Source organism: Oryza sativa, chromosome 3 (assembly GCF_034140825.1).
Source record: "Oryza sativa Japonica Group chromosome 3, ASM3414082v1".
Classification (NCBI taxonomy): domain Eukaryota; kingdom Viridiplantae; phylum Streptophyta; class Magnoliopsida; order Poales; family Poaceae; genus Oryza; species Oryza sativa.
Genome location: NC_089037.1, coordinates 8,661,250 through 8,780,126, shown reverse-complemented (window position 1 = coordinate 8,780,126; position 118,877 = coordinate 8,661,250). Strand labels below are relative to the sequence as shown.

The window sequence follows — 118,877 nt, the reverse complement described above, 5'->3', positions numbered from 1 at the left end:
ATAAAGAAAGAGACTGGCGAGCTGTGTTGCAACTTGCTCTAGCATTTTGTACTCGTTGATGCTGCTGCATTTTTTTCGGTGATAATTAAACACGGATGTCTTGCACGGTTGAGCTTGGCTATATGAATCCTGCAACTGCAACTACACAGCAATAGTCTGGCAAAATAGAAGAGAAGTGATCATAGAGGCGAACATCTGTGTGTGAATACGGGTGCCTGAAACCCTGAATTTCCCAGCAGGTATCAAGCAATATGAAGGGACAAAACATGGATTTTGCAACTTCCCCTTCAACGACAACGATAACTGAACAAGTTGCTCCGAGTCCACAAGTCCACAACGAATCAACACTTTGTTTGGTCATTTGACACCCCGACACAATCAAAGAATCGCATGCGGTCCGAGCTGGAAAACTTTGTTTGGTCGGTTGCGTTTTTCGCAGATTCGCAGAGCATCGCCGTAGCAGCGAAGGCGAAGTGGGACTACTGCAAATCTTTGTTTCACCATTGCTGTCAGCTGATGAGCTTTCGGCGTCAGATCCAAGGTACAAACTGGAAAGCCCAATCTCGCCAGAATATTGAGACGTAATAAGTCCACTTCGACTCCCTTAATATAGGTTTAATCTGATTCATATCTTTGAAACTGAACTGCATACCAGATATTTTGATCCATAAACTCCGATGTAATTTAACTCTCTCGACTGTTTTGAAAGACGGTTTTGCTGATGTGGCGCTTTGACTTGGTCCAATCCACTGAGTCATCATGTGGAGCCTACCCGCCAGCAGAGCAACGACACAGGATTTTGCACACGGCGCAGAACGAGTAGCTGCCTGTGCAGATAGCGGTGCACATGCTCTCCTTCGAGCAGCTGAGCAGCTCCATCGCACAATCCAGGGCGGCGGCGGGCACAACACAACGCTCATTCTTCGGGTGTGTGGCCGCCATCGCCACCGCGACGTAGTCGCACGACGGCAGGGAGTGGGGTGGGGGAGCGGGGCGATGTCGCCACAGGTCAACTACGTGTCGGTGCGGTAGGAGAACTAGGAGTTGAAGCTGGAGGTGACGCAGATGCGGCTCACCAACGAGGAGAAGGACCAAGTGAGCTTGAAGCATGAGATGGTGCGCATCAGCTCGTGTAAACACCTCCTCCGGAGCTTCGCCCCTAGCCTCAGCCGCGCCCTAGCGCCGAGCCGGGCCTCCGGCAGCTCGTGCGCCAAGGCCACTGCCGACGCCATGGTGCTCTTCGAGCCACTCGTTGCTTCCAACTTCCACAACGGTCTCCTCCATCTTAGAAGACTAGAACTCGCCAAATTTACAAAGGAAAGGGAAAAATAGAGCAAGAGCATGCAGCTGGATCGAAAGAACTCGCCGCTGCCTCACTCACTACGTGCCATGGATGGATGCTCTACCGGGCGAAGCTAGGAGGGGTAAAGGAAGGAAGAGAAGGGTCAGTGGGTCACTGATGAGTGGACCCCACAAAATGACTCAATGGGTTGGATCAAGTCACAGTACCACATCAGCGAAATCGTCTTCCAAAACAGATGAGAGAGGTAAAATACACCAGTTTTTATAGTTTAGGGGGTTAAGATATCCAAACATTACGGTTCAGCGATATGAATCAAATTGGATCTATAATTTTTAAGGGAGTTAAAGTGGACTTATTCCTATCCAGAAGCCCACCAATCCAATGGACTTCGAAGACATTATTGGGCCAAGTAACAAGTTGGGCCGAGACCTACCACCATCCCCGCGTCTCCCTCGGAGACCGAGAAAACCACTCGCCGGAAGGCGCGAAACACCCCAATCACCAATTCCCATTCCCCGCCACTTCGCCCGTTCGCCGCCGCCTAGCTCCCTCCCCTTCTGCTCGGTGCTGCGTCGGCGAGGCGGCGGCGGCGATGGAGGCGGACATGGATATGCCAGATCCGGAGGAGCTCGAGTGGATGGAGAGCCACGGGCTCCTCCCGGAGGAGGAAGAGGAGTACGCCTACTTCGACGACCCCGAGGACGAGGGGTTCCTCCCTGCCGCCGCCGGAGCGGACCAGCCGCGGCGTTCCCCGCAGGAGACCACCGCTGCCCCCTCGAAACCTGCAGGTGCGTGCACAGTCTCCCTCACGGTAGATGGTAACCTAGTCTCGAGAGTATTTTGTTTCGACTGCTGATGCGGTTGGCCAAATGTGTGTGAAGATGAAGTGTCGGAAGGCAATTTGAAGCGGCCTCCCCCTCCGCCTCCGCCGGAGCAGGGGGAGGAGAGGAGCAAGCGGAGGAATGTGGATCGTGAGGATTCCGGGGATGGGGACGAGGACTGGCTGCGGTACTCGCCGCCTCCTGTTGTTGAAGTTGTCGCCGAGAAGACAATCTCGCGGTTCGCGTCGGACATCCGGGGGGACTGTATGTCTGTCACCGCGCCCAATGGTGAGAGGGTTTATGCGAAGGTTGCAACAGACGGGTTGGATGGGGGAGGAATCGGGGGAACTAGACAAAGGACTCGCATTTCCAAACCAAATTTCAATTACAAGGGTCAGTTACTAAGTGTACTTCTATTTTGCGCTTTCAAATATCTCCTGAGAACCAACATGCACTCGACTAATATTTTTGATAGCCCATTATATTGCTTTCGCCTTTTGTCCTTCTGCAGGGCTTCTCTCAGAATCCTTTCATTCGCTGACAAGTCGTGCTGAGCAAGAGGCTCTAGCAAAGGTATATGTGTATATGAGATTATTGACAATAGTTTTTTTTTTAAAAAAGTGAAGTACTCTTTAAGTAATGATAATTAACATTATTTTATACTGAATAGATGGTACAAATGGTTTCTTTTTTACCATAACATTTTTTCATCCGCTCAAGACCATGTTGATTGCAGTAGGTCATAAGCTAAATGCAGTATATCTTACTGATCCATATTTTGCAATGGTTATGAAGGCATTGCAGGAGAGTGCAGAAACACAAAATCTTGAGAGTTGCCCAGTGACTCCGCTAGTTACAGAGCAACTTTGGGTGGAAAAATACTCACCAAATTCTTTCACAGAGCTGTTAAGTGATGAACACACAAACAGGGAGGTAAATGTCTATTCAACTCTCTTAAAATATATACTTATAAATAAGGCCTTTACTGCAATAATCTCCTTCCGCCATAGAGATTTTGCTATTTGGTGTCAGGTTTCCAGTGTGTGCTTGAGTTTCTCTTGACATGTACGGATGCATGCCATTCAGGTACTTCTGTGGCTAAAACAGTGGGACTCCTGTGTGTTTGGATCCCACGTTCGTGCTACAGGTGATGATGTTTTGTCTGCCTTACGCCGACATTCTTCTGCTATTCAAAAGAATTCAAGTAACAGAAATTTCTTCTCCAAGAGTAAGGGAGGTCCTGGTATGAGTCAAGACAACATGCTCCAAAATGCACATGGTAGCAACTCAGAGGATTTGACAAGCTCCTTTAACAAGAGGCCCACGACTGATAATGCACCAGAACAAAAGGTGGCTTAGTAGCATTGTTTTGTATGTCTTTAGTGATATGTTTGACCGCAGGATATATTTCTACCAAGAAGTTGCTGGCTAGTGCAATTAGATAACATTTCGATGTTGCAGGTGTTACTACTATGTGGTCCACCTGGGCTTGGCAAGACAACACTTGCCCATGTTGCAGCTAAACATTGTGGCTACCATGTTGTGGAGGTCTGATTATGTGATTTCATGTCCTTTGTGTAGTTCTTTTTGGTTCTTCAACATAGTGTTGTATAATCTGTTATGTTTGACTGTTTGGTCATATATAACGAGGAGTATACACCCCTTTTATCTGGTACTGCATCAAACATATCTGTTGATATCCTTCCAAGTTGTCTACTGTTCTGTACATACCATCTAGTCACGAATTGATTTCTTCCGTTTCATATTATTTTGGTACATTTTATAAGCTGGAAAACTGGGACCATTGCAATTTTTATTAGAAAATAATGATATGCTCTTAGCAGAATTTCTCTGACCTCATCACCTCTTGTTAGTTATGGTTTATTGGCTAATTGAGTATTAGAATGTTGGGCCCTTTATCTTTGGTTAAAAATTTATACACTACTTACATCATACTACATGCAGATAAATGCGAGTGATGATCGTTCTGCTTCATCCATTGAACCGAAAATTCTTGATGTCATTCAGATGAACTCAATCATGTCTGATTCGAAACCCAAGTGTCTGGTGAGTTGAATCATGCTGTCAGATAAATAAATTACCTCCACTGTATCCTATAGACCTCTGCTGTCTTGTGTAGGTAATTGATGAAATTGATGGAGCACTTGGTGATGGCAAAGGTGCAGTCGAGGTTATTTTAAAGATGGTAGCACCTAATCCACACTTTCAACAACATGATGTTTTGCTACCTTTTCTTACTTTCCCTCTCTTCTTGTTTTTTTTATGGTTCTGCATTATGCTAGTGATAAATGCTGCATCAATTCTAGCTTAATTCATATGTTACTGTAGTTCATTGATAATTGACTCTTTTGTGCAGATCAATGCTGAAAAGAACAACAGTTCTAACAGCAGCACTAGTGCTGAAGATACTCAAGTACGAAAGTCCTCAAAGAAAGGTCACAAAATACCAAAACTGATGAGACCTGTAAGCAATCTAGCCATTCCTTGCCATAATTTTAGCGCCTTAACATTATGATTAAATAATAATGCATTTATTTACAGGTAATTTGTATATGCAATGATCTTTATGCTCCAGCTCTGAGACAACTTCGCCAAGTAGCTAAGTAATAATTCTTGTGTGGTTTTTACTGTAATTCTGTGCCGTTGTTAAATCATCTAAGCATTTCTTACAAGGACTTGCTTAAATTTACAGGGTTCATATGTTTGTTCAGCCAACGATTAGTCGTGTTGTCAACAGGTACTTATGTAAAAATACTCTTGTTACATCTCACTACACCAAACTTTTTTTTATGTAGCCACAATATATTATGGTCCATGTTGTTAATGACCATGTCTTTGTTGGGTCTTAGGCTCAAGTACATTTGCAAAAAGGAACGGTTCAAGACAAGTCCAATTGCCCTTTCTGCATTAGCAGAGTATACTGGTATGGTTTCTTTTGCTCCATTCACCATCGTGAGATCAAGTGCATACACTGTAGTTACTAGTAACCTAAGTAACTGCAAGCAGGAAAATCAGGTTCCACAAAGTGTGTCAGCATGTAGATCCTTTAGTTATATACATTTTAATTGATTTCAATACATAATATAGGAAAACCAAATAAAAATACCAGGACAGTTGTGTTATATTTCATATGCTAAATTTTGTTATGTAGGAGAAGATTGATCTATACATAGCCCAGTCTATGCCTAGTTTTATTTTACTGAATATGGTAACACCAATCTAGTATTAGTTGTGTTGAGGGTAACATGTATATAATGCAGTAACGTGCTACTATAGCAGCAGGGCACTTTATACCTATGCATAGTCCTTGTGATGAAACTAATTATTATGTATCAATGAGCCATGCACTGTAGGTGCTTTGTTCGCCATAAATCTAGGTAGTTTTGTAAAATAAGTACAGGTTTACAAAAACAGTTAGGTCTCTATAAATATAAGAAGAAGTGCACAAGTATCATTCAAAAACTTGCATTGAATGTGCACTAATCCACTGCAGGCCTACTAAAGCTGATCTTGACTCTGGGTTGCTGTAAGATTTTCTTTTGAAGTAATGTTGTAAGCAATTGCACATTCCATCATTCATCAATATAAAGCATGCATAATCTTAATTTAACTTTTAATCTTTGATATGACAAGTGGCAACCAATTATTTTACCTATTTGTTGCCATGCATTTTTTTCGCTTGTATTATTTATTTCTCAATGGACGGATAGGGAAATGGAAAGCAACAGCACCAATCTAAATTTGTTGTTCATGATATGTGTGTTTGTTTCCATAGAGAAGACTAATTGAACAAAGCCTCCCTGCAGAATGTGACATCCGGTCATGCCTGAACACACTTCAATTTTTGAACAAGAAAAGAGAGGCATTAAACATTGTAAGTGAATAGATTGAAACACTCACCCTTTATTTAATGGATAATTGCCTTTTCTCAACAAAATGTGTTATGGAGCAGTCAGGATTCGATTCACAAGTTATTGGACGGAAGGACATGTCAAAAAGCATAATTGATGTATGGAAGCAGGTCTGATCTTCTTCCTGTAACTCCTCTTTTCCCTGTATACTTTCAATTCTACAAGGAATTATTGCGTCGTTCAAAAGTTTCAGCAATGATGTTTAATTAAGTGCTGAACATAATTCACAACTCAAATTACACTTGCACTTAAAAACCAGCAACAAATTGATCACCGCATCATTTGTTAGTTTAATTAGTTTAGTTGCTTCATAGGTTCTGCAAAAGAAAAAACTCAAGAGGATTGAAAAGGTTGATAGTAATTTTAGCAGAGGCAAGGACATCGATTCTCTCTTCTCACTCATTTCTAACCGGTAAGTTTTCTGCGGTTGATTTCATGCTTTGTTTCTTAGAATTGCTTCACTTTTTCACATCACATCATGTGTACAGTGGTGACTATGATGTTACTATGGATGGAATTCACGAGAACTTTCTGAAACTTAATTATCATGACCCGATGTTGCAAAAGACGGTATGTGCATGAAATCCTGATTCTAGTTATATTACAGGAGTTTTATTTTTTATTTTCTGCTTCTGTAAATATATCCGTGAACTTGTCTAACTCCAAAAGACCTTACAGGTGAAATGTCTCGATATACTTGGAGTTTCAGATTCTTTGATGCAATATGTTTATCGGACTCAGCAGATGTCACTTCATGGTAGCATCCAATTTTTTATTGTATTTGTTTGTATAAATACTTGACTAACTTACATAGTTTGACTCTGTACTTCAGTATATCAGCCTCCTGTTGCCATAACTATAAGCCAACTGGTTGCTCAAGTTGAGAAACCAAATATTGAATGGCCAAAATCTTTGCAGAGGTAATTCTTGCGCATTGATAGAGCTATCAGCTATCCATTAGCAGGATTAATGTGGATATATTTTTCAGGTGCCGAACAATGCTTTTGGAAAAGAAGGATAAACTGAAGACCTGGCAAAACCAAATGTCACCGCTAATTTCTAGGCACCTGTCAGTAGAATCTTTTGTGGAGGACATTGCTTCTCCCTTCTTACATATTATTTCTCCATCGAGCTTGAGACCTGTAAGTTCTTACTTAGGTGTGCTAATCATTGATATGGACCTTCCCTGTTTGCACATAGTAATTTTTCTGTTTAATTTCACTTGAGTTGTAAGATCAAGAATTAAAATAAAGGATGGCATAGTAAAATGTCTATGCCATTAACCCAAAACATCCTGCAATACCCCCACAAATGAAGGATGGAGTGAATACCCTTGCCAATTTAACAAAGCGACTAACCACTAAAAATGAGTTAGATCTTAGTTTGGAACTGATGAGTTGTAAGAGGTTTTGCAAGAAAGTAGCACTGCAACTTTCTATTACTACTAGTATTTTTGTACATATTATCATCTCTTTTAGGTTGCTGAATGCTGACATTATAAGATTTGTTCAGGTGGCACTGAATTTGCTGTCAGAGAGAGAAAAGGATGAACTTGTGCAGCTAGTTGATACCATGGTTTCTTACTCAATTACATACAGAAACACAAAGTTAGAGCCTCAAGAAAGGATAAGTGGATCTATGGTGTCTCCTGATGTTCCTTCACTTTCTCTTGATCCTGCAATCAATGATATTATAAACTTCAAGGTTCTTTTTGAAACTTCTGTCCTATTTTACCCTACCGTGCTCTTCTCACTGTAAATGACAGAGCTTCTCATGTTAGGGATATCAATCTGAGCATATTGGTCTCTCTTTGGCCATGAAACAAGTCTTGGTGCATGAGGTCAGTGGCATTTCTAACTTCTATGAGTGGATTCCTTTATTTATTTCTCATGCTTAGTGCTTGCTACCTTCACAACACCTAATTTGCTTTAAGTAGGAGTAACTTCTAAGTTCTAACCTATTTGCAGGCTAAAAATCATTGCTTCTATGCAACACTTATCTGATAGCCATCTGTTACGTACTTATAATTGCTTGGCAAACTATATTGAACCTGGAAGTATTAGCATCTCGTGCTGGTGGTAATAAGCTATTGAACAAAGTGATTTTAACTATACAACTTTGAATTGTACTTTTCTGCAAAAGTTCTAAGGGCCAGAGCTGTTGAAATGAAAGTTACTTGCCATAGTAGGATAACCATGTCCCAGCAGTAGCACTGGTTTTGACTTCTGAATTTTACAAGCACTTAAATAGCATTAACTTGTACTTGGAGCTTTAGAACGTGTGGATGCAGCAGAAATCTTCTTTTGTATCTATATAGATTACTTCCTTTTCATTGGAAGGCTGAGCTTAAGTATCAGTTCTATATTTCACTTCCATGTGTTTGCTACTTGAACTTTTACTATTATAGTTTTAATTTTTATTCTCAATACAGATATCTATTGCCAGAAGCCTTTCATATTGGGAAATTTCCTATTAAAAGAAGATTTTATTCTCTGACCAATGTATGTTGTTGCTTTTCAGGTAGAGAAGCAAAAGATCATGAAAGATAGTGCTGGCAAATTGTTGAACCAAGCCAATGAAGGAGATAAGAGAAATGAAGTTTCCGTAAGTGAGAAAAAATCTGCATTGGTTTCTACCAAGAGTACCTCCAAGAGCAACCCGACTACACTTAAGATGCAATTAAGCTCAGCATCTAGTATGAGTGGTAAAGATCCTGCACCTGCAAAGAAGCACTCCAACCACGGAATTAATTTCTTTGATAGGTAATTTAATACTGATAATTTCATTAGACATCAAGATGCAATTATTATTGCAAGACGGTGATAATAAAGGCTTTTTTTTCCTCGTTAACACAAAAAATACAGGTTTAGAAAAGAGAGACCAGTGGATGCAAAAGCTCGAAATGACGCAGGGCAACAAGTAGCTACAACTCTAAGAGACTCGCGTCCACTGATCTTCAAATACAATGAGGTTTGCTCCTTGAGTTATTCATCATGATGCCACAATTTGGATCTATCTTTAACTATCTTTGTGCGCTCATTACTATAAGGAATACATTGGAAACCCACATGACCTGCACTTAGTAGTGCCAAATAAACAGTAACTATAAACTGCTATTGTCACATTTCCTGTTATTACTGAAGTTCATTACGTTATCTTACTTACATTGCTGTTAAATCTATATACTTACAGCACTAGACAATCATTTGATTCTCGAAGTGAGTATTTTTACTTGCTCAGAGCCCCAGTTATGAACAGATCCTGCTCGATTTTGTCTCAGAATTAACACGTGGTTCTTTTTCTAATGGGGACATAATGTTGCGCATAATGCTGTGGCGTTTGAGTTATTCCTCTGTATTCCCTTTTTATTTCTGTCCACTTCCACTCAATTGTCGTTAGAGTTTGGACTCGTGTTTCTTGGGCAATGTCACTAAGAAGTTTTTTTTCATTTACAGGGCTTCACAAATGCTGTAAAAAGACCAGTGAAAGTTCGAGATCTTCTGCTCTAGCTAGGTCTGTTTGCCCCCCTGCACTTCGTTATAAAGTCAATGTTTCGCTATATGTTTACCCCGTGTACATTTCTGATGATTATATTAGGCTATTGGACGGACACGAGGAATTCTCTATAGTAGAAAGGCATGTAAAATGACTAAAATCGTGAGTATAAATTCCTGATATCAAGTTTTACAAGCGTCAAACCCCATGAACTTGCAAATATATCTCATGGTAAAAACACCAACATGGAGGAGCATGATAGCCACTAACCTCTACTCCATCTTAGAAAAAACCAACTTCTGTGGCTGAATTTGAACAAATACATATCTAAATTCATCATAGAAGTAGATTTTTTTTTTTTTTGGGGATGGAGGGTGTATATGCTTCCTCTTCAAAGGAAAGAGAGAGAAAGAGAAACAGTACGGGGCTGTTAGGCCTAGAGGCAGTTGGGCTGACGTTGTTAGGCGGACTGGGCTAGCCCAAGTCCAAGGCCGTATCCTAGACAGCAGGACTGTAGTCGGCGGAGTCAGAAAAGTCGTCGCCTCGACAGGCAGCATCTAGCGACTGGTGAGAGCAAGCATCAATGGAAGCCGCCGGTGCCGGCGGCCGGCGCGGCACGGTGAAGCAGCTCAACGTGGGCGGCAAGCTCTTCGCCTTGGAGGCAAGCTCCCTCCCGATCTCCCTCTCTCTCTCGCCTTCCCCAAACCCAATCTTCGTGGACCGCGACCCCGCCCTTCTCTCCGCGATCCTCTCCGCCATCCGCGCCCCCTCCGCCGCGCCCGCCTTCCCCGCCGGCGTCCTCCTCGACGAGGCCCACTCCTACGGCCTCCAAGACCAGCTCCTCGCCGCCCTCTCCCCTCCGCCCCTCCTCGGCTTCTCCGCCTCCCGCGCCTCCACGCTCTCCCCGCCCTCCGAGCCCTTCCCCACCGCGCTCGCCCCGCGCCACGATGGCTCGCTCTGCCTCGCCCATGGCGCCGGCCTGCTCACCCACTACTCCCCTGCGCTGGAGCACCTCACCACCTTCCGGACCCATCTCCACCGCATCACCTCCCTCCGGCAGCTGCCTCCTGGCCTCGCTGTTGCCGGGTCCAGCCTCTCCCCGGGGCTCCATGTGTACGACCTCCTCAAAGGTCGGCACGTCGCCTCTGTCCAATGGTCAGATCCCACCGACCTTCGCGTTCAAAAGGCCAAGGTGATTGCCATTGCCGCCCGTCCTGCTGCCGATGCAGCTGATAAGAATTCACCCATCTTAGCTACATTCGAGTGCCCACACCGGGAGAATTGCATCCTGGTGTTTGACCCTGTAACTCTAAAGCCCATTCAAGAGATTGGCCGGCAAACTGGCAGCGCAGCTAAGTCGTCGGCGCCAGGCCGAGTAGTGCACCTGCAGGAGCTTGGGCTGGTATTTGCGGCATCTGTGAGCTCGGGGGCATTTGGTTACTCTGGGTACATGAGGCTGTGGGACATTCGTTCTGGGGATGTGGTGTGGGAAACAAGCGAGCCAGGGGGAGTTGGAAGAAGCAGCCGGTTTGGAGATCCATTTGCAGATGTGGATGTTGACGTTAAGCAACAGATACTATACAAGGTGTGCTCAAAGTCAGGAGATATTGGAGCCGCTGACTTGAGATGCCTTGGTAAAGACCCTTGGGTTTATATGTCGTCAGGACCTAGAGGGAGTGGAGGGGGCCATGGCAGTGTTCTGCATTGCTACAAGTCTCAGGTGTTTGTCAGCCGGAAGGATGGATTGGAGGTTTGGTCTCGACTGGAAGAACAGAGCAATGGCACAGCCAACTTGGCGGAGCAAACGAGAGCAAAGGAAAACATCAACAACGAAGGAATAAACGAGAACTGTTTTAGGAGTTGCTATGTGGATACAGAAGAGGATGCTGACCGTGGTATGATACACATCATGGAAGGGGGTGGAGACCGCTTATTTGTTACCAGAGAAGAAATGCAAGGCGTGGAGGTGTGGGAGACCTCCCAGCTGGCTGGTGCTATCTCTCTATCTCTTAGCAGTTTGCTTGTCTGAACATGATTGACCTGTGGCAATTCAGGTGGTTCTATTAAACGTGAGTGTGCATTTTCTACCATAGCATCGCATTATTCAGTACTGAAAATTCCTCTCAAGTCATGATGCGGTAATGTTATAATTCTTGCTTCTGCATCTGTATTTTGTGGTGATCAAATCCCTTGGATGTTGGTAAGCTTATTTCATATCCCTTTTCCTAATCCCTTAGCTTGAGGAGCTCAGCTTAATACAAGATAGTTTCAAGCAAACCTTAGCATCCTCAATGCTATGAGGCATTGTTATGCAGCTTACTCTTAATTATCCTGACGGAAAGAGCATGACATAGAACTAACTTATCATTCTTAATTTCTTCTTACCTTCCTAAAAATGCATTGATAATTTGATATAGCTGATCATATCTTTCTGGAAGCTAATAGTAGAACATAGTACCAGCTAATGGATAGGTTCTTTTGGAAGTGTAAATTCCTCCGCTGACTTGCCCTTGAATTTTGCGTACCAATCTTTTGTTGGGTCAAATATGCTTGAGCATTTTCGTACTCTATTTTTATGCTGGCTTGCCAAAATTCAATGTACCAAAAATCTATGATGCTGGCCGAGATGCTTATATTCTAAACAATATGTGTTGATATAAATGAATTATTATTGACGGTCCTTTTTGTTGTAGAATTTTCACAACATTAGGATTGGTATTCTGATTCTTATGGAGGATCTTAGAACATTAGAATAGAGCTATCAAATTTCTTATGGAGTACATTCCTGTGTCCCCAGTTCTACAAGAAAAACAAATATGAGCCTCATTTTATATTTTCTTTTAGAGGTCTAGTGTATCCTCTCTTTCTCCACTTTCTCTCCAATCAAGTGACATCTAGCATCGCAATTCTTTTCTATGAAGGATCATCTCTTTTAAACAGTTCTCGTGGTTTTGCTCCATGTCTGATTCAGCAGGTCATGGCATTTGAACTTTTTTTTTGGGTGAAGAAACCTGAACTATGATTTTATGATAAACCTTGCCTGAATTTGAAGCTTCATTTGACGTAACAGTATGTTACAAGTTGCAACATCATTGGTATGTTTTAAGGAGCAAAAGTGCTGTTTTTTTTGTGTTCAGATTATGTACAGTTTAGTTGGTAAAGTGGATGTGTCATATGTCAAGAGAACTTATCTCAGATAACCCTTAGAGTAGCACAAGGAAAGAATCGGATGAGCATGCTCACTTTATCAATATCAATTATTGCGTTATGTCCTCTCAAAAAAAGTTATTGCGATCTCCACAAAAAAAGAAGTGTTATGTGAAGAATGATGGTGTATTTTTTTTTTCAAAACGTCGTATTGTCTTCTTTGGACTTTGGAGGCTTGTTGTCTGGAAGAGAGATTTTTTGTGCATGATATCAAATAGGTGTTTTTTTATTAGCATCAGCATACGGCAATGGGAGGCATAGATTAATCTTGATTGGTCATGTTCGAATGTTATGTGATGCACCAGTACTCTCTTTGTAGGCTAGTAGCCACAGTAAAAAAAAACATATTGTAATGCATTAGAGCATGATGAACATGTTATTGCTTCTATGCTGCACTTATTTGATGTTAATTTACAGCTCGTTATTTGTCCACACAGCTTCACGCTATATTTGTTGGAATCTACTCCCCCGTTTCAAAATATAAGTGATTTTGACCGGATGTGACACATCCAACCAAAATCCTTCATCATATTTTGGGACAAAGGGAGTATGAGGTTTGATGGCTAAGGGCTGTACGCGATGTGTAGTCTGCCGAATGGGTTTGATGGGTAGGTGTGACATTTAGTTTCATGGGCCACTAGATATTGCGTTGTATCATAAATTAGCAGTTGGTATGTTTACTGTTCTGGGCTTGTTATTTGTACTTCAATTCATTCCGTACTGTACTTCCAGCTTTATTATCTTTGTATTATGCCTGTAGACTTTGAGTAGGAAGTTAAGAGTTCATCTTAAGTTCCCATGACTAGCATGATTCATAAATAAAGTTCATATGCTCTAGTCCCATGACCACCTTTTTGCGTTTCATGATGGAGTCCTGGAACACATAATCTGGTGTCTCCTTGCACTGTTTCTATGCATGGGCTCAAGTATTCCTTTTGGCTCAGAACATGGCGAGTTGTACCATAAAGCATGAGCTAATATTTCGTTTAGGAAAAGAAACGCAGACAACGGTACAATAGTCACCTCCATGACATCGTAATGACAGCGAATCTCAAGAGCGCTGCTGTGTCTTTGTGCGCCGGACAGCCAGCATCATTCGTTCCTTGTGCAAGGCGCAGATTTGGGGCGCGGCACTATGGGCTGTGGCTGTGTTTAGTTCAGCGCAAAATTTGGATTTTGGTTGAAATTGGAGATGATGTGACTGAAAAGTTGTGTGTGTATGACAGGTTGATGTGATGTAAAGTTTGGATCCAAACTTTAGAAAAGGACTGAGCTTTGCAGCTTCTCGGATTCCAGAGAACTGATGAGTACGTTGTGCCTGGATAGATGATTATCCGGTGCTGGATTGTGGCTTCCGATCTGTTTTACTACGCTGTGTTGAGACTTGAGGCACATCGGATGTTCAGAACCTCCATTATGGCAGATGAGCGTGAATTGTTGACAAGGTAAGATAAGGAGTAGGATTCACATCGACATCTGACTTGTGTGCCCACCTCAAAATGCATGTATTTTATGCCAAATCCAGCTTGTTTTGTCGTGGGGTATGATGAAGAGCACGGAAGTCGGAGGACGGAGCAGCAGGCAAGGGGATCTGCACGGTCAGACCGCCGTTGCCTGCACGTTTTGCCCTTGTTTGGGAGCGTAGGCAGGCACAGGCGTATCTTGTCCCGCCCTCTGTCGCTCGCCTCAGCGCAGCTGCCGCCTGCTGCTGCCTGGTTTATCTCTTTGGGAGCGTATGGCGCATGCTTCCCAGCTGACGAGGAGTGAAGTCCGTTGGGCAGAGTAAAAAAACTGCTAGTTTTATCCTGGACCGGTCCTGTACAGCGTGCATCATGGATGATAATGCGGTGGCATGAGACCTGATGAATAATTGTTGAGATTGGGGGGGGGGGGGGGGGGACATAATGGTCAGGGTTAGAGCTTATGATCAATGATAGCGCCCTCCAAACCTACACGTCCCAGTTCAGTCATTCATCCTGCTAGCCCCGATCGCCTAGCTGGTCTCTATAGATAGCACATCCAACTCGGTCATTCTCACAAAGGTCACAATCTCACTCTCTCCTATTCAATGCAACTAGGCATGGCGCTGGCCGCTGGCAGAGTTGTAGGGTGCGGTCGTTTTGAGCTTATAGGATTAGATTCTCCTCGTTTTTTATTAGCACGCTTTTTAAACTGCTAAACGGTATATTTCATAAGAAAACTTTCTATAAGAAAGTTGTTAAAAAAATCCTACAAATTTATTCATAAAAATATTATATATTAATACTTAATTAATCAAATGCTAATCACATTTCTCGTTTTAAGTGCGGCTAAACGTTCCACCGCCACAGCTGACACGATCGTCCCCGTAGAGTGGCAGCACCACGCTGCGGTGCGTGCTGGGGGTTGCTGGTGAAGTGCTGATTACTGCGTACCAGGCCACCCTGTTGCTGTCGCCGGATCGCCTTTTGCCCTCCCGTACTTCGTGCCAACACAAAAGCGCGATACATAGCCCACGTTGCGCTCCCTTTTCCCTCCCTCCCTTTCCGCCTTCGTCGCCCTCCTCCCTGGCTAGGCTTCCTTGCTTCATCTCCACTCGCCCACCGGAGAATTCCTTCCTCTCTCTCGTCGCGCCCATTGTTTGCTTTGCTCACATATGATCTGAGTCGCGGAAGACTCAGTCGGTGGCAAGGATACGGGGATGGCGGGCGGTGGCAGGTGCAGCTCGCTGCTCCGTGGCTTCGTGTCACTCTTCTTCCTCCTGTTCATCCACATTGGCCATGCCGGTTGCTGCTTCTCGACGGGATCTTCCACGCAGACGCTGGAGGAAGATGACACTGGACATGGGGCCGACGGGAGGGGCGGCGGTGGCGGCGGCAGCAAGAGGAGGAAGATATCGCCGCTCGCGTTCTCCCCGTCGGTGTCGTCTTCTACGGTGGCTGACGAGAGGTCCAGAGCCAGGCGGAGGCAGGTGTCGTCTCTAGCCACCAGCGTCCGCTTCTACCTCCACCGCATCTTCTCCTACTCGTCCGGAGCCAAGAACGGCGCTGGCGCTCCAGCCGCGGAGGAGGAAGACGAGGCGGTGACGACGACCGTGTCGTCGCCGCTCGCGCAGTCGTCGTCGTGCCTGCCTCAGCGCCAGGCCTCGTCGTCGGTGGTGCTGTCCACGCCGTCGTCGCCATGCGCGTCGCCGTTCCTGTCCCCGCTCTCGCCGCAGTCTCTCAGCATTACTCCTGCGGTGCCGTCGTCGCCGCACAACAGGCAGATCCCTCAGGCGACCACCAGGCAGTCGTCGTTCAGGTCGTTCGCCGCCCGCGGCGACGTGTTCCCGTGCAAGGTGTGCGGCGAGGTGCTGAGCAAGCCGCAGCAGCTGGAGCTCCACCAGGCGATGAAGCACTCCCTCTCCGAGCTCTCCAGCCTCGACTCCAGCATGAACATCATCCGCATGATCTTCCTCGCCGGGTGGAAGCCGGCCGTTATGCCCGGCGCCGGCGAGCCACCGTCGGTGCGGCGCATCCTCAGGATCCACCACAACCCCCGCGTGCTCACCCGCTTCGAGGAGTACCGCGACCTCGTCCGCGCCCGCGCCGCCCGCCGATGCGCGGGCGCCGGCGCGGCGGCGGTGGAGGAGCGGTGCGTCGCGGACGGCAACGAGCGGCTGCGGTTCTACTGCTCCACCATGCTCTGCACCCTGGGCGCGGGCGTGTGCGGGAGCCCCTACTGCTGCACCTGCAGCATCCTGCGCCACGGGTTCGCCGGGAAGCAGGCCGACGTGGACGGCATCGCCACCTACTCCTCCGGCCGGGCCGCGCACGCCTCTCTCCCCGACGACGTGGAGCGCGAGTTCGCGTTCCTCCAGGTGCGCCGCGCCATGCTGGTGTGCCGCGTCGTGGCCGGGCGCGTCGGCCGCGGCGCCGCGGACGACAAGGTGGCCTACGACTCCATGGTTCCACTACTGCCAACCTCCTCCTTCGCTGCAGCTACCCGTGGCGACGACGACGTCGAGCTGCTCGTGTTCAACCCCCGTGCCGTGCTCCCATGCTTCGTCATCATCTACAGTTGCTAGTTGCGGCAGCGGCACGAGGCGGCCAGCCTGCATGTCGTACTAGTGTATAGCCCTTCTTTTTCCCTCGTTAGGTACGTTGGGCTGTGGTCACGGCGGCGCGTACAGTGAGATCTCGTTCTCGGTTCAATTATAGCGGCAAAATGCATGGCTCGCTGCTCGTTGATCTGTCCGACCGGTTGGGTTCTGGCCTTCTGGTCCTTTTGGCTACATCAAGCTATGAGTGTACTCGATCGGCAATGCATGGAGCTGGGTGCCACTGCACATTGCCTGCCTCTGGCTGGATCGGATCGAGCACTCGACACATCATCCAGCACAGTGATGGTCTCACTGACGTTGAGTATTGTCGAGTGGGTTCTACCACACGCTGCACAATGGTCGTAAGTTATGTAGCTTGGTTGCCATGTTCTTATGTACCTGCTACTACTGTTGTTGTTGGTCCTGCGTCAACTATCGACTGATGAATATGGTTCAATGGTACATTGATCTTTTTGTAGTTTTGCTCTGCTCTGTCGATTGGCATGTGTAATTGAGCTCTGTTTTTAATTCTCGTGGGCTTCGAACCTACCGCGCTCGGGCAGTTGGGCCTTACTTTAGTGGGCCTACGTAGACTTGTTCAGCCTTTATACGTCATGGGCCGCAATGAGCATTGATTTGGGCTTGATTATCCAGATGAATTTCTGAGCCTGTTTGGTAGAGCTCCAACTTCTAAATTTAGCTTCTGGAGTTAAGTCTGGAGTGGAGTTGTAGAGCTGCCTAAACCCAATTCCATCTCTCTAGTTCATTATGTGAGAGAGCTCCACCCAACTCCACTCCCATTTTAGATGGAGCTGAAATTGTTTGGCTGAGCTCCAGCTCCAGGAGAGGTGGAGCTGGAGCTAGAGCTATGCCAAACAGGTCCTTTTCTGTTGAATGAAAGAAAACCAAACTCTCCTAATTTCCATGTAATAGAAATGATATTATATACTCCCTCCACTTTTTAATAGATGACGCCATTGACTTTTTCTCACATGTTTGACCATTCGTCTTATTCAAAAATTTTATGCAAATGTATAAGATATAAATCACACTTAAAGTACTATGAGTGATAAAACAACTCATAACAAAATAAATTATAATTACGTAAATTTTTTGAATAAAACGAATGGTCAAACATGTGAGAAAAAGTCAACGGCGTCATCTATTAAAAAACGGAGGTAGTAGGTCTTAACAAAAATAACAAGAAAGCTAAAAAAACGCCTCCCCCACTTCCTTTCCCTCGTGTGATCATCTATTTTTTTCCCAGTATGTTTTAGGTACCTCTGGGTTTACTGGGGATAGAGATTCATGTTAGGCACTACTGTAGGAGGGAGTGAGGGTTGTACCTCCTATTCGATCCAAATGTAACTTCGGGCATTTTTTTAACCAGAGGTAAATACTTCTCGAGTTCTAACCAGACAACTAGAAGAGGATCAAGCTGTTTGGAGGGAACAACGTGCAAACTAGGCAAGTAGTGTTCGAGTTGAGTGTTCAGGAAGATACAATTCGAGCATACTACATGAGATGAGTGGTACATGAAGAATGATGAAGGAGCTTTGTAGATACGCCACCAGACGAGAATATTATCACAGAAGATAACAAGGGGACCGCTCCAACCACTCCCGCAAGCTAGTACCTGCAACAAGCCCTAAGGACCGCCTAAATATACAAATATGCCCTTAGGGTTCCAAGCTTTTTGAGGACATTCCTGTAACTTCACACGTACCTCTTGAGGTTGTATAAGCCAGTCTAATCCTATAACGAGGCCATGTAACATTTGGGAAAAAGCAGTGGCAACAAGAGCTCGTTAATACATCTCAAGTTCACTTCACCTCAAGGATAGGCATGAAAAGAAGTATCTTTCCTGTTTATTCCCAATTTGTCCGTGACGCTGAGTCACAAAAGTACTAAACAACCCTAAAGCCAACATGAGCCAAAACGCTACTCTAATTGTTTTGCAACATCTCAAACATTGGGTTACATCTCCAGGAAAAGAGTTCATATAGTCTCTGGGCAACCACAATGTGAACATAAGGGTTGGTTTTAAGCCTCTAAAGTGAACTTTATACATTGTGAGTGTAATCCTTATAGGTGGCATTTGCTTGAGCTAGCCATATGCATAAAGACTACCCACAAGGAATAAAAAAAATATAGTACTTCTTCCTCTCTCATGGTAGTGTTACTCTCTCTCCCTCTCTCAATAGCTAATTTTGGGTTTGTGGGATCCACCTTAATATCCACTCTTGACATATACATTGTGGACATGATAATATGTTTCAGTGGGTCCCACCATAATACTAAGGTAATCTATATACATTGAGCATGCCCTAGAGAGCCAAGGCAACAAGGAGTTTTGAAGGACAACCCAAACAGCTTCATTGCAATCTTCTTGGTTTGAAGCTCCATCCATGTTCCCCATAGGCTTCACTTGCAACTTACCTCAGCAACCTTGCTCCCTCATGTAGACCTCAGCAACTTACCTCTCTTTGATTTAAGGTGTTGAGCGGATTACTATCGCAGATTAGCTAGTTGATCGTAAGAATAAATTAAATATTTGAAAAAAAATAAATTTAAAAGTTTTAAACATGAGGCGTAAGTAGTAGAATATTTTTTTTTAGAAAACATAAATTTTAATGGTGGACCAAATAGTACATTTCAATGATGGGGTGAATTAGCTGAAAAAGACGTGACAAAATCCTTTTCTTTATAGCATGATTGATGGATAGCCTTTCCATCCGTGAAGAAAACGAGCAAACAATATAACTCTCTGTTTCCTTCCTTTTTGTTTATATCCGGATCAATCTGAGCAGTTTAGATTTGTTGATATTGACATTTTTCATGTCCCCTTGATGTATGAAACTGACCCGTGATTTATTGAGTTTTTTCAGTAACACTGCTGCTAATGGGATGGGTCTAAGTGAACAACCCCTGAACGGCAAAATAATAAAAGAGACGCCGGTTCAAAGTGGCCACCGGACAGGTAGTCAAGTACCGGGCTCGATCAGAGAACATCACGTCGTCCTAATTTGTGTTAGTTAGTACTCGTGTACAAGGAAGATCCAAACTTTATTTATTGATCTGGGGGAGAATCCAGTTGAGAACTTCAAATGGTTTTTGCGTGGACGAGTCTGCGTTGTTCAGCACCGTCTCGAGACCGTTGTCGCCGGCTGACGCTGACCGTTGGCCCGGCCGTCGGTTGACTGTTCTCGGTCGATGGTCTCCGTCACCGAGCCACCACCGTATTCCATTTCCAACACACAAAAACCTAAAAGCGCGAAGACTTCGGTGTCGCCGAGGACGGACGGAGGGAGCGGCACGCCGGCATGTTGCGCCATCGCACCTCCCCTCGTCGTGCAAACCATGCCCCCACATGCGCCATGGCCACATCTGCCATCGCTTTCTTCCCCGTCATCGTCTTGTTTATCTCGCGGAGAGAAAGAGACCGAGAGCGCGGGTGGCGCACAACGAAACGGACACGCGCGGGACGGGAGAGAGAGGTGGGAGACCCACCTACCGTTGCCGTCGCCGTGGTGCCGCGGGCGCGGGCGCGCGAGTACGCTTCCGCGCAGCTTCGCGCACGGTGGCACGGTCACAGGCGAGGCGACGGCGACGAGACGGTGCGCACGACTGTTTCGCTCGTCCACCCTACAGCTACAGGCTACAGCGGTGCACAGTGCACTATGGTGCGTTGTACTATGCGTGAGCAACGTGCGATGCACCGGCAAATTCAGGCGTGAGCGTGAGTGGTCCGGTCCGGTCTGTCCGGCTCCGCGGGCCGAGCCCATCGCCGTCCCCGCGCGACCGACGCGAGCGACAGACTCCGCCAATTCACCGGCGCTGTGGTTTGATTTGAAGTTGAATGGACTTGTTTACTCGGGAGTGGTTGGTGGAATGGTGGGGGCACGTGGGTATTCTGCGTTGCTGTGGTACCATCGTTTTTGCTAAATTTCGATTGAACTTTTCATAATCGGTTTTACGATTTTAAATTTAAAATCCTTACAAGCATCTAAAATTTCAGTCGGGATCTGTTTTTTTCCTGTGTTGATCGAAACAATCGTTAACCTGGTCTCGTCCGGGCCGGTATGCTGATTTGTTCCACGTCTCTAACGAGGCAAATCACATCAGATTTTGCCCACGATTTAGAGACTATTGATGGCAACTGCTACATCATCCGTTCTAAAACAAGTTTATTTTTTACTCATCCTGCAACATACCAATACAAACTTTTAAAAAAATACCTTCACTTTATCAAATCTTAATGTAATTATTCCCTATTTTTATCTATTTTTAACACATTCATCCCGTATTTTCATAAACTCTGATACGATAATTACTTAAAAATAAACTTATTTTGGGACAAACGTGAGGAAATAAAAAATAAACTTATTCTAGATGAAGAGAACATTACTACTCACTCCGTTTCAGGTTATAAGACTTTCTAGCATTGCCCACATTTAAATAGATATTAATGAATCAGACATATATGTATGTATAGATTCATTAATATTTATATGAATATGAACAATGCTAAAAAGTTTTATAATATGAAACGGAGGAAGTAGTAACTAGTGAGAGCATGGTTGTTTCTTATCCCCTCTTTTATTTTTTGGGTTAATTGGATCCATGTCATAACAAATTTGCAACTCTTAAAAAATATCATTACCATTCACCTATTTGGTCCCATGACATTACAACTTTACATCTATTTGAGATATACCACTACTTACCACTACTTACTACTTACCCTCTTCCTCTCCCCTGTCTACTCATTCCGGCAGTGGTGCATGGCGAGGTCTGGGTCGGCGGTTCCCCTCTCTTCCTCTCCATCCCCTCTCACTTCGGGCAGAGTAAAATCGGCGACCTCGATACCGCCATTGACATCCTACGTTTGTGTTCCTCGTCACTCCACTATCGAATCCACCTCCATCATTGACAAGCACGCTGGCCATGCCTAGGTGGCTCGCCAACCTACACTTGCTTGACGACGACAGAGTCTCTAAGTGGCGCCTGAATTCAAGATGAGGTTCCGTTCGGCTTGAGGGGAACAATAAGGTGGCCAAACGAGGTTGACCTCGAATTATTCCCTTTCCCTGATACACACGCTAGAGGAGGAGATGGGTTGGTAGAGGGGAGGGAACGCGCGACGGTGGCGAGGGGATAGGGAGAGATGGCCGCCGGAGAGGTGGAGGTGGATCGGTGACCATCGTGGTTAGGCTCATTTCATTGAAAATGAGTGAGTGGAGAGGGGAAGGGAGAAGGGTAAGCTGATCAAAATTTTTAATGAATCCACCAGATAGATATATAAAATAGTAATATATCAAAAATAATTGTAAAATTCAAATAGGAATAGTAAATAACAATGATATATTTTAAAATAGGTAAGTTTATAAGGGGAAATATGTAGTGGAAACTTAAAAAATACAATACAGTTGGATCGAAAAATGGACGTCCGACATTTATCCACGTCATCACGATTTACTCATGAGTACTTATGATGATGTGAACAAATCTCGTACATTTTATTTTTTATTGTAATTTTAAGTTTCCACGTATTTTTCCCAGTTTATAATGGCACCGTCTCCCTCTCCCCATCGAGGAAGAGTAAACCCAAAAACCCATCTCGCTAGCCGCCGCCGGCCACAACCATTCCTCACGACGGGAGGAAGACGAAAAAAAAAAAAATCCCACTCCGTGTTGGTAAAATCCGACTACCACTTCGGCCTGTCTCAATCCAAGAATTCAAGAATCGAACTCCTTTGGGGTCGCCTCGCTGAATCTTCCTTATATATACGCGCTCTCCCATTCGCGTGTGCTCCAAATCGTAGTGGGGGGAAGTGGAGTTGACGAGCTGTGGAAAAAAAGCCTATCGCAATGGAGTCCATCGCCGCCGCCACGTTCACGCCCTCGCGCCTCGCCGCCCGCCCCGCCACTCCGGCGGCGGCGGCGGCCCCGGTTAGAGCGAGGGCGGCGGTAGCGGCAGGAGGGAGGAGGAGGACGAGTAGGCGCGGCGGCGTGAGGTGCTCCGCGGGGAAGCCAGAGGCAAGCGCGGTGATCAACGGGAGCGCGGCGGCGCGGGCGGCGGAGGAGGACAGGAGGCGCTTCTTCGAGGCGGCGGAGCGTGGGAGCGGGAAGGGCAACCTGGTGCCCATGTGGGAGTGCATCGTCTCCGACCACCTCACCCCCGTGCTCGCCTACCGCTGCCTCGTCCCCGAGGACAACATGGAGACGCCCAGCTTCCTCTTCGAGTCCGTCGAGCAGGGGCCCGAGGGCACCACCAACGTCGTACGGCCTTCTCCCCTCCCCTCCCCTCCATGTTCTTCCACCTTCCAATCTGCTCCCTTATCGATTCTTATCCTTTGGCAAATAACACTGCGTGCCTTGATTGGTTCGAACTTCGAAGGGTCGCTATAGCATGGTGGGAGCCCACCCAGTGATGGAGGTCGTGGCAAAGGAGCACAAGGTCACAATCATGGACCACGAGAAGGGCAAGGTGACGGAGCAGGTCGTGGATGATCCTATGCAGATCCCCAGGAGCATGATGGAAGGATGGCACCCGCAGCAGATCGATCAGCTCCCCGATTCCTTCACCGGTGAGCTAACGAAATCAAACAGTAGGAAGAAGAAATGGGGAATATTTGATTTTGTTGGTTATGAAATGTGAACCATGGCATTTGGTTTCTTTGTTTGTGATAGGTGGATGGGTCGGGTTCTTTTCCTATGATACAGTCCGTTATGTTGAAAAGAAGAAGCTGCCCTTCTCCGGTGCTCCCCAGGACGATAGGAACCTTCCTGATGTTCACCTTGGGCTTTATGATGATGTTCTCGTCTTCGACAATGTCGAGAAGGTGCTTATTCTTCAGTGTCATTTCCTTTATCTCATTATGGGCTATTTTATTTGATTGCCTGGGAGGAGGATTATCATAGAATCAACCTATACTTTGGATTTTCTTCATCACCATCAGACTATCAGTAGGAGCATCTCTTTCAGTAACAAAAGAAAAAAAATCTCTTTATAAAAGAACCTAGTAGTGGTGGTGAATCTTCCATCCCTTAGATTTGGTGGGATCTTCTAAGGCTGGATAAATATATATCTCTGTGAATGTGGTTTGGTTTTTGTGGTTCGATGTTTGCTTGCAAATTATATATGCATTTTTCCAACAAAAATATAATTTTTAGTCAAGAACTTTAGATATATTTTTTGAAATCTGTTGCAATGCACAATTTAGCTAGTAATATATAACACACTATTTCCTACACTAAATTTGAAGCCAAATTGCAAACCTGTGCTTCTTCTCTTTGGTTGCCAACAACAGCAGAAACCACGGAGCTCATCCTGTTTGTGACATAAAATAACTTGTAGATTGGTAGTTCCAGAATTTGAACTTGCTGCAAATGTGAGACCGTGAGTTACAACTTGTGGAAAACCTATATCCATTTCAAATTCTTTGGTTCATGTGTTTGCTGCAGAAAGTATATGTCATCCATTGGGTAAATCTTGATCGGCATGCAACCACCGAGGATGCATTCCAAGATGGCAAGTCCCGGCTGAACCTGTTGCTATCTAAAGTGCACAATTCAAATGTGTAAGCTAACCTGTGCCCATTCCTTCAATCCTGTGTTTTGCTAATTCTGCTTTGGTGCTCACAGCTTCTATATCTTATTTCATTTTCACTCCAGACCCAAGCTTTCTCCAGGATTTGTAAAGTTACACACTCGGCAGTTTGGTACACCTTTGAACAAATCAACCATGACAAGTGATGAGTACAAGAATGCTGTTATGCAGGCTAAGGAGCATATTATGGCTGGTGATATTTTCCAGATTGTTTTAAGCCAGAGGTTTGAGAGGCGAACATACGCCAATCCATTTGAAGTCTATCGAGCTTTACGAATTGTGAACCCAAGTCCATACATGGCATATGTACAGGTATATTTACACTATGCGCTTATTTTGACTGGTATCTGTTTCTAACATTTGTATAAGATAATACTAAACGCTCTTATGTATAATAATATACTATTATGATCTCTTAGGCAAGAGGCTGTGTCCTGGTAGCATCTAGTCCAGAAATTCTTACTCGTGTGAGGAAGGTATGTAAACTCTCCTACTGATGATAGTTGGAATACATTTTTTCTTTTCATTAACATTCATCCTTTTAAATCTTTTTCAGGGTAAAATTATTAACCGTCCACTTGCTGGGACTGTTCGAAGGGGCAAGACAGAGAAGGAAGATGAAATGCAAGAGCAACAGCTACTAAGTGATGAAAAACAGTGTGCTGAACATATTATGCTTGTAGATTTGGGAAGGAATGATGTTGGAAAGGTTTGTGTTCTTTTTTTTCGATGGCTGAGTCATGGTTGCATTAATTTGACAGATTTGTTAGGAATGTGTTAACAACTTTTCTTATGATTACTTTCTACTTGGCAGGTCTCCAAACCTGGATCTGTGAAGGTGGAGAAATTAATGAACATTGAACGCTACTCCCATGTCATGCACATCAGTTCCACGGTTAGGCTCTTCTTCTATACTGTGAAACAATGGTTCTGTACTCATTATATACCTTGGCAATGTTGCGTCATTATTATTTCCTTCAGCATTCCAGTCTGCATTGTTAGTTCAGACAAATGTCTTTTTATGCTAAGAAAATCTAGGATCTTAACTCAGTATGCATAACACTATCAGATGTATTACCTATTGCGACAAAATGGATATGTGGTTTCTAAGTAATTTATTGGCTTGTTTTATAAACAGCCAACAATTTCTGCAATTTTGACGCTTCTATGTTTCAAATGTGTCTTGTCTAATAGACATGAAAGTGCAAAGCTTTTAGTAGCACCACAAGTGACTGATCTTCACTGCTATCTTTTCTAGGGTTGGTACGATACATTGTGTAATGAGCAATGGTTACAATAATGAGTTGGTTTCTGGATATAATCTCTCTCTCTCTCTCTCTCGGTTTCTATGAAAAGTATGAATTGTGTCTTAGTACTATGTAGTGCTCTTTTACGTAAGTGTGCTGGCTGAGCGCCTTTGAGATTCTTGTCTTCTGTACTTACACTGAAAAACAATGTATTGTTTGAATGATTTACAGGTGAGTGGAGAGTTGGATGATCATCTCCAAAGTTGGGATGCCCTGCGAGCCGCGTTGCCTGTTGGAACAGTTAGTGGAGCACCAAAGGTATGTTGCCTACAATCTCCTTATTTGGATCTAGTGATGTGCTGTCCAACCTCCATTCCGTCTTTTTTTTAAGCATGTTTGCCAAATTTATTCTTTGTGTAGATCATTTTGGTTCCACACTCATGTCAGTAGAGATTGTTTGACATATTTGCATTTTTGCAATACAAGCCATATGGTTGGGACAGTGTAGCCTCTTGGTAGTCTATTTGAAGTCTTCTACTGCATAGAATTATGCTAGAACTTTTTCCTTTTTTTTTCTTTTTTTGCTCTGTTGACTTCGATCACATTGCTCATATCCTTTTTGCGTACAGTAACAAATACATCTCATTTACCCATCAGGACTTCATATTCCTTTCTGGAACAAACCGTTGTTTAACAAAATTCCGTCTGACATAACCAGGTGAAAGCCATGGAGCTGATAGACGAGCTAGAGGTCACAAGACGAGGACCATACAGTGGCGGCCTTGGAGGGATATCATTTGACGGAGACATGCTTATCGCTCTTGCACTCCGCACCATTGTGTTCTCAACAGCGCCAAGCCACAACACGATGTACTCATACAAAGACACCGAGAGGCGCCGGGAGTGGGTCGCTCACCTTCAGGCTGGTGCTGGCATTGTCGCTGATAGCAGCCCAGACGACGAGCAACGTGAATGCGAGAACAAGGCAGCCGCTCTGGCTCGAGCCATCGATCTTGCTGAATCAGCTTTCGTAGACAAGGAATAGAGTCTCTCTCAAGAGAGTTGATTTTGTTAGTTCTTGTTCATGGTTCTTCTCGCTGCATGTTTAGCAGGAAAGGTATCATCAGTGAGTTGAGAGAAGCAATAAGCCTATGTTGTCATGTGAATCGAATAAACTGGAGGTTATGGTCGTGAGCTATTATTAGCTGTGTTCATTAGAAAGGTATATGCTTTTAGATTGTTTTGTTTGGTGGAGGCATGTATAGTGCGCTCTCTGGCTAAATCAAGCAAGGGCTTAACAGGGGTATTGTCATCCTCTTTGGTGCACGGTTGTGCAAGTTCTTCTCCCTATCATCTTCAGTTAATTTGCAGATTCATTATATTATATAACTATAATAACTATAATATGCACTGTACAGAAACACAGTCGCAGTCGATTCATGTGGAGTTATGTGCGATCTATACTTTGAATCATTTGATAACCATTCACTAAATGTGCTGATTAAGATACACATCAAAACAAAGACTATTTTGAATGACTTCAAAAAAAAAAGAGAGACTATTTTGAATATTTTAGACGTCTTTAGATAAAGATAGGTTTAAACCCGGCACAAAACCAAAGATTATACATTTAGCATGAAAACCCTTACAGAAAAAAGAAAGACAGCAGAGAAACAATAGCAGTGACCAACATTATATGATAATCCCCTGCAGCTACAGAGTATATATACAGCAGAAAGCAAGTTGGAGAAAACAAAAGAAACCCAAAAGCGAATGGGCATCGCTTATGCTACACTCACAAAACATCCTCATGGCAGAATTATCAACATTTTAGATCCCAAGAAGCAAGGGGTGTGATGGTAATTCACACCTTATGACCAAGATTGTGTAAGCTCAATAGTCTTGATATTTAATGACACGCACATTCCCCGCTGAGTTTGATTGCACGAAATCAGGAATCCAATAATTGCTGTTGAAAATTCAATACAACAACACTATAATATTATCACAAATGGATACAGTCCAGAGTCCAGACGGTCACTTCATATATGAGAATATCCCAAAAGAACAAAAAATCAGTGTACAAAGGATTTCCAGAAACCAACTATTTGTCTCAAATCACATGTTTTTGCACTAGCTACGATGTAAGAAAAATTGGGCCAATAAGCGGTAAAAAGAAGGTAATGTCATCAAAGGCCTGTCTCGATAGGTGGGGTTTAGGTTTAAGTCCTTTAGATAAGCAGAGATAATGAACCAATTCTGCATCAAAATGGAAGGATTAAACCTAATCCATGCCTATCCAAATAAGCCTTAAAACTATGATCATCACGTGACAACTCTTCACCCTGTTCTTCACCACGTCTTCGAATGGTGAAGTTCTTTTGGGTGTCTGAAGACATCACTACTCTTGCAATGCATCCCTAAAAGTATAACTACAAGTTCTGTACAAGTGTACAACAGCAACCCACAGCAATGCCCATCCTATCCTGTGTATTTCCTCAATCCGGATGCATATGGATCAGGGCTTTAAGCATATCCTATTCACTTTCTCATTTCCAAGTAAAACTCTGTCAGCGCAGCAAAATCTGACAATGTGGGAGCCCCTCTGAATCTGGCAAGAAAGCGCGCAGTGTGCCGTATCACCTAGGCGACACCTCAATCGTGCTCAACTGATAGCTATTCATGTCTCTGGTCTGTGTGCTGTAGGAATCAGCTGGATTGGCTTTGGTGCTTCTGTTTGAGGTTGTGTCCGGTGTCAAACCCGAACTACTTGAATGATGGCGGGGTTCTTTCAGCACACCTGGTGCGACTAAGTTCTCCAGACTGATTTCTGTTGGGTTAGATAGCATATCCACCACCTGTTTCATGGATGGCCTCTGCTGGGACGTGGCCTGGGTGCACACGAGTGCCACCTTGATGAAACGAAGCATTTCCTCCTCTGGGTATTCTTCCAGTTCTGGATCAACAATTTCCAAAAGCCTTCCTTGTTCTCGAAGCTTCCATGTCTGCCATTTAAATTTTAAACCACATCAAAGCTTTAATTATTTTTTTTCCAGATGAACAAGACCATGTAGATGTATGTCATAAGGAAAAGCTGGTACACTGTCATGAATCAATGAATAATACTACTGCTATCAAGAGTTGATGTGGGCATTAAAATTGCTGCAAACTAGTGCTCTGGTGAGGAGAGAAAAGTGTGTTACCCATTCCACAAGGACATTCATATCTTGCCCCCAAGTCGATTTGCTACTGCTTTCACCACTTATCACTTCAAGGACAAGGACCCCAAAACTATATATATCTGCTTTCTTGGTTAACTGTCCCAACAAGGCATACTCTGGTGCTAAGTAACCCCTGCAGGAGAAATAACATCCCAAACGATAAGTAAAATGATCCTATCACAGACTAAGCAAGATGCAATTTAAGTGATTTGACAATGACAGGTCAACTTGGGTCACTAGAAATAGAGGCAACAATAGTAAGCTGACAAAACTGCCTGGAAAAATTCATACACTGAGCTGATTATTCTGGAAAAAATCTACACGTAATGTGCATAGATCCATTACAAGAGCAGGTAAATAATCAAAAGATTTACATGTACTTACATTGTTCCTGCAACACGTGTGCTAATGTGAGTAATGGTGTCAGGAAAAAGCTTGGCCAGTCCAAAATCTCCAATTTTAGGAAGTAGTTTCTTATCAAGTAAAATGTTGCTGGCCTTGATATCACGATGAACAATGCGTGGCTGTGCTTCCTCATGAAGAAATGCAAGGCCAGAAGCAGTTCCGATACAAATAGCTGCTCTTTTTTGCCAGTTTAACGGAATACACCTACTCCTTGGTCCTGATCACAAAGGTAAATTTAACACAATGGCTGGACTTTACTTGATCAATATGTCAGTATTGATTTAATGAACTTACCAAGTAAAGCATGTGCCAAGCTATTGTTCTCTGCATATTCATACACTAGTAGTCTGTTAGTCCCTTCAACACAGCAACCAATTAGCTTTACAAGGTTGGGGTGCCTGACATTGGATATGACATTTATCTCTGTCAAGAACTCATTTGCCCCTTGCTTTGATTCAGCTGACAGCTTTTTAATTGCAATTTGAGTGCCATCTTTCAGGTTTCCCTAAGTGAAGGAGACTCTTGTTAGTTGTTATTCATTATATACTTGCAGACTTATAAAACGTATTATTACAAAATATCAAGAGAGAATTCTTACAGTAAAACTAGCAAGTGATGATAAAATAAAAGGCCATAAAGTAAGAAGCCAGGAAAATATGATGCACAAAGTGAGTCCATTTCTCACCTTGTACACTGCTCCAAAACCCCCACGGCCAACGCAGTTCATCATGTGAAAGTTTCGAGTGGCAAGCTTCAACTCCTTTAGGGAGAAGACTCGTACATTACTTCCAGCTCTTGATATTACTTGACCTGCATTTCTTCCAGAGGTGATATCATCAATGTTTGTTTAGAAAAATAGGAAAGAGAAGTAATAAAAAGAAGTACATGTATTAGTTCACTAAAACATGATAGTGGCCATTAAGGTTGACTGCTCTAAGGTTAAGACCAATATCCTCATATATGCATGATTAATTATAATGCATACCGTTTTACATGGTGTTTCCTATTTTTTTTTACACAGTATAGTTTCCAACAGGACCCCTAAGCCCTAATGCAGGAAGTAGCTCGCTCAAAACTTCCTTGCAGATGGCACTGCTTAAAGGAAGACATAAGAACATCAAGAACTTTTTTTCGGATGTGTTATCTTGAGTGATGATTATACTCATGAAGCATATATTGTGTGAGTTTTGGTGTGTTGAGCCTTGCTTTTGTCTTAAAAAGAGAAACTTGCCAACAACACTTTCCTATGTATGAAAAGACAGAAAATATTCAGACGTTCCTCCTATTATTAAAAAAAACATGAATTTCTCATCATTTCATCCCTTTGAATGCTTCAATAACATAAAGAAAAAGAAAATCCTCTCAGTAGACTCTCCAAAGAATGATTGTTCGACACATCCATAACCATATATATCCTGGAGCAACATGTGTACATGGCAGAAGAGGATAGGTAGTAATTTAATCGCCATTTTCATGTAAAACAACACTGGTTTTTCCTAAATGCAAATGCAGACCTTGAAATGCAAGCAGCATTAAAATTCTGACAGTATTAGCTAGCTCATGATCTCTGGAACCAAGTGAGTGAAATACTATACCTGAACGAGGAGACGTCACCGCAGCAGAACCATTTTGGTTCCCCCTCGACTCGGAGCCACCCCACAAGCAGCTGGCGGAGACCCCCATGCGCCAAATCCGGTGACCTTCTTGGAACCTCAATGCGAAGCCAGTTCCCCAGTTCGTGCTCAGAACTGTCACGAAGACCAGATCACCCAGCTCAGCTCACGATTAGCCATACAAAACCCTCACTCCATTCGAATATCCGTTCTCAATAGTCAACGAGATGGGAGAAGCTTCCCCTAAAATCACGAGAAAACACATGCAAAAAAAATTACAAAAAACAAAAAATAATCTTGCCAATCTACACGCGGTTCTAGGTCACCAACAAGGTAAGGAGCCGATGAAGCAGCCGGAGGAAGAGGGGGGAAGGGAGACAAGTTCAGACGCATGGCCTAGTTCACCTGATGGATCGGAGAAAAAAAGAAAAGGAGGCGTCGCTTGCTCTATAGTCTCGTTGTGCCCAATCTTCTCCTCCGCCAACGCCGGCCCCGTCTCCTGACCCCTGTGCTGCGGCAGTGTTGCCCCGCCGTCGCCGACGCCGCCTCGTGGACCGGCTCACCCACCCACCCCGAGGAAGAACGAGCGGGAGCAGGCGGAAGAAACCGGCGGCGTCTCTCTCTCCCTCTCCCTCTCCCTCTCCCTCTCTGTCGCCCCCCCACCCGCCTGTGTCTCTCGCTTTCGCTCGCCTGTGTGAGCAACGCCACGCGGTCAGACGCGCAGACCCAACCCGCGAGTCCACGACTCGTTCGTCCGAGCAAACCAGGGAGGGAATAGTAGTCGTAGTAGGAGTAGTAGCAAGTAACCAAACCAAACCAACCAACCACGGGGACGGGGCGGGCCAGCGCGAAGCATCAAGCTTCTTCAAAGCGGCCGCGAATTCCATTGGGCGGTCGCGTACTCGCTCCGGCACGTACACACCAGGAGTACACGGCTTGGATGCGCGCGCCCCCGTGCGGCCCTGCGCGTCCTCGCGGACGCGGGCGGAGTGTGTTGTGATGACGAGTCGTCGACCGCGTCCCTGCGCGTCTGGCTGCCCAGCTGTCCGGTCCTCCGTACAAGCCGTTCAGGGGAGGGGAAAGGGAGAAGGGAGGAAGGGAAGGGGTTAGGGGCTGATTATGATCATTGATTGCGGGATATGTTTTCTTCAGCGCCGGTCAAAAGTTCCGACGAGTAATGGGGGCGTGTGGAAATGCTTCCGGTACAGTTGTTTGGTCTAGAGGGCAACACGTATCCTTCTGACGCAAAACCAAATGATTAATGCATAATTAATTAAGTATTAGCTATAAAACCTTTAAAAATGAATTAATATAATTTTTAAAGTAATTTTTTATAGAATTTATTTTGTGAAAAATATATCTTTTAGTAGTTTAGGAAGCATGTACACGAAAAATGAGAGATGAGAGGTTGGGAAAGTTGAGAGAAAAACACAGTATCACAGGGAATATATAGTGGCTGTATGAATGTGCTCATGGATAAGTTTGTGACAATTACTTGAGGTTATAAAGGAATGAAATGATAATTAGATTGTTGAAAAATGTTGTAAAAAGTTATTTTACAAATAATAAAGTAAGTTTTTCTTTGCCATTTAGGATGTTGAAAATGTGTGCGTGGTAATCCATTATCCACAATTAAAAATTGCATTCCATTAAGGCTATTTTTTTATTTATATAAGAAGAAATTAGAATAGAAACTATCTGTGTCCTGGATACGTGAGACCTCATACTTGTGTATTAGACTCGGCGGTATTCACCATATATCAAGTCATATACGGAATAAAGCCTCATACTATCATACATGGAAGATTGGAAGGTCCTTCATATTAAAAAAATAGAAATAGAGTCCTACTCAAATATTACAAGTTCTATTTGAATCGTATCTATACTTAGGTTATGTTCGAAGGTGAAGGTTGGGAACTTCACCTCCCCGCATGTAAAATAGAGTGATTCATTAGCGTATGATTAATAGAGCATTAGCTAAAATAAACTTGAAAAATGTATTAATATGATTTTTAAATCAACTTTCATATAGATTTTTTAAAAAATGCACCATTTAGTGGTTGGGGAAGCGTGCACACAAAAAACGAAAGAGTAGAAGTTGGGAAGAGGTGTTAAAGAACATAGCCTTACTTCATTATTTTTACTTGGACAGGTGGGCACCCTGAGAGTATAAATACAAGACTCTCGGAGGAGAGGAAACGTGTCAATACAAACAAACACAAGCAAAGATACACCAACATACACCAAGGCAAGTCTAGACAAACCCAATAGAAAGCCACAAGCCGACCAGAGAGATCTAGAGCTACATCCAATATCATTGAGTTCCTATTCGAGGAAGTGGACTAAGCTAGCCGTCCAGCAAATGTGAGAGCTTTACGCCGCTAAGCTGATAGAGATTAGATTATGTCGCCCTTAATATTGTAATCATGAGATATTGATATATAATAGTAACACTAGCTTCCGCTAACAAGAGTAGGGCACAAATCTATATAAAAGTCTATATCTCCCATCTTTTTTACCACATTCTTATATATCTTAGTACCAAAGATCCACATATTTTTACAAATACCATTGTTAGGTATACCCTTCGACAGAACCAAACATAGTTATTAAAATAGCCCCCTAATCTTGTACTCCTAGCAATCAGAAACATTGAATAAAAAAGAGAAACATTTGATATCACCGTGAAAAAAAAACAAAGCAAACATAAGTTCTTAAAGAGATCTGGCCTCTTATTTATTTTTCTGTGAAACAGAGCCATAGACATGTAATCCTACACAATTTTTTCCCTTTTTAGTGAATAAAGGGGTCCATTAGAAACAAATTATCTTACAATTATGGCCCTATTATTTTCATAGTTTCCCCCAAATTTTTGCCACAGATTATTGTTCTACACTTCTACTAATACAATGTCTAAAAAAATTCTTCTACCATATTCATCGGACCATATATTCTAACGTAGTATTTGCGAAGTTTAATTATATCTCAAAAATATTAATTTATCATGCTAATCAAGACAATCTGTGTGACTGCGTCAACAATTTGGTGGAAAAACAATCTCAAACAGGGCCGTGTTCTTTTAAAATTTTTGTGTCAATTATTCATTCCAAGGGGCCCTAGCTAATTGATCAATTTTCAAAGTTCTAGAGGGAATGAGCATTGTAAGTGATCAGTTAATCAATTCAATGCCCTCGCACTAACTAACAGATTTTCAAAGGTTGCCACAATCATATAAGTGTGTTGTTAAGCCTCCGTCCCAAAATAAGTACAACCGTGGATATCCGTGTCCAACGTTTAACCGTCAGTCTTATTTGAAAAATTTGCGAAAAATTTGAAAATATTTAGTCACACATAAAGTACTATTTATGTTTTATCATCTAATAGCAATTAAAATACTAATAATAAAAAAATTTAAATAAGACGAACGGTCAAACGTTGAACGTAAATAGTGCAAAACTGCACTTATTTTAGGATGGAGGGAGTTAGGGGTGAAAACGGTACGGAAACGGACGGAATCCATCTTTATCGTTTTCGTTTTCATATTTTTTTCGGAATCGGAATCGGAATCGGAATCGGAAACACCGGAAACGAAAACGGAATCGAATATTATCGAAACCGAAAACGGAGCGAAAACGAACCGGCGCGAATACGGTAACGAAAATTTATCGGAATAAAAAACCCCTCAAACTGATAAATCCAATTGAATAAATTATCTATGTTTAAAAGAGTAATGTTGTTAATAAATCCCAATGTAGGACAAAAAAATATTCTTATGTAATTTTAGATTTGTATAACAAATATTTTTTTAAAAAATAACTGCCAAACACCATGGTATTCACTATTTAGTGCTTAAAAAAAGAATCTAGGGTATTTCAATCACAAAATTTCTGATAATTCCGAGACAATTTCCGGAAATTCCGAGAAAATTTCCGAAAAGTTTTCGACCGATTCCGAGTTCCGACGGAAACTGCGCTTATCATTTCCGATTCCGTTTCCGAGAAAATATTTCTGAATTCGTTTCCGTTTCCGAAAAATTCCGAAAAAATTCCGACCGACAGATTCCGTTTTTGAAAATAGGTACGGAATCCGGAAAGTTTCCGTACCGTTTTCACCCCTAGAGGAAGTAGTGTTCTAACGTGTGCTGCTGGAACGAAGTGCAGCAACCTGAGTGTGATGTGACGCCCTCAAATTATATACCAGCTGAAAAAAAATGCTGAAAGCATGCTTGACTAGTTGAGTTGGACAAATTTTCACGCCACGTGTGTAATTTGGACATGCGTGCTCCATGACTTGTATGAGCTGAATTTCTGGGATCATGCATTTGGGATTTTATTGCTTTCTCTCTCTTCGGACTGGGTTCCAATGTTGTTTTTAGTGTGATTTTAACCTACGCAATTATACTATGGTCTGCTTGGAGAGCTTCTAGTAGTTGTAGCCTACCACAAAATCTTCGGTTCCCCTAAACAATTTATATTTGTCATCCAAATTCTGAGAATCCGTAGTTATAGAATATAGAAAAAAAAAAGAAGTAAGAAGAATCCACTTTCTTCTTTTAGATTATCATAAACTAACTACCAACTATCAGATTCTTAGCATGTTAAGCTTTCCAAATAAGGTCTCATGTATAGGATGTAATCCGAAGGCCCAAATTTTATATAACATTGTTCATTCAGGGCATTCATCATATAACTATTATAGCTAGGCTACTGTTACATTCAATTTGGACCTTCGATTGAAAAATTAGATGGACTTGAGTGCAGTCGCTAACATGCAGTTATATTTGGGACTACATCTGATCCCAATCCAGTTAGTACGACCATCGTCGTCCTTTTTTCATATTTCCCTCCTAATTCCATCTTTAGAGAAAAAAAACACAAAAATCAACTACTTATATCACTTTCACACACTTAAAAAATATTAAGAAAAAACATTTGTATATGTACCGAGGAAAGTTAGATAGACAAGCTGGCCGGTTGATAGTGATGCCAAGGTGTACAACCAAGTCCAATGTTTATTTGTTGGTGTTTCCATAAAGAAATAGTGTTTGTTGGAGTCAAGGTATCTCGAATGGATCTGAAGGACGAATAATATTCCTTTATAGCCATATGAATATTTTGTGAAGTTCTTTATTGCCTCACTGATAAGTAGGTCTAATTTGCATATCGTAAGATAATATGTGACATAAGAAATAAGAAATGAGATAGTTTGGAGGCAAGTACAACTGTACACTTGAAGTAAGCAGCTATATGGGCATGTTCCGTTCAGCTATTAGCCGATAAATAAATACATAGATTAATAAATATTATAGACTATAAAGTTATTAAATAACTTAGAAAAAGTTGTGTAATAAATTCTGATGTACAAACATCATGGAGAAATCGTATTTTTAAAAGGTGACACATATTTTGCATCTCTATTATCTAAAGAGAACGGGCCTTAACTTTGATGCAATCTATTGCAATATAGTTTACAATAGTACATGGCTTCTTATGTACATGCTATGAAGCAACACACCATGTAGACAATGTTGTTTTCAGTTACTAGATGCTAGATTATGGCGAACACACTTTCTAAGCCACTAAACGGTATGATTTTTTTAAAAAAATAATTATGTATATATAAGTGTCTTTAAAAACTTTATACATTGAGAAATTTCATAAATCTTTACACAATCTATCGTAAAACTATAGGTTTAATAACTTGTCTTACAAAACAACATATTTAGTTTCTCCATTATAACGAACTACAGGTTTTTGCCTTGCACATTAGATTCACCGTCACCTGACATGTGGGACCTACCTACAATATCAGGAAACTACATATTTACTCAAAGAAGAGGTAACACAAAAGCATGTAGGTGCATATAGCTACACTTGATTACGGAAGCTACGAAATGCAAAAATCTAATACCTAATTACATATCACTTCCTGAGACTGCAGATGGGTACCATAGGTCAGGTGACTACATCTAATGAGCAAGGCTAAACATTATAGTTTTATGATAGATTGTGCAAAATACCAACAATTTTGTGAAATTTACTCATTCAGTAATGTTGACTAGCCCTTTGCTCTAGTTTAACCATTGGCATTAATACCGTTTAAACCCCTTTTTTTACAACAATGAACATGATTTATATGTTTATATTTATCGTGTAACAAACTAACTTTAATTATATATATTTATCGTGTAACAAACAAACTTTAATGATATGAAATATATTTTAATACTCATTAAGTTTTATTTATAAAATTGGAGTGATCAAAGTAAAACAAGGCAAAGTCAAATTTCCAACTGGGTTAAGTGTGACAACCCATTAGTAAAAAGACCGACACTAATGATAAACATCAGTGTTAATTCCAAACACAAACTAGCACTAATGTGATTTGGTCTTATTAGCGCCTGTGTGTGGATGGAACCAACACTGATATGCCTAGTCAAACCCATGAAATAGACCAAGGCCAAGATTGCAAATCCACCCAAGTTTCTATTGTCCCAACTCCTAACTCTGTCACATTTCATAAGAATTTTTCTTGTGGTGTTCTTGGGGAGACGTGTAATGTGGATGGGTATTCTTGGTTGATTGATGATAATCCTGTTAGTTTAGATCACCCACGGATGATAATTTTGTTTCCTATTCTTGAATCAAGTCAGTGTGTATGAATGTATCTGTGTGAATGCAAAAGGGTGATGGACTAAAATTTCATTATCTAATGTACATTTGTTTTTCCTTACAGGAAAAAGTACGAATTACCCTCCTCGAACTATCGCGGTCGTCCGAATTACCCCCCGAACCAAAAAACCGGACATTCTTATCACCCCCAACTATGCAAACCGAACGAATTACCCCCCTCGACCCAATCCGCAGTGGTTTTGGTCTACATAGCGTACATGTGGCATCCTCGTCTATCTCTCTCACGGATCGGCGGCGTCATGGCGACGGCCGAGCGGAGGCGGCTGCGGGCACGGCGCACGGGGGCGGGCGGCGGACGGCGGCGGCGCGGCGACGGCCGAGAGGAGGCGGCTGTGGGCGTGGCGCACGGGGGCGGGCGGCGGACGGCGGCGTCGCGGCGACGACCGAGAGGAGGCGGCTGTGGGCGTGGCGCACGGGGGCGGGCGGCGGACAGCGGCGTCGCGTCGACGACCGAAAGGAGGCGGTTGCGGACGCGGCGCACGGGGGCGGGCGGCGGGCGGCGCACGGGGGCGTCGCGGCGACGGCCGAGTGGAGGCAGCTGCGGACTGCGGCGGAGGCTGCGGGCGCGGCGCAAGGGGACAGGCGGCGGAGGCGACTGCGGCGGCGGTTGCCGGCGCTACTGGGTGAGCGGCGGCGGGCGCGACTGGATGAGCGGAGGCGGCGGCAGCGGCGGGCTCGGCGGTCGGTGACAGCGCTGATGGACGGCGGCGAGCACGCCGGCGAGAGGAGCAGGAAGGCGAAGGAGTACGGGGACGGCTGGACGACGCCGCCAACGCCGCCTCGCACCCCGCCGTGTCCGTGGTGCCCGTGGTGCGCGTGGAGCTAGAGCTGCTCCCGGTGGTGCGCGAGGGCGACGGCGCCCGCCGCTCGCAGTGGATTTCCGGCCGCCGGCCGCCAAACGTCGCCCGCCTCTCCACCACGCCTGCCGTGCCCCGCCGCGCCTAGCACCGGCCACATCTGAGACAGAGAGAGATTGAGAGGAAGAGGGGAAGAGAGAGAGAGAGATTGAGAGGAAAGTGGGGAAGAGAGAGAGGTGGGAGAGTATGACAGGTGGGTCCCACCATTTTTGTGTATTAAAAAATGCTGACTGGGATGCCACATGTACGCCACATAGACCAAACCACCGCGGATTGGGTCGGGGAGGGGGGTAATTCGTCCGGTTTGTATAGTTGGGGTTGGAGAATATCTGGTTTTATGGTTCATGGGGGTAATTTGGATGACCGCGATAGTTCGGGGGGGGGGTAATTCTTACTTTTTGACGCCACATAGACCAAACCACCGTGGATTGGGTCGGGGGGGTAATTCGTCCGGTTTGCATAGTTGGGGGTGGAGAATATCTGGTTTTATGGTTCATGGGGGTAATTCGGATGACCGCGATAGTTCGGGGAGTAATTCGTACTTTTTCCTTTATTATATATACTAGACAGTCACAACATTACTAGTTAAACATAAAAGGCAACACAAATGGCAAACATGAGTGTTGGCTCATATAAAAACCAACAATGATACAACCCTTTATAGACTTGGTGCCAGTTCCAAAACCACACTAAGGCTGTGTTCGGCATCCTTTCTTCCCAATCGAAACAGTATGCACGGAAAATGAAGCGATCCATTAGTGCATGATTAATTAAGTATTAGCTATTTTTCAAAACATGGATTAATTTGATTTTTTAAGCAACTTTCGTATAGAAACTTTTTTTTTGCAAAAAAAATGCACCGTTTAGCAGTTTAAAAAGTGTGCGCGTGGAAAACGAGGGAGAGGGGTGGTAACAAGGGGTGTCGAACACGGCCTAATGAACGTAATGAAGGTGCCCTATATTAATGAATATTACAAAATGAGAGTATTAACTCAATTTGCGACGGAAAATTGCTTGGAATGCAAAATAATTTTACATAACCAGTTCATTCAATTTATATGTTTGTAGCAGTGTCTAAACATGTTCAGTATAATGAAACTTGGGAGTATAGCTCTGTTTGATTCAGCTTAAGATTATTATAATCTGGATTATTAGGAGTAAGCTGAAATAAACAAATAGCTTATTACGATAGATTATTACAATCTATAAAGCCAGATTACTATAATATGGTAATCCACTCTAAGGCACTCTTTGTTTAGGCTTAGGCTTATTGGCCTAGACTTTTAAGTCAGCTTATTGGCTTATATGATTTATAAGCCAGTGGATTTAATGTCCTAAGTTTAGTGGTGGAGTCATATATCTATCTCATATAAGCCAAAAAAGCTTCTCCAATCTAGCTTTTGGCTTAATAGTGTTAGAGTGGCTTATAGCTTCAAAAAAGCCAAATGAAAAGGCTGCTTGTTTGTTTTGGCTTAGACTTTTCGACTTATAAGTTGGCTTATAAGCCTAAAAAAAGAGGGCCTAAATGTGCTTTTTTTAATTATTGGGTGGATAACAACTAGCAAACAGCTAATAATCCAGATAAACAAACAGCTAACAATTTATTTTATGTCGGCTTATTATAATTCAGTTTACAGTAATCTAGCTCAATAATCTAGATTATAATAATCTTAAGCTAAAATAAATGGGAACGTATCATGTGAAAACCAGGGAAGGTGTGCAAACTTGCAAACTCTCAATCAAGACCACATAATCACCATCTGATGGGTAGGGATAGAGGTAGGCTAATTTTGCACTTAAGCGCCCACCATTAGCCATACTAATCTTGCTTTTTTCAAATCACCCCCTCCCCCTAATCCCCAGCGCGCACGCCGCCTGTTCGTTTCTCCCGTCCCGTCCACGAGTTGCCCGTGAGTCGCTGCCGCCATCGTCCGCGTGTCACCCGTGAGTGGCTGCCGCCGTGGTACGCGAGTCGCCGCCGACCTGGCCCTCAAGTCACAGCCGCACGCTAGCGAGTCGGCATGGAGTCCTCGCCCGCGACGCCAGCGAGACGTTTTTCAATGTTTCTCAGTTTCAGTGCTGATCAGTGCTCGGAAAAAACAGCATGAATGTTTCAGTATTTTAGTGATTGTAAACACCTTGTAAAAATTCTAGTAGAAGCAACTGAGATACAATTTTTCAATGTTTCAGTGTTTCAATTTCACACACAATTGTTGAATCATTAAAACACACAAGTTCATTACATAGGAGGCACCATTGCTGAATCACTAAAAAATTAGCATGAATTTTCAATGATATGAGTCTTCTGGTACAAACAACTGAGATACAATTTTTCAATAAATTTTACACACAATGCTCCACACACAAGTTCATTACACAGGAGGCACAATTGCCATTGCAGAGCCTTTTGTTCAGGCATTACAGTCCCAGACGAGGACGCCTTTTGTTCAGGCACAATTGCCATTACTCAGTTTCTGATCCGGTACTGACTGAAGCAGTGGCAGGACTGCCCTTGGGTGCCTGCTGCACATGTGTGACAATAGCAAACCACTGACCATGAACCTTGAGGTACTCATCCTGCCACACATCGAGCCTGACCTGTAGGAAGTTGTCATGCTGCCTCTCACTGCTGATGGAGTCCTAGTAATTGCTGGCAGTGAAGCCCCTTCTCATTTTTTGCCGGTGATGCGCAGGTGCCGGTGAAGCGTTGCTGCCGATGATGCGCCACGCTGCTGCCCGTGGCTCCAATTCGTGCCCTACAGAACTGGACAGAGGTGCCACTGTCGAGGACATCCTGAACCGGACCACCACCGTCGAGGACATCTCCCTGGCGGCCGCCAGCAAGGCCACCTCCGACCACCACTGCGTGGCTGGCGAAGCCCAATGCGGGACTCATGAGACGGCGCGGCTGGATCTGAGACGGCGCAGCGGATCAGAGGCGGTGGCTGGATCGCGAGTCGTGGGGAGACGATACTGGCGTAGGGGCTCGGGTGTAAAAGTGATGGGAGGCGGATGGCGCAGGGGGTGTTTTGCAAAACAGACAGAGGGGCTGGCGGGCGGTTATTTGCAAATTTAGCCCACCTCTATCCCTAGCCATCGGATGCTCATCCTGTGGATGTGATTGAGAGTTTCCAAGGTTGCACAGGCTCCCTGGTTTCCACCTGATATGCTCCCAAAATAAATAGGGCCTAACTCAATTTGGCTAAGTCAGTCGCTTCCAAGTTCCAACGTAGTAATTTTACATGAATCAATTCAATTTCTATGTTTGAAGCAGTATCTGAACATGCTTTAAGCTTTGTAAGATTACTCAAATACAAGAAAGATTGGATAAACTAAGCTCAGTTAAAGTATTTTATTCTTTCTGTCGGATGACAGTTGGCAAATTCATTGATTTTATTTTTTTCTCTCCAATTAAGCAACCTACAGGAGACATCACGCTTTTGGTGTGCCGAGGTAGGATGCACCGTGAAGAAAAGGGAGTTCAAACTAACGTTAGTTAAAACCAAATGAATATCTGCCACGCCATTGACCAAAAGACAAAACAATCCTATAATCCTATCACCAAAATTATAAAATTCATGCCGGCTTTAGAACTTGTATATGATGTAATTTTGGGTTTGAAAGGAAATTGTGATCGGAACGTATACACATTTTTTTATGGGTTGAAAAAATTATTATACAAACACTACCAGTGCCAACATTCTTTGGATGTTGGGACTACTTGGAAGACCCTCCAATTAATTCGAACCATAAGTCCATAACTACAGATCGAGAGAGTTCCCATCTGAACCCCACGATTAAAAGAACCGAATCAGCCGAGACACGGAGACACCGAGAGAGATCCCAATATCACATATTCCACACGCGTACACAAACACAAGGGAGAGAGAGGAGAGGAACAGTAGCACGCACCCCCACCACCTCCATCTCTCTCCCTCTCCCTCGGCTCGATCTCCTCCTCCTCCATCGTGTCCAAACCAAAGCCAAACCCCGTCTCGTCTCGCCTCGCCTCGCCTCGCCCTGCGCGAGAGGTAGAAATAGGAAGGGAAACAGGAGCAGCGCGTGCCGCCTGGGCCTCCTCCCGCTCCCCCTCCCCAACCGCCGAACCCTTCACATTATCGGTGCGCGCGCGCGCGAGAGGGGGGGCGCCCTGCCGCGGGAGTTCGCCGTGGTGGTGCGGACGGCGAGGGGGCTCTGTTGGGTTGTCGGCGATGGCGATCCGGGGCCCGGAGGCGTCGTCTTTCTTCCCCCTCACGCTCGTCTTCTCCGTCGGCTTCTTCTGCGCCCGCTTCTTCCTCGACCGCCTCGTCTACAAGGTAAAACCGAATCAGCTCTCGGACCCCCTGCCAGATTCGTGCCGGGTTCCGCGAGATCTCTTTCTCCACTCGGTTTCCCCAATGCTCTCCCCCGGGGGGGTGACGCAAGGTGCTGGGTGGCAGCGGTGCTCGTCCATCTCGCTGGCACTGCGAGCCTTTATGGCCGTACTCGTACCCGATCAGTTTGATCCGGACAATTCGATGTATCGACGATGCGCATGTGAAGTGCTGTCTGTGCCCTGCTTTTTTTTTCCAAAATAGAAATGTCATTAATTGCATTATATTGGCTATGGCGGCTATTTATGATCAATGTGGTTGTCATTTGCTAGTACTCTACTTTAAAGACATGAGCTTGTCTGCCACCCTTGGTTCCTATGTCCTCTTATGGTGTTTTATGGTGGTTGAACTCTTATGGTGTCTTATGGTGGTTGAAGTACTCTCTCACAATCTTTCGGATCAAGGGAGTTGATACTCACATTAGGCTTGTACATTAATTTTTACCTTCAATTTTGGATCCAAGTGTAAATTCCATATGTCCATATGTTGTTTGGCTACCTATTGGCTTCTCTTTTGTTTGAACTTCGGAAAAGCCTTATAACATGTTTTAGCTAAAAATATGTACAGTTGCAAATAAAGTGGTAGCTATATAGCTAAGCCCTTAGATAACCACAGCTTTGGTTCCTGTATGTTTTTTATTTCATTTCTGTCCACAATTTTCCGAATTGCCTGTATAAAATTATGCTTTTGAAATTTCAGAATAACTATCAGTTGCACTTGAGAATTTACGCCTTACATATAGTCCCTATGTATGTTTCATTTCAGCCACTGGCAGCTTACTGTTTCAGTAGCAAGGCTTCTAAGCTGATGAATGATGAGGTCAGGCAAGCAAAGATTGTCAAGTTCTCTGAGTCGATTTGGAAGCTGACATACTATGGTTCTGTTCAAGCATGGGTCCTCTTGATAATAAAGCAGGAACCCTGGTCGTTAGATACAATGCAATACTTCGAGGGCTGGCCAAATCAATACATGACGTGAGTGTAAACTACTCTTACGTACGTTCTGCATATCTATGAGCATACCTGTATGGCATGCGCTCTATGCCTGATACATTGCTAGTATACTGCAGAAGGAAGGTAGCTAGGGAAAAAAACATAAAACTGTTGTTGTCAGCACCCTTTAGTTTTGCTCTTTCTGTTTTATACATGAAACTCATATTCCGAGCCATTTTAATTACTTATAATCATGCACTTGTAGTAATACCAAACCCCTGTTTTCATCGCTATGCTGACCAAAATGTCCCAGGATTAGAGTTCTCATAAACCTGTTATTTGGGGTTACTCCCTCCATCACAAAATAAGCCAACCTCGTATTAGGATGTGACACATCCCAGTACGAGGTTGGTTTATTTGGGACGGAGGGAGTAAGTGATTTACCTCCATTTTCCTTATATATATGCTGTCCTTTTCTTGCAGGTCCTCATTGATGCTTTTCTACATGTGCCAGTGTGGATTTTATATCTACAGCATTTTTGCTCTCGTTGCCTGGGAGACCCGCAGAAAAGATTTTGCTGTGATGATGTCTCATCATGTTGTAACATCTATTCTGATCGGATATGCATATCTGACTGGGTAATTTCTTTCAAGCCCCTTTGATGATATATTTGCTAGTTTTGCACTTCAACTACTTCCTTCTCTTATGTTCGGATGTAAACTGGACTACAGCGATTATCCAAATCTTTCTGTGACTGAGTTAAGTCCTAGTGGTTCGAAAAACAGTAAAAAATTATCTCTGAAAAAAACACATAGACATAAAAGCAATCTAGTAGTTTGATTCCTTGGATAAATTGAAGAACAGTAAGATTATCTGAAAACACATAGATATAAAAACGAAATTTGTAGTGTTGACATATCAGCTACCCTTCTTGCTTGCAGCATAGCTATGTCATCTAACAATACATAGATGTTTTGAAACCACTTTGCTTTATTAGACATGTTCTTTTTTAGTCCTGTTCACCATGTTTCTGTTGATTCTGAGCTATTAAGCAACATATTTATTACCTTTTGCACTATAAAACATAAGGGCAGTATAAGCATGGCTCTAAGACAATTAAATCCTTTTTATATTGTAGATTTTTTCGGATTGGGACAATTATTCTGGCTTTGCATGATGCGAGTGATGTGTTTCTTGAGACCGCCAAACTGTGCAAATACACAGAAAAGGAGCTCGGGGCTAGCTTGTTTTTTGGCCTTTTTGCTCTCTCCTGGCTTCTGTTACGACTGATTTACTTCCCATTTTGGATAATCAAAACATCAAGGTCTGTTTGTACTTCTCGACATAATATCTTCTGTTCCTTTTACCAACTAAGGTTCAAACTTACAGTTTTGTGTCTTTTCTTGCAATGTGCAGCTATCAGTCCATCATATCTTTGAGGAAGCTGGAGAAATTCCCAACAACATTGTATTACATTTTCAACACAATGCTCCTCACTTTACTTGTGTTCCATATTTACTGGTGGAAACTCATATGCTTAATGATAATGAAACAATTGAACAATAAAGGACAGGTTGGAGAGGATGTTCGATCAGGTAAGAAAACCTTTGGTTTAATCACTCGTTGGTGATCTATATTCGTTATTTTATGTTTTACCTTTTTTCATCCATAAATAAAAAATAAGAGAATCTGCCTCAATAGGGGAGATCCCAATGGCTTACATATTGAAATAATAAACACTGGCCTTCAATTTTTTCACATGAGCATGGGCAATATGTGATAAACAAATCACATGTTGATTAGATCACCCTGTGGCAAGTCGTTGTGGTGCAAATGTTAGGAGCTCCCTTCCGTTACAAGAACATACAAAATCGAACATTCATTGAACCAGGAATTCTAATAGCTAAGGTTTTTCTTACTGCATCTTATCACTAAAATTATCGGATGCTATCATAATGCAGATTCTGAGGATGAAGAGTGATGGAGCGATTCTTTGACAACTGTGATGTGTGCCATTTCATTGCTGATACTTTTCTGTGCCTGCTTTTGGTACTAAATTGTTTTGGTCTTGGCAAGCTTGGAGCATAGATAAGAAAGATTTGCCTCTGTATATTGCCCTGTGGTATCAGAAATGGCTAGACCAAGAACAGAGCAGGTTCTATACATAACGGGTATAGCTAGCAACTTACTTGAAGATCCCTTCATAATTTTTGGTCCGTCTTTCTTTGTTATTAGAAAAAGGCATGAGAGGTCGTTTTCTGTAGCTTCTCCCAATGCTTACAGACCCCTCTGTACAATGTTTTTGTATACTTTGACTGTGAGTAGGTTTAGTTCTAATTCATGGGAATAAATTGATTTTTTCTACCAGGAGTAATTCTGGCTAGCATCTCAATGATGTCATGTGGTGTGAAGAGTTTCATGCAGCTGCAAACATTTTCTTTGGACAGCATTGGGTTTTCTCAATTTTGGGTTTGGATGTGTGCTAAATTATTACAGGTCCAATCTTTTGGAAGTCTTACAACTGTAAAAGTCAAACTGTTGAGCAAGCTCATTGTGCCACATCCCCTTTAAAAATGCTGTCATCAAATCGAACTCAATATGTCAATCTCCTGATGTCTAAAGCGCATGCATATTTTCCTGAATCCTGAAGACTGCCAACTGCCGTATGCATCATTTCATGAACACTTCCAACCGCTGGCCGATACATCATTAAGCTATCGTGTTCACGCGGTTGCAATCCCTCGAGCTGAGATTGCCTACAGCGAAGAACAAACACCTCAGACCTACCCCTCCATCCAAAAAAAAAACCTAATCTTACTTATCAACATGAACATATGTATGTCCAGTTTATTGCTAACCTAATCTTACTTATCAACTCTGAACAACCCGAGAAGGGTTGGACGCGCCATACCCGAGATGCGATGCGCGCCCATGCCAAAGACGTTGTGAGCGCTCACACGAACGAACCCCGTGTGAGCGCTGCCGCGCGTGGCTCGCAAAATCGCGGATTGCCGCCCGGTCGCACTGTTGCTGCTATCTGGGCACGATGCGCTGCCAGCCTGCCACACACCGGTGCTACCACCCATCGCAGCCAACCAAACACGGCGTGACGCCTGGCTCGCTGCAATCGTCTCCGCAGCCCGCGCTGCCCACGTGACGCTGTGCCACGGAGCTTCTGCTTTTCCAGTTGGCCGCGGGGGAACAAGGCAGAAAAAGGGACCGATCTGTGAAAGCAAGGAGGGAAGACAGTGTAAAGGTAGGAGAAGTCACTGCTGGGTTGGACCTCATGCGGTTTGACGGGGGAGACCTACTTGGACAGCATGGGGTACCAGCGCAACAGGGCACTTTCTGACGAGAAGGAAAGCATGCGAGGAGCAAGAATCTCTATTAAACAACTGCTTTGACAGCGAAGATCGATATCACACTTGAGAGGGTTGCGGCAAGAGCTGGGATGCTTGAAGGCGACAAATTGAATTGAGACGCATGTGACATGGACTTGATTATTATTCAGCATTCAGCGGTACGGAGTGGAAGCACAAGAATGCAGAAACAATAACCTGAAGAGCAGTCAAATGGAGTCAGAAAAACACCTCCATAGTTCAACCTACCAGGAAAAAGGAACAGGGGCGGTATGGCATGATAAATATTCGAATGCATATGCGTACCCAGATAATCCAGCCTGTCCTCCCTTCGTCTGATCTGTCTCAGCTTGATCAATATATGAGCCGTATAAGATAGGGTGTAGTATTCGGCAACAGCCATCAGAAAAGAATCAATGAGCTCAAGTGGTGCCATGCAAGCGATCCGGAATGAAATGATGAAGAGTGGCCAGCATGATGACTGCCTTAGAAAATAATCTTTGTTAGACCAACTTACAAAGAAGTTTAAAACTGAATGTACATAGTGATTTTACCATCTATTCCTGCAACCCAAGCTATAAATCATACAAGTGTGATTAAAGAAAAAAATAGCCCAAAATTGTTTGGTTCAAATAAAACCTCATGGATATCAGCAAGGATCTCTATTAAACAAGAGCATTGGGGATTGTAACAACAGTGTGTTTGGAATTCACATGTTCTCACTCCCATACACTTGGACGAACAATAGCTAATTGATTAGGATTTTCAAGTAGTTGGAACACATTCAGAAAACTCCGAACAGAACAGCACCTTAGTTTACAAGAGGGCAGGAGACTATCTAGAGATCTTTGCACCTAGAAAGGGGATACACAGATTCATGCTCGAGCAATCGACACCAAAGATCGAATGATCAAGTATCAGCTTCGAGCTTCTTAGAATGTAAATTAAAGCACATGCACTTATCGATAAGAGCCTCAGACTCGTTACCATATTCTTTGAACCTGTACTCATCCAACTTGAATGCTGATGGAACCTTCCCTTCACTGTAGCATCGATTGCACAAGCTAAAGGAGTGCTTTGTCTCCTTGAATCGGGAACCAATGATAGGATATCGGCAAATTGAGCAGGTGTGGCGGCCGTGACGAATGTGATCGCTGTCCTCAAGCTTCACCAATGTGCTTAGGATTCCAAATCCCCAATCGGGATCATTGAACATTTCGAGGAACTCCGTGTATGATACCATAGTGGGGTCAGACTCCCCATGCATTTCAAGCATGTCGCTAGCCCCATGGGTGGGTATATAAACAGCACGAAGAAGTTTGATGTAGGACAGTGCATCGCTCCTCCTAATCTGACCCCTGCTTCCTTCACTTGCCGGACGCCAAAGAAGTGCATCAAAGACAACCCGCTTGCGCTTATCCACAGGACCAGAACAAATTGGGGCGATAATAGCAAAGAACATCCCAAGGTCAACACGGCCAGAACCAGAGGCATCAAGGACGGAGAGGATTCTTTCGTTAATCGCCTTCACAGAACCCTGAAAGGTATCTGGCTTGAGGAAAGATAGGAGCCTGTGGAGAATAACCTCGAGAGCTGCTTTCCGTATTGACTTCTCTGGGTTGCCAGCGCCTGAGTAGGATATGGGGACATCAGTCTCGTTCATCTCTTTCCTCAGAAGCTCCGCGTCACAGCGGCCAAGCTTTGTCGTTTTCTCAAAGGCTCTTATATCAAGGGCATTAGCAAGGTCCTGCCGCAAGGTAGTCTTTCTTCCAACCCTCTTGAACTTGGATGGCTCCACTACAACGAAGGCCTCCTCTCCTTGACTATCATCTTTTCCTTTGGGAGGCTTTGGTTTCTTCTTCTGCAGTGTCTTCAGATGAGATATGGCATCATACACCTCTACCCTTTGTGTCATCTTAAATGCCTCCTTGAGTGCCTTCTTGGCCTCCTCAGACTCCCCCTGGCCAAGCAAAGCAACAGCCTTGTTTAGCTGAGCACGCCAATGGTTCGGTCGGATGCTCAACACACGAGTATACATCTCCGCAGCCCGCACAAAGCGCCCTGCATCCATATTCAATCCACCAAGATTGTACAAGGCATCAACATGCCCAGGTTTGAGATCAATTGCCTTCTGAAACTCCTGAACCGCACGGTCATCATCCCCGATCGCATGCAGGGCTGACCCAAGATCACAGTGTGCATCAGCATAGTCTGGCTTCAAGAAGATGGCCTCCTCTAGTGCCTTCTCGGCTGCACGGTACTCACCAACACCAAAGAGCGCGCTACCGAGGAGCTTCAGCGCCCGGGCATGAGAAGGACACAGTATGGCAGCCTCTCGGTAGTGCTCACAGGCACCGAGCACCATCCCCTCAGCCTCCATGGCAATGCCAAGGTTGACATGGATCTGTGGGAGGATGTCCGCAGACTGGGAGCCACCTGCCTCCGCTGCCTCAAGCGCCAGGAGATACTCTTCCTTGGCCTCCGAGTGGCGGCCAAGGGCGTAGAGGCAGTTCCCCGCGCGGAAGTGGGGGCGCACGTCAGTGGGCTGCAGCTCGCAGGCGCGGCGGAAGCTGCTAAGCGCGTCCCGGAAGAGGCGGTGCTCGGAGAGCGCCCTGCCGATGACCATGTGATTGTCGAAGGCCTCCTCCCGTGAGCGGGAGGCGTCCGCGCGCGTGCGGAGCACGGCGAGCTCCTTGACGAAGGTGAGGTAGTCGCGGCTCGTCTCGTCCCATGGCGCGGCGGTCGAAGCCGAATCCGCTTGGCCGGAGATCTCCCTTGACCACCCGGCCTCGGAGAAGGAGTCGAAATTGTTGTTCCCCGCGCCGCCGCTGCCGTTGATCGTGTCGATGGAGGATGTTCTCCGCAGCTGCTTGGAGCGGAGGCGCTTCACTAGTATCTCCAGGTCGTCGAGGAGCGCCCAGGAGGAGTCGAACGCAATCCCGTGGCTGGGCGACGTCGCCCACGCCGGCGCGGCCGCCGCGGCGCGTGAGCTGGACGAGGGCGCCCCACCGGCTGCTCCAAGCGGCTTGATGTGGTCGTCCAGGAGCGACGCGGCGGCGGCGGCGCCGGAGGGCGGGGACGAGGCGGCGGCCGGGTCCCCCGCGGCGATCTCCGGGGAGGACTCCCCGGACTCGAGCGGGGGAAGGGACAGCGCGAGGAAGTCGCGGTCGACGTCCCCGGCGCCGTCGTCGTAGGTGCGTAGCAGCCCCGGCAGGGAGAGGCCCCGCCCCCCGGGGAGTATGAACTCGGCGTAGGTGCGGAACACCTCGTCGAGGATGGCGGAGATCTGGTCCTCGCTGAACTTCACCCGCGGGTTGACGGCGACGACGAGCGCCGCCATCTCGTCGCGGTCCAGCCCCCCGTCCCCGTTGGCATCGAACCGCTCGAAGATCCTCCCCACCTTCTCCGCCCGCGCCCCCCGCCCGGCCGACGCCGCCGCCGACGCGGACAGCGCCATCCAACCGCCGCCGCTGCCCCCCCGCACGGGGAAACGCTGCCGATTTACGGCGAAATCCGGCACGCGGGCGGGCGGGCGGGGCACGGGCACGGGCACGCACGGGGTTGGGGGATTTTGAGGGGGGGCTCGAGCCGCGGACGGGTGGGACCAGGGTGGCTTGGTGGAAGAAGAGGAGAGAGGAGCGGCGGCCCGGCGGTTGTGGGCTATGTAGAGGAGACGATCGTTATGATGACGATGATGGTGGTGGATTGCTGCTTTGGGTGGCGGCGTGTGGGCTGTGGGAGGGAGGGGGATCGGTTCATCGGCTTAGCTGGCTGGCACGGCCGCGCCGACCGCTCGCGTCTCGCTGCGCAATCTCACGTGGATATCTCGCGATTTCGAGCCACATACGCGCGCGCGCACGGTCGCTCTCGCTCTTGGGCTCTCGCACGGTCGGACACCGTGGTGGCGCTGTGGGAGACTGTGGAGTGGACTGGTGGTGGGTGCTTGCTGGTAGGGGGAGAGGAGGAGCTAGCGAGGCAGCGAGGAGGGGAGGAGCATTCATCGTGGCGAGCGAGTTGGTGCGTTACGCTGGCTGGCGTGGTCCGGCAGCATCGTTGGGAGTTGGGGACCGTTAATTTGGATTTGGGAGGCGTCAACACCGCTGGACAAAGGTGGGTTGGGAGGGAGTACGCCGTACCACAAGGAATGTTTTCTCTGTTATTATCTAAAATCAAAATGAGACATTGGTTTTTTTAAGTATAGTAGTTATTAGAGCTTGACAGCTATGAGATTCATTTATTTAAATATTTTGTAGCGTTGAAGTTCTGTTTAATAATTGATATGTTGAAGCTTCCTTTTTGCAAGGGGCTACTGGCCACGGCTTTGTATATGACCCCGGAAGGCACTGTCAGCTGGATATGATATATCTGTAGCCAGAACAGGTCTGCCGTTTCCTCACCAATGGAGTCCCCATCAAGCCATGAAATAATAGAAACAACAGACACCCAGCGAGAGCAATCGATTTGCTGGGCTTGAAAGATACTTCTTGAGGGGGCTTTTTGCTAACCACCAGGTCATAATGTCCGTAATCCGGCCGGAGATTACCGAAGATAGCAGGTGATTAGATGTAAAGTGCGGATCCAATGTTTGCTATGCGTGTACGGCAACTAAATTTGAAATGTATGTGGAATGCATTTGTAAGCTTGGGTTGCATCGTTGTACTTTCATGCCACTCCACCTAAAAAGAACACAAGTTTAAAGCTGCTCAGGTTATACCAGAACTCCCAAAGAACCACTGAAAATGATATAACCGAGGCTGCTTTACATTTCACGCAACTTTGTTTGAAATGTTTATGGTTTACAAAAGCACATATCCCGACTATTTAGTATACATTTTGATAAATTGCAAGACCTCCCTGGGTGAAAAATGTAGACCTTTATGTCCATGACTCCATGTGGAGAGCAAAGGGCAACTGTCCTCTGCAGGGGCCAAATTCTCACCCTAAAAAATGCAAGTAGGAGTATTTCTCAAGCAATACAGCTTGATATGACTCGATGTGTTAATATTATCATGGTACTCCTCCAAGTTCTGCATTAATCACTCTCAAGCGTACTGTCAACAAGAACAGTTCCACCATAGAAAATAAACCTACTTGATTTACATTTTATTGTTGGATTTATAGCAAGAGTAAGCCAATTATAGGGAATTATAAGAGCAGGTAAAATAGCATGCTATAAGCCAACTATAAACATATTTTAAAGACACAAAGGAAGAGAGAGAAAAGCAGCGAGCTACAGATCTGTAGCCAGCTGCATTACGGACTCCAAAACGTAATGTGCGTATGATAGGTGGGACCAGATATTAATAGTATAGTAAGCAACTATTATATAAATTGGCTATATATATGATTTGGAGCTAGTAGTGGGCTATACTATTAAACTTGCTTTAAGCATAGAGAACATATGAAACTTCAACCTTACTCTAGGCGAATAAGCACGTTCTTTTATGCTCATTTACCGGACTATTGGGTGAATTATTTACTCCCACGTTTAAAACAAAAAACATTTTTTTTTCAAAAAACTTTATTCTGAATTGTTGGTAAATGCTAATGTATTGCTAAGACAACTTATTCTAAGTTATTTGTTACTACCTCCATCCCAAAATGTTTGACGCCGTTGACTTTTTTAAAAATGTTTGACCGTTCATTTTATTCAAAAAATTTAAGTAATTGTTAATTCTTTTTCTATCATTTGATTTATTGTTAAATATACTTTTATGTATACATATAGTTTTACACATATCACAAAAGTTTTTGAATAAAACGAACGGTCAAATATGTTTAAAAAAGTCAACGGTGTCAAACATTTAGAGAATGAGGGAGTAATTAGGTTCATAATATATACTCCCTCCGTCCCAAAAGAAGTGCAATTTTAGTACTATTCATGTTCAACGTTTGATCGTTCGTTTTATTTGAAAAAAAATTATGATTAGTATTTTTATTATTATTAGATGATAAAATATGAATAGTACTTTATGTGTGACTAATTTTTTTAATATTTTTCATAATTTTTTCAAATAAGACGGATGGTCAAAGCGCTAAACACAGATATTTATATAGCTGTACTTATTTTGGGACGGGACGGAGGTACTACTTAATTTCCCCTGTATAATCAGATAGCAAATCCATCAACTTTCATCCACGAATAATCCATTTATAACACTGCCTAAGGACGCGACCTCGCCCCTTTCGCTAATCAAACCGTACGCGCCAATTTGACGGATGGAAAAAAAAATACTAGCACTAATAAAAGGAGTAGCATAATCGAAAGTCCAAAGCTTGCACTTCTAAAGTAACATTTGCAGCAGTACATCCACCATAAATGGTGGTCTTTTCGATCCAGTGGCATCTCATGTTGGTCCATACTAGTGGTACAGTTTAACAATAGACTGTTGTATAAACACAGCAGTATCTGGGACGATACTCGAGTAATACATAAATTCTATTCTACATATATATCTCCATGCCAAGTATTTTCGAAGACTGGCATAGCGGGCAGAAGCTCAGCTTGCTTTCGCACTCCTTGCAAAGGCAAAGATGCCGACAAGGCAACAATAGCATGCAAGCCTCGCTTGACTTGCAGACTCTACATGCGGTCAAATCTTTGGAGTGTCTGTTCTCCTTCGGCATTAGTTGCAAATTGGCGGCACCACCATTGCAACAGGATGCCGTGTCATCCACCTCGCTATCACCACAACCTTCTTTGAAATCCTTGCTTTGATGGGCACATACCTGTTCCAAGTTGTACTTCAGTGCGTTTATCATGCTCTCATTGTACTTGGCCCTTTGCTGCCACGCACCAACTTCCACTGCCAACTGTTTAATCTGGTCCTCAAGTTCAGAGTTCCTTTTGTTAATGTTCTCCACTTCTGCCTCTTTATCCCGTATTTTTCTAAGTATCTTATCCTCAACAGAGGCCAGCGCCTCAAATTGCTTTGCCTGAACTTTCTCCAATATGGACTGCCTAAGCCGCTCACTCTGCCAATTTGACAAATTTAGTTAGCACACCAAAATATTGTGAAATATTAAACATAAGTTACATCACTAATTGTAACTGTATTTAAACAAACCATCCATCCAATGCATAGTCCTATTTGGGAACATACTGCCAAGTGTATCTTTTTCTTATCACAGTTCACTAACTCCTTTGCTTCTTCTGATTTCTTTTGAGGAATAAGGATGGGGGTTCATATCACCAGCACCATTTACGTGGAATAAAAGAATGTAGACAGATATCATATAATCCGGAAGTCAATAGTAACTTATATCAAGTCGTCACCAAAAAGAAGGCTGACAGCTCAGCTGAAGCACATGATCAAAGTTCTCCCTTTTTGCTTTATATATAATATTGCCCATGCCCTTTTTCCCTTTCTCCCCACTTTGATTATTAAAACATGTTAAGCCAGATATACATTCCTGGTGCCTAGAAATTAGCTGAATTCACTAGCTTACCGTAAATGTATGTGGCATGGGCTAAGAAACCCAACGTACATTAAATAATACTGTTTAGTGTCCAAAGGTTAAATGAATGATCCGACCAACATTGAAGATCAGGTCCATTTTGCAGGTAAAGCAATTGTTTAAAAGTTCAATTGATGGAAGCAAATCAAGAATAGACAACTGAAATTTATCCAATCAACAGAAGACAAAAGGAACTAAGAACACAGGTGGTACACGGATAGAACCTTCTGGTTAATTATTTCATCAACTGAAAATGCATTGCAGTTTTGTCTTTAAGCAACAGTGCCTACAATAATGTAGCAGGCAGATCACATTAACTAAGACAAAGGATACCAGAAATTCTATCTTTTCGTTCCATTTTGTCTAACACCGTGGCTTATCAGGATTCAGGAGTCACATAGCAGTCCCATGTGTATACTGATGGGTTAGCTGTACCACCAAGTATAATATGTAACACTTGAGGGTTCAAAGACAGTAACTTCAGGATGATCATTTTGGTTAAAGAAAGGGTTTTAGTCCAATAGAGTTGCTAGGCCTGCATAGGCCCATCTAGAGTGGTATCTGGGTTGTAAACCAAACATAGCCTAATGTTCACCTTTTTGTTAAAATTTACATGGTTTTCTTCAGGTGGAGTACTGAAGGAATTCCTTGAAAAAAGATGGTCTGCTCATGTAGAGATACGCTCATAACGATCAGCATGGTGTCAATAGCAATTAGCAAAGGCGGAAACCTCTAACATTAGCAAAGAAAAGAAACTATCTGTGTGTGCCCTTCACCTGCAAAAACTATATGGCCTGAAACAGTGACGCTTCACTAGTTTTCCCTAACAAAATGATCATGAATACCTCATACAAGTAACACATGCTGGTAAAGTAATAACATCATTAGTTCATTTTTCGTATTAGCTAATCCCACAACGAAAAAGGTTTACGAGTGCCTGACCTGGGCCTTGATGAAGCGGTCCATATCTGCATCGAGCCGCTGAACCTCGCGAGAGATGTCATCATCCAACATCGGGAGCAGGAGCAACGGCGAATCGCCGGAGGAGTTCCCAGCCCCAGCGCCGCTGCCACCGCCATGGCGTCTGTCCTCCAGAGAGAGCGCCAGCCCAGTGGACACCGCGGAGCCCGTCTGCAGGAAATCGATGGACGACATCTGGGAGTTCTCTCCTAGCAGCTCCTGCTCCCTAGGCTGCCTCCACCCTAGCCCCGCCGCGGCCGTAAGCCCCATCGCGTCCACCACTACACAGTACGGGGCAAAAGCCCTATGCTATCAGCGCCAATCGAAGCGGAATTTCAACCAGGCGAAGAGGACGAGGGTTCTTCGCGGTGGGTGGGGAGAAAATGGAAACTCACGTGGTGGCTGCGCGGGCTGGTCCTGGAAGGCCGGCGGCGGGTTGAAGAAGGGAAGAGGCGCCGGGATCTGCCCATCTACCGGCACCGGCAGCGCGTTCCTGCCATGAAGCGCGGAATCCGGCGGGGAATTTTTAGCGCGAAAATTCGTACGCACGAACGCGCAGAGAATGGAATTGAGATCGCGTACCTGAAGGAAGGGGGCACCGGTTGCTGCTGCTGCTGCGGCGGCGGCGGCGGCGGAGCCTGAGGATGCGGCTGCTGGAGGTGGTGATGGGAGAAGAACGCCATGGCCGAGGACGGGGAGGAAGTCGGGGGAAGGAGGGAGAGAGGGGAAAGGGAAGGTAGAGGGAAGAGAGGAGAGAGAAGGCGAGACGGGGTCTACAGTTACGAACATTTTGGCTCATCGAGAGTTGTTTAAGCGGCTAACATGTGGGGTCACGGTCCGTGGAGCCCACATGTCAGTCACGTATTTGTTAGCTCTCTCATGTTCTGCATGCTTTTGGAATTTTGGGCTGAAATATTCCGTGAGAGCCCCTAAACATTGCCAGTATGTTCAGTTCATGGACAAGTTCTTTTTTGGGAGAAATGTTCCGTAATGGCCCCTTAACTTTGCTGGATATGTTCAGCCTCATAAGTTTGTTGATAGTATGTTCTTGGTCGTTGGACGTATGGCCTTGCAAGGAAACCTCATGAGCAGGCACTCAAGATTAATATGTTAGCAGCCTCTTCTCCAATCAGAATTTGCAATAATGCTGAATACAACACACAATTATTTTGGTGGAGCGAGGAGGAAAAGAATAAGAGATACAAGTCTCTAGAAGATACTAGAAGGATCTAGGACAGTGAAAGAGGAGAGGATTACAAAAGAAATCGATAAGTTTGAAGCCAGAAACAGATCGCTGCCAAGAGCCTCAGCTCACCATTTCACCAATTGATCAATCAACTCCACCCACCTAGAGTTGTCGTCGTTGCATATATTTCTTCTCCTAATGCCTGCATGGAGTTCTCAAAAACGAAATGCTTGCATGGGCTCGGCTTGAATCGTGGCCATTTCAGCCCATGTATAATATTAGTAAAGCGTTGGAACATATATGCCGTAAACTAGGCCATATGCTTTAAATGGCTGACATGTGAGCCCCACATCTCATGGTTCGTATGTCAGTGATCTATGTTAGAGGGTAGTATTGGGTGGATCTACAATATATGGGACAACATCAAATGACATCGATAAATTTGGGTAAAACATAGGGTTATGTTGTTTATCTATATATTATAACACTATGGTCTAAAATCCTGTTTGTTTCAACTTAAGATTATTGTAATTCAGATTATTGAGTCGGATTACTATAAGTTGGATTATAATAATCTATAGTAGAGTAACTTATGAGTTGTTTGTTTCTCCGAATTATTGGAGGAATGGATTATTGGGTTTGAAAGACTAATGTCTATAATGCCCTCAGCTATTGCAGAGTGAGAGAAGGATGAGATGGCGGTGGCGACGTGGCTTGGCAAAGGAGCTAGGACGCAGGGTGGGGGCTCGGGAAGGATTTGCGCGTAGGGTTCAAGCTTGGGGAAGCATTCGCGCGCGACTAGGGAGAGAGGAAGCGGATGCACGCACTGCCAGTGGAGACGTCGGATTCACACACGACTGGGAAGAGAGGAAACGGATGCGCGTGTGGCCGGGGGAGTGAGAAAGCGGATGTGCTCGATCGATTGGGTTCGATGGCAGTGCTAGATAATTTGCGTAAAATTTTAAGGGTAGTGGGTCTTTAGCCACCCAATAATCTAAAAAAAATCATGTTTAGAGGGGATTACCAGATTATACTAATATAGTTTATAGATTATAATAATCTATCATAGTAATTTACCAATTTGTTTCATATTATTACTAATAATTTAGATTGTAATAATCCTAAGCTGAAACAAACATGATCTAAATATAATTCGCATAATATGACACCGAAGATACATTATGACACCAACAAACCAATTTTGCGATCCACCACTGGCAATAGTTCAAGAGCTTCTGTTAGAAGTGTAAGGTGTGTACATGCCAAGGTGTTTTCGGAGGCTCTGTTGCCCAAACGCCGCAGCAATTATACAGCCTCAAGCACACTACTTGCACTCGACGTCGGGGGCTATTCGATTGTTTTGATAGGAGGTCATCGTTTGGCTTATTATAGGAATAAGCCAAATAATATATTTGTAAACGAAAAATAAATTGTGAACAAAACTTTTATATACGTGTTCTTGGCGACCTAAAAGCAAAGGCTGAAAAATAAACTTCGATGAAAAAAAACCTTAAAATCAACTCCAAATTTAATGTTGAAAATTCAAATTTTGGCTAATAAGTATAAACATAAGCGAAAAGATGATAGAAAATTTAGAATAATATTAGTAAAAAAGAAATGAATGAATTAACTATTGCAAAAAAGAATCAAAATGTTTTTTTTTATAAAAACTATTACTCCCTCCGTCCCGAAAAAAGGAATTAGGATGAAATATGACATATTCTAGTACAATGAATCTGGACAAAGGTATATCAAAATTCATCACATCCAATACTAGGTTGGTTTTTTATGGGACAGATGGAGTACCTGAGAAACTAATACATAGAAATTTCTTTAAAAATCAAAGTCAGGAAGCATGTCTGATAATCCAATGATATGTAAAGAGAGCAAAACTGGGCCTAATGAAGAACACAAATAGAAGTTCCCATAAACAGCATTTCGCAGTTTTGCGCCCCACGTCGCAGCAATAGCACCCCTTGATGAGTACAGCACAACCCCGCACAAGTGCGCAACAAGCCTTTGGAACGCAAAACGTAGTAGTATTATCTGGCATTGGCTTCACGAATTCGTGCAGGTCCATTGAAGGACACATCTTTAACTGACTAAAAACATGCATAAACTCACAATTACAAGTGAACAGATGAAGGCAACGTGGAGATCACGTCAGAAACAAGTTGCATAATATGTGCTGGGTATTACACTCGTGTTTTGACAATGTCACAATGCATAGATGATCTTTCTAAGCAGAAGATGTAACATGTAACAAGTGTTCTTATATCCTGCTTAACCAGCGAAGATTATATACGTTCTAAAATTTTCAGAATTCAGACTTGCTCCTAAAAAATGACATCAAAAGGATCTTAGAGTCGTTCATAGTTCAGCAGTCACAATGACAGATGTACAGGTTAACCGCAGCAGGATCCACAAGCAGGGAGAGAATCTGGAATTTGAGGTTGGTTAGTCTTAGATGTGCCAAAAAAGGCCACAGCAAAGTAAAAACTGGAATTTGACTCAGCACTTACTCTGATCGTTAGATCGGATGTCAGATAGTGTGCGAGGACCTCGGAGGCCGCCTCCACCGCCGCGGCCGCCCCCATAAGGGCCACCACCAGGACCTCCCCCACCAGGCCCACCATCCCATTTCTTACCAGAGCCATACCCTTTCCTATAGCTGTCTGTTTTTTCAATCTGAAAGATGGAAGTGCGGAAATATTACAATCTTCCTGAGTTGTGACCATATCCATTATGGAAGCACATGGAACAGAAGGTAAATTTAGGGATGTAATTGACTCCAATAACATACCGAGAACATTGTAAGGAAGAACATTCTGATGAAGTTCACAATAGCCCTGAAGAAGTCAGAAATTATGCTTAGCCGCCAAATTGTCCGTTTGTCTTTCACAACACCTGCAAGATACATAAACAATAACATGAGTTTGCATTGTTTAATGGCCAGTCAATTCATAGAAAATATTTACCAGCTAGGGGAAATAAGAATGTGGTCAGCACATAATCATAAACGAACCAACATCAGGAGATTGAACAAATTCAACATATCAGTTAATGTATGCTACACAGCATCCATGAAAAGCAAAGAGTTGTTCTTACTAGTTCCATGAAAGGAAGCGTAAAATGATTTCTTAAAGGGCATAAGTTAAGTCCAGAAGTGAGCAACACACATAAGATGTATAAAATTGAATTCACACTAAATAAACTGAATATAATTGAAGACAATAGTAAAAGGTAAACCAACTACTAATTTCCCTTAAGTTCTTGCATAGCCCCACATCCTTACTGAATGTGTGCACTGAAATAGAAAGACATGGTTTACACCAAACACATATACAGTAAATTACGATATTTAATTACTCCAGTTCAAGAGGAACAAAATAATCTCACGGTGGATTTATAACCAATCCAGTTTGAAGGGCTACAGATCCCATAATGAGAATACATGTTCCAGTCCCACGCCCCCACCACACAACCAAGTTCCCAACAACTTTGGACATCTCAAAACACTAACTTGTAAAATTTTGCCAAGCATATTTTTCTATCTTAATTCTTCAAGATTTTAGGCAAAAGGCCTGCACTAGTGCACTTTGATCTAATTGAACATATAAAACCACTTTGATAGGTTGCCTATTCAGGCTAGTATTATCCTTAGCCAACATCTGGTTGCATGATTCCATATTTTCATTCCTTAAAACTATAAAAGAAAGAGCTCCCCATTTTCTACAGGGTAAAACCTCACTACCAAGTTAAGAGAATCAAACCAATAGTAGTTGCATTGTGCTCAATATATCTTGTGTAGGTGAATATTCCAATAGTCCCAACAGCCAAAATTCTCTTTTGTCCAAAAACCATTTATGATACCCTGTTCGTAAATGATCCAGAAGAGTACTAAAAAGCGCATGGATGCTGTTCCTAAATGATACAGAAGGGTACTAAAGTTGCATGAATGCTGTTCCTAAATGATCTAGAAGGGTACTAAAAGTGCATGAATGATGTTCCTAAATGATCCAGAATGGTACTAAATAGCGCACAGTTCCTAAATGATTGAGAAGTGCTTGAATGAAGTTAACATAAATCAGGACCAATTGAAATGAAATCATTCCATCTTTGAAAAAACCTGTCCCAATATAATTGGAATGCCTAGTTACACAGGTAGCACATCAACTGTGTATTGAAAGCAAAGCTACCTTGCTATGCAGTATGCACTTTGTTATATTACACCATACACAACCATATGCATTCATGTAATTGCTACTGCACCATCGATACATGGAAATGATTATCTACTCTCAAGTCGCAACAGTATACATTAACTCAACATATCATGCACAATCTCATTTGACTCTCAGTGATGGTGAACGATTGGTCATGTAGAAAACCTGGTAACTAGTTAGTTTTTTCCTCGAAAAGGTCGGTAACTATTCAATACTCTTTACTTTTTTTCTTGGCATCTAACAATTGAGAGGTATATCTCACAAATGAGAAACAATAGCCCTCAAAACATCTCCATTCTATGGAAGGTGAATGGAAGTTTCAAGAGGCAAGAAAGTGAAAAGGGTCCAGGAAACGTTAAACAAGGCATTCTAGAGCAGCCATTTTTAGTTTTAATTTTGATATATCAACTCCATCCATCAAATTTATCCCTGCTTTCCAGGTTGGTCAATATTAAGCCATTACTATTAGAAATCGCTAGCTGTGGTATGTGGATACTTATTTAGATTTGCTGTAACATAGCAGCTGTACTCGTTACTCTAGCGTCAGAATCTGCACACACCTGCATATTTTACCCACATATCTAAATCTACTACCGAGATATGACCACACGAAAAACCAAGATTTGATTATTTGACGAAACCGGGTAGGCCAACGAATTCACAGGCACAAATCACAGATCAAAACAGATTATAGACGCAGATCTCACAGCATCCACCGGATAGGGGAAATCGGATTACCTCTCTCGACGTAAGCCATGGTCGCGCCCCCCGGATCGCCCTAGCCCACCCTCTGCGATGGAAAGAACTACAATGATAAGATTTTCGCTCGAGGCGAGAAGAATTAAGAAGGGGAAACCGAAGGGAGAAGGGGATTCGCGAACCTTCTTCCTTGCGCGTGGAGAGACTAGAGACCGGTGAGAGGGTCGCGGGCCTTGCGTCTTTTATTGGCCATTGACTCGTAGACCCGAAGTTTTCGTTGAGGTATGGGGCCCAATGTGTCAGTGACACGAATTGTTGGCCTGCATGCCGGTGAGGAAAGAGCATCGGCAGGAAGAAGGTGCCACGTCAATTGTGCTTTTGTGAGCCGTTGGATTAAGGATGTGGGTTCGAGATGAATTCAAAAGGTCAAATAATCTTCCGGCTGTGGCGCTCTCAAGTCTCACCTTTCTATGGTCAAATAATGCATTAGATAGAGAAGATAGTATAAGGTTTAGGGCTTGTTCACTTTGATGCCGTTTTTAACCTTACTAAATTTTGGTAAAGTTGTAAAAAAAAATTGCTACATTTAGTTTGATGCCAAATTTTAGTAACTATATAAGAAATCATTAACTATGCCAAAATTTTGACAATAACAAAATTTGGTAAGGTTTTTTTTTGGCATCAAAGTGAACAGACCCTTATAGTATATGGTGGTCATCAATTCTAATTTTATCCACGTCATCTACTTATTAATTAAGAGATAACATATATAATATATTGCTTTTAATATACTTACTCTGATATGCTATACTAATTTTTCTCTATTTGTTTTCACTTAATTTATTGGTCTCTTCTCTCGGATTCCTATAAGTTTGTAGTTTTGTGTAGAGATTGTCCTTTCGTCTCTTCCTCTCTTTCTCTCTCTTTCTTTCTCTATTCCATCTTATCACATGATCCTACATGACATCTTATGCAAAAGCTAAGAGATCCATAGTAGGTTGAGTTCGGGAGGCAAACAAAGAAAGCGATTAGAGCGATATTAATTATCAGTCTAAAAAAGCTTGGAAAATGGATTAATATGATTTTTAAAGCAATTTTTATATAGAAAACTTTTGTAAAAAACATACTTTAGCAGTTTGAAAAGCGTGTGCGCAAAAAAAGATGAAGGTGGGTAGGAAAAGAAGGGAGAATAACACAGCATAAGCATGTTTTACCCCTCGACTATTAACTCTTGATTAAGGAACATGGTAAAATTTATACCACTAAGTTATCGAAACCATATATAAATGACTTTTAAGATAATCTCCGGTTTTTTTTAATATGAAACGTCATTGATTTTTAAGATATATTTGACCATTTTCAAACCTAAGAGGTGGTTTATTTTCCCTCAAGAGAACGCGCCGTTATTTTTTTACGTCACCTAAAAAACATAATTTTTTGGAAAAAAATATATGAAAAGACAGATGAATATATGATTTTTTTTAAAAATACAGATTCAAACTTTACTTACACAAATAGAAACAAAAAACAATAAATTTGCTTATGAATGGTCAAATTCATTATTTTTATTTGTACCTATGTAAGTCAAATTTAAACTTCATGGTCATTGATATATTTATAAAAAATAGTTTTTTAGTTGAATTTTAAAGTAACAAAAAAAACAAAGGGACAAATAGACTTCCCTATAACCCAACGCATGCTCAACCACAGTAAATGTTTTAGCTAAGACTTAGAGTTAGTTTTCTTGCAACATCGACACACCATTGCCTGTGTCTTGTGATTTTTCCTGCACGTTTAGAAGGGTGGCATCGATTGAACTTCTGGACACTTGGAGTTCTTCCTTCTTCGTGATGCACCTTTTGCTTTACAGCGCTAGCAATGGCCATGGTCAGGGCCCTCAGCCCTGGCCGGGTTCGGTTACATGCATCGTGATATGCTTGTTGACCTGTGCATCTTGCACCGTCATCCCAGCAATGCAAAACATGCAAATCCCCACTTCGAAAGCACAAGATTCCTTGGCTATTCCGAACCAACAGAACACCTACTCCCAAACAATCACGCTGACTCATGCAACCTCCATGCATCGAATATATATTTTCGCTGCAAAGGCATTAAGAATTTAAGTTAAGATCACCGTCTCCACCAATTCCGTCTTTCCTCTGCGTGCAAATTCCGTCTTCCCTCGCTCCTGATCTCCATGGAAGAGAAGAAGCAGCAGCAGCAGCGTCCACAGAGAGGGCGCGATGGCATCCTGCAGTATCCGCACCTTTTCTTCGCGGCGCTGGCGCTGGCCCTGCTCCTCACCGACCCGTTCCACCTCGGCCCGCTCGCCGGGGTGGACTACCGGCCGGTGAGGCACGAGCTGGCGCCGTACCGCGAGGTGATGGCGCGGTGGCCGCGGGACAACGGCAGCCGGCTCAGGCACGGCAGGCTGGAGTTCGTCGGAGAGGTGTTCGGGCCGGAGTCCATCGAGTTCGACCGCCACGGCCGCGGCCCCTACGCCGGCCTCGCCGACGGCCGCGTCGTGCGGTGGATGGGGGAGGACGCCGGGTGGGAGACGTTCGCCGTCATGAGCCCTGACTGGTAACGAACACCTCGCCTGCATTTTGCTCTCGCCCTCCACGAAAACACCTCTCGTAGCAGTGTACAATTACGTGTTCTTATATTGCAAAAAAAGGTCGGAGAAAGTTTGTGCCAATGGGGTGGAGTCGACGACGAAGAAGCAGCACGAGATGGAGCGACGGTGCGGCCGGCCTCTCGGGCTGAGGTTTCACGGCGAGACCGGCGAGCTCTACGTCGCCGACGCGTACTACGGGCTCATGTCCGTCGGTCCGAACGGCGGGGTGGCGACCTCTCTCGCGAGAGAAGTCGGCGGGAGCCCGGTCAACTTCGCGAACGACCTCGACATCCACCGCAACGGCTCCGTGTTCTTCACCGACACGAGCACGAGATACAACAGAAAGTGTGCAGCTGCAGTATCACTCTCTTCAGTTGTATCGATTCTCTATTTCCTTCTATCGTTCAAGATTTTCTGATTAGAATCAGTTGTGCAGGGATCATCTGAACGTTCTGCTAGAAGGTGAAGGCACAGGGAGGCTGCTCAGATATGACCCAGAAACCAAAGCTGCCCATGTCGTGCTGAGCGGGCTGGTCTTCCCGAATGGCGTGCAGATTTCTGACGACCAGCAGTTCCTCCTCTTCTCCGAAACAACAAACTGCAGGTGAAATGGCACAAGCTTTCACAGGTTCTGAAAATACTAAAGGTTAAACAAGATTCAGAATTGATTAACATTGCACGCATATGCTGTTCTAGGATAATGCGGTACTGGCTGGAAGGGCCAAGAGCCGGGCAGGTGGAGGTGTTCGCCGACCTGCCGGGGTTCCCGGACAACGTGCGACTGAGCAGCGGCGGCGGCGGCGGACGGTTCTGGGTGGCGATCGACTGCTGCAGGACGGCGGCGCAGGAGGTGTTCGCCAAGCGGCCGTGGCTGCGAACGCTCTACTTCAAGCTGCCCCTGACGATGCGGACGCTGGGGAAGATGGTCAGCATGCGGATGCACACCCTCGTCGCGCTCCTCGACGGCGAAGGGGACGTCGTCGAGGTGCTCGAGGACCGGGGCGGCGAGGTGATGCGGCTGGTGAGCGAGGTGAGGGAGGTGGGGCGCAAGCTGTGGATCGGCACCGTGGCTCATAACCACATCGCCACGATCCCTTACCCGTTGGAAGAGCAGAGTAGCAGCAACGTGCTTGGTGATTGATACTTTGATAGGCTGGTTTTAGCAGCAACAAAGGTGTACTAGTTGATGTATTGTTTGTGTTTGCCGGGCCATCATAGAAAGTGCCTGGTGATCTCTGGGACTTGATGGCAAATGTTGGGCAAATTGTGATCGAATAAGATTAGTACTAGAGTTATCGTGTAATAAGGACATGCATGGACTACCATGTATTTCATGTTATGACGCTCCTAAGAGCCACAGACCACAGCGATGGTATTAGACCCCTTCTCAGAATGGTTCTGCTCATTTTCGGCTTCGATCGTGGTACGCGTTCGTGTCTTCGTGTGATCGGAAAAAAAATATTTGCCGTTTACAAGTGATAGTTTTTCAGTGGATGTAATTTGTGCGAAATACCATCGTACAAACGTTTTGTTCTTTTTCATCATAGTCATTAGCCTTTCATGAATAGTACTCACATTTATAAGGCCGATGGTGTTGTCCTATAAAGAAAAAAAATGTACCAGTAAGTAGGGTGGCTAACGAGCCAACTCGGCTCGGCTCGTAAAAACTCGTTAAATTAACGAGCTAGCTTGGCTCGACTCATTAACATAACAAGTAAAAAACTGAACTTGACTCGACTCGTTAAAAAGTCTGAGTTGGCTCATTAAACTCACTAAACTCGTTGCACCAAAATACATGATTTAAAATTCATATACAATATAATTTGTTGGCCTATGACCAAAGATTACGATTGACATGTTATGCATCATGACTCATAAGATTGTGCTACAATGGATAATTATGAATTTACGACCTTTACACCTGTAAATATATAGACAATTAACTTCTATTTTAATGCATCACGAGCTCAACGAGCTAACCGAGTAAGTCACGAGCTAGCTCGAGTTGACTCATTAAGCAAATGAGTAAAAGTTTAAACTCAACCTGAGTCGAGCCGAGTTTTACAACAAGTTGAGTTAGCTCATGAGTTTCGAGTTTTTTTCCACCCCGTCAGATTGAAGTGAGTAAATTCCTAGAATGAACGTTATTTATTGGGAAAAAAAGATACTTTACTCAATTGTAGGAAGAAATCGGTTTGAATAGTAGATGCTATCCAGCCACTTTTAAAAAACGGATAGCGTCGATAGGATAATTTTGAGATAGTTTTGGAGATAAAAAAAAGAATACAGTAAGGCTACTATTCAATGAAAATGAAAACAATCAGAAACTTAGGATGATAATTTCCTGAAACAAAAACCTAGCCCATATCATCTCTAACTTTAGGACTATATTTTTAGTCCAATTTTTTTTTATTTTTGGAAACATGGTAACTTGGTAAGTATAGCTTGTATAGTACTCCTATGTTAATATTTACTAGTCGACTGGTAAGGTATAAAAGAAGGATAAAGCAATGTTTGGGCTGAATCCGCAACGAAGTGGGCTTGGGCCCAAAAATAGCCGCTACTGGTAAAAACCAACCGACCTGAGCCGCACCGTGTACAAATCGAGGGAGGAGAGGGCACACACCGCATACGAGCAGGACAGCACAGGTCGAGACTCGAGAGGCGGCGAGACCGAGCGGGGACGCCATGGATCGCGAGTGGGGCTCCAAGCCCGGCAGCGGCGGCGCCGCCTCCGCCCAGAATGAGGCCATCGACCGGCGGGAGCGCCTCCGCCGCCTCGCCCTCGAGACCATCGACCTCGCCAAGGACCCCTACTTCATGCGCAACCACCTCGGCAGGTACTGCCTCCCACCCGCTAAAACCCTAGCTTTCTTCTTCCTCGATTCGGTTTGCTCCCTCGCGCTAATCCCGCTCGATTTCGTGTCCAGCTACGAGTGCAAGCTGTGCCTGACGCTGCACAACAACGAGGGGAACTACCTGGCTCACACGCAGGGGAAGCGGCACCAGACCAACCTCGCCAAGCGTGCCGCCCGCGAGGCCAAGGACGCGCCCGCGCAGCCCCAGCCCAACAAGAGAAAGTTCGCGCCCCGCAAGTCCGGTGAGTAAAACATCTCTTCTCGTCTCCTTCCCCCAGGATTAACGTCCTTTGGTTATAATGTGAATATTAGCACTAAACTGTTGTGCATTCTGGCTTTGTTTGGTTCTACCAAGTATGGCTAAATCATATTGGTTTGCTCTCAGTTGAAAAAAAGATCCAAAATTATGTATGTAGTTGGTAGTTAGTGTCTAGCGGCAAATTTGTGTGGGTGAATTCTGCTAAATATAATGAAAATTGTTCATAAATGATTGAATGATAGAATCTTTTCTTCAAATCAATCTACCGATGGAAGGTCAAACAGCTAATTACCAAATTCAGACGAGGAGATGACAGTATGACACCTTGAAAAAGCCTTGAAAAATGAAAACTCACCGTGGACATTCGGTTATGCTAATCAATTGGAGCCTAAGCATGAATATTTGGATTAGTTCTGAAAACTTCATGGAGTATAGCAATTTCTAGTCCAGAATGGTGTTTTACTATACTTAAAGTTTATAGGAGCTCATAATTTGGCTTAAAACTGAGTATGGCTCAATTCTCAAAGATGACCAGTTTCTTATCTGAACCCTTTCATGTTGTCTGTATCTTTGGGGATAGTTATGCTATCTTTAAGTCCAGCTATCTGGACATGGTCGAATCTGTTGGAAGAATCTAACACAAAATATTTTAATTATCTTTCCTTCCTTTTCAGTTAAGATTGGAAGACCTGGGTATCAGGTGACTAAGCAGTATGATCCTGACATGAAGCAACACTCATTTCTTTTTGAGGTCAGTGTTCATTGCGTTTACATTTGTTTGGCACTTGAATTTAATTCATACATGTTTTTACATGTTAATATTGTGAAGTCCAGAACAAATTAGTTCACTTTCCAATACTCCATATATATAGAGATAATTTTGTTTATTTTTCTTTTCATGTCATGTAATGTAGGGCATCAAAGTTACATACTTATGGAAATGATCTTTTTGTGACTCCAGTTAAGTTAGCTCCTTTTTTTTTCTCCATATTTAAGTTCATTGCACAGTTTCTATAGTTTCCCTTACATCCACATTTGCAAACTAGTTTTATAATATTGTTACCTGGAGTTTCATCTTTTGATGAGGGGACTTTTGAGGACTATCACATTCAAAATGGTGATGGATAAATGAGTTCACCGACAAATTTTGAGGATATTTTGTTTTTAAAATTTATCCTTATAACATTAGAACATGTATATAATTTTGTACGCTGGGGTGATAACTTTTGATATTTCTCTTTTAGATTGGTTATCCTGAAATTGAAGAAAACAGCAAGCCAAGGCACCGTTTCATGGCATCATATGAACAGGTAAAGCAATCAACCTGCCTGATTGTTCGGTTTTCAGTTTGTGGTATGTTGCTTTGTTTGTTACTCCCATGTATCAACAGTAACCTAACAGACTGATGTTTTGTACAGAAAGTCGAATCTTGGGATAAAAAGTATCAATATCTACTTTTTGCAGCAGAGCCCTATGAAATTATTGGCTTTAAGGTGTGTGTTTTGAATGTTTTGCTGCTAGGATTTCAGATCAACTGGCCATTGTATTTTGCTAACAATTTTTGCTGTTGCAGATACCAAGCGCAGAGATCGACAAGTCAGCAGATAAATTCTTCAACTATTGGGATCCAGACAAGAAACAGTACATTGTGAGTACAATATAGTTTTTCATTGTTCATAATTTAGGCTATTTAGCCTGCCTTCATAGCAATCTTGGTTCTCAACTTATCTTCGTGTTGTTTGCAACAGCTCCAACTATACTTCAAAACAAGACAACCAGAAGCTAATAAGCCGCCTGCGGCTCCTGGGACTTTGCCAAATGGATCTGGAGGTCCACCACGCCCACCCCCACCGCAGGTTCCGCCACCCCCGCCACAGGCTCCGCCGCCGCCTCCACCAAATGCACCTATGGGTATGCCCCCAAGGATCCCACCCCCACCTGTTGGTGGTACTCAACCTCCACCACCACCGCCCCCACTTGCAAATGGACCTCCACGATCAATCCCACCCCCACCTATGACCGGTGGTGCAATGGCTAACTTCACTCCTGGAGCACCTCCTCGTCCTCCAATGCAAGGATTTCCTGGGCCGCAGCAGTAGATGACCCAAGCGACAACAACTGAGGTCGGGCTACAAATGTTGCAATGATTGCCTAGTTTGCTGTAGAATGCCTTTTGACCCAAATTTGTATGTTGTCAAATACATTATATATTTACATGTACTCTTAGACTATAGTATTGTCGATTTTAAGAAATTTTCCACCTTGATACTTTTGATACTTCTATTCAAAGCACTTGGTGTCTATTGCGCTTGCGCACATTGTTCTTGTATTGTCTGACGTTGACGGTGTGTGCCCGTGAGCACCGAGCTGGGTGCTATGCAATTGCGCGAAGCATACATACAACATCGATAATTCAGTATGTACCGATCAGGATCTCCTTGATGGGCTGCTTTCATGCGAAATTGCTCTTGCTTTGGTCAGTTGATTTCGGTGAGGACCATATAGTTGCGACCCATGTTTAACATTCTTTTCATTTATTCATGCTATCATGTACGCTGGATAAACAGTCGTATGGAAACTACCAGAGGAAATGCCAACAGAGGCAAGAATGACCAATTGAAACATCAGATGATCAGATCAGTTTGGCAATGTGCCAAATACATCCCTCAAGCTTATTGCCTTCCTTGCACTTGCCTGTCATTCAAGAGGTAGCAACAAAAACCCCTTGAATGTGAATTTCCTACTGCTAAATCTTAAAATTGTGTTCCAAATTCGCTCAACAGGTCATCTCCTACGTTCCCGCTCTCATGAAAATCAGAGCAACTGCCTGCCATCATCTACTCCGATTAAGGGTAGTAGCTCAGCACAACATTTACGCGATGTGGTCAACTCCGCTTTTCATGATCCACCTGGCGCAAATCGGTGGCAGCAGGACTAGGAATGAATCCACCAGATGTTGGCCTGGAGATTGAATTCACAAACGCTTATGATTCATAAATAACTGGTAGGCATCACAATACAAAAATCGAACTGTCCATGATGTACTTACAGTCCAACAAAGACTTTAAATGCATCATATGTTGCCCATTGAGCTCCAGTAAGAGTACCAACCATAATAATACGGAGTGGAAGGCCACGAGTGAGAAGGCCCCACACTCCTAGAGTTCTTACAGCCTGAAAGTGCAATGCATTGGTCAGAAATAGTTAAACAAAATCAGTAGAACATTACTTGACAGTAGGTGTAAGAACTTTTTTTTTATATGAAAGTCACTGAGAGGGCTAGCAGCTTACATCAGCCATAGTGCCCCCCTTTGCATTGTTGAGGAAAGACACCAGGTTGTCTGCAGGATGAGAGATAGCTGCACAGAAGACTCCTGCAATATATCCCCCTGCAAAGCTCACTGCTAGCTGGAGTGGCTTACTGCATTCATCTTTTGGCTTTGGAACTGCATGCTTATATACTAATTCAACAATTGTCTCAAAGCAAGCAAATTTCACCATAGTATCTGGAAATTGAAAGTAGTTTAGACACAAGTGAGAATAACAACCTAAAAGGAAACGGCATAAGAATTGCTGGCATCTGTACGGGACTTAGTAGCATCTTACATTTTAAAAGATGTGGTCCTATCTGCAATTTACACTACATTTTATTAATTCTAGTTTACCTTAATCTTGTTTTAGGTAAATCCTTGTTTGTTTCATGTACCAGATCCTGGATAAAACCAAGTTTCCTCGAAACTGGAAAAATCGTATTTTCTCAGGAACGACTCCACAATGTTTTTGGTGCCCAGCCAAACAAGATTTTACATATATCTAGATTCTGGAATAACGGAATTAAAAGTCGAATTAAAAGTCGTTTCCCCCCTAAAAACCTGCTTTTATTTTCCTCATTAAAACAACCACTAAAAGTTAGTAAGTGCATTGCCTTGATTTATTTTTTTTAAAAAAATGGTATGGCAGATATCTAATTATCTATGCTTTTGAAACTTTGGGTGGTATTGAAGTGCATCGGTAACTTTGAGTGGTATATTTCTAAAGTGGGCATATTTCGATATCAACAAACCAATTCCCCATAAACGTGTTGGAAGATTATCTCCTCTCCCACCTTTTATCATCCTGACAAATTGATGTTAAATTTTCCATCCATTTTTTTTTCCAAGAATAGCAAACTAAGAAGCTGAGCAAAACAAATGAGGTATCTAGTATACATAGCTTAAAGCTACAGCAACCATTTGATTGTTTTCAGTTTTGACAACTACAGCTGATCTTGACTTCTACTTAGGGTGCAATGAATTAAATTCGTAGTGTAAATTTCGAGGGATGCCCTGAAGTTGTTACCGTGATAATAGTTACAATTGACAATTTTTCCATAGAGTAGCCACATAAGTAAGAAAATATAATATAGTTTGTTCGAGAAAGTGCAACAGACTATGTCTTGCAGCATTATTAGGAGAGCAGACTACTAAAATACTAACTCTCAAAAAAGAGTTATAAAATAGTGCCAGCTAAAGTTATTCTTCTGTCAGAAAATAGCAACGATGAGTGGCACTCATTCAGTAGAATGGGCAATTTGGTATGTTAGAATAGTATCAATCTGTCAACGATGGCTCTTTGTGAGCATGCGACTTCAAGACTTCTCTTCATGGTCAACGCTCGTGGCACATAATGTTATTGCACACAAAATCTAATATCCTTTCAGTAGGAACATGAGCAAAAACAGTAACTCACCAGAGGATTTTGCTATAGCCCTTGCTGTCAAATGTTAGTTGCTACTATGGACCTTTTATTTGCCCCATTACTATGGACCTATGGTCTACATTATGCAGTTAAAAACCTGACATGCAAATATAATACTCTAGTGAAAGATAACTGCTAACGAGACATTTGACTTACAAGGAACTTGGCGACCCCAGAGAGGAAGTAGTCCTTTATAAAGCCTGAAATTCGCACATTGTATTATAGGATGTCCCCAAATAAACTTTGAACAGAAGTCACAATTGTATACAAGAAATGCAGTATCTATACCCAAAGGCACCTTCAGATTGGACAATCTTCGGAAACCCATCCGTCAGGCACCGAGCAAATCCTGGCTGAGTTTGGACTCGAACCTTCACAGCCTCCATGGGGCAGAGAGCTACATCTGCAATCATCTCAGCCGATGCCGACGCTGCAAGGTAGATGAAGGTCTTCCACTTCTCAGCATGCTCGGGGCCAGCAATGTCCGAGTAGCACTTCTTAAAGAACTCGTAGAACCCAAATTTGCAAGCCCCCTGGCTGCTGTACCCAACCAGCGTGGCCATCCAGCCCTTGAAGAATCCACCAAGACCTTGCTCTTGGAGCAGGACACCAAATCCAGATGAAATGTCCCTGTACTTACCAGGGTCAACCTGCAAGAATACATTGTACACACGAATTCCATTAACCATTTAGGGAGCTAGTGATTTGTATGAGTTCCATTAGTCATTGGGGAAGCTAGAGATTTGAGCTACAGTAACACGGCGAAAGACCTGCATGTTGCACTTGACGAGGTCGAGGGGAGTGACGGCGAGGTGGGTGAGGCCGGTGCTGAGGAGCCCGCCGAGGGCGCAGGTGGCGTAGAACAGCGGCGTGTGCAGCTGCATCGCCGCCGAATCCGCCTTCCTACCCTCCTCCAACCCCACGCCCGCCGCTCTGGCTCCCTCCCTTCCCCGTTTGCGGAGCGCCGCCTCCCACCTCCTCCCGAGCCGCTCGGCGTTGGCGGCGAGCTCGGCCAGGAGGCGGTCGAGGGGCAGCGGCTCCGGTGAGCAGCCGACCTTGTCGGGGCTCGCCATGCGGGGACAGGCGCTGCTGCTGCTGGGAGGAGCGCGACGGGAGAGCAGCGTGGTCGGAGACGCGCATGGTCTGGGGGGTGTGCAAGAGGGGGAGAAGGGCCGCCGCGTCTCGCCGAACGCGCGCGCGCGCCGGCGTCCGCTCGCGAAGCCGAAGCGGCGTGAGGACCGTAGCAGCCGAGTGCGGCGTGCGTGACGAGGGGGGCGCGCCGCCGCTCGCTCGCTGACGCTGAGCCGCTGTGCTCCGCGCGGCGGCGGCTTGGCTGTTTTTTTTTCCTTTTTCCGTTTTCTGTGGGCTGAGGTCTGACGAGGCGACGCCGCGAGATTCGGGTGCGGAATTGCGGATGTGGTGGGCGCGGACGCGGGACAGGAAGCCCACGGCCTCCTCTGGGCGTTGCGCACGAGCTGTGCAGTGCCTGTGGTGAGCTCGTTGGCACATTCGAGGCTGGGATTTTCCGCCGAGAGGAAAAAGGTGCGGTGGAAACGAGATGGGAAGCGAGATGTGCGAGGATTATCTGGTTATCTCCGTGGTTTTGACATGTTTGTTTTGCAACGCACCAACGCCTCTGCGTGCCCGGCACTCCCCGAACGATGCATCAGAAGTCCAGAACCGACGTGCAACCCGTGCGAATCACGTGATGATGGGCCTGTTGGGAAAATTTAACTATTGGCTATTTATTGGAGTACATCTTTAGCAGAAACACCACTCAAAATCTTGTAATTTTAGATAGTTGGATTGCTTGGGGATTCATACATGTATCCATATCCTAATCCCTTTCTCTTTTTTTTTTCCTTTTCCTTCAGCACCGCATGCTTGAACCGACACTTATTTGATGCGCAGGCCTACCCCGTTGTCCTCCTCAAGACATCAACGACGAGGTCCCCTACCCAGCCATTTTTCTCGTCTCAAGTGGTTCCTCACTGTCGAATCCGCTACCACTGGTCACCACTTCCTAACTCGTCGCTCTGCTTTACCCCTGCCACCTGCAACACAGGCCCACCGCCGCCTACCGTCCACGCGCTTTGGCAGCACCGATGCCCTAGCCGCCCACCCATTCCTCTGCCCAATGTTGGGCACCATCTCCCATGGACCATGGTCATCCCTCTAAGCCCTGCGAGGCGGTGACCTCCCACTTTTCTTCCATCCCTCATCCCCAACTCATGACCTTAATTTGTAGGTCCTCCATTTGGAGTTTGGTGGTGTTGTCGGAACCAGAGGAGAAGAGGAAGTCACCAGAGTTGGATGAGACACACCCGGAGCATTAATCGTGAAGAACATCCCTTAGCCCAAAATCTACAAGATTTGAGGATGGATTTTTTGTCAACAGAAGGTTAGCAATGCAGTTTAACTATTTGTCACTCTTTAAATGACAGACTTGCTATTCTTCCTAATCTTTTGTCACTGAAGGGAAGTGAAATGTCCATTTTTCCCAAACCTTGTCTTTCATCCCTCTTCTCGCTGGGATTAGGAACGGTGGTGACAATTAAGGGCAATCTAGCATTTTTTATCTCTCTCCTTAATTTATTTAACAATCTTCATGAGTAGTTATATTTTGGGCCAGAGAGAGTATATTTGTCAGTGACCCAATAACTGCGGTCTCAGGCAATCGACGTGCACCAGGAACGTGCCACGTATCTCTTCATTTGGCCTGTTATCCGTACAGGAGATTGATGTGGAGTGGCACGTGGTCTATCCCAGGATAAGAAGAATGCACCACTTAGGGCACCTCGAGGACAATCCTTAGACAGAGGCTGAACAACAGGTTTAGGCTGGCACTGGGTCCCATTTATGCTTTATGGGACGGTTATCTACCATGGAGCAGAAAGCATGAAGATAGGGCGGCAACTGCAGCAACTGCCACTCGTCGCTTCAACTAACGCTTCAACTGTGTTGGTCCTGACACGGGCATGGATAATCGGAGGGCATAGTTGACTACAGTGTCCTCACTAGGACCCACTCAAGTTTCTGCCTCTCACTAGGTAATGAAAGGCGGACTCCGCACCTACCGGGGCACAACGAACCCTATTCACCACATGTTTGGTGGATTGAATGGGAGCATGTGGCAAGTTGTCGTCGTGCCCCGCATGAAGAAGGCCCCGCTCAAGACGGACCTGAGGCCCTAGTGGATTAGGCAGGTTAGCATGGCAAACTCTCACCAATTTGCCATGCCCCGCTTACAGTGGGCCCCACTAAGGCCTAACCTGCGGCTGATGGAGCAAGAGAGAAAATGAACTATTGATGAGACAACCATACCTTACGTTGATACGAATAAAATCTTCCCTCGAAGTGTGGTTATGTGGTGTCCCTGAGAGAAAGTATAAGGGAAGAGCGAGGACCAAAGGAGGGGGTGGGATGTTGGGTAACTGAGGAGAGACTTCAACACATTGAGTCAAATTCTTAGGAAACCCATAAGAGAAAGGAAGATAATCTATTTGAGTAGTCGATAAACTTGTAAGATCCTTCAAGGACGAACGAGAAACCACCACAACAAGAGTAGCATGTTACACCTCTAGGGTATCCCAAACCTGTATACGTCTTTGTGTTAATCTATTCTAGCGCTCTAGAGGAGCTCAAGCCCCTCACTCTCACATGACTAGCTCTCTAGTCAAACTCACAGAGGGTCCTACCGGATCCATGCTATCGAGGTCCATCCACAGACAATAATATTGCTTTCCAATCAAGACACAAGCATCTCCCTAAGGTGTTTTATCTTCGATTATTGTTGTTGAGTTTACTAATTGATTGCCCCCTTCTCTCTCTCTTATAGTGCCTATGTAGCTTTCCCGACTCCAGCTTTGATGGCTCTCGTAGTCTCTGCTCGTTGGCTTATCAACAAGAACAAAAATTTGAATTGTGAAACAAAAGTTTTGGAATTTTTCGTCTAGTCAATTTTTCAACGTCGGTTTTTAAACTGGTAATGATATCGGTCTAAAAGTTTTATCTATAAATTATTTTTGATTGGTTTGTTTATTTTTCAGGTTTATCAGCTGTAGCCCAACCAATTAGAAAGTGCCATTTTGTTTACATGGTGGTTGTATTTTTAACAAGAGTACTGCTATACGTATGACCCAGTTGTACAACTCATATACAAATAGAAACATGTAACCATAGATTGATCAAATAAAGCATATTCATATGCATTGCAACCATTTATAAACGTTTATCAAATTCAGTCGTACGTGAGTCGGATAATTGGGTTGTATGCATGCAATTTCCTTTTAACAAAGTCAATATGCTGGCAACAATTTACGATTAACTTTTACCGTTGATAAGCAAGCACAATAGTGCACTCCTACGTAGAAATTTTTGTGCAACATCAAATGCTAACCAATCTCTCGAATGAGAACGACCAACACACACGTACTAAGAGTTAGCAACTCTCAACGTCTTGCGAGTGACAGTTTTGACACACCAACGGAACTCAACTTACACGGGAGCTACATTTTTTTTACGTCTGAATTCTGCGATCACATCCAATCCAAAGCTAAGCTAGATGGCGACTCAAACTAGCGCGTAAGCTGGCTCGACAAGGAACGAATCAATATAGTCAAACTCCGTCCGCGCGAAGCCACCGGTGGCCACCGGCGCCATCCCGACGACGGGCTGGCACACCCCCTCCGGCGGCGACGACGGCACCGGCAGCGGCGGCGGCGCCCACACGGACGCCGACATCAGCCGCCGGGCCTTCCACCCGAGCACGATCTTGTTGGGACCCGTCTCCTCCACCGTGTACCCGTCGTTGAACAGGCCGAGCAGCAGCCTCGCCTGGCTGTGGTTGAAGCAGCTGAGCGGCACGGCGGTGAACCCGCTCCCGCGCATCCACTGCCCCCACCCGCACCTCCCCTCGCCGTCGACGCCGCGGTACGCGCGGCTCACGGCGCCGGCGATGTTGGGGGCGAGGATGACGCGCTCCACGAGGCCGCGCACCCGGCTCTGCGTCGGGAACCCGGCCTCGAGAGAGTCCCACACCGCGGAGTAGCGGTGCAGCTCCTCCATGAACTGCCGCACGAAGCCGCCCGCCGCGGCGTCGCCGGCCGAGTCGCCGTCGTCGTCCTTCTCGGCTTCGCCTTCCTCCTCGACCACCGTGACCAGCTTGGCACCGAGCGCGGCCATGCCGGACAGGAATGACGCCACCGAGCCGGTGGGGCGTCTGATGGTGGTGGTGGCCGCGGCTTGGTGGAGGACGCAGTTGGCGACGAGCGCCTCCCCCTTGACCATCCGGACCGTCGCCGGCCGGAACCTCTCGTCGGAGTCCAGGCGGCACTGTCCGAAAGAGAAGGGTTGCCCGATGGACGCCGCGAACGCTGACAGGCGGCGGCCGGCCTCCTGGACGGCCCGGGCGCCGCCGCCTCCGCTGCGGGAGACGGCGGTGATGCGCAGGTGCGGCGCCGGCACGCCGTCGGCGCGGGAGGTCATGGCCTGCATCAGCGACGCCCACTGGATCCCCTCGGCGATGTCGTAGTCGACAATGTGCACGCGCCGGTCGCCGGACACCGCCTCGAGGATCGCCTGGTTCGCGGTGAAGTGGCCGAACTTCATGTACGGCGACATGTCCTGCAGCATCTGGAACGCCGTCAGCACGTCGCCGGCGTGGTGGTGCGACGCCGCGGCGGCCGCCTGCCGGCCGGACCCTCCGACGGGGTGGGAGCCGTCGAGGAGCCCCTGGAGCGCGTCGGTGAAGTGCGCGGCGAGGCGCTCCATGTTGGACGCGGCGGCGTTGGCGCTGGCGGTGTGTGAGACCATCTCCTTGAGCCGAACCAATATCACCCGGGCCAGCTCCCGGCTCTTGTGCGGGCCGGAGAGCGCCTCGGCGGCCGCCATGAGCAGGTGGAGCAGCCGGAGGCCCTTCTCGGGGCAGCCCTGCGTCGGGTCGTCGAACACCGGCGAGCCAGGGTTCGTGGTGGTGGTGCTGCTCGGGTTGGAGCCATTGCCGTAGCAGTAAAGGTCGTCGCGGAACATATCCGCGTGGTGGAGGCCAGCTTGGCCGTCGTCGTCGACGCCGACGAGCGTGTCGTCGCAGAGCATGGACTCGATGAGGCCGTGCAGGTCGTGGCCGCCGTCGTCGTCGGAGCAGCAGAAGTTGGCCCAGTCGGCGACCGGGGACAGCTCGCCCCACGCGTAGCACATCCCCGTGCCGTCGTCGAGGGAGGACGCGGAGGAGGTGGTGGTGGTGGAGCCGCAGCCGGAGAACTCGAAGTCCCCGGCCACGTCCTCCATGGTCACCTCCATGGCCGTACCCGTACTCTCCTACCACGCGTCGTGCGTGTGTGCTCCTCCTCTGTTTTTGGTTTGCCGGCAAATGTTTTGGCGCGAGAGGGAACAACAGGGGAAGCAGAGATAGTTGCCAATTGCCAAGTACGAGTGGGCACCTAGCGGGTTATTTATACAGGGAGGCTTGAGCCGTTCTTGGCACTGGCCCCGCGCCGGAACGGCACTGTGCTAGCTGAAAGGGAATTAAGCCGGCACAGGTAGACTGGTAGCAAGAGCAAGTTTAATCCTATAGCCAACTATTAGCTTCAAATCATCTATAGTTAATTTAATAGCTAATTAATACAATAGTTATCTATAAATATATACTACACAATCAATATCTAGCCCCACCTGTTATACACACATGTGTTTTGGAATCCGTACTATAGCTGACTACAAATCTATAGTCCGCTGCTCTTATCTCTTCTCTTTTATTTTTTTAATAAAATATATTTATAGTTGGCTTATAGTCTGCTATTGTACCTACTCTAAGGCATTCTTTTCTGATGATACATATTTTACTTTAGTTTCTGTTAGCATGTTTTTCAATATGCTAAACAATATATTTAGTGGATAAAGTTTTTATATATAAGTTACTTTAAAATATTAGATAAATCATTTTTTTCAAATTTAAAATAATTAAAAGTCAATTAATTATGTTCTAATGTCTTTCTCATTTTGGATGCTTGTATTTAGTTTCCAACTTCATTAGTTGTGAACACAAGTATAGCAAACACGGGGAGAGAGAAATCGGGGCTAAAATATTGCGTAGGGTTTATGGGCTTTGTTTTTCTTGTTAAACCGTACAAATCGGCGATGTTTGTATGTTTCACCAGAGTAATTGAGTAGAACACGTAGGTTTCTCAGTAGATGGATGAAACAATGCGTTTGACTGTATCATCGCCACTCTTTTAACTTGGTGGATATATTACCAGGTTAGTAAATGATCTGAGCTTCAACAGAAGTATCAAAACAATTTGGAAATCTATTGTAGTTCTTGTTTTTCACAATGTCAGTTGTCTCTTTAAGGATAAAATTAATAATCCTAGATAAGTTGATCCATGAGAGGGACATCTCATGAAGGCAGCTGGCCAAGAATTCATGCACCTTTTACTAACTGAGCTGGTCACAGTTCCTTCTCAATGTTTCTGTGTGCTACTTCCTCCCTCCCAATACTGGCAACTTACATTGACAGCCCCATATTTTCGCTTATGCTTATATTTATCAGCTAAAATTTAAATTTTCAATCTTAAATTTGGATTTGATTTTGAAGTTTTCTCATCGAATTTTATTTTCCAGCCTTTGATTTTAAATCGCTAAGAACACGTATATAAAAGTTTTATTCATAAATTATTATTTTTTTGTAAATAAGCCGTTTGGCTTATTTTGGAGCTTTGAGTATGTTCAAGAGCTTTGAGTATATTCTAATTCGTACTCATAGGATGAGTCTTACTTATCACATCCTAGATTGCTATAGGAGGGATAACCATTCTGTCAACATCGGACTGTTCGTGCGGTTTAGCCAGGTTTTGGCATCACTATGCATTAATTTATTAGTTTTTACGTTGTTTTTGTTCCTTCCATGATACCCTCTCGTTCTTGTCTTTAATGTTGGACAGAAGCAATGGCTTGTCTCACATGGTTTTTGGTTGCATCTGTGCAGTGGTGAGTTGTAGGTTACAATTGAACCAAGAAGATTCTCCCAACCAAACTTGAGTAGTGAAGCTTTGTAAGTGAGCACTAATTTGTTCCTAGTCACGTCTCACCTGATGGATGGAATATTAAGGATAACACATTAACTTGATGAGCCAACTAAATAAACATAAGTTAGACTTTTCAAAAAATAAATTGAGGGAAATAAGTGGATCATTGAAAATCTCTAAAAATATATGGTTTTATTATTACGCTTTTTTCTCTTTCCTATCAAAGTTTGCCAACAGCCTATCCCATTTTCAAACATAGCTGTGGACTGTTTTCATATATGTACCTATTGTATGAAGTATGAGCTTATGGTTTCCTTATGTTTAGCATGTAGTAATAGGATATACTAGCAGTGTGTGTTTACGTGCATTTCTCATGTAATCGAAAGAAGAGAGAAGGTTGCTATATATAAATGCTGATGGATTTTTTTAACCATTTCAAAATATTATTCTACTAACCATCTTCTTTTTTTTTCTTTCTTAGACGTGGTATGTTCAAGGAATCAAGGTTGAATTTCCTCCATTATTATTAGGTGTTAATTCCATCCAATCATAAATATTTGAGTTTTGGGCAATATTTGATCAAATTTTAAGGTTTTGACAATTTGTGCAAAATCTTTCACCTGCGCTCTTCATTTTTTTTTTTACTCTTAATTAACACTGAGCCCTTCACCTTTCCGGAGGAAACAGATACTCTCTTGTGTTTGCATTCGGCTAACTTCAATTTGACAACTTGACCTCCAACTTGCTGGGGCCATGGAACACTTTCTTATTATGGCATACTAATCACTAAATACTACTCACTCGTAAGCAATTATTGATGTGTCTCTGCACTAATTTTTTTTGTTTCCCAAGCAACTTGCCCAAGACAATTGGAGCATGCAAATCTACCTAGAGCATACCGCCCTCCATGTTGGCATATCATATGTTTTTTCACTTGCCATCACCCATACTTAATTTGGAATGATCTATCTAGTACAATAATATGCCAAAACACCAAGTAACTAACTTAATACTTGAATTCCATGGATCATGGGAAAGAGCCAAGTACTGGCCGGCAGTCTAGCTAGTAATTAGCCACTGGCACCTCTCCACGAAGCCAAATCTGAAAAACGAGATGAAAAAAAATTCTCTGCCATTAACTCGACCCTACTGACATGTGGCTACCTCCATGCATGGCCAGAGCCGCATGAGAGGCCAGTGGTTAAACGGCAAATTGCTCCGGCCGTCGCCGTCCGTACTCACGACGACGACCGAGTACACACCTAGGCCATCGACCGACACACCTACGTTGAAAAAAAAAAGATAATGATTTTTAGTCCCTAACATATACTAGGACAAGGCGGCAGGATAGCTTAGCTTGAGTGCAGCAAGAACTGAGGAGATAAAAATTTTACGTTTCCTGCAGAGCTCACGGTATCACTTGGCAATCCTCGTATGGCGATTGGCTCGCCGGCCGGCGACAGCGACCGGCCGCCGGCGAGACGTACTGGTCGGGAGCGAGTCCCCCTTCGACGGAAGCTAGCAATTATTGCGAGCGAGTGAGCGATCGGGTCGCCGAAAAGCGTGACGCTGTCCTGTTGCGGTTGCTTCGGTCGCGGATGCAACTGTGAATTGTTAACCTGCAGCTGGTTGGCAATCAGTAAAGAAATGCCCGGTGTTCTTGGCCGCTTCTACTCGTCTGACTAAGCCCTGAAACAAATTTATTTAATTTGATGATGTTAACTGGTTTTATGATAGTCTTCCTGTGGCCGCTTATTGACGTCGTCTTGTGGGGTGTAGGACTAAATTAGAATTTCCCAGTGAACCGATCAGCAAACCATTGGAGATTTTTTTTTTCCTGAAGAAAATGTATCGGCTGGTGCTATCTGAAGCTCTGAACTGGCTGACTATGGTCAGTGTTGCTAAAGGCTAGGGGTAGAAATGTGCCGAGAGAGATGGCCAACAGTAACTTGTACTCTCTAACATATAAATAGCACACAATCTCAACTTAAATGTAGCTTACTTATAGGCAACTTGTGTTAGCACCCATCAGGTTGCTTAGCTTTGTTGCCAAGGCCGGCGCTGAAAGTCAAAACTTTTCAATATTAGAGCGTGGAGTTACCATTTTCTCATATTTCTATGAACCATTTGGAAAAAAAAAAAGTGAAACAGGATTGGCCTTTGATGGTGTCCAAATGGCTTCCACAGAGCTGATTGGCTGGTGCAATGAGCTTCTAGCTCTAATGATTTTAGATACATGGAAATTTCCAAAAGAGAAGTACTCAGGAAAATCCAAAGGAACCTATTGTATTGTATAATTATAAAGATCTCCTATGGAATGAAGGAATTTAGAGGATTTCCGGAAAAATTGAACTAATTCATGTACAATCCTGTATTTTAAAAGAGCCTAAGAAATGGCAAAAAAGACTTGTCATATTTGTTATAAAAACACAGAAATTATCATGTTAATTAGAGAAAAAAAGAAAATAAACTCACCATTTGATCGTGGTGGACCTAGATTATAATGGTGTAACTAGACCGATATAGTTATGGACAAAATGTAATTGTATTTATGAACGGAATATGTAATTTAATTCTACATTATAAACTAGCTCTGCACAAAAGTGGGTAAAAAAACCGCTAGTTAGAGCAGTATCTCCTTGTCATCATGAATTTCTATAGTTAAACAAGTCGTTTTATGGTCGATTTAATAAACTCCATATTGCTGTTGCTGAGTTGCTCCATACATTGTTGAGATCACTATTAACTATTCAATCCTTTATGTTTTCTTAAACAAAAAACCGGATAGAGTCCCCAAACTACTTGATTTGAAGAACAAGGCATGTTACAGTTCATAAGTCATAACCCTGCCACTTGCCCAGTTGGCTCGAGACCCAGTTCCACTTCCAGCTCGGTCGGCCAACCTGACGGCACTACAATAACAAGAAAAGTTTTCAGATAGCTCCCAGTTCACAAACATGCATGATCGCCCACGCTGCTGAACTGCTGAAGACTGAACCCTTCTTCTGTCTCTTCTGAACAATGCATCCCAAAACCCCGGTATATTCCTAGTATAAACTTTAGGCATATGCTTAGGCATAACCTCCTTATTACATCACCCTTTGTTGCTTCCCGTAATGCAATATATACGCACTAACAACCCAGCTAATTCTCTTGTACGACTGCAATAAAGTGGGGTTTTGTCGTGGCCTGGATGTTTAAGTTAATCAAAGAATCAAATGGTGATAACGTTAACATGCTGGACGGTGCCATCATCACAAGGTTAGTTATTCGCATGAAGTACACATCCAGCCGCAGATAAAATGTTTTCTTTTCAAGTTCTAGTGATGTTGCGTGATGGCCGATGGTTCAGTAAGCAAGCTGCATGATTGGTTGTGGTTTGGGGAAGCGACCTAGCAAAACAATGGGCTCTGTCTGATTTACTCAACATCTTTATTATATTCGCTAAGTCTTAGGGCATGCTCAATGTATATTACTCAAGTACTTCCTCCGTCCTAAAAAACCAACCTTAGCATAGATAAAACATAGAATAACGAATTTGGACATGTTGTCCTAGGAAGTGTCCCATCCATACTAAGATTGACTTTTTTTTGGGACAAAAAGAGTAGATAGTAAGGTGGGTCCCATGATCAGGAGGCAGTAAGATGTAACACTTCTTACAAAGCTTATATGGAGTATAGTGGTAAACAAGGTAGGGTCCACTTAAAAAATATTCATCCATCCCAACCCTCCTTTACCTTGGTCCAGTAAGAATCTTCATATTTTATTTGGTTGTTGCCGGCAATAGCGCAAACACCAGGTAGTAACTACTACCTCTTCCCACAATGATTACTAGTTTAATACTGGGTAGTAAGCTTGCATTAAATGCTTGTTATCTGGTTTTTTTTTCCACATTGTAGTTGCTTTAAAGCATAGCTATTTCTGCCTCGAAAAAAATTACAGGGTTTTCAACGGAGATTAAGAAGAAATATAAAATTGCTAGATTATCCTTCATTGACTGTTTTGATTGGTAATTAAGTGGGGTTTTGGGGATGAGGGTATTTTGGACATTCATAACTAAATCCCCCCCCCCCTCCCCCAAAACCACATTTTTGAATTGTACAACTAAATACCCCTTGGTACTTTAGAAATAGATGTTTTTTATATATAAAATTAAGATGTTATTAGAACTAGCTATATTTTAGAACGAGGGAATATCTCTCAAGTCTCGACCTATGGGGTTTAGCATGTGTAGCTTCCTCGGTTCTAATCTATTGTCCAGTATTGCTTGCATCTTCCTTAGATTCCAATTTGCAGAGCTGATTCAAACAATGTTAGAGCCTAGAAGCATGATCAGAAACGGCACCAACTGTTCTCTACACGTGTCTCATACCTAAAAATTGAATGCAGGATTCAGACATTGGCATGCCTTCCACTACTGATTAGTGATTACTGGACACAAAGGCAGCTAAGATGGCCAGTTTTGATAAGGCCATAAACAGTACCCTTGATCTGGTTCTACTCATCTTAAACTTCTTCCTGGTCAAAGTACAGAGCCTATGAACACACATTTCACAAATCTGGACGGTTTTCCGAACGGAATCTCAACGTTGATATCATGCAATGTAGTACAAGGCCTCATTAGTTTAGACATTAGGTTTGGTCTGGGGCCCTAATCACCAATCATGGACCTGTTTTTAATCCCTCCATCATCAATAGTTGGAAGCAATGTATATTGTATTGTATATTTGTATTATATTGGGAAGAGTTCTTGGACTTTCCTGCAGCAGCATGCGCAACAAGCTCGTCACCAAAAAGTGCCCGAGTGTCTGTACTCAAAACTCTTCTGGAGCTATAGCCCGTCTTCATTCATTAGGTTTTGGTTTAGGTCTCCATCACGACGAAAATGGTGGTTGTAGTTGGAACCTTGGAAGCCAATTAAGAAGCAAAGCACTTAATGTTTAAACTAGCTGACTTGAAGCAGCTGGAAAGATGCCATTGATTACCAGCTTACAACAATACTCCCTCTAGTTTACAAATATTTATCTTTTTTTTTAAAAAAAGACGGTTTTAAAAAATTAATTTGACCAATATTTTTATGATAATATATAAAATTATCAATAATACATTATTTTATTGAAGTGTTTTTTAAGATTAAATATACTTATGGTCTCTATGTTTCTCGAGTAGATATTAAAAAATCGTTCATAGTCCAAAGTCTAAAAGTTTAATATAAGTCTTATCCAAACGATAAGTGTTTACAAACTAGAGTGAGTAGCATATTAGAAGAACTTTATTTTGCATAAGAAAGGAACTCCAGGTTTCAGAGTCCATAGAAGTACTAGGAGTACAAGTATGGCAATGGCAGGTTTAAGGTCAAGCCGGTCAGATTAATGTTTCTGATGATTCCTTCTAGAAACTTAAGTACAACTCTCATCTGGACTGAAAAATATGAATAGATGCTTGCTAGATCTGAGAAATTCGAAAAGAAATCAATTGCAACTTACCCATTGGAAGCATTTCGGTTTTCAGATTTTTTTTTCTGCGTTGCATTTCATCTACCATAAGATGCTTCCTTCAGAATGTTTGCACCAAAGCGACTGCATTTATAACACCAGGCAATGTGTTTCACAACTCACAAAGTTGGTGGAAGATGCATAGTCCCATCAAGTGTTTTCTCTAAGGAAGCCACAAATGACGCAATAGTTTTCCAAACCCAAAGCTATTAGGCACAAGGAGTTCAAGCAAGCAGTACCATCAGAAAGCATTTTAAGAATCAAACCACATTTATAATGATCTTAAACAATGTGAAGCCAAGTAGCATACCAGTACAACGCCACGAACAGTAAAAAAACTATATATCATCAGGAATAGTTAACGAGTGCTTTAGCTTGTATGTTTCGATTTATGACACAAGAGATTCTTGCTCGTCAGCAGTTTAATAAATGGTATATTATATAACCAAAGACAGGCCATTGAGTCTGGCTAGCTCCAATAGTTGAGCAGGAGTAGTTGGAAATTTGTAGCCACTACACTGCTGATGTTGCATGCTGCTTCGTGAGGAAACAAGCATATGTTAATGGCAAGTTAAATTGTTTTAAGCCTCACTTGACGACATGCCAACAACCCTGTGCTCGTCCTCCAACTAACATCAAGCTACATGGGAGCGTTTCTTAATTTCTTAACATGACCAGTACAATTCATAATATAATTCAAATTTCCCGGTCCGATTTAAAAGTGCCAAGATACCAAACTCCTTTGATCTTTTCCCTGTTCACATCGTGCCAGGCAGCATGGTAAGATGCGATCACACGTGTAGACACAGTGAAGCAGAAACACAGTTTTTGGCCATGTGCCATATGTTTAGCTATGCTCAGCTGAGATTTTTTTTTTTTTAGATAATATGCTCAGTTGAGATAGAATCGAAATTTCTGAGTTGTTTATTGAGAGCACTTCAGTACTTCAGCATAATTTGGTGGGTTAACAGGTTTGTAATATCATTGCCAGCGACGAACGCAAGACTAAAATTTAAGGGTACCAATAACGATATGATGAATTTTTTTTAAAAAAAAATGAGATAAACCCAATCTCTATATTCAACTAGATGATGGAAATAATGCAAACATAATATAAACTGGGGCACTAAATATAAGTCAAAAAAAATATAAGACAAATATAAAATACATTCATAAATATAATATCCAAGTCTCTATTTGTAAAATCAATATAAACATTTTATCTATAGAATTGAAGAGTTTACACTGGGCCATTGTCTTGTAGAAAGTCATCATAACGGCCTCCAGTTCCTTTTTTTACAGAGAGATCAGAGATGCCTCTACAAGTTTTGGAAAAAGTTCACTTGAGGCCATTTTTCTTGTCGTCGAGTTTCAAAATCGTCCCTGAATCTGAATACCATATATAACTCTTGCAAAACTAGGTCACATTAGATCCCAAGGCAGTATTGCTCTCAATTCTGGTTGACGTGGCGGTTGAGTCAGCGTGGAATCCATGTGGACCCCACATGTCAGCACCTTATTCTTCTTCCACCTTGATCCCCTCTCTTCCCACTCAATCCAAGCGTCCAGGGTGGCCGATGATGGGCGGGGAGAACCAAGAAGGGTGGCGGCTGGTGGTAGCGCTCGCTAGTGAAGACACCACGGGGCCACGTGTATCTCGCACTGGATCTTGGCCTCTAGTGCTTTCCACTCGAGGCGCTGGATGTCACCGATGCTGAGCCGCTCGACCTGCACACATCCTGTGACATCCTGGCCCGGGGCTTAATAGAATTAATAAAATACTCATACAAACAAGTTGCAACTTCTTTTACAAAAGCCAATCTCCAAAGAACTCTAAGGCTAAACGTGCTTGGCCTGGAGCAATTTCGGGATGGGTGACCGACCGGGAAATTCTTCCCTGGTGCACACGAGTGAGGAAGTGTGCAAAAAATACTTGTGTTGGTCTGTGAGGGCAGTCTATGTCCAAGAAAAACTGTCAGATGTAAGTGGGCATGGCCTGGGAGAGGATGCCGAGGCGACGGGAATGACAGCGAGGGATGCGACAGCCTGGACACATAGATCGAGCAGTTGATACGGTGTCGCCCGCTAGCTAAGCAAGAGGCCCCGATCTATGGCGTCCATGGCTACTCCAGCCTCACGGGCAACTTCTTCGAGCGCCGCATTGTTGCCCGCCGCCATACCCACCAACTAGTTTGTCGTTGCCGCGCACCTCTTCGCCGTGCCGCAGACCTGCTTCGCCGCACCCCGCCCCTGTTGTTGTGTCAACGGCGCCTCCAGGACCACAGGGCGCCTCCGCCTTATGGGCATCGATGGCCTCTTTGACTCTTTGGCCTCGTCCATTAGCATTCGCCAACCGCTCCGCGAGCTCTCGCGCTCCCTCCCGGACATGCTGCTAGTGTCCACGTCGTCGGTGAGGGCGCGGTGCTGCTGATGTGGGACGTCGTCGACCACCCGCTCCCGCCTCATCGTCGCAGGCCTCCTCCACTCCCGGCCTCATCCGCTCCCGCCATGGCTACCTCTCTTCGCATCAGGGAGGGGAGAGAAACAGAGGGAGAAGGAGGAGAGTTTGTGTCATTGGCATATGGGGTCCATCAACTTTTATTTATTTTTTAGACTGAAATACCCTGACATGTGGTTCCCACACTGACGATGAATCACCTAAAACCAGGAGCAATATTGCCTTGGAACCCAGTGTGATCTAATTTTATAATATTATTATATCCGATATTTTGATTCAGGAACAATTTTGAAACTCATCGACAAACCAAGAGACCTCAAGCGAACCACAAGTTTCCATTTTTCATTGTCAAAACTTCTGACGGAGGTAAGCAGGTCGTCGGGGCACCAGGCCAGCAGGCCTCTCATAGTAGCGACCAAAGACGTGCGTGGCTGAATTGGGCCTTTGCGGTGCGCTTACGCTACAAGGCCTATATGACATCCGCCTGTCAAAAAGCCCACCCCATCTCAAGGCCCATTTCAAAGTTGGCACGCGAGTCCCCGCGCCGCGAGACGAGTCGCGGCCGCGCGCCTTCCCTTCCCCCTGCAGCAGATGGAGCACCACGCTGCACGCGGCACGCCTGCCTCTTTCCCCACGTAGGCGGTAGTCAGAGTCCGCACGGTGTGTAGCGTGGTCGCCACTCGGCGCCACCGCAAAAGAGGCGCAGGCCACTTGGCCCAGCCCAGCGATGGGATTTTACAGCTCCTTGGACGCGTAGGCTTTTCCAGGATCGCCAAATTAAGATGTCTCTTCTTCTGGTCAAATCTGACTCATCTCAGCTGTTGGACATCCCCTAGCTAGCTCCCAAAAAGAAAGCCTACTACTGGACATCCAAAATCCAGCCACTGCTGGTTTGGTCTCTCTGGGGTGATCGAGCTTGTAGTAGGCTGCACCTGCACTTGCATTGCAGCCAGCCATGGGCACATGCTAAAGCTTGATCTAGATGGCTTCCTTTGGGGAAAGCCGGAAAGACAAAAGGAGATGAGATGAAGCTGAAACTGAACCCATTAAGGGTGTGTTGGCTGCTCCTTGTTGGGAACACTCTTTATAGGTATAGAAAACAGAGTAGTTCATTAACACATGATTAATTAAGTATTAGCTATTTATTTTTTTCAAAAATGGATCAATATGATTTTTTAAACAACTTTCGTATAGAAACTTTTTGTAAAAAAAAGCACCGTTTAGTTGTTTAAAAAGCGTGCACGCGGAAAACGAGGGAGATGAGTTGGAAAAACTGTGATAAGAACGCAGCCTAAAAGGCCGGTATACTCGATCGATGCTGCACTTGGCCTGTCTGCTTCCTTCCGTGCCAAGCCATGGACGGATGACGGGAACTAACTATAGCTAAAGGCTAGCCCATCACCGTATGCATGTGCAAACGTGGTGGAAAAGGAATTTTTAGCCATCTGTTTTGCTGTTGCTGCTATATATTTCGTCCTTTTTTTCTCTCTCTCTCCGTGTACAGAAACACACGTAATGTGAGCCCACTGGTATGTGTTTTCTGATATTAATTCTTTTTCCTGAGATGATGATGGGAGAATTAAAGCTGGAAAACAAAACTGATTGGCACCCAGTGATCCAGAAATAAAAGGGGGAGCTTTTCAATTTCAGCTTCACTTTGGGTATGGTGTTGAGGTGTCTTTTGATTATTCTCCGCTTAATCAATCAATATAACGGACAGTTTTCCTGTTCATTCAGAAAAAACAAATATCAGCTTCAGTGCATGGCAGTCATACAGAAACTCATAAGGAGAATCAAATTGACTGTTTGAGATGCATATTCTATTCCGATTTTCGTTAGCACGCTTTTTAAACGTCTAACCGGTGTATTTCGTGTAAAATAATAAATAAATCTATTTTATGTAGAAGTTACTCTAAAATATTAAATTCTAAAATATTAAATAAATCCACTTTTCAAGTTTATAATAATTAAAATTCAATTAATCATATATTAATGGCTTTCTCATTTTATGTATCCTTGCTTAATCTTAATTTTTCACCTAAGTCAAACGGGGCTTACAGTAAATGGAAAGATGGAAAGAATGGTGAAACCCACCAGCAACGTACGTATATAAAAGAAGAATGATAGCTGCTGCTAGCTGCAAACACACACTAGTATTTTGTTTGTTTTGAGGTTAATGTATCTTGAGAGCAAGTTTAATAGTATCGTTTGTTGATGGGCTGAAAATTTATACACGTAAGTAATAGATGGTACTAATAGATGATACGTATAATAACTACCTGCTAAGTTACCTACCCACACATCCCTAAGCAGTTGATTTTTATTTTTTAATGAGACTTGTTTCCTTCTACCCAATCTTTGATGTAGCAATGGTTAAGTCATTGAGCAAAAGCTAGGACTAAGGGCTGGTTCTCAGGACTTGCATCGTTTCCTGTGATGGAGCTCGGCGATTGCATTAGCGCCCGCTGCCTTCTCTCTTCGGTTTTCTCTCTCTTCCACCTATGATTTCTATGACGTGGATGCTTGTGTCGTCAGCTTATCGTACTCTATTATACCTGCGCTGATAGTACTCACTGCTCAAGTCTTCTTCCGTTAAAAGAGCTTACCTCAAATTCCGCTCAAATTAATGTACGCACGAAGTGGCTGGAGAAGTCTACAAGTACCAACCAGTAGCTAGTGGCCTTGATAGGCAATCAATCAAAATACAGGCTTCATGGTGTGTACTACGGCTGTGTTTAGATCTAAAGTTTGGATCCAAACTTCAGTCATTTTCCATCACATCAACCTGTCATACACACATAACTTTTTAGTCACATCATCTCTAATTTAACCAAAATCCAAACTTTACGCTGAACTAAACATAGCCTACTATGATATATATGACTCGCTCGCTCGACGTTGTATGAGTATGGTGTGTGCACGTATACATCTTCAGTACTGTATGTAGTCCAGAAAAGTCGATGCCATATAGCGGTTGATGCACGGGGAGGGAGAGGGTAGTGGTTACCCCCACGTTTTCTGAAGCGATCTCGCAGTATCAGTTTTTGGCACTATATATATACTCCATCCGTTTCAAAATGTTTGACACCGTTGATTTTTTAGCACGTGTTTGACCGTTCGTCTTATTTAAAAAAGAATTGTGAAATATATAAAACTATATATGTACATGAAAGTATATTTAACACGAAAATATATAAAACTATATATGAAAATAATAAATAATTACTTAAATTTTTTGAATAAAACGAATGGTCAAACACGTACTAAAAAGTCAACGGTGTCAAACATTTTGAAACGGAGGGAGTATATATTACCCACAAAAACCTTACATCAGTTTTTATTTTCTGGAACTCAAAACCTTGGATCGATTGATGCGCCCTGCCCCTGCAAATGCCACCACATGATTGAACATGAGACGATGCCTAATAGGGAATATTAAGTGGCCCATTATCGTCCTGATCACTTGCCGTGGGTGCAGAGCTTACCTCTGCAGTATTGCTCGATCTCGCGGTCTCTTTACACCGAGATATGTATTTTAATCTGCTACTACTAATCTAGAGGCAATCGATCGATCATCGCCGTGTCATCAGCTAGGTATTGTTGCGCGCTACTCTCTCTTGGGTCCCGCTGATCATGTGAATTCTCTCCCGGATTTGCTAATTCGTTGCTTGGGTGAGACGACTGATGAAACACTTTTGTGGGTCGCTTTTACTGAATTTTATATGGTTGTGCATGCTTTCATCAGGTGATGATCAATCATGTCAGTGATACGTACAGGACAATACATTACTATGGGCTAGATTTGTTGAACAATACATTACTGTATGGGCTAGATTGGTCAACTGAGATGGAGGTTAATGTTAATTACTTGTTCTACTGCAGTTAATTAATGGATATGCTCATAATAAAACGGTATTACTGGTACATTCTTCGTGAAATGGAAAGCAAACACGGTAGTAACTTTTTCTATGCTTTCCTTGTTAGTACTAGTTTCTGATTTCACGAGCGCGGCAGCCAAATCTTTCAGATGGTTTTATATATGCTTTTCCCCTGCATCTCCATTATTAGTTTTCCGACAGCATCAGGCAGGTTCGGCAGCCCGTGCATGCTTGTGGAAGTCCCATTTCTCTCGCGACAATTAGCGCTGCAACCTCTGAAACTTCGTCAGGCAGGCAGGCAGCTCCCGTTCTCCCATGCCATCGCCATGATCTATCTCCATTCTCCAGCTAGCTTCTCATGTAGTAATAAGCCGATGGCAAATTCGTCCAATCGATCGGCAATACAACGAGTACGTCGAAGAGGAGCCAAGTAGTCAGTAACAGTTAAAGACCCCGAGCTCTTCTTAGTACAAGTACGTACATTGGATACATTAGAGTTCGAGAGTACGAGCTAGAAATTCTAGTACAGGTACAGATTTGTCCGAGCTGGTGTGCGATCTAGCCAGCCTTGTCCGTTTGAAAAATCCTTTGAAAATTTCGGCAAATCCTTACGAAGCGAGAACACTACAAGGGTAGTGGTAGTACTCCCGCTTTGTTAAAGCGAGCGCGTCCAAATGGAAAGGCGAGCGATAGAGATAGATAGCTTGGGTTTGGGTTGGCTCTAACTCGAAACCCTTTCCACACGACGACGTGCTCCTGCCCTTTGCGTGCGCTGGGACTCAACTCGAGTGATCGGCTGATCGCCCGCTATAAATAACCCGCGGCTTTGCTTACGCGACACTACTGGAGTTAGCGAGCACTGCGCACTGAGCACCTCGACACGGCGCGCGCGCGGCCATGGTGAAGAACACGAGCAACAAGTGCATTGCTGCTGCCGGCGCGACGGCGGCGGCCGGCTTAGGCGGTGGCGCGGCGTCGTGCAGCGGCGGCGGAGGTGATGGGAAGGTGACGACGGCGGCGGCAGCGGCGTTGGCGGTGAGGCCGTACAAGGGGGTGAGGATGCGGAGCTGGGGGTCGTGGGTGTCGGAGATCAGGGCGCCGCACCAGAAGCGGCGGATCTGGCTGGGCTCCTACGCCACGCCGGAGGCCGCGGCGCGCGCCTACGACGCCGCGCTGCTCTGCCTCAAGGGCTCCGACGCCGTCCTCAACTTCCCCTCCTCCGCCTCGTCTCGCCGCCGCCTCGACATCCACCGGGGGGGCACGGACTCGGCGGCGGGCGACATGTCGCCGAGGTCCATCCAGCGCGTCGCGGCCGCCGCGGCGGCGGCATTCGACGCCGCCGCCGCCGCCGTCGTCGTCGACGAAAGCTGCTCGTGCAGCGCCGAGGCGATGTCGTCGACGCCGACGTCGGGAGCGACCTCGCTGTCCACGCTGGGAAGCTCCGGCGGCGGTGACGTGCTGGACCACGCGACGACGCCGTCGTCGTCGTCGTCTGCCGCGGCCAACGTTTGCTCGCCGCCGCTGGAGGGGGACCATGAGCTGTGGACGGAGCTGGACGCGTTCGCGTCGCCGAAGTTCATGGATCTAATGGCCGCCGGCGGCACGGCGTTCTCGTCGCCGTGGGAGGAGCCCGAGGAGGACGGCGAGCTGATGAGGCTGTGGAGCTTCTGCTAGCTTAGCTAGGAGCCTAGGAAATCGATCGTGAATCCATTCGCCCATGCAACACAATACTACCATTGATCCAATCAATTTCTCCTCTCTTTGAGCATCGAAAGCTAGGTTAATTAGGCCTTGGTCCATGGCTTCAGTTCTTCCATAGATTCTTCTTCTTTTCTTTGATAATATCTTGATTAATTAATATGGTTGTAATTTATATAAGTATTTTACGGTGTTACACTGTACGGGTTGTTGAATGAGACTGTGAGTGCATTGGATACTGGTTGGATTTGTTCCATTTCTGTTCTAATTTAATTTCTTGATTGGTTAGTTTAATCTGAAATCGCCCGGGACGACGCGCTTTGTGTCCCCCTGCGGAGGCTTGGTGCTGAAGCAGCTTCGCAGGCTAGCTGTTAAGAGTTTTTGGGTGTTGTAAAGGTGAACACATGCATAGATACACTGCTTTCGATCGATCCAGCTAGATTCCTGCGCATCCGTCGATGTTTTCCTTTCCCATTTTTAAGTTTTGTTTTTTCGTACGAGTGAAGGGTTGATGATTCTCAACCTGTTCACACGGCCGGTTGCCTCTTTTACTGTTTCATTGCTTAATATCAAATTTTCTATAGAAATTTTTCGTACCTTCCAGGTTAAGACAGTAAAATGTATCGTATTAACAGATTAGCCTAAGGTTTTTAACCAATGGTCGAGTAGTCCTTGTTTAAGCTTATAAGCATTAGACTTCGCACGTCGGCAAGTTTTCAAACAAAGCATATAGAAAGTACGCGTGTCCTCTTTAAATCGAGTGGTGAATGGGTTGACTCCACAGCAGCGCAAATCGGGACCATAGACAGTAGCTAAACCATGCATGTTCTGGACAACTCATCCTGCGACGCAGGGCCAACACGTATGTAGCCTTTTAATCTTATTATTACAAACTATGAAAATTGGGTTGCCCCTGAGCATCGCCTTTCGAATTTCCTTTTCTGAAAAAAGAAAAATTTGGAAACAAAAACAAAACTTTGCAAGAAGAAGAATTGATAGAAATCTTTTTGTAGATCTCAATCGCTTTTGTCATAGATGTATCATTGAATAGGTATACTATACTACTGACGTGAATCGATGAATCGACAGGGAAGGAATAGTTCCCTGAAATTATGTCCATTTAAACCAAACAAATGAAGTTGAGGTGCTCAAAACACCGGTGATAACTAATCTGTAGAAGACGAACATCGGTATGCACTAGTACTAGCAGCTAAAGACAACAACTAGAAGACGATCAAATTATGTTTCATGCCATTTTCTCTTGGATCTAATTTCACATATGGATATTTTAATTTGAACTACAAAAGTAAAATGGTTTACCAAAATGGTATTAACCGCAAAATCAAACTTGAAGAGTCCATAACCAAAGGATCAATGAACGAACGTCGGGACAAGGAGCTTTGCTTCAGCAGAATGAATCTTGATCTTCCTCGACGCTGATATAAGAGAATCTCTATATTCTAGTTTCCAGGGACTTGAATCTCTATATTCTAGTTTCCAGCATTTACATTTTGTGGCTTCAGGAGCACAGCAATGCACCCACTTCTCTGTAACCAGTTGTCACCCCTTGATATATAAGAGAATGACCCGCCGTTGACAACGTTTTCCCTGTATTTCGACGGCCAACCATACTTGACCAACAACTCATGCATGTTCAGGTTGATCTGATGCTTCATCCTGCTGTGCCTTCTGATAACTTGGGTCAACCGCAGTTTGTTGGGTACCCGTGTTGTCTACTTCTGAATAAAGAGTATCATTTTTTATGTCATCACTGGTTTTGCTGCTTCCTTCGCTGAAATTTACTGCATTCTTCACATTTTTAGGCTCCTCAGATTCCACAAGATCAGAAACAGTTTGCATGCTCTGAACAGGAGGGTTTTCAAGGTTGATACCCATCCCTTGCGAAAGCGCTACATACTTTAGTACTAGCTGCTTGTAGGAGTTTAAAAGGTTTTCTACATCAGCAACAGTCAGATCACCAGAGCGGGCAAAAAGGAATGGGTACTCTTGAATTTTTTTGTTCAAGTCATCATCCTTGAGAAGCTCGGCTGCTCCTTTCTTCTCCAAATCAGAAATCGATTGCACACGCTCAACTGGGTTACTACTTGCATCACTGTCCCTTCTCATTTCCAGTCCAGGACCTTGGAAATTATCTTTCAAAGAGAGATTGACATCAGAATCCCTGCTAGCTTTCAGTGTTTGTGATTTTTGCTCCCGTACATCAAGATTGTTTTGGTTGTCCTGATTCTCTGAGCTAGCTGATAATCCCAACATGCGTTCCCTTGCCAAGTCCATCTTCTTTTGGAAATCTCGTTCATCCATTGATAATGATTCCCCATCAATGTTCCAGATGAAAGACTCAGCGGATAAGATGTTTGTAAAGAAATACTGAGCTTCTGACACCAACCGTGATTGACGTCTGTATCGCTGTATATATAATAGATTTGAGTGTAACTGTGGAGGATTTGCCTGCATTAAGAACAGCTACTGCTTAAATTCTTTTGGCTACCTTAATTTAAATGACAAATAAAAACACTTTACAGATGATTTTCAGGCAAAAGGATCATAACATTGTAGTTCAGATGATAGAACAAAACTACAACTAATGCTGAATTGCGGTGCAAGGGTAGTTTAGGCTAACTGCAGTAATTCCAGAAGCACGTAATACCTTGAGAGGCCAAACTAGAAGAGCACATATATCATTAACTCTTACCATTCAGTAGTTGACAAGCTCTTTCCGGTAATGAAGAGAAAAGTAAAGTGATAACCGTACATGATCTGATCTTAAGCCCTTTATGGTCATTTGCTGCAGTTTTCAAAAGCAAGTCCACAACCACTCAAATGCCAACTATTAGGTTTGTAATGAAAGTTTAACCATCATTTGTAATCAAAACTGATGTAGTGCCTAGCTAGAGGAGGGATGCCCAACTGATGGTTCACAGATTCATGGTTGCTCTAAGCACATGTACTGATGGGCATGAGTGCATGACAAGGTTGCTCTCAAATCTGGCAAACTATTTCAGTACAAAACTCACTATTAGATTAGACATGGAACCTGCATCATAATAGATAGGTAGAAGTTGGAACTAAAAGTAATACGAAGCAACAGTAAATGAGGTTGCACAGCGCACTGACAACTCTATTAAGAGGCAATGTGCCCAACAAATCACGTACCACTGCACCAATAATAGGCTTATATTTTTTCTAGAAAATATCAAAGTTGAGTAGGTAATACACAAATAGTCACCATCAAGTCGACACCTAATCTGTGCCATATCAAAGGGGGCAAATTTTCTTTCTCCAATACAGCACCAACAACTTAATATAATATTGTCAATATTTGATGGTTCATTTGTATCATCAACCAGTACTTTAACAAGTAGTGAATCATACCTTTATGGTAACATAGATGAGGACTGGAAGGAATTCATCAGCTCCCGGGGGATTTTCATTTGATACAATAGACGCATTTAGAAGTAGGTTGTTGATGACTTTACAGCAGTTCAGGATGCAAGCAAGCTTATCCCTTGGAGCCTTATACATGTTTATCTTCTGCAGCTCCTTCTGTGCAAGCTGTACAAAGAAGGGAACATATGTTAGTAAAGAACATTTATATATTTGAACACTGAGCCAGTTAATGCATGCCACTGGAAGTATTCCCTTAATTAAGGTCCTTGCAAGCAAAAAGAATTGACATTAGACCACAGTACGCAGATTAGGGTTGACAGTGGCAGCATTACTGTGATGATAATGCCATAAACTAAATAGCGAGTGTATATAAGAAGTGGGCAGAATGTTATTCACATGTAAGCATTAGTTTATAAATATACTTCAGACAGACAGGTTCAACAGGTTCCTCAATACCCAAGTAGTTCAATGTTATTGAAAGGTTCTGCACTGTAACAGATCTTCACAAATCTAAAAATGTATAAAGAGAGGAAATCAACTTCCATACCAGCCATGATGTTTCACTTTGATATTCTGGTTTGATATCCAAGTTTTCAGGCCGTATAAACTGCTGTAACAAAGACATCTTCTCAAAAAGTTCTTCATCACTCTTCACATCTTCCGGGACAGAAGCAAATACCCGATTGAACAGCTTTGTCATAACGTATTTCTCAAGGCCCTAAAATCACAATACAAGACAATCCAAATGTTGATATAACGACAAATATATTGGAGAATATGCAAGTAACGTTATGACATTTTATGGAATATATCAATAAGATGAAGAGGAACTCGGTAGGTAAAGGGTAGAGCGAGAGTGAAAAAGGAGAGTTTAAGTTTAAAAGTATCGAGTTTGAACTGCACTTTAAAAACAGCAACATGACTAGTGGAATAAGTTAATAATTCCACGTAACTGCCAGTCTTAATCAAAGTGTCTAAGAAAGGCACCTAGCTCGGCTGGCAGGGAGCTGCCAGGAGCAGAGCACCAGCCTGAGTTCGAATCCCTTCTAACGCAGGTTTTCTCACCATTTTCTTCTCTATCAATAATGGATGCTAAGTTCCTTCCTAGTACTCCAACACATTCTTAATCAAAATGCCTGAGATAATTTGATGAAGCCGTGCATTCCAAATTTCCGATGGGAGTAAATACAAGTCAGATGCATTTATTATGTATCTCTGTTAAACACAGAGATTATGATAACATGATGGATTGACTGCCTGAATCTTTGGCAAGCAGGCATGGTCACCAGAAAATAGGATAACTGGAAAATGAAAGACAGAAATAATTCATCTCATGTTAAAGTAGAACCAAAATAGGATGTTTAGTTCATCCCGTTGTCTAACAGATTTTAGTCAATGCATTAATCCGATCATGTCAAAAAGGAAAGACAGCATGGTCCACGAATCAAGAATCATATACTCATATAGCACAGTGACATCAATTAAAAATCCAAAAATAAAAAGAACACAGGCATATCTTATCTATAGAAAGTTCATACGGAAATTACCCATAAGACATTTGGACAAACCAAATTTAACGACTTACTTTGCAAGCAGGTAATCAACAAGAACATAGAGCTCTGAAATTCAATTTTGATGTTCATCTCTCTAGTTATGTAATATTACTATATCAGCAGTACCACGGAACAAGGAAATTGATTACCTCACCGGCACTTTCTAGTTCTTCTTCAGAACTTCCAGCCCAGGGGGTGTGAGCCCTGAAAGCACCTTCCATATTTTCCAGGAATTCTTGAACAGCCGCACTATCATGTTCAGGGTCAGGAGCTCTGTTCGAGAACGTTACGATAAAGCTGTATAACATGAAACATAACAACATAAATGATGTATTTCCCATACGAAAACATACATAAATGTCAAGTATTGGTTAGTTATGGATGCTGGATCTAGTATTTTAAAAGGTAAAAAAAGAAAGGCAAAGAAGGCAGTGCTGAAGCGTGCTCCTACATGTAGAAGAATTAAGTAAACTCACTAGTTTACAAAGCCTTAATTCCAAATTCCCAGCTTCTGGCCTAACATATAGAAAAGCGTATTTGTCAAGAATTAACTATGGTGTCCTCCCAGCTGTTGAATCTCCAGATACAACCTTGGCTACTATGTGTCATTGCCACTGTGCATAAATCCCAACTCATGTATTTCTAAATAAGCATGTTAACTTCTATGCTCTGTATCCAAGGTAGATATTTCACCCAAAGTGCATAAACCGATCATGCAATTTTCCTCAAACAACCCCCACACACATCGCATTGTTGCATTGCCGGCACACTGATCAATTATATCGATTGTGCTGCGACTCATCTATCCAAATGCAGTAACCCTAGACATAGAAAATAGGAATGGCATTAAACTTCACCTCGGAACTACACAGACGACGGTTAACAGGTAGGCGAAGAGACAAACAGCAACCCTAGATTAAGCTCCCCCCACAAAACCGGCACGGCGATCGGTCATATCGCCTTGCTAACACATATTGAAGGACACGGGAACGTAATCCCCTTGAACCCACGCCAAATGCTCCCCAAATCCCCACTATACCAGCAAAATCGCCCATCCCCGCACCACACACTATCGAACCAACACGCGCCGCGTAACACGAACCAATCGCGGCACACGCTTTCCGTCTCGGATCCCTAGACCACGAACTGAGATCGAGCATATGCCTAGCACCGAAAATTTGTGGCGGAGCTAACCCCTTGATGGACTTGACGAAGTCGGCGGCGGAGGGCTGGCGCATGCGCTCCAGGAAGTCGTGCCAGGCCAGCGGCGCGGTCGCGGACCCGAAGGCGTCGCCTCCGCCGCCGCCATCCATCGTCGCCGGATCGGGGAAGCCGGGGAGGTCGGCGGGCTCGGATCAGCCGGATTCGGTCACGTTTTGTGGGAGGAGGAGAGAAGGGGGAGGAAGTCAAGGGTCGCCGCGGTGGATGCCCCCGGCGACGCGCGGTGATTTATTTTGTCGGAGCCGTACTCGCCGAGAAGGGAGTGGCTCACGGCGCTTCCGCGTAACCAAAGATGGCCCTGTTTAAGGACATTTTTAGTTTGGAATTTCCAAAGGTTTTATTTATTACTCGTAGCAGTAATATTTTTTCTAACTACTCCCTCCATCCACAAAAGTTACGCATATTATTTTTAACACCAAAACCAAGGAGAAATTAAATCACCTTGGATGTTACAAAATCAAGGAGTAAATGAAAGCATGCAACCAATGAGTATTTTGATGACTTCTTGGATTCTAATAAAACATTTAATTTATCTCTTCATTCAATGCATAAAGACTACACATAAGAACAACTTATTTGGAAAAACTCATATGTGAAACAGGTGTAACTTTTGTGGATGGAGGGAGTAGATGGTACCCTGCGTGTTGCTGCAGGAGAATTATACGATAATAAAGTAGATATGACTTTTAAAATTTTTTTCTTTCTTACCTATATACAGTTTTTTCCCGTGTTTATTTTTTTTACATTTATCGGTTATACATAAGTTATAAATAATTGAGTTGTATGGTGTGTCTTTTGGGAGGAAGAGATATAATTTATATCCTTGATAAATCATCCAAAACCTAAAAACAATTAAGATGATATGAAGAGATGTAATTTATACCCTTTATAAATTATTCAAAGGCTAAAAACAATTGAGGTGATGTGGAATCCTGGGAAGAGGAATACCACGCACATGCAGCTGCTACTTGTCCAAGATCGCAGGAAGCATGATGATGCATCCAGCAGAGGAAGTTGTGACCAACCATGGGGAGCATGTGATGCAGGTGCTGGAAGGCTCGTTCGGTGCGGATTCCGCGTCCGTGCCGAGAGATAGCATTTGGGTGAGGTTTCACCCTACCGTTTGACGGTTACACAGTAATCGCGTGCTTACTAAAAAACCACATAATTATCACGAGATGTATCGTGATTTTAAAAAACTAAAAATGTTACCACGCATGATAACCACGCGACAACCCTGGAGCAGTTCCGTGTTGTGGTCTTTGTGGATTCCTGCACGTCCGATGTGTAGACTAGCCTCGTGGGCTCATTTGCTCAACCCAGTTTGGCTCTTCTGGGCCTCGTAACTTCGTGCGTTTCGCCACATGTGTGTGTGGCAGTTTCTACTAGTTGGTCAATGCATTTGCTGTAATCAGCGAGCAGTGGTGCCCTTTTGTAAAGTTTCAAATTGCTCTCCAGCTTCGGCTAGCGCACCAGACAATGGAGTGATGGCGTCGCTCGTAACCATCTGATAAAGTCGAGGGATCCTTTCAGTGCTCTGAAACTGTCTGTAGCAATTTCCCTGCCACTACTGCCATATGATTTTAGAAATGGGTGTTAATCAAACTGATACAATGATGTGGCACGTTCATTATAAATATTTACACCACGCTTTGCTGTGCAAATTGCAATACTACGTTGGTGGAAAGAAGAGGAAAGAACGACGAAATGCGCAGACTGCGTACTCGACTACGGCCGCGAGAAGAAATGTACTACAAAGTATAAAAAGAACACCTTCTTAAAGCAAACCCCTGACCCAGAAAGCTGTTCTGCCTGTGCATTATGCTAGTTATGGACAATGAAGTACGGTGCATTTGATATGTGGGGCAAGGCTGCCGATCGCAAAGTGAGCTTGAGCGCTCTTAAAAACACTAACAGTCAACACAGGTATAAAGGCAGAATTAGCAATGCCTGCACAGGTTGCAATTAGCAACTACTCCTACCAACTCCTAATCTCCTATAATCAGCTCAAACTGAAAACTGGTGCGTAACTGACACTACCATTAATCCTCCAGCCTCTCATGGTCGCACCACAAGCTCCAAAAGGCCAAGGGCCTCCAGGTCATGCAGATTATTGGATACGCTGCACGTATCAGGGAGCAATAAGCCACTACGTGTCCACTGGCAGTCTGGCATCGGTACATTTCTCCACCATCTCTTGCACGGTGGAGCCCAACGAACGATTCCCCAAAATGTCTGCTGGTGCGGTCCAGACTCCAGACTCCAGACGGCCACTGTGATCTACAGTGTTCACCAGTCACCAGTAGGAGTACTCCTCTGTGCCATGTACCGCATCGGATTGACGAACGAAACTGCCATTGACCACATCAAAGTACTCCGTATAGTAGAGTGAAGTGGTCGCCAACCGCTCTGTACAAGACGTGACTCGCGCCGTGACAGCCTAACTCGACCGACCGCACAGTGTCCTCTTCATCACTACTACTCCCTCAGTTATATAATGAGATTTGCTACCGTCCAGCAGAGGAAGGCGGTACCAAATCCTAGCTATCCGTTGGGATAAATCAAACGATTGAGATTGCTCGGTACCGTGCGGTACCATTAGCTCTTATAGTGGTACCGTTTCTTAAAGAGAGGTGGAAGGGTAGTATAGACTTTTCACATGTAAGGGCGAGACGCCGGCCTCCGGGGTGCGTGGTGGGGTGTTGATGGCGGCACCAGACTGTGGGTTCCAGACCCGATGTCAATAGCGGCGGTAGGTAGCGAGGTGCGCCGCGGGACCAGCATCGACGGACGACGAGGTCTGGGGCCAGCGTTGATGGCGGCGACGGCGAGCTGCGGGGTTCAAGGGTTCGAGGTGGCGTGCAGCCTGCGAGATCCAGCCCCAGCTTCGACGGCGGTGGCAAGCATCGGGGTGTGTCACAGGGCTAGCGTCGGCGACGACGTGTTGCGAGATCTGATCCCGGCGTCGACGGTAGGGCTACGGGATCTGCGGCCGTGTGCGGCATGTGTGGCCTGCGACTCTGCGAGATCCAGTCTCGGCGTCGATGGCCATGGCGGGCGGCTGCGGTGGCGGTAGGGGCGTTGCCGGCCGCGACGGCAAGGTGGCCGTGGAGAGGTCATACCAGGTGCCACGGTAGCAGCGAGGGTGTTGGCGGCCGAGGCAGCGAATTGGTCGTGGAGTTGTCGGATTAAGCACCACGCCAGCAGCGGCGAGTCGTCGGACCAGGCGGCGGCACCGGCGGCAAGGAAGAACTGCAAAGACGCGCATATGAGGGAGGAAACAATGGACACAAGCATGCAGCGGGGTCCAAGAATGAGAATTTTTCTTTTTTGACGAAGAACTCAGGAACGAGATTAATTGACTCAATATTGGAAGAGATTTTTACTCATTCCCAATCCTACCCCTAAACATTGGATGGCTAGATTTGTTTCAATACCTGGTGGTACTGGTACCTTGGGGTACCAAGTGCTGGACAATAGCAAATCTCTTATATAATACAAGAGATTTTAAATTTTTGTTTGCACTATTTGACTACTCATCTTATTAAAATAAATTTAGAATTATTATTATTTTTACTTACTTTATTATTCAAAGTACTTTAAACATAACTTTTCGTTTTTTACATTTGCATAAATTTTTTGAATAAGACGAGTGGTTAAATAGTATAACCTTATATATATAAGCAGAAACTTAAAATCTCTTGTATTACGTGGGACGAAGGGAGTACAGCTTCTTCGACGGATAAACGGACTCAAAAATCCATCTTACGAAAGTTCCAATGGGCAATGGCAACAGCGAAAGGCAGGCTAACGTAGAACAAAAATCCGAGGCCGTGGCGATGATTTATGAGCCTGTGACGCACACGTGCAGGTCCGGCGACGTAGGAAACGGCGAGGTTACGGTAGCTCGCGAGTCTCGGGTTAGGTCAGCAATGATTGTCGCTACACACCAAATCAGAAGGCAAAAACGTCAAGGGAACTCAACGGAAGGGACACAAAAGAAAAAAAAAACTGGCCCCAGCGAGGAGCAGATGCATTTCACGACTACGACGGCCTGCCGCAACGTACCAACGTAATCTCGCACTGGCCGCTATCAACGGATTGTGAAAGCAGCCACTTGTGATAGTTTAAGTCAAGAAAACCGAGATTCAATTTAGCTAATTACAATACTTACGTTAAGCCTGGGAAGTCCAAACCCGGTGCTGTGTCCGGAGACCCACCTGTTTACACGAATATGGTAGCTAGAAGTACACCGAGGAAAAAGTATATAAAGTCCAAGAATATTGACTTAGGATTAACAGAGAAAACTTAGGCTACTTACAAATAGCGAATCAATGCACTCCATTATAAACCTCCGAGTGTCCAACTGTGGCAAGATTTCGATTCGATAAAAGGATCTACTAGTACCAAGATTGAACTTCGAGAATCCTTCTACCAACCAATAAATTCCAGGACAGCACGGTTTAAAATTCGGGAAGATAACACGTTCGTGCACCAGAGTTATTGAGGAATCAAAACAAGAACTACCAAGCCATATGCAAACCGAGATTTGTACTAATTTAACCAGGTTCAAGTCACTAACTCAGATACTAATTTAGGGCCCGTTTAGTTCCCTAAAAATTTTTCTCAAAAACATCACATCGAATCTTTGGACACATGCATGAAGCATTAAATCTAATTGCACAGTTATGGAGGAAATCGCGAAACGAATCTTTTAAGCCTAATTAGTCTGTAATTAGCCATAAGTGCTACAGTACCTACACGTACTAATGACGACTTAATTAGTCTCAAAAGATTCGTCTCGCGGTTTCCAGGCTAGTTCTGATATTAGTTTTTTCATTCATGTCCAAAAACTCCTTCCGACATCCGGTCAAACGTTCGATGTGACACATAAAAATTTCCTTTTCCCCAAACTAAACAAACCTTTATAACCAGGTTCAAGACACTCTCCAGTCGGCATGAGGACTACTCTACGGTATATTCCTGCCGTCTGACACTCGACACAACACGGAAGGGCCACGTTCCTTCTCCAAAACGTTCTTCCGCAACTCTGCAGGTCTGCATTTACAAATGGTTTATCGCCTAACCCACGCCCCTCATTTCCAGGTAACCGTAAATTCTCGAGTACACCTCGTCCCCACCACTACCACCGGTCACCACCACGAAAGTTACTGACCATCCACACAGCCTAACTCGTTCGTCTCCATGCCGCGGCGCCGCTGCCGGCTGAGCCAGCCAGATTACCCAGGGGAGGACATGGGCATGGGCGTGCGGCCGTGGCAGCGTGCACCGGACAGCGGAGTCCCACCAACTCCGAGCCGAAACGAATAAACACCACGCCGAAACAATGGCATACGCACCAAACGGGCAAACGGACACGAACAAGGGGAGAAGATAACCGAGCGGAAAGCGGACAGGTGACAGATCCCACCCGCTCGCTCGCTCGCTCCCACCACTTCCCTTTGCCCCTAAGTAATTGAGAACGATGAAGAAAGATGAAGGAATTGACCATGGCGAATTGGGCGATAGTGATAATTACCGGACAGTAATTCACAAAAATCAGCGGCGACCTCCTCCTCTAGGGTGAGGTGAGAGAGCTCAAAATTTACCCCCCACGTACAGGAATCGGAACCCAGGATTAGATAGAGAAAGAGAGATTAGAATCGACAAACACGGGTCACATCCACTTATCTATCTCCATTAGATTAAGCCTTCTGCATCCTTCTTCTTCTTCTGCTGCTGCTGTTGCTGCGATGGTGTGGTGGTTGGTTGCTGCTGCTAGACGCTTAGGCCATCCACGCCACATTGCTTGTATGTCAGTGACTGCCTCCTCGGACTGATGGCGATCGCGCAATCCACCGACACCTGAGGTTCGTTCACACGCAGCTTTCACGATCAGGTCGCGCGTAATCGGCCGCTTGCGGCGGAGGTAGGGGGAAGTTGGGTTTGGGCGGGGTGGGGTTTACCTGGACTTTTGGGGAGGAGAAGCCGAGCACGAGGATCTTGGCGCCGACGTCGCCGGTGATGCGGAGGTCGACGCGGTCGCTGATCGCGGCGTCGCGGACGAGGTCCTGGGCGTCGGCCTGGAGCACGTTGAAGCGGTCGACGATGACGCGGGTCTGGAGCAGGCGGGTGCTGTGCGCCGGCTGCTCGAACCCGGGCACGGCCGCCACCCCGAGCGGCACGCCGTGGTACATGACGTCGAACGCCGTGGCGCCGTAGCGGATGCCGACCTTGTTGGGGTTCACGGCGGTGAAGAGGAGCGTGATGTTGAGGGAGAGGTAGGCCGCGGCGGGGACCGCGGCGGCCACGGTCCCCCCCACGGCGGAGGCGGCGGAGGACGGCGGGGTGACGAGGAGGTACTGGACGGACACCTGGTTGAGGTCGAACTGCGGCTTCCGCGGCTTCACCACCAGCACCACGACGAGCGCGACGGCCAGCGCGAGGAGGGCCAGGAAGGTGAGCAGCAGGAAGATGCAGCAGCAGCAGCCGCGGAACGAGGCCGACCCGCCGCCGTACCCGCCCCCGTAGTGCGGGCGCCGCTGCTGGTACGAGGGCGGCCCGTGGTGGTGCTCGCCGTTGGATCGGGTCGTCATCGCCGCCGCCGCCGCCGCGGAGTTGGATGGATGGGTTGGTGGGTGGGTGAGGCCGTGAGCCCGTGAGGGGAGGAGGGGGGTGGTTTGGATTTCGGGAGCTAATGGAGCATTTGCGAGGTGGTACTTGTGGGGGTTTGCGTTCGTGGGGGTGGGGGTGGTGGTGGAAGGGGAGGAAGAGGGGAAAGTATGGGGAGGTGAATACGGAAACTGCCGTTGCGGTAGTGGGGGTAAATTTGGTGGGGCCCTTCTTTTTTTTTCTTCTGTCTCTCTTCGTTCCTGTCGTGCTCCGTTTATTCCACCGGGAAATTGGGATTTGTTGGATAAAATAATGGAATAATATGGTTCTGCTTGGCACAGTTTCAGCTCCACCTCTCCTGAAGCTGGAGCTCAGCTAAACAGTTTCAGCTCCACTAAAACTGGGAGTAGAGTTGGGTGAAGCTCTCTCACAAAATGTACTAGAGTTGTGGAGCTGGGTTTATGCAGCTCCACAGCTCCACTCCAGACTCAACTCCTGAAGTAATATTTAGGAGTTGAAGCTGTACCAAACAGCCCCTATGTTCCAAAACGTAAAAACTTAAACCTGGCACGGTGCAACGTGACTTCTTAAGCATGTGGCCGCTAAAGCACTCAAAGCTGCCCAATCTTAGGTGCAGAACAGTATGGAGTTTTCTGTATACTAGTGTCGGTGACATGGGACCGGGAGTATCATGACTAGAGACTTGGGCAGCCGCGGTCACCCACGTGGCCTGACCCCCTCGGGGGGGTCGGGCCCGAGGGAGACGTGCCCACCCCCTCCTCTGTCTCCCCGAGGGGTCGGGCTGCTCCTGTTTCGGCCCCGAGGGCTGGGGCGCCCCGACCCCCTGTGGTATTGGCACCACGTGTGTGGGTTAGGTGGGCACAGCGGCGCTCACCAAACCACATTTATTGCGGAATGGACAAGCGCGCCATGCCGCATTTAATGCAGCACGGCGCACGCATATCCGGTCCGTGACCGGTCGCAATGTGTGACCGGTCACAGACCGGTCAGATCGCGGGTTACGTGGCAGCAGGCGGCCTGTCACACGCCTCGCCCCGTCCCGTCGGAATGATGAGAGCCTCTTGACACTCGTCCCGAGCTGGAGCCGGCGTGGTAACTCCTGGAGTTAGCACGTCAGTCCCGACTCGATTCATGCCAGGCTTCATCGCAACCGTTGCAAGGAAGTCACTGTATGAAGAGGGGCAGATGTGCGGCATGCTAAACTGACGCGTGGTGGAGAAGAATGACCGGTCTGTGACTGGACTAACGCCGGTCACGTCATCGGCAGACAACCGTGCTCCCACGTTGCATCTGCTTCCGGCGGAGTGGAGGTAAGTATGACCCATCCCATCGGAGGGTCATTCAGACAGCGGCCATTGAAGATCTCCTCCCATTAATGAAGAAATGACAGGGTGATCCCCTGTGTCCGACGAGTGACGGCGCTGGGCATCACTCAAGGACAAGCGGTGATTTAGCTTCCAGGCGGAGGCGCGAGTCAAGATTTGGTCAAGATAGGGTGGGTCCCCACCCAAAAGAAGAGTAGGTAGAAGAAGTGCATGTGGTATCCCCTTGAGATATAAAAGGAGGACCTTGCCCACCTAAAAGTGGGGGAGGGGAGGGAGGGTGAAAAAAGAACCAGAAGAGAAGGAAAAAGAGGGGTTCTAGAGCTTGAACTCTCTTGCTCTCCATTTGCTCTGTAACTCCTTCACACACAGATCCACCAGAACACAGGAGTAGGGTATTACGCTTCTCAGCGGCCCGAACCTGTATACATCGCCCGTGTCTTGTGCATTTGCTCTCTCGCGAACGTTCCACAGATCGAGGGTGAAGAACCTCACTCAGCGCCCCCGGCCGAACCGGCAAAGAGGGGCCTGCGCGGTCTCCCGGTGAGGAGCCCCACGCTCCGTCATCTGGCGCGCCAGGTAGGGGGCGCGTGTGTTTTTCTAAGCCCTCGTCCTCTTTCGTGTGCGCCAAGTTTCTCCCGCTCAGCCCAATGGCCGAACGGGCAGTGGCGCACAACCTCTCTCCGAGCGCTAGCGGTGACGACAGGGAGCAGAACCCGCGCCGTCGAGCTCGTACTCCATCGTCCCCCTTTCGCCGAAGTCTTGGGCGGGAGGAGGCGCTCGAGGGGGTCGAAAGATCCGCGACTTCACCACCCACGGGTAATGAAGAAGGACGGCGAGACGGGGAGTGTCGCCTCCTCGTCTACGGCGATGGCAGCACGCCCCAGGGCGCGCTCCAGGCTGCGGGCGTGCTCCTGCGTCACCCGCCCGTCGTCCCCGATCCAGAGACTCCAGCTCGACGTTGGCTGGATGACGTGGCCGACTTGGTCATGACGGCGCAGCAGCGCCTAGGCGCCGGCGGGCGGTCCTTCGCCCCCAAGGCCTCTGGCGCTGCTACCACCGGCTCCGTGTCGTCGAGGCGGAGGGCGCGGCGAGCGGCGGCCGTTACCCGCCGTTCGTCCGCTATTCCCTCGTCAATGCCTCCGACCCAAGAAGATGTGCGTGGGGGGCCGGATGCCCGCCTCAATATTGAGCGCCGACGCAATGGTCGTCGTGCTGCCCACGCAACGAAGGGCGCTTCCTCGTCCGGAGCGCCACCTCGGTCCGGGCATGGGGGCCAGCCTCCCATGTCCCCGGTTGGCGGTGCCGGCTGTCGAGCCTTTGTGGCGAGCCTTTGGAACGTCCGTTGGCCCCCAAGGTTCCGGCCCACCATCACCGAAAAATACGACGGAAGCGTCAACCCCGCCGAGTTTCTCCAGATCTATACGACGGGGATTGAGGCCGCCGGGGGTGACGACAGGGTCATGGCGAATTTCTTCCCCATGGCCCTGAAAGGTAAGGCGCGGGGTTGGCTGATGAACTTGCCACCAGTACACTCTTGGGAGGATTTGTGCCAGCAGTTCACCATGAACTTCCAGGGCACATATCCGCGCCCAGGTGAAGAAGCGGACTTGCACGCAGTACAGCGAGAGGACGATAAGTCTCTTCGCTCGTACATTCAGCGGTTCTGTCAAGTCCGCAACACCATACCGTGCATCCCCGCACACGCGGTGATCTACGCGTTCAGGGGGGGCGTGCGGCACAATCGCATGCTCGAAAAGATCGCTTCCAAGGAGCCCCAGACCACCGCGGAGCTTTTTCAGCTTGCGGACCGTGTGGCTCGCAAGGAGGAGGCCTGGACCTGGAACTCCTCTGGTTCCGGTGTGGCAGCTCCGGCCGCCCCCGGGTCCGCCGCTCGGTCAGGGCGGCGGGACAGGAGGAGGAAGAAGAGGTCGGCCTATTTCGACGACGAGGGGCACGTCCTCGCCGTCGAGGGCGCTTCGCGGGCCACCCGAAAGGGGAGGCCTGCGAGCGACAGAAAGAAGGAGGCTGGCGCTCCCAGCAGGGAGCGCCCGACCGGCAAGTGGTGCTCCGTGCACAACACCTCCCTCCATGACCTCGCGGACTGCCGCGCGGTCAAAAGTTTGGCTGAGCGGACGAGGAAGTGGGAGGAGGAGAGGAGGCAGGAGCGCCGTGAGGGCAAGGCCCCGGCGGCCCCCGCCGGCAACCGGCGAGGTGAGGCCAAGCAGAAGGCCCCCGCCGAGGACGTCGACGATGGCGACGATAACCTGGGGTTCCAGGAGCCTCAGGCCACTGTCGCCACCGTCGATGGGGGAGCGTGCGCTCATGCTTCTCGCCGGAGCCTCAAGGCCATGAAGCGAGAGCTTCTGGCCGCGGCCCCTACCCATGAGGCGACGCGGCGGGCGCGATGGTCGGAGGTGGCCCTCACCTTCGACCAGACCGACCACCCGCCGTGCGTTGCCCGGGGAGGACAGATCGCGATGGTGGTTTCCCCCACCATTTGCAATGTGAAATTGAGGCGTGTCCTCATAGACGGGGGTGCAGCCCTCAACATCCATTCCCCCGCAGCCTTTGACGCAATCAAGGCCCCGGGGATGGTGCTCCGGCCGTCCCAGCCGATCATCGGTGTGACGCCGGGGCACACTTGGCCGCTAGGTCATATCGACCTCCCGGTCACCTTTGGTGGTTCCGCCAATTTCCGCACGGAGCGGGTGAACTTTGATGTGGCGGACCTCAGTCTGCCCTACAACGCGGTCCTGGGGAGACCCGCGTTGGTGAAGTTCATGGCGGCAGTCCACTACGCCTATCTCCAGATGAAGATGCCGGGCCCTGGTGGCCCCATCACCGTCCATGGCGACCTCCAAGTCGCGCTTGCTTGTATGGAGCAGCGCGCGGACCAGCTCGACGCGGCGTCCAAGCCCGAGGGTGGCGACGAGAGGCTCAGCGCCTCCGTCCTGGCCGCCCCGAGGCAGCGGATGATCACGTGCGACGTGGTCCCGGTCAAGGAGGTTGCCCTGGGCGACGGCCCGTCCAAGACCACGCGAATCGGTGGTCTTTTGGACGACAAATAGGAAGACGCGCTCGTCTCCTTCCTGCGGGCAAACGCCGACGTCTTCGCCTGGAGACCGGCGGACATGCCCGGGGTCCCCAGGGAGGTGATTGAGCACCGTCTCGCCGTGCGGCCGGGCGCAAGGCCGATCCGGCAGAAAGTGCGGCGGCAGGCCCCGGAACGTCAAGCCTTCATCCGCGAGGAGGTGGCGCGACTTCTGGAGGCCGGATTCATCCGTGAGGTCATCCATCCGGAGTGGCTGGCGAACCCGGTCGTCGTCCCCAAAGCGAACGGCAAGCTTCGGATGTGCATCGACTACACCGACCTCAACAAGGCATGTCCTAAGGACCCTTACCCCTTGCCACGTATAGATCAGATTGTCGACTCCACCGCGGGGTGCGACCTTTTGTGTTTTCTAGATGCATACTCTAGTTATCATCAGATTCGCATGGCTAGGGAGGATGAGGAAAAAACTGCATTCATCACCCCCATAGGAACTTATTGTTATACGACAATGCCTTTCGAGTTAAAGAATGCAGGACCTACTTTTCAACGTACCACTCGAATTTCTTTGGGTAGCCAGTTAGGACGCAACGTTGAGGCTTATGTTGATGACTTGGTTGTGAAGACGCGCAACCAAGAGACCTTACTCTCGGATCTAGCGGAAACTTTCGAAAGTCTCCGCTCCGCCCGCATAAAGCTGAACCCCGACAAGTGCGTGTTCGGTGTGCCTGCGGGCAAGCTTCTCGGGTTCTTGGTCACTGCCCGAGGCATCGAGGCCAACCCCGAGAAGATACGAGCTATAGAGCGGATGCGCCCCCCCAGCAAACTTAGGGATGTGCAATGCGTCATCGGCTGCATGGCCGCCCTAAGTCGGTTCATATCGAGGTTGGGAGAGAAGGCGCTACCCCTATTTAAGCTCCTCAAACGTTCCGGGCCGTTTACTTGGACGGAGGAGGCTGAACAGGCCCTCACTCAGTTGAAGGCGTACCTTAGTTCTCCCCCGGTCCTGGTCGCCCCGAAACCAGATGAACCGTTGCTACTTTACCTGGCGGCAACCCCGCAGGTGGTCAGCGCGGCGTTGGTCGTGGAGCGCGACGAGGACAACCCTCGCTCCGCGCACCCCCACCCTGTGTCGACTCGACCCGGGAGAGAGCAGGGAGGAGAGGCCCCCGAGCCGAACGGCGGCCCGAGGCCCCCGACGGCCGGAGCTGGCCCTCTGCCCGCTTGTCCGACGGTGCCAGGCGCCCCCGACCCCCAGGATGGCCCCGGGGCCACTGCGGGAAGGCCGCGCTTGTCGCCCTCTGACCCCGAGGTCGTCGGCACAGAAGCCGAGTGCGCCCCGCGCGGCCTCTCGGATGAAGAGCACCCTGTATCGACTCGACCCGGGAGAGAGCAGGGAGGAGAGGCCCCCGAGCCGAACGGCGGCCCGAGGCCCCCGACGACCGGAGCTGGCCCTCTGCCCGCTTGTCTGACGGTGCCAGGAGACCCCGACCCCCAGGATGGCCCCGGGGCCACTGCGGGAAGGCCGCGCGTGTCGCCCTCCGACCCCGAGGTCGTCGACACAGAAGCCGAGTGCGCCCCGCGCGGCCTCTCGGACGAAAAGCGCCCTGGAGATGCGGCTGGCGAAGGGGATCGGCCCCGCCGAAAGGTGCAGCGGCCCGTCTACTTCGTTAGTGAGGTCCTCCGGGACGCCAAGACCCGATACCCTCAGGCCCAGAAGATGCTTTACGCTATTCTGATGGCTTCGAGGAAGTTGTGCCATTATTTCCAGGCGCATCGGGTCACAGTGGTTACGTCTTACCCCCTTGGTCAAATCTTGCATAACCGAGAGGGTACTGGACGGGTGGTGAAATGGGCAGTCAAACTCTCTGAGTTCGATTTGCACTTTGAACCACGCCACGCGATCAAGAGCCAGGCCCTCGCCGACTTTGTGGCAGAGTGGACCCCAGCTCCCGAGCCCGTCTCCATCCCCGAGGCCAGCTCGGGCCCCTCGCAGCTGCCTCACATCGCCTACTGGGTGATGCAGTTCGACGGGTCCCTGTCTCTTCAGGGTGCCGGTGCGGGGGTCACATTGACCTCGCCGAGCGGAGACGTCCTCAGATACCTGGTCCGCCTCGACTTTCGGGCGACCAACAATATGGCAGAGTACGAGGGACTCCTTGCGGGACTCAGGGTGGCAACTGGACTGGGGATCCGCCGCCTCCTGGTGTTAGGCGACTCCCAACTGGTCGTTAACCAGGTCTGTAAGGAGTACCAGTGCTCTGACCCGCAGATGGACGCTTACGTGCGCCAGGTGCGGCGTATGGAGCGCCATTTCGACGGGATAGAGCTTCGGCACGTGCCCAGACGGGATAACGCGCTCGCCGACGAGCTCTCAAGGCTCGCTTCCTCGCGAGCCCAGACCCCACCGGGCGCCTTTGAAGAAAGGCTTGCCCAGCCGTCGGCGCGACCCGACCCCCTAGGGGAGACGGACGCGCCTGAACGGCCCCCGAGGCCCGTCGGAGTCCAGGCCTCGGGACTCGAGGGGAGCGCTCCCAGCTCCCTTAGATCGATTGCTTGGATCACTGAGATCCAGGTGTACCTCACAGATAAGACTCTACCCGAGGACCGCGAAGGGAGTGAACGCGTCCAGCGCATCTCCAAGCGCTACGTGCTGGTAGAAGGGACCCTCTATCGACGCGCGGCTAACGGAGTCCTCCTGAAGTGCATTCCTCGGGAACAAGGCGTCGAGCTTCTTGCCGATATCCATGAAGGTGAATGCGGAGCCCACTCCGCCTCACGCACCTTGGTTGGCAAGGCCTTTCGCCAGGGTTTCTATTGGCCGACGGCTCTCAACGATGCGGTTGACCTGGTCCGGCGGTGCAGGGCGTGCCAGTTCCACGCCAGGCAACCCCATCAGCCGGCCCAGGCCCTGCAGACCATACCTCTTTCATGGCCGTTTGCTGTCTGGGGGCTCGATATCCTGGGTCCGTTCAGGCGGGCCCCGGGCGGGTTCGAGTATCTGTATGTCGCTATCGACAAATTCACTAAGTGGCCTGAGGCTTATCCGGTCATCAAGATCGATAAGCACTCCGCGCTTAAATTCATCAGGGGCATCACTGCTCGGTTTGGGGTGCCTAACCGTATCATTACGGATAACGGCACCCAGTTCACTAGTGAACTCTTCGGTGACTACTGCGAAGACATGGGCATCAAGCTCTGCTTCGCCTCCCCCGCCCACCCCAGAAGCAATGGCCAAGTGGAGCGCGCCAACGCGGAAATCCTCAAGGGCCTCAAAACCAAGACCTTCAAAATCCTCAAAGCACGGCGACTCATGGATCGAGGAGCTGCCAGCGGTGCTCTGGGCAAACCGAACCACGCCAAGCCGAGCAACCGGGGAAACGCCTTTCTTCCTCGTCTACGGCGCGGAGGCGGTTCTCCCATCTGAGCTCACCCTGAGGTCCCCTCGGGCCACCATGTATTGCGAGGCTGATCAAGATCAGCTTCGCAGAGACGACCTCGACTACTTGGAAGAGCGAAGGCGGCGCGGGGCCCTCCGAGCCGCGCGCTACCAGCAGAGCCTGCGGCGCTACCATCAGCGCCACGTCCGGGCCCGATCACTCTGCGTCGACGACCTCGTTCTACGCCGCATCCAAACGCGTGCTGGACTGAGCAAGCTCTCACCAATGTGGGAGGGTCCGTATCGAGTGATCGGCGTCCCCCGGCCGGGCTCCGTTCGGCTGGCCACGGGCGACGGCACAGAGCTGCCTAACCCGTGGAACATCGAACACCTTCGTCGCTTCTACCCCTAGTGGGGGTCGGGTGTCAGGTCTCGGGCTCAGGCCAACCCCGCACCCCCCCGGGCGTGCAGGGTTGGCCGGGGGCTACCACATACACATAATTGTCTTTTTTCTCTTCCGTATTTCAATAAAAGCATTTTCGATTTCCTAAGGACTGTGTTTGTGCCATTGTTTCCTTTTGAAGAATCTTGACTTGAATTAGCACGCTCGTGCTCGATCCTGCCCTCGGTGGCCCGGGACGGCTAAAATCGCCAAAAGGGGCCCAGAACCGAGCCGTGCCCCGGGGCGTGGTGAACTCCGGGGGGGAATCGGCAAAGGCCCACAATCGGGTCATCCATAACCCTCGGTCACCACGCTCCCGGCCTGGCCAGTCTCGACATGTGGATCTCCCCAGGCACTAGCTCCGACCCGCGCCGTTTGAGGCTGGGACCCGGGCACGAGCCCTTGTTCAAGCTAAGACACAGAAGGACCGCGGCACAGACCATCCTCGTCTCATACACACAACAAATAGGATTGACACAGAAATTTCCTCTTTATTTGATTGCAGATTAAGTTAGTTTATACAAGAAGGGGACCCGAAGGCCTCGGAAGAAGAAAGAAAAAACTATATAAGATTGGCATGGGCCTGGGGGCTCATTCCGACACGCCCGGGTCGCCGGCCTCATCGCCGCTGTCGCCCGCACCGCCGTCACCGCCCTCTTCGTCGGAGTCGAGGGCGAACGCGAGCCGGGGGGCCGTACCCTCGAAGCTGTGGACGATGTGGTCGGCAGCGTCCCGGACCTGCGCGCGCGCGTCGTCCTCGGTCCCGGGAGGAAACTCGTCCAGCGCTGCCCACGGGGAGAAGTCCGGGTCCCTGGCCTGGTAGCTTGCCAGTACGAGCTCCACCGCCCCCCGGGCGAGGTCCCTCGAGGATGACTTGATCGTCTCCTCGAGCTCCTCGGGGAGCCGCTGGAGGGTCCCGGCCATCTCTGAGAGGCGCTGGGCGAGGCCCCCCTGGTTGGCGGTATACTTCGCAGTCCGTCCGCCCCAGAGGCCCGCTTGCCACCCGGCGCGGTCTAGACGGGAGACGGCGTCCCGAAGCATGCCGGGCCCTACCTCGCCTGCCAAGCGGAGGGCCTCGACCTCCCCGGCGGACGAGTCCAACGCACCCTGCAGATCGGCGATGGTGTGTTCGGCAGCTGCGAGGCGGGCGGCTAGGTCGCCGTCGCCCGCGGCCGCCCTGTCGCTGCGCGCCCTCGCGTCCAGCTCCTTCACCCGCGCCTTGAGCTCAGCGGCCCGCTGATCCAGTGCGGCCCTCTCGGCGCGGGCGTCTTCCAGATTACGGCGCGCCTGCTCCTCCCGCGCTGCCTCGCGGAGGGACAGGCTGTCCGCCAGCCGCTGCACCGCGGCCTCGGCCTCCTCGAGAGCTCGCTCCCGCTCGGTGAGCGCGTCCTCGCGGAGGCGGAGTGTGGACTCCTCTTCGGCGCAGGCGGCCTCGCGGTCCGCCAGGTCCCTCTCCCTCGCGCGGGCGCGCTCTTCCAGCGCCTTGGCGCGAGCTTCAAGGGCCTCTTCGCGCCGCCGGGACGCCGCCTCGTTCTCCGCCGCCCGCCGTTCCCGTGCAGCGGCGGCGTCAAGGACTCCTCGGGCGGCGTCGAGTTTCTTCTCTAGCTCCGCCGCCCGGCTCCCGTATTGGAGGCGGAGATCGTCCCGCGCCTCGTTGAGCATGGCGGTGGCGATGAGGGCAGTCTCCCGCTCCTCCTCCACCTCCCTGGCGATCTCCGCCAGCTCCCTCCGACGGGCCTCGAGCTCTGAGGCGTGCCGGCGATGTGCCTTGCGGCCCGCCTCCACCATGGCTTCCACCGAGCGCCGCCCCTCCTCGACGCGCACCCACGCCGCGTCGAGCTCCGTTCGCTCTGCCTGCAGGACCTCCATCTGGGCACCTAGCCCGTCCAGCACCGTGGTGTTCGCGACGGCTAAGGCCTGCAGGAGGGGCTCCGCTTTCAGTAGGGCAGCGGAAGGCAGAGGGGAGAGCCGTCTCGGTATGGGCGCCGCGCGGCTCGGCCCGCCGATCGACGTGCCGGACCCAGGGGCGTCCCCCGAAGCTGGCACGTCCCAAACGTCGCCCGAGGGGTCGGGCCCGAGCGGTGCACCCGCGACCTCGTCGTGGGTGGCCTCGGAAGTCATCGTCGCCTCGGGCGGAGTCGGGTCGGGGGCTTGGCAGGCCGCTTGGCGTGCGCGCGCCACCTCCGCCTCCCGGACGGACTCCTCGGCCCGGCGGAGTTTGGCCTCCTCCCGAGCGGTTTCCTCAGCCTGGCGAACCCGGACGGCCTCCTAGGCAGCTTCCTCGGCTTCCCGAAGGCGGTCTGCGGCTTCTCGCCGGTCAGCCTCCCGCCTCCGGGCCTCCGCGGTCGCCGTCTCCTCGGCCTCAGACTGGCCGGACTTGGAATGGCGGGAGGGGCGCGACGGGATCTCGCTGAGGCAGAAGAAAAACCAGAGGACAAAAAGAAACGGGTGAGTGAAAACTTGCCTTGGGAGATGGGAGAATGAATACGGCCGCAGTGGGCGCGGGGACGAACCTGCGAGGAGGTCGGCTAAACGACCACCTTGGGGGGAGATAAGGTTTCCCCGGCATGGTTCGGTCTCCCTCATCTTGCGGAGCCGCTTCTTCTTTCGCTCCCCCTCGGGCTGCGACGTCGGCACGGCACCCTCCGGGCGCCTGCTGCTGGCACGCGCCGCCCCGCCCCCTCGGGGAGGAGATGGGGAAGGGGTACCCTCCTGCTTCCTCTTCCCCCGGGCGTCGGCAGGACGGCTGCACCCCAGGCCCCCATCGTGGGGCCCAGAAGCACGACCCCCTCCCGGGGTAGATTGTTCCCCCCTGCGGCTCCCGCCCGCGCCATCGTGACCTCGAGGAGCCCGTTCCTCCGACGCCCCGACCGCCTGCATGATGGTCAGGATGTTGGCGCAATCTGGATCGCTGCAGAGGGGGAGGACTCCTTGGGGGATGAGGGATGCCTCCACGGAGCTGAGATTCAGCACTCGTTGGACCACCATCTTGAAGTCCTCAGGGGCCCAGTCCCATCTGCCCCCCTGGTGGGTCCTCATGTAGTCCTCGGACCCGGTGTACTCCCAGGCGCCCCGGGCGCGCCGCTGGAGCGGCGCGACCCGGCGATGAAGGTAGTCGCCGTACACCATGGCCCCCGTGAGCCCCTGGGATCGCAGACCTGCCAGGCGGTCAAGAACGGCGTCGTAGCTGTCTCCCAGATCTACCGGCGCCCGCTAGTTGGAGGCCTGCGCCGGGGGCTGGCTCGGAAGTCGGATGCGCGCTTCATCGGCGAGGGGGGTGTAGAACCAGTCGCTCTTCCAGTCGTCCCACTTCTTGCGGAGGACGCAGGGAATGTAGCGGTTCAGCACCGGCCCCCGCGGCTGGAAGTAGCAGCCACCGACTACCGACGGCGGCGACACCGGCTGTACGGTGAAGAACCACCGGAACAGCCGGAGAGATGGGCGCACCCCGATGAACATCTCGCACAGGTGCGCGAAGATGGCCAACGTCATTACCACGTTGGGGGTGAGGTGCGCCATCTGGAGATCGTAAAGCTCCAGAACATCCATGAAGAAAGAAGAGAATGGCGGGACCAGTCCTGCCATTGCGAAAGAGAGGAAGAAGACGGACCGCCCCGGGTAGTGTGGCGCCGGGCGTCCCTCACCCAGTGCGACCACCTCCCGGCCGGCGGCAGATTCCGGCATGAATCGGCGCGGCAGCCCGGCCTGCCTCTCGCTCACGATGCGGGAAGGCGGCAGCACGCTACCGTCGAGCGGTGCGGAGCCCCGTGCCATGACGCCGGCGGAGGAGGAGCTTGAGAACGAGTGAGTGCGGCAAGGGTAGGGCACAGGAAACAAGGAGTTAGGGCGCAAACGGCGAAGGCAAGGGGAATAATGGCGAAAGGAAGGAAACGAATCTCTTCCTTGGCGCCTTTATACCCTTGCCAACGCTATGCCCGGCTCCTCGTTTCCCGCGCCCACTATCTCGCCCCCTCGTTTCTCGCGCCCACGCCTCCACTAATCCCACTCGCCCGTTTGCGGCGCACGAGGCGGATGTGCGGCCGTGGCAGTCGAGATGGGATATATCGTGCGCGCGTTAACTACGCTCGCCGACCGAAGCGCCATCATCATATCTCCAGGCGAAATGAACCGGCTCGTCCCGATTCGCGCACTACTCGAGTAATGTAACGGTCTTGAAGAGGCCA

General features: G+C 46.4%; 16 protein-coding genes across 21 annotated transcripts; 8 read left to right on the top strand and 8 right to left on the bottom strand.

The window, feature by feature from the left end:
- Positions 1–1,799: 1,799 nt before the first annotated feature.
- Positions 1,800–9,746, top strand: LOC4332344 (uncharacterized). 2 transcript variants are annotated; one of them, XM_026024033.2, is made up of 25 exons: positions 1,800–2,091; positions 2,185–2,517; positions 2,636–2,697; positions 2,920–3,057; positions 3,211–3,474; positions 3,586–3,672; positions 4,090–4,191; positions 4,265–4,330; positions 4,502–4,609; positions 4,687–4,748; positions 4,838–4,882; positions 4,995–5,068; positions 5,952–6,019; positions 6,098–6,166; positions 6,371–6,468; positions 6,545–6,626; positions 6,735–6,813; positions 6,889–6,976; positions 7,045–7,198; positions 7,569–7,760; positions 7,837–7,896; positions 8,577–8,818; positions 8,921–9,026; positions 9,512–9,569; positions 9,654–9,746. In XM_026024033.2, exons 1-24 carry the CDS (start codon positions 1,896–1,898, stop codon positions 9,563–9,565), a joined length of 2,829 nt encoding a protein of 942 aa, XP_025879818.1. In that variant the 5' UTR covers positions 1,800–1,895; the 3' UTR covers positions 9,566–9,569; positions 9,654–9,746. The 2 variants fall into 2 exon arrangements, with proteins under 2 accessions (XP_025879818.1, XP_025879817.1); XM_026024032.2 differs by having other exon boundaries at positions 9,512–9,746.
- Positions 9,747–10,079: 333 nt separating this feature from the next.
- LOC4332343 (protein ENDOPLASMIC RETICULUM-ARRESTED PEN3) lies at positions 10,080–13,607 on the top strand. Its single transcript, XM_066308640.1, has 2 exons — positions 10,080–11,620; positions 13,196–13,607. The coding sequence occupies exon 1, from the start codon at positions 10,135–10,137 to the stop codon at positions 11,578–11,580; it is 1,446 nt and encodes a 481-aa protein (XP_066164737.1). The 5' UTR covers positions 10,080–10,134; the 3' UTR covers positions 11,581–11,620; positions 13,196–13,607.
- Positions 13,608–15,423: 1,816 nt separating this feature from the next.
- Positions 15,424–17,296, top strand: LOC4332342 (uncharacterized). The gene has a single exon (XM_015773813.3). The coding sequence runs from the start codon at positions 15,439–15,441 to the stop codon at positions 16,801–16,803; it is 1,365 nt and encodes a 454-aa protein (XP_015629299.1). The 5' UTR covers positions 15,424–15,438; the 3' UTR covers positions 16,804–17,296.
- A 4,957-nt stretch (positions 17,297–22,253) lies between these two features.
- ASA2 (anthranilate synthase alpha subunit 2, chloroplastic-like) lies at positions 22,254–27,035 on the top strand. Its single transcript, NM_001402126.1, has 10 exons — positions 22,254–23,100; positions 23,219–23,408; positions 23,512–23,663; positions 24,286–24,401; positions 24,496–24,742; positions 24,850–24,906; positions 24,987–25,139; positions 25,245–25,325; positions 25,909–25,995; positions 26,396–27,035. The coding sequence occupies exons 1-10, from the start codon at positions 22,690–22,692 to the stop codon at positions 26,720–26,722; spliced, it is 1,821 nt and encodes a 606-aa protein (NP_001389055.1). The 5' UTR covers positions 22,254–22,689; the 3' UTR covers positions 26,723–27,035.
- A 608-nt stretch (positions 27,036–27,643) lies between these two features.
- On the bottom strand, positions 27,644–31,975 carry LOC4332340 (cold-responsive protein kinase 1). 4 transcript variants are annotated; one of them, XM_015775822.3, is made up of 7 exons: positions 31,322–31,975; positions 30,899–31,051; positions 29,989–30,121; positions 29,598–29,808; positions 29,283–29,520; positions 28,881–29,031; positions 27,644–28,682 (listed from the first exon to the last, which is right to left on the bottom strand). In XM_015775822.3, the coding sequence occupies exons 1-7, from the start codon at positions 31,801–31,803 to the stop codon at positions 28,317–28,319; spliced, it is 1,734 nt and encodes a 577-aa protein (XP_015631308.1). In that variant the 5' UTR covers positions 31,804–31,975; the 3' UTR covers positions 27,644–28,316. The 4 variants fall into 4 exon arrangements, with proteins under 4 accessions (XP_015631308.1, XP_015631309.1, XP_015631310.1 ...); XM_015775823.3 differs by having other exon boundaries at positions 29,989–30,113; positions 30,899–31,159; positions 31,322–31,659; XM_015775824.3 differs by having other exon boundaries at positions 29,989–30,113; positions 31,322–31,659.
- A 10,323-nt stretch (positions 31,976–42,298) lies between these two features.
- Positions 42,299–46,230, top strand: LOC4332339 (ASC1-like protein 3). Its single transcript, NM_001417467.1, has 6 exons — positions 42,299–42,781; positions 43,604–43,812; positions 44,254–44,409; positions 44,910–45,095; positions 45,188–45,366; positions 45,733–46,230. Exons 1-6 carry the CDS (start codon positions 42,677–42,679, stop codon positions 45,750–45,752), a joined length of 855 nt encoding a protein of 284 aa, NP_001404396.1. The 5' UTR covers positions 42,299–42,676; the 3' UTR covers positions 45,753–46,230.
- A 1,362-nt stretch (positions 46,231–47,592) lies between these two features.
- LOC4332338 (uncharacterized TPR repeat-containing protein At1g05150) lies at positions 47,593–51,065 on the bottom strand. The gene has a single exon (NM_001417466.1). It carries the CDS (start codon positions 50,585–50,587, stop codon positions 48,041–48,043), a length of 2,547 nt encoding a protein of 848 aa, NP_001404395.1. The 5' UTR covers positions 50,588–51,065; the 3' UTR covers positions 47,593–48,040.
- Positions 51,066–53,388: 2,323 nt separating this feature from the next.
- On the bottom strand, positions 53,389–56,253 carry LOC4332337 (probable BOI-related E3 ubiquitin-protein ligase 3). The gene is made up of 4 exons (XM_015777577.3): positions 56,131–56,253; positions 55,944–56,041; positions 55,531–55,829; positions 53,389–54,105 (listed from the first exon to the last, which is right to left on the bottom strand). The coding sequence occupies exons 1-4, from the start codon at positions 56,229–56,231 to the stop codon at positions 53,575–53,577; spliced, it is 1,029 nt and encodes a 342-aa protein (XP_015633063.1). The 5' UTR covers positions 56,232–56,253; the 3' UTR covers positions 53,389–53,574.
- Positions 56,254–58,875: 2,622 nt separating this feature from the next.
- Positions 58,876–61,876, bottom strand: LOC4332336 (uncharacterized). The gene is made up of 5 exons (XM_015772648.3): positions 61,842–61,876; positions 61,699–61,750; positions 59,538–59,641; positions 59,257–59,422; positions 58,876–59,174 (listed from the first exon to the last, which is right to left on the bottom strand). The coding sequence occupies exons 2-5, from the start codon at positions 61,715–61,717 to the stop codon at positions 59,140–59,142; spliced, it is 324 nt and encodes a 107-aa protein (XP_015628134.1). The 5' UTR covers positions 61,718–61,750; positions 61,842–61,876; the 3' UTR covers positions 58,876–59,139.
- Positions 61,877–63,744: 1,868 nt separating this feature from the next.
- Positions 63,745–65,659, top strand: LOC4332335 (protein STRICTOSIDINE SYNTHASE-LIKE 13). Its single transcript, XM_015774752.3, has 4 exons — positions 63,745–64,242; positions 64,337–64,621; positions 64,713–64,880; positions 64,973–65,659. The coding sequence occupies exons 1-4, from the start codon at positions 63,857–63,859 to the stop codon at positions 65,415–65,417; spliced, it is 1,284 nt and encodes a 427-aa protein (XP_015630238.1). The 5' UTR covers positions 63,745–63,856; the 3' UTR covers positions 65,418–65,659.
- A 1,246-nt stretch (positions 65,660–66,905) lies between these two features.
- LOC4332334 (uncharacterized) lies at positions 66,906–69,709 on the top strand. The gene is made up of 7 exons (XM_015777055.3): positions 66,906–67,116; positions 67,207–67,376; positions 68,068–68,144; positions 68,638–68,703; positions 68,812–68,886; positions 68,967–69,041; positions 69,142–69,709. The coding sequence occupies exons 1-7, from the start codon at positions 66,965–66,967 to the stop codon at positions 69,490–69,492; spliced, it is 966 nt and encodes a 321-aa protein (XP_015632541.1). The 5' UTR covers positions 66,906–66,964; the 3' UTR covers positions 69,493–69,709.
- Positions 69,710–69,908: 199 nt separating this feature from the next.
- LOC4332333 (mitochondrial phosphate carrier protein 3, mitochondrial) lies at positions 69,909–73,516 on the bottom strand. Of its 2 annotated transcripts, none has more exons than XM_015777054.3 (6): positions 72,901–73,516; positions 72,419–72,780; positions 72,287–72,330; positions 70,685–70,899; positions 70,443–70,567; positions 69,909–70,354 (listed from the first exon to the last, which is right to left on the bottom strand). In XM_015777054.3, exons 1-6 carry the CDS (start codon positions 73,201–73,203, stop codon positions 70,279–70,281), a joined length of 1,125 nt encoding a protein of 374 aa, XP_015632540.1. In that variant the 5' UTR covers positions 73,204–73,516; the 3' UTR covers positions 69,909–70,278. The 2 variants fall into 2 exon arrangements, with proteins under 2 accessions (XP_015632540.1, XP_066164728.1); XM_066308631.1 differs by having other exon boundaries at positions 70,685–70,839.
- Positions 73,517–76,565: 3,049 nt separating this feature from the next.
- On the bottom strand, positions 76,566–78,549 carry LOC107276070 (protein NODULATION SIGNALING PATHWAY 2-like). The gene has a single exon (XM_015774539.3). It carries the CDS (start codon positions 78,428–78,430, stop codon positions 76,703–76,705), a length of 1,728 nt encoding a protein of 575 aa, XP_015630025.1. The 5' UTR covers positions 78,431–78,549; the 3' UTR covers positions 76,566–76,702.
- A 14,278-nt stretch (positions 78,550–92,827) lies between these two features.
- Positions 92,828–93,962, top strand: LOC4332331 (ethylene-responsive transcription factor ERF013). Its single transcript, NM_001417465.1, has one exon. The coding sequence runs from the start codon at positions 92,883–92,885 to the stop codon at positions 93,657–93,659; it is 777 nt and encodes a 258-aa protein (NP_001404394.1). The 5' UTR covers positions 92,828–92,882; the 3' UTR covers positions 93,660–93,962.
- An 804-nt stretch (positions 93,963–94,766) lies between these two features.
- On the bottom strand, positions 94,767–100,139 carry LOC4332330 (vacuolar protein sorting-associated protein 9A). Its single transcript, NM_001417464.1, has 5 exons — positions 99,839–100,139; positions 98,794–98,941; positions 97,639–97,809; positions 97,077–97,256; positions 94,767–96,152 (listed from the first exon to the last, which is right to left on the bottom strand). Exons 1-5 carry the CDS (start codon positions 99,955–99,957, stop codon positions 95,328–95,330), a joined length of 1,443 nt encoding a protein of 480 aa, NP_001404393.1. The 5' UTR covers positions 99,958–100,139; the 3' UTR covers positions 94,767–95,327.
- A 5,230-nt stretch (positions 100,140–105,369) lies between these two features.
- LOC4332329 (uncharacterized) lies at positions 105,370–106,605 on the bottom strand. Its single transcript, XM_015772898.3, has 2 exons — positions 105,832–106,605; positions 105,370–105,730 (listed from the first exon to the last, which is right to left on the bottom strand). Exons 1-2 carry the CDS (start codon positions 106,459–106,461, stop codon positions 105,644–105,646), a joined length of 717 nt encoding a protein of 238 aa, XP_015628384.1. The 5' UTR covers positions 106,462–106,605; the 3' UTR covers positions 105,370–105,643.
- Between the last annotated feature and the right edge of the window lie 12,272 nt (positions 106,606–118,877).

What these genes read in the sequence shown, in the direction of transcription:
- LOC4332344 (XM_026024033.2), top strand. Translation starts at nt 1,896, where the DNA reads ATGGAGGCGGACATGGATATGCCAGATCCGGAGGAGCTCGAGTGGATG. An exon ending in TGCCCCCTCGAAACCTGCAG is followed by an intron (nt 2,092 to 2,184) that starts GTGCGTGCACAG and finishes ATGTGTGTGAAG; the next exon opens with ATGAAGTGTCGGAAGGCAAT. An exon ending in ATAATGCACCAGAACAAAAG is followed by an intron (nt 3,475 to 3,585) that starts GTGGCTTAGTAG and finishes TCGATGTTGCAG; the next exon opens with GTGTTACTACTATGTGGTCC.
- LOC4332343 (XM_066308640.1), top strand. Translation starts at nt 10,135, where the DNA reads ATGGAAGCCGCCGGTGCCGGCGGCCGGCGCGGCACGGTGAAGCAGCTC.
- LOC4332342 (XM_015773813.3), top strand. Translation starts at nt 15,439, where the DNA reads ATGGCGGGCGGTGGCAGGTGCAGCTCGCTGCTCCGTGGCTTCGTGTCA.
- ASA2 (NM_001402126.1), top strand. Translation starts at nt 22,690, where the DNA reads ATGGAGTCCATCGCCGCCGCCACGTTCACGCCCTCGCGCCTCGCCGCC. An exon ending in CCGAGGGCACCACCAACGTC is followed by an intron (nt 23,101 to 23,218) that starts GTACGGCCTTCT and finishes CGAACTTCGAAG; the next exon opens with GGTCGCTATAGCATGGTGGG. An exon ending in CAGTTAGTGGAGCACCAAAG is followed by an intron (nt 25,996 to 26,395) that starts GTATGTTGCCTA and finishes TGACATAACCAG; the next exon opens with GTGAAAGCCATGGAGCTGAT.
- LOC4332340 (XM_015775822.3), bottom strand. Translation starts at nt 31,803, where the DNA reads ATGGAATTCGCGGCCGCTTTGAAGAAGCTTGATGCTTCGCGCTGGCCC. An exon ending in GTTTTGGAGCAGTGTACAAG is followed by an intron (nt 29,809 to 29,988) that starts GTGAGAAATGGA and finishes TCCTTCACTTAG; the next exon opens with GGAAACCTGAAAGATGGCAC. An exon ending in CTTGGCACATGCTTTACTTG is followed by an intron (nt 29,521 to 29,597) that starts GTAAGTTCATTA and finishes CTTTGTGATCAG; the next exon opens with GACCAAGGAGTAGGTGTATT.
- LOC4332339 (NM_001417467.1), top strand. Translation starts at nt 42,677, where the DNA reads ATGGCGATCCGGGGCCCGGAGGCGTCGTCTTTCTTCCCCCTCACGCTC. An exon ending in TGGCCAAATCAATACATGAC is followed by an intron (nt 43,813 to 44,253) that starts GTGAGTGTAAAC and finishes CTTTTCTTGCAG; the next exon opens with GTCCTCATTGATGCTTTTCT. An exon ending in GGATATGCATATCTGACTGG is followed by an intron (nt 44,410 to 44,909) that starts GTAATTTCTTTC and finishes TTTATATTGTAG; the next exon opens with ATTTTTTCGGATTGGGACAA.
- LOC4332338 (NM_001417466.1), bottom strand. Translation starts at nt 50,587, where the DNA reads ATGGCGCTGTCCGCGTCGGCGGCGGCGTCGGCCGGGCGGGGGGCGCGG.
- LOC4332337 (XM_015777577.3), bottom strand. Translation starts at nt 56,231, where the DNA reads ATGGCGTTCTTCTCCCATCACCACCTCCAGCAGCCGCATCCTCAGGCT. An exon ending in CCGGTGCCCCCTTCCTTCAG is followed by an intron (nt 56,042 to 56,130) that starts GTACGCGATCTC and finishes GCTTCATGGCAG; the next exon opens with GAACGCGCTGCCGGTGCCGG. An exon ending in ACCGCTTCATCAAGGCCCAG is followed by an intron (nt 54,106 to 55,530) that starts GTCAGGCACTCG and finishes TCAAATTGGCAG; the next exon opens with AGTGAGCGGCTTAGGCAGTC.
- LOC4332336 (XM_015772648.3), bottom strand. An exon ending in TCTTCCTTACAATGTTCTCG is followed by an intron (nt 59,423 to 59,537) that starts GTATGTTATTGG and finishes TCCATCTTTCAG; the next exon opens with ATTGAAAAAACAGACAGCTA. An exon ending in CATCCGATCTAACGATCAGA is followed by an intron (nt 59,175 to 59,256) that starts GTAAGTGCTGAG and finishes CTCAAATTCCAG; the next exon opens with ATTCTCTCCCTGCTTGTGGA.
- LOC4332335 (XM_015774752.3), top strand. Translation starts at nt 63,857, where the DNA reads ATGGAAGAGAAGAAGCAGCAGCAGCAGCGTCCACAGAGAGGGCGCGAT. An exon ending in AGCACGAGATACAACAGAAA is followed by an intron (nt 64,622 to 64,712) that starts GTGTGCAGCTGC and finishes TCAGTTGTGCAG; the next exon opens with GGATCATCTGAACGTTCTGC. An exon ending in TCCGAAACAACAAACTGCAG is followed by an intron (nt 64,881 to 64,972) that starts GTGAAATGGCAC and finishes ATGCTGTTCTAG; the next exon opens with GATAATGCGGTACTGGCTGG.
- LOC4332334 (XM_015777055.3), top strand. Translation starts at nt 66,965, where the DNA reads ATGGATCGCGAGTGGGGCTCCAAGCCCGGCAGCGGCGGCGCCGCCTCC. An exon ending in TCATGGCATCATATGAACAG is followed by an intron (nt 68,704 to 68,811) that starts GTAAAGCAATCA and finishes TGTTTTGTACAG; the next exon opens with AAAGTCGAATCTTGGGATAA. An exon ending in ATGAAATTATTGGCTTTAAG is followed by an intron (nt 68,887 to 68,966) that starts GTGTGTGTTTTG and finishes TTGCTGTTGCAG; the next exon opens with ATACCAAGCGCAGAGATCGA.
- LOC4332333 (XM_015777054.3), bottom strand. Translation starts at nt 73,203, where the DNA reads ATGGCGAGCCCCGACAAGGTCGGCTGCTCACCGGAGCCGCTGCCCCTC. An exon ending in CAATCTGAAGGTGCCTTTGG is followed by an intron (nt 72,331 to 72,418) that starts GTATAGATACTG and finishes TGCGAATTTCAG; the next exon opens with GCTTTATAAAGGACTACTTC. An exon ending in AGGGGGGCACTATGGCTGAT is followed by an intron (nt 70,568 to 70,684) that starts GTAAGCTGCTAG and finishes TTGCACTTTCAG; the next exon opens with GCTGTAAGAACTCTAGGAGT.
- LOC107276070 (XM_015774539.3), bottom strand. Translation starts at nt 78,430, where the DNA reads ATGGAGGTGACCATGGAGGACGTGGCCGGGGACTTCGAGTTCTCCGGC.
- LOC4332331 (NM_001417465.1), top strand. Translation starts at nt 92,883, where the DNA reads ATGGTGAAGAACACGAGCAACAAGTGCATTGCTGCTGCCGGCGCGACG.
- LOC4332330 (NM_001417464.1), bottom strand. Translation starts at nt 99,957, where the DNA reads ATGGATGGCGGCGGCGGAGGCGACGCCTTCGGGTCCGCGACCGCGCCG. An exon ending in AAAGTGAAACATCATGGCTG is followed by an intron (nt 97,257 to 97,638) that starts GTATGGAAGTTG and finishes TTCTTTGTACAG; the next exon opens with CTTGCACAGAAGGAGCTGCA. An exon ending in TCATCTATGTTACCATAAAG is followed by an intron (nt 96,153 to 97,076) that starts GTATGATTCACT and finishes TTCTTAATGCAG; the next exon opens with GCAAATCCTCCACAGTTACA.
- LOC4332329 (XM_015772898.3), bottom strand. Translation starts at nt 106,461, where the DNA reads ATGACGACCCGATCCAACGGCGAGCACCACCACGGGCCGCCCTCGTAC. An exon ending in TCTCCTCCCCAAAAGTCCAG is followed by an intron (nt 105,731 to 105,831) that starts GTAAACCCCACC and finishes AACGAACCTCAG; the next exon opens with GTGTCGGTGGATTGCGCGAT.